The sequence below is a fragment of the Dicentrarchus labrax genome, unplaced genomic scaffold (assembly GCF_905237075.1).
Source record: "Dicentrarchus labrax unplaced genomic scaffold, dlabrax2021, whole genome shotgun sequence".
Lineage (NCBI taxonomy): Eukaryota > Metazoa > Chordata > Actinopteri > Moronidae > Dicentrarchus > Dicentrarchus labrax.
This window is the reverse complement of record NW_026136710.1, coordinates 18610063-18751523: the sequence shown is the minus strand read 5'-3', so window position 1 is coordinate 18751523 and position 141461 is coordinate 18610063. Positions and strand designations below refer to the sequence as shown.

The following is a 141461-nucleotide window of genomic DNA, read 5'->3' as shown; positions in this document are numbered from 1 at the left end:
CTGCCTTCTTTCACACCACTGCACACTTGGCCTGTTGCTGTATAAAACAAGAGGGGTTTTCAGACTAAGTGCTTGTTAAACAATACAACAAGCTCTTGGTTTGAAGCATCACTTTTGCAGTGAACTGAATGAATCGATTTAAACCACCAATAGACAACTTACTACAGGACTGATGACTGTGAGAAACAGCGCTGTAGATGGAGATACGAACACCTCGATTAGACAAACTACACAGTTCAGTACTAACAAATCTTTTAATTGAATGTGATTGGTAACTTCCACCTCTAGCGGAGTTGGCAGGATGCTAGCTGACTGTCATCTAGTCTTGAACCCAACAAGGCCAACTGAGACCTGGTAAGCCTAAATTGCATGTAGGTGTCAAAGTGTTTGCTTTTCCGTCTGTTACCCCTGTGATAGACCAGGGTGCACCCACCTTTATGCTCAGTGCATCCTGGGATAATCTCCAGCTGGACAGGATAACCAGGTCACAAATAATGGGTCATTTTAACCAACACACTTCAGTGGGGTGGAAACATTGACTTCTTGGTTCTGCATGCAGTAAATCACTACTAGGATGCATTAAATGTTTCTACACTAGGTGGCAGTGGTGTCATTTTGTTCACTCACCACTCCTTCCTTCCTCTGCTACTGTCTTCTGGGATTTCATTATCATTTCATAGACATAGTGAGATGGTCTGTGGCACATGTTCTGCTGCTCTTATTGTAAATATTGTAGTGCATTAACTGACTAAATAATAAAATACATGAATCCATTACAGTAATATTCATGTTAGATTGATCCAAACTTATCCAGAAGTAAGAAGGTGGTAGACAGCTGTCAACCTGCCAGGTCTGTCCCCAGGAGCATTAAAGTTAAAATTTCCTGCGCTGTAATGAATCAAAACGATTTTCAACATAAAAGCGTTCTTTGACTTCAGAGGCACTTTCATGTGCCTCCCTCAGAGGCACTTGAAAAACCGAGAAAGGATGATAAAATATGCACTGAATGAATAAACTGTTTGAGATTCAATGAAAAGTACAATTTGTATTTTCTCATTTAGCAAAGGTTTGGGTTTAATCTTGCAGTTTAGAAGGAAAGTGGTGAAAGGCCAAACTCCAGTTCACTTGTAATTTCATTCAGAGAGATCAGACATATTTCTCATCAGTGAAAGGATTAAATATAATATAATGCTTATTATGGCACTTATCAGGTGTGTTCTCCGCCCACAGGTAGATTTTCACAAAGAGCATCTACAGTAACTGAATGTGTGTTTGTGTTAGCTACAGTGAATGGCCATGGTGTTCCTTCTTGTGTACAGTAATGCCACACAGAGCCCTCTAGTGGACGCTTGATGTATGTCAAGTCATGGATCTCACAGTATGCACAAGTCGTTTTCCCCATCTATCATCTTAATGGCTTCCACAGAAGAACAGAAGACTCTAGCATGGCCCCCCATCCACCATTTCTCCTATGAATATGAATTACATTTATAGGGAACTGTAGTTAGGCTACTTAGTTCATTGGGTTAAGGTCATGGGAAGATTGTCGTCATGCTTAAAGTGCTAGTCCACCCAGAATCTATGGTTGGAGTATGAAAATGTGTAGCTTGGTCATTGGTGAAGATGCTGTCAGCTTACATTTGTGGTCATTACAACAGATTCCAACACATAAAAATCTACTTGAACCACTCAAGCAGTATGATCCACGTCTTTATCTGCTCAGCATGCTCCAAACATGAGTGTAGGACAGGACGAGTTACAAAGAGTTATACTCTTAAATTAAATATTCTCCTTTGCTTTACAAAAACAAATTTTGTCAGGACAATAAATAAATAAATAAACTGTGAAGTCAATTGCTGCTCTTTGACTTTGTAGGGCACATGGGATCAAACAAACTGCTTTGCAGTGTTTATGAAATTAATTAGATTCTCACATTTTCAATGAATTAATAAATAAAAATCAAGGTTAAGCTTTTAAATGTTTACAGACCTGATAACAGATGTACCTGAGAAACATTTCAACAATTAAATCAAGCCTCCATCATTGTCTTTTACACGTAACCTTAAGATTTTGTGGGCCCTTAACATTGTTTTGTTTATCCCACTGTGGATGAGGGCTTGTTAGTTTGGGAATGTTTGATTCTTTTCCTTTCTGATTTTTGTAGCTTTGAAAAGGTCTGTATGCTTTGCTAATTATTTTCACCCAATGCCATGGTTGACAAAGTCACTACCGTATTGTTCATTCTCACACTCATTGTTCATTCAAGTGGAACACTTCAGCTGTCCCAATTCTGTGCACAATACAAGACGAAATGAGACCACTGACCAGACAGGTGTACTGACCTTTACGAGCTCAGTCTGGCCTTTTCGAGTCCCAACATGGCTTGTGCTTGTTTGCTGCCTGAAGTCAATCTGTAGCTACAATGCAGACCACAGAATCATTTTTACCTCCAAAAGCAATTATGAAAGGACCATCGGTTTGCTGCTGAAGAAACCCAACACCTACAAGTCCATCACTCAGCTCAGTTACTGTGAAATAATGTTATTTAAAAACTGACAGCCACAGAATAATAAAAAAAGGAGAGATATTTTATGCCCAGGTGCTTTGTGATAGCTGAAATGTAAAAGATGTTTTGATCAAGTCAAGAAGAACTTGAACGCACCAGGAAAGAGAACTCAATGTGCCAGATGGCAGCTGACTGCTTTAAAAACAAATGTTCAGTGACATGAGTATTAAATGCATCTTATATGGCTCCTTCCCGCATGCTTTAAGTCTTTTCTAATTAATTTGTATTCACTGGCTGTCAACATTCAAATCAGTTATTTCAAGTCAATGCACACACACAATGAGCTTTAATAACTCCAAATGCCAGAAAAGGTGTTCGGAAGAGGTCAATTATTTGAATAATTTATACAGTGAATGTGTGGAGTCATTCAAATATTTGTGCGTGTGTGTTGTGTGTGTGTGTGTGTGTGTGTGTGTGTGTGTGTGTGTGTGTGTGTGTGTGTGTTGTATTGTGTGCTTTAATTTTCTCAGATGTAATACAGAAATGGGAGAAAGAAACAGCTTCATTTTCTTGAGCTTCTGAAACGAAATCACGCCCCGCTGAAATTATTGATCAGAAAACTGTTTGTATTCCTGTTCAGTCACTGTTTGGTTCTGCACCGAGCCTGCAGCGTCTGCTTCACCATCAATGCAACAGCTGCAGGATTTGTTCTTTAAGATTTTCAAGTACCTGCACACAATTTTAGTTCTGACGGATTACACCTCGGCTCAGGTTGAAATTCGGAGGAGCTGTGCTTTGAGTAACATGAGGTCACCAAACTCAGCATACCAATTAGAGTCAGGTAAAGTGAAAACACCTGTGTAGGTGTTACTTTTCTTTTTTATTTCTGCTTTTTCCTTTAAATAAACTGGTTTCTGTCAGAATCAAATTAACGCACAGTATCATGGAGCGAGGAATAAGATTGCAACTGTGAATGTTTTGTGGTGAATGTTTGGATAAACTATGGGAGCACTGACATAAAGAAATGTTAATATTCATTTCTCTGTAGCTTTAAAGCTGCATATTTGAGTTTTTGTTAATAGCAGAAGTTCAAACCAAGCTAATGGACACACAGTTGGCTTAAGCAAACAATTTACTAATTCAGCAGACACCATCATTAGCATTCAGTTGGAGTGATGTTTCTGTCCACCTGATGAATGTAAGTCCCAATTCAGCCTTTTAGCTCTGTTTTTGTCTTCACCAACTTCTGATAATGAAATAAATGGCTCTTTAGCTGCTAAATGTTCTGCTTTCTCCATCAGCTAGTTGCTAACTGTCTTTTTGGTGCTGGACAGACAGGGTACAGTGGGTTTATCTGAAATAGTATACTGAAAACAGCTGCCTGCTGCTGCTGCTGGAAACACGGCTGATGAGAGATTCATGGCTGAAAATACGTATAAAATTCCTACAGACGCTTAATTACTTGCTTAAGAGTTATTCTTACAATTTTGTATGCATGCTGCTGTCCAATCCATCCAACTTAGTCTGCTCTATAGCATAAACATTTGAAAATTGTTTGGCCTTTGCCCAAACCTTTATACGCTCTCGGAACAAATAATTCAGGAGCTATAACCAGGTCCAATTTAATTTCCGCTGGCAGACAATAATTCGTCACCTCCAGTGTTATAACATATCATCTTAATGTTCAGTGAGACAGAAAATAATTCAAATAAACAGCATGGTAGGAAATTTTGGCCACTTTAACAGCAACACTTGTGCCAGGAGTTGCATTTGCAAGTAGGCTTCTCCATTTAGCACAATTGCACAAACGTCAGTGCGTACACCTGCCCTATGATGGTACACCTGACAACATTTTCGCACATGAGAGAGTTTAATTAAGTACTCAAGCAGTGGGCGGATTTGGTGTAGTGACAAAGCTTTTCCATAACTTTTCCACACACTCCTACAAGCTAGCAATGCAATGGCAATGCTTCTGAGAGTGTCAGGATAAGTTCAAACTGATGAAGAACCCCAACTCAAGGAGACTCTCAGAAGAAGTTTCAGGGAAATCTTCTGGTTTGACACATAACAAAATACAGATTTTCCTCACTGCAAATAATGAGGCCTCTTTGACTCCCTGATACAGTTACACTTCTTGTCATCTGCTTTATTTGCTGCTCAACAGTTGTTATTCATCATGATCGCCATTTGTAATGAAACATCACTTTGCTAAGTCAACTGATTAGGTTAAACAGCGCACACTTGTCTATGGGAGCCCAGATCCATTTATTACAAGTGTTTGCCTTCATGTGACAGCTGCTGCAACACTGTTTGAATCCTGTGCTGCTTTTAGAAAATGAAAGCCGCATGTTTAATAGGAATCTGATGAATTTATTTCCATAAATAATATCTAAACTGATGGAAGCAGACATAACACCGCTTCACTGCTCTTCACACACACAAACACAGACATGAAAAACTACCCAAATTGCACTCAAACAAATTATACAGGTGTACACAAACTTCGGCAAGGATGTGCACACACATACACACAGTCACACTCACACACACACACGAAGCAAGCAGTGGTTTGGTTATTCTCCTCAGTGTCTGATATTGTGATATGAATCATTTGTTTTCTGGTTTACTGTTTTCCTTTTGTCTTTGCAGCGTCTGCTGTGTGAAGCTGTGAATTCTAGCAAAACAGGGAAATGCAAGGATGGATTGTGTACGTTGGTTTCACATTAAAACATGAGAAACAGTCAGTGGAGATGAAAAGTAATTTTCTGTGTTTATACTTGCAGAATGAAAAAGACATTATGAAGGTTTAAAAGAATATGTGACAATGTAATAATAGGTCCAAGTGTGAAATATCATTGTCTTTCCTAAAATATATATATTTTTTTCACATTTAGTCATGCCTCTTTAATGAAAAGTCAACACTTCTGCTTCTGCTATCTGTTGCCTAATGCAGTGTAACATTGAGTCCTTGGCTGCATAACCTCAGAGAACGAGAGCTGCATGTTTATTAGTTATGTGAGACAGTTTAGAGGCCACAATAATGTGGGAGCTTAAGGAGTTGACAAGAGTTTTAACATGGACATTATCCTCCTGAACGGTCACATAATGCCACTGTTTAAGTACCAATCAATGCAGAATGAAGGAAACTCTTCTTATTGCCTAACCTTAGGCGACTGTAAAATGACAAATCATTTGTCTTCTGGAAATTCTGTCAACATGCTGCGTTTCTCAGATAAGCATGCTCAGGTATTCATCACTGTTATGGTGTCTGTTGGGTAGAAAAATGCCTTTAATCCGAGCACAGCAAAGAAAAACAACTGTGTTCGTAACAGGAGGAAGCCAAGGATTAATAGCTAAGAAGAAAAACTTCTTAAAAAAGATAAGGCTCCCGAAACATGTTTGTTAAAGCTATTAGTCAATGTTCATGACATATTTTTTAATGAAACATGCACATTATCTTGACACCATACCACATAATGTTTGTTTATGAATTTGTGTGATATTGTGGGCTTTGTTTTGCTAATTAATTAACTCACTTAATTTAAATAAAGACTGAAGACATCATTCATAAAGTATAGTGCAATCCAATAGGCACCCTGTAATCAGAACTACCCTTTAGAAAGCTCAGTTTTTGTTGTGACTGTTCAGATAGATTTTAATTCATTGAGGGTCTCCGGTGTTAATGAGGGTCCACTTGTGTGTTGGCATATGTCTTGCTAATCTTGCGGCGTTTTGTTAAAGGTTACAGTAATATATTTTTGTAACGTCTTTTGCAGCGGGGATTTAATTAATTCAAACTTAATTACCTTTTTATAATGTCACATTTTTTATTTTGTCCACCTCCTGTACCTCAAACAGGTGGTGGTTTGTGAACTGAATACCAACAGGCCCACAGTAATGTCCTTTCACCCCAAGTCAACAAAGGAAGAACTCATTTCTAGCCTTGGAAACAAAGAAAGTAAGACTTACAGCTCCATTAATCAACATTTCTTAAATTGAGTATGTTTAATGTGAAAGGGGTCACTCGTATCCACAAACTCTGCAACGCTACAGTGGTTTTTGGTTTCTTTTAATTCATTATTTTGGTCTTACAGCACTGATAAAATTAGACACAAAGACACAAAGTGTAAAATCTGGAAGCTGAAGAGCCAGATATTTCCCTCAGGAGCTGGTGGAGATCCAACAAGAGCTAAAAGCATAATGAATGTTGGACACAAACACAACTTAACTGAGATTATAATGCTGCTCTGCGTCTGCTGGATCTGCTGATCACCTTCATTTGGAGTTTGTCTACCTCCTAGGAGCCAAAAATCTGACTGCAGCATTAAAGACAACATACAGTTACAGATGAACAAAGATGTCAAGACAGGCACTGCTTGAATTACTCATGCGTCACTTTCAAACAATCAGACAATTATGTAATTTTCCAGTGTTTGAGTGGAGAGGCTCTGGAGACCTGTACTGGCAGAAAACCAGTGACAAAAAGTCCTTCACCAACACTGAGAGAGAGAAAAACACCTTTTCATTTATTTAACAACAGCAGAAGCTTTGATGTCAAACATTAAAAGCTGATTCAACAAATCTTAGATACAGCCTCAACAAAAACAAAAACTGAACATTAAAAGCTTCAGAGGGGTAGAATGAAAGCTTTTCTTTGAGACTGCACTGTAAAGCAATGACTTATTTTAACTCAAAAATATTGTTGAAAAGGATTAAATCCAAACATTTAAGTAACACAAACTCAATTTTGTAAGTTAAAAAACATTCTTGATTAAGTACGTTTTACTACATATTTTGTTGTCACAGTACAAATAAAAATTACTGCTTCTTGAAATTACTAAAGCTACTTGATCAAAAAACTTACAAAATTGAGTTAGTTTTACTTAATATTACTACTATTTTCGATGTAATCACTTTCAACAATTTAGGGAGTTAAATGAACTTATCTGGTTTTACAGTGTCTGTATCTCTTTCCCCAAACCATTCCTGATTTTTCTCTCTTTTGTGACAGCTATTTAGAAATCAAAGCTTGCCAGTGTCTAGTCCCTTTAAAACAGAGGTTGCACACATAATGCTCGCACTCCTACACCAGCTTCCGCTTTCTCAGAGCTGTCAGTGAATGCTAATTGTGCCGGGATTTATGAGTATGTTGCCCTTAGGGGCTTTTGTGCAATCTGCAGTAATACCTCTAATGTTTAAAGAAATCATGTCTCTGGAGTTCTTTTTTAATGTCATTTCAATAAGATGTTATTATATCTTTATTCCTTGCAAAGAACTGATGGTTCCCAGGTTACCTAGTGTCCACACTGTTTTTGCCTCACATTTGTTCCCCAAAGAGGTTTGTACTTTTTCCAAAACTCTCTAGCTGTGCGTTCACACTCTGCAGTCTCTGACATGTGGTTCTCTGTTCAAGAACAGCTCAGTAGTGGTCGTGAGTGTAGACAAAATATTATTCATTCACGTTCCCAGATCATATTTTATTTGACACTCAGGACATTTATACTGGCATAAAGCCCTAAGGCAACAGAGTTATCGTCTGCCTGCTCTAGGGGCGAGTCACTATTGGCTGGCCCTGCGCTCTGATGCCTCTGAGGAGCATAAATATACATGTAAAAGTTGCATGTAAGTGTTTTCCCCGAGGCAAACCCCAAGTACAGGATCAGATTCTCCTCAACTGCCTCAACGTGCCTATCAAACAGCCTCTCCTGTGACGCCAAGGGACAGGCATAAGACCTTGGTTGATCCGTGACCGGAGGGGTTCCGTGGTACCGGCGTTCGACTTGCTGAGAAACACCACGCCTTCAGCAGACTCTTGCTCTGGATTTGTGCACTTTGAGCCTGATCTGGAACACCGACAGACGAGGAAGAGGTTGGAAACGCCCTGCAGCAACACCATGAGGATATGGTGACACAGCTTTGGCCTGACATAACAGAGGTATTGGACGTGGGGCCTGGACTGGAGGAATGGCTGGTTATGTGTCCTTGCGGTTTGGCAGTCAGCGCCCCAGTTCTCAGGCAGCGACCACGGAGCACATTGTGGAAGGCTTTCTTGAACTCCCGGCTGAAGCATGGGTAAATAATGGGGTTAATGCAGCTGTTGAGGTAACCCAGCCAGAAGGTTATCTTAAAGATTGTTTCAGAAGGCTTACAGGATGGGAAGATGGATCCTAGAGAACACACACAAACAGACACAAATCAAAATATGAATGGAAATAGACACTTATACACCACTAACCAAGTCCCAGTTAGAAATAGAAAGCCCATATCCCCATCAAGGCTGAACATTGCTTTACATTTACATTATTTACGATATTAAATGAAATTTAAAGTCTAAACATGAGTGAGTGTAAGGAATTTTGTAAAGAAGATTTTTAATCATTTTTAAATGATTGAAAAAGGGCTGATTTGCCTTGAAACAAGAGAAAAAAATAGCCTCTTCTCCTCCTGGTTCAGGATTTAGGGATTATTACTGACAGAAATGATGACCAAAGCTACAAAAAGATATCCTTTATGCAAGATAATATAAGGTTTTTTATAAATGGATACTTAATGGTGCTATCCGCTCCAAAATCATATCAGTTGTTCTCCGGCACATGACGTGAAATGTCCACCAAATATTTCAATCTGTGGAGCAGTCTTTGAGACGTTCTGCAAACTAACAACCAAACATACAAGACTGAAAACAGCTGTTCAATTCCAGTTAAATGTCTGATTTTCATGTGCAAAAAAGTAGTTTTACCTCCACCAAGGAGGTTGTATTTTTGTTGCAGTTTGCTTGTCTGTCAGCAGGCCTGATTTTTTAAAACTTGGTGGAAAGGTGGAACGTGTAGGAAGGAAGGAAGAACCCATTAAGTTTTGGAGAAGAAAAGCTCATTAATTTTCCCTTTCATTATTACTGCAACATAGGTAAATTGTAACATCGGAGTCTACGGCAAAATAAACTGAATTCATTGCACTGGTGTGAAACCCGTCATATTTAAAGTGAATGGTGTGCTGTGTCTAAACATGCAACACAATCTAATAGCCATCTCAAACATCACTGTAGAAACAAACCACCCTGGCGGAGGTCTGCACTCTCCGAGTGACCTCGTCGTTATAAAAGCAGTTATTCACTGCAACTTTCTTTAAGGTGGCATTGACAAGCAGCAGTCACTTCATTTTATAAGCTTGGCAGGCATACTGTGTCGTGCTGCAGTGAAGGTGGCCTCCGAGCGCCACAGCACAAAACAGGTTTAAAGTGCTCAGGAAAAAATAAATAAATAAAAATTCTGTAGTGTTTCAAACCCTCTGTCTGGGAATCTCAGAATATCATTGCCTCAGAGCTTGAATGAGCGATGCGCTGTGAGCCGTGAAGGTCTGTCTCGATTGAAATGCAGAACTATTCTCCGATGACTGGCTGTCTTGGGAGGCTACAGGGTGACTGAGAATGCCTCCTAGCATTACAGCCCATTAAGCCTCATGCTTGTTATCTATAATAGCTTTCATAGGAGGGAGCAATACTTTGGTTCATTCCATTTCATCTCACAGCAGAAGCCTATTCTGCCCCAATGTGGTGTTTTATTTGGTCTATTTGGTTGCTTGTAATTGAATTTTTTGATGTCCCCTGTGAGAAACTCAAGCAGAAGAGGGAAAGCACAACGGTGAAGGAGGAAGGTCCTTGATGTGTTCATAGACCAATGTTTATCATCAAGCAGCATTATACAAATGATTCAGGAATCGACAGCTTTTGTATCACAATAGTTGGTGCTACAGTGCTAAACCACTGGAGGCTTGCAGTGAGATTTACATATTAAAGTCTGAGTCTGGATTTTTAGCCATGATAGCGGCACAGCTCTATGGGTGGCAATGTTGGCCAGGTGGCCCATCTGTCTGTCAGTCAGATGGTCATTTGGTTACTTTGGTCCAGACTGAAATATCTCAACAAAATATTGTACAGACAGACATTCTTGGTTCCATGAGGAGGAATCATACTGACTTTTGTGATCCCTTGAGCTTTCCTCTAGTGCCACCAAGAGTCCTGTTCCCCTGGCTGGGGTACGCAGTTTAAACATCCTCAGTGCAAAACCTTCCACCTCTCTTCTGCTGTCTGTTATCACTCTGCTAAGCCCGTCCCACCAAACCCACAAGCTGAATGGCATCAGATGGAGCGGTTGCCCTGCAAAAATCACACGCCTCGTAGGACTTGCTCTCCACAACATGAACCCCTACAAGACACCGGCCCCTCTCGCCATTACTTATCTTCTCAAAGACACCCCACCAGCAGACTCCATGGCCCCCGGGAAGAATGGCCCAGTATTCAGAGGCAGCTGGGACGCAGTCTAACAGCGGGATCAGAGGATGGTTCAGGCATTCTTTTCAACTGCCTCAGTAACACTCTGCTTTGGAGGTGAGGGGCAAAAAAACAGCTGAGACTTCTCCAGGAAGGGGGGTGGTGTTTATTAGACTGTCACACCAACAGGCAAAAGGAAATTGGTTCAATGTTCAGCTTTGTGCAAGCGAAAGCTACGCGGCCAGTACACCACACACGTACACACACCACTGTCCCCCCGAAGCTCCATGTAGAGCCAGGACGCATTCAGACACACGTTGTTTAGCAATATTATTAACATAAATAAGGGCTGCATGTAAAGATTTTTGTCAATATAATAAACAAATACCCATCACATTTCTGCACTGCACCAGGGAACACCAAGAAAGCTTTCTGCTAAACGACAAATTGATCAATAGACCCTTTTTGCAGCAGACATTTTGACTTATAGCAGGAAAATGTCACATTACTACTAACAGTAACATTGACTTCATTCTAATCAAGTGTCCCAGTAAACCATGGCACTGTGACAGTGAGATAGCGTGAACAATGCCAGGACCCTGAAACTAAAGCAGCAAAATGAAATTCAAACATAATTTATTTGATTGTTTACACCTTTGCTTTTCCTTTCAGTGCTAAAGTCAACAACCTCAGAAAAATAATAACCATGAAAGTGTATCCCTGACCTTGTAAAAAGTAATATCTTATCTTTTTCAACAAAAAATAAATGCCCTACAATTGATCTGGATGAGATCATGACTGCTACTAAACTTGCATATAAACCGATCCATCTCCATGACAACTTAGCGACGCTCCATCCGCTGATGAAAACTGGAGAATACAGCTAAAAGCTCTGGAAAAAGTGTCTGAGTTAGTATTGTTTTGTCCAACTATATGACAAATATAGATGTAGATGTAGTTATTGTGTAGTCTTGATCCCTGTATTAAAAGACCTGTTCATCTATTTAAGACTCCCAGTTTTTCCTAGAGCAGCCCTTTTGTTTACTGTTGGATTACACATTGGGCCTAGTTATGAATGTACACACTGGCAAATAAAAGAGAAAAAGATAACACATATTTGTCCAGATGATGTGTTTCATCCACGTCTCCTCCATCCTGTATAATATATTGTTCCCTCCCTCAATAAGATTACAGTTTGTGTAACCAAATACTGTACACGTTTCAGCAATAATCTCACCATCTGTGACCCAGGAGGTAACTGCTGACAGGCTGCTACCTTTAAACACACCCTATCCACACTGACATTCACTTATCTCAGTCAAGCTGTAAGAGTTATTTCAGAAGCAATTAAGATTTTAGATTAGGCTTCACAATAGTTGGTTTTCATCCTTTCTTATATAACATAACACCACTGCTATCTGCTGCTTTGACAGAATCTGAAAAAATGCAGGTATAATTTATTAAAGATAAAGTTGAGAATATCTGGCTTACAGGACATTTACCTTTTCCTGAGCTTCTGATATTGTTAACGTACCTTCATGTCTGCAGTGATGTTTGACTGCAACAGCAGAATAACCCTTAATTAGTTCACAATTTGAAATTAAGATTTTACATATTTATCAGAATAAAGCAGGCCTCTACAAGTATCAAAGAAATTGTTAATGCTCTCATTATGACGTCAATTATTTTCTGAATTATTTAAATCCTTTTTAGATTCAGAGAATATGTTATTTCCTTATTTCCTTGTACAGCAGATGAATCATTTTAAGGTGCTCTTTTTGTCATTTTCCTTCAGGCTTCACACCATCTCGTGCCTGTCATTATCTCACTTTCATTTCATTCAATTCATAAAGCAAGCGTAAACACTTGTTTTTCTGAAAGATGAATCTGTGGAAACCTTTCAAAAACCCAGAAGGTTATTTAACAACACTTACAGCTGCCATATAAACAATGTTTTTTTGCTGTTTCAAATGTTGCAACTCTTAAACCTCACCAGTTGGTGGCTTTTAGTGACACAATTACTTGATTGATTTGTACAACAAAATCTAAATTAACATCACAACCACCGCAAAACAAGAAGAAGTATTATTATTATTAGGTACATTTCTCTATATCTCTGATTTGTCTCTGGTTTGAAGTCTGTTGCACCTGTAACCACACCCACTAGTGATGTAATGGTGTACTCTTCTACATCACTAAAGAAGTCGCTGCAGGTCAGGTTCTTATGTATAAAAACTTCCCAGAGCTACAGCGAGTTCCATTTTACTGTTTAGCTCTCCATGCCACACAACTGTTTTAGTTCACTCTCACAGCTCTCATAGTGTCGTTTTCAGGTGTAGCAGGCAGCCCTTTTAAGAGAAATAGCTCTAAAAACCCACTGTACTCTACCTGCTACCAGCACCAAGCAGCAAGGAGACACAGTCAGCAACTAGCTGGTGAACACAGTGGAGCATTTAGCAGCTAAAGAGCCAAATATTCCCCTCAGGAGTTGGTGGAGATTCGACCAGAGCTTAAAGGACAGTGAATGTTGCACTTGCATTCATCGGGTCGATAAAAACCTAATTCAAATGGGATTATAATGTCCATAATCTGCTGTTTGTTTGTCAACTTAAAAGGTCATGATAATAAGTTGTTTCCGCTGTCCCCGAGTGCCCAAAGACATTGGCATAACAGGTTTAAGAATAAACTTGCAACTCTGGAAACAAGTTAACATTTTTATTGCCCTGCAGAGAGAATATTTGGATCCAGATGGACAGAAGAGTCTTTGAGGATTCTGTAAATACCTTGAAAACAACAGTAAGTGGTGTTAACCTTCTGGGTTTTTGACATTGATTTATCTTTCAGAGAAACAGACCATTCACTTTGTGACTTGAATAATAATAGTAATACATTATAAAGGCACACACTGGGGTTATGTGAAGTTAAAAACAAGGTTACCTACCGATGGGTAAAACCAGGAAAAAAGGGAGCCAGCACAGAATGAAGCACCCGACAACAATGCCAAGAGTCTTGGCTGCCTTCTCTTCTCTTGAGAACTTAAGCAGCCTTGGTAGGGAAAAGGTGGTATGTTTCTGCCTCGTGGGAACCTCATCCTCTTCCTGCTTCCCCGTCTGAGCAGCATTCCCTCTGTGTATCCTCAGCATCACCCCCTCTGTTGCAACCCCATCTACCTTACTGCCCTTCCTGTGGGTTTTTGTCTCTCTCTTGGCCACAGTATACACACGGCAGTACATGGCCAGGATGATGGCCAGAGGGATATAGAAAGATCCTAGTGCTGAGAACAAAGCATAGCCCGGCTCCTCTGTAATTCGGCACACAGTCTCATCCTCTGGGTCAGGCTCCTTCCAGCCAAACAGGGGGCCCACAGATATAGCTGCCGAGAGTCCCCAGAGAGCAGCCACCGCGGTCAGGCCTCGCCTCCCCGTAGCTATGGCAGGGTAGCGCAGAGGGTAGCTGACAGCCAGGTAGCGGTCGATAGAGATTACACACAGGCTGAGGATGGAGGCAGTGCAGCAGAGGACATCAAGGGCGGCCCAGACGCTGCAGAAAGACCGGCCAAACACCCATCTGCCAAGAGCCTCCGAGGTGGCGGAGAAGGGCAGCACGGCGGAGCTGAGCAGCAGGTCTGCTGCTGCCAGGTTGGCAATGAAGTAGTGTGTCACAGAGCGCCAGTGGTGGTGGAACAACACCGACAGGATAACCAAGATGTTGCCAAGAACTCCGAACACCACAAACACCACAAGCACCATCCCCAAAACCACCGCCTTGGCTACGTCTACCTCTGGGTGGGCGGAGGAGCTGCAGTTGGGACAGCGATCAGCCGCAGAGAAAACAGTCATGTTCTCAGTAGGAGTCATTGTAACCCGCTGGGTGTATTAAATTCTAGCAGATTGATAACACTCCTGCAACATCTGTTCCTCAATTACCACAGCTTTAATAACTCTTCCTTTTTTCTGCTTGTCCTAATGCAGAGGATAAAAGCTTCTACTGCTGCATAAACTGCTCTTCAAGTTAATTTGTAGATGCAGCGACTCTTGCCAACTCTCCACCGATCATGTGGCCTTGGCAGGGGTTACTTCGCAGAATTTAGAAAGACAAACACTGCCACAGTTTGTCATATTTAGTCCAGAATACCTTTTTACAAATATTCATGTTTTCAGTGTCAGTCACTGGTGGATTTAGGATGTCATGTTGAGCCATGCTGAAAGGCTTTATTGCAGGAGACCTGTTAAAAAAAGAAAAGAGATAAAGTGTATTTAACAACACATTCATAATCCGTGGCATTACAAAAAACCCAAACCAGGCTCATTACCTTATAAGTGCTGTTCTTACTTTGGAACAAATCAAAACGTCACACACAAAATAGAACACATTAAAGTTAAAAAAAAAAAATCATCACACAGCCCCCAGTCATGATTAAAGGGTAAAAATATCACTCAATAGTCTCTTTTTAGAGGACACGGTCTCTTTATTTGCAAATTATTTACCCTTCATTACAGATGCATTAGAGAAAACAGAGGTTATGCCTCAGTAAACTAAGTGGCATTCACAATTTCCTTTTTATCCAAAAAGCATTACGGCCTACTTGTCTTTTTGACTCTGCAAGCAAACAACTGACAACCATAAAACATCCCATTATTAATATCTGATTTCTGTTTAACCTTTATTTAACCAGGCAAATCGATCAATGAAAAGTATCTATTATCAGAGACTGCGATGGGGGCAAAAGAGCGCTTGAGCAGTAGGGGTGGCGAGGATTATAACAAAAAAGAAAAAATGAGATACAATCAAAAACAACAGGGGTAAAGACAAGGACACTGCAGCACCAATAATAATCCTTGATGGCAAAAAGAAAATCATCTGTGGCATTATGAGAAAACCAGGCAGCCATGCAAGGAATACAAAGATAAATGAAAGCAGACATTATTTTTATAGGAGCAGACATTCAGCCAGAGCCTGCGATGGCTTCCTTGAAGGTCTTGTGTCTGCAAGCCGGGCTCTAACTCAGCTACCGGATGACAGGCCAGGAATTGAACCTAGAGGAGGGGCACTATATTACCCTGGCGAAAGCTTCACCCGCTGATAGTCCCACTCAGTACCACTCTCTGTGTACGTGCTGGAGATCCGAGATGTCACTGAGTGAGATAAACGCCGGCGAAGAAAAAAAAGAATGAAAAAGCAGCCGCGATAAAGCCTTCGGAGAGCAGAGTCATGCTTGTCACATGTTCACGCAGGATCAAAGGCTTGTCGATGCCTGCACATCCCACCACGAGGCGGAACGAAATTCTCCCAAACAAACACTTGATGCTGGGATCAGTAGCCACAGGGGGAATCCAAATGAAATAGGCGGTGAATAGATGTCTCGGATTGTTTCAGCAGATGAGCTGAACGCAGTGATATTTGGAATACATTTTCAGTTGTAATGAGATTTCTCGGTGCGATGAAGTGCCTGCGCACACCTAAAAAGTTTATTTCCTTAGCCCACCTGTGTTTGAGGACTGTGACTGTGAGTGGCAAGCAGGAAATCGATGTAAATTATAAGGTAATACAGTGGAAACAATTCAACAAAGGTCAAAAGTGACACAGGGCAATGCAAGATATCATGCTGTATTCCCAAGTCCTGCACCACTACTCTGTGTCTCCAGGCAGTGCAATCTGTGGTGAAAGACACATCAGTCTTTCCTGAAGTCGAAAACCAGAGAAGCAAGTCCTGGGCAGCCATGTGACACGTTTATGTCTTGAAGCTGCTTGTCTGACACATTTTATTTGCATAGGCTTCCTGCCCTGAGGCTGAAAACATCAAGGATAAACTCCTCCACGTGCCTCTCCTCCTCATGTTTCATTCATGCATGTATTAGTATGGATGGGGCAGGGTGATAGCAGTGATGTGCCAAAATGATGACCTGGTGTATAATGTGTTAAATTACCTTTCAGTCTGTGCCATTATTGACTGGCTACCCTCCCTCCCTCCCTCCCTCCTTTTCCAGCGCCGACCCTGTGAGTTTTTTTTACCGTCTCTTATTCATAGTTTTCTTCCTGCGGGACAGGAGGATTATCAGACAGAATGGGAATGTTGTTGAGCTGCTAGTGTGTTGACAAAAGGGCATGGGCAGTCATGAGATACCAAAACAAATGCAAAAACAGACGCAGCATGTTCTTAGAGGAATTATCGTGCCTGTGCATTTCTGCAGATATGAAACTGAAGTAAAAACAAAAATCCTGTCCCTTTCCTGTTGATAGTGTTGATGTAGGAAAGTGAGCATCAATACAGTGTGTCAAGGCGTTTGATTCATCTTCCTTTTTGAGGCATTCAAAAGTGGAAGAATAATTAATTAAGTCATTTATCAAGAAAAAATACCAAATATTTGCTCATTCCAGCTTCTGATTTGCTGCTTTTATCTATTTTGTTGTTTACGACTATAAATGGAATACCTTGAGGTTTTGGACTGTTGGTCAGAAAAAAGAAGAAGATATTACCTCGGCGTCTGAGAATCTGTGATTAAAATACAATTCATTTACTCAATTCATTTGAAAAAAAATGAACAGAAAATGATGATCACTAGTTGCATCCCTGAGAGCATTTTCCGTCAGCTGACCGGCAGCTCATCCCAACAGTGAGGCTGCATGCATCTCTCATTCTCTGCAAGATATTTGATTAAAAGCTACCAGCGAACATCATTACACTCCAATTTACATCTATAATCCGAACGTGCACCGCTCATCTTATTGCATTAGTGGATCTCAAGGAAAGATTTGCCCTTGAAGAAACTTTCCCGTTAGCCTCATTGGTCTGAGTGGCCCTTACAGAATTGAAACAAGTCAACCAATTAAATCTATGATTGGACTCATAATGAAGGTTTTGTTTTAGGAGACAGAATATTTAGCGTGCATATTAAATGGCTTAATGTAGCCTGACCATGGGCATATTCAATCAGAAGAGCAGAATAGGATCATTAGGGTAATGTGCACAATATTAACACAAGTCTTCCTGACAACATTTCATCTGTGCAGGTCAGGAGGTCCTGTTCTTTTCAAAGCAGCTGTTTGTGATTAGTCTGTAATATATGGAAACTTCTCTGCATTGTATTACATATATCCTTATACGTACAGTCACATAGAAAAAAGAAAAAGAAAAGATTTAAGCTTAAGCACTTCGTCTAATCTTCTCACCTGTAACACATCTGATTTATTACTGTCTCTTGTGCACAAAGGCATGGGCTGCAACTAACTATTTCCATTCTTAATCTATCTCTCGAGTACTTGTGTAATGTATCCGTTTATCATTTGTCGAAATATAATGCCAGAAAATTATTTAAAATGGCCGTCACAAATTCCTAAAACACACGTAGACATCTTCAAATAGCTTGTTTTGTCTGATCAACAGCTCAGAATCTTCCCCAAAATGAATTTACAGTGATATAAAACCGATAAAAGCAGCAGATCCTCACATTTGAGAAGCTGGAACAGGAGACAGATGTCAAAATAGCTGAAATCACAATTTATGTTCTAATATTTTAAGTATTTCCACCACCACTAAGACAAATTCCTGTGTTTTAAATCTTGCCTAGAATAAGTCACATCAAAGTAAGATCCAATGTCCCTGAAGTACACACATGAATCTTCTCAACATGGTAATTTATTCTGCTGCCTGTGCAGACCACTGCAGAGTTTATTTGTTCCTACAAACACTGTAATATAACAGGTTCTGTCAGGTCTCTGGAGCAGTGCACTATCATGATGAATTACTGTACATATGAAGTCCATTTCTAAAAAGCTGCACTCTCTGGGGGAATCAGTCATTGCCTGAAGTTTATAATTCAAACCCTCCATGACATTAATCATTATGTTTTATCAACCTTGAACACTAGCCCCACACTGCCCTACAGAAAGGACAGTTAAGCGTTTTGTCTTGAGCTTTCTCACCTTCCTGGAGGGAATAAGAGGGTGCTGTATGCTCTGCAGATTGTAAAGCCTCTTGAGGACAATGTGTTATTTGTGACATGGGGCTATACAAATAAAACTGACTTTCATGCATCTGAAGAGGTTGTGTTGTTAGTGTCTGATGATAACGTTTAAATTTTCTAAGCCTTCAAACCATGAGCCCTTTCAGCCTCTTACAACTAACATCATTCCTCATTTTCTTTATAATCATAAAACATTTATATTTCCATTCCACAGCTGTGTTTTTAAATCAAGGAGGCCTACCTGTTGATGGGGATATAACAATATAATGTAAGTGAGACTGCAAAGCCTAACCTAAACCTATTGTTTTTCTCTTCATTATTGATATGAAACACTGCCCTTTACTATTATCATGTTTGAATACTTTTGAAATATGTAAGAACTAAACAAACACTCAACATTAGGCTGCAACAATTAGCATCACCAACTGATGGTGAAAATAAGGCAATTTTCACAATGTGTTCATCAGTAGCCAATTAAAAACAAAAAAACAACCATCACATTCTCCACCTGATTAAAAATAATCAGAAACAATCACAACGATTCATTATGTAAATCAGAAGTCACTCAGCCTGTGAAGTAATCTGTGGATTGATGAGGAAACCCAAAAAAAAAAGAGAGAGAGAGTCTTACCTTCTTCTGAGCGCACACATCTCACTGCACCAAGTTGTTTTTTGAAAAATTCTGCTCATTTTCTCTGTAAAGCAGCCATGCGTTATTGTGTCCGCCACAGAGGGAGAGCTGCCCTCCCTCCCGCAGTCCTCCTGCCTCCTCCGGTGAGAGAGAAAGTGGACCACCCGACCTGATCCTCTCAGGCCCCGCCCCCTGCCCGACCGGCTCATACCATTTAATTAGTGGTGTTGACGTGCCTTGCCCCCCCTCCCTCCCTCCCAAAGAGCCAACTGACTAAGCTGTTTTCACACTCTTCTGTACATTAATAATCACCAATAACTAAAGAAAACGTATTGTTGTCTGTAATCGAATGTTTGTAGACATACAGACAACAATACAATACAGCAGTGGATAATAATAGAAAAAGTAAACAAGACACAATATTTATACATACTGTATATTTTATTATTATTGGTTTATTTGTATTGGTATTATAACCATACAACAACCTTTCTCTAAGCTTAAATAACAAGAGAGCAGAAGAAATCAAAAATGAATGTCTGGATTTCCATTCATATTATATTTTTCACTGTATGTATTAATATCCCCCTGGAATGACTGCTATTAGTGTTGCTGTCAATACAAAATTTAATTGGTGCTCCAGAAATATCTAAATCGAATGGGCCACATATTTTATGACAGATTCATGCTCCCTTCTCCAGTTTAGACAAATTGATTTGAATAAACTCAAGAATATTCCTCTAGTGCAACTCTCAAGACAAACTATACTTTATACTTTAGCTGGAGTAGTGGTAAGGATCAAAGTGTGTGAACACCTGAGCCTTGCATATGATTGTTGAACAGGTCATTCCCAAACCATGGGCTTAAATCTGCTGCTGTTACAGTCTTCAGTCCTCGTTTAAGGCTTTCCTCCAGATTTTGGAAGCTGGCTGCAGGGATTTGTCCCCAGCCAAAAGAGCATTAGTGATGTCCACCACTGATATTGGCTGATAAGGTCTGGCTCACAGTTGTTCCAGTTCATCCCAAAGGTGTTGGATGGGGTTGAGCTCAGAGCTCTGTGTCTGCCAGTCACACCAAACTGGGAAAACCAGTTCTTTATCGACCTGTGTTTGTGCAACACGTTCTCACTCCAAACTTGTCAAATATTGGTCAGTGGCCAAGTTTTGGACATGCAGGGTTCCGTGGTCAAATTAGCAATAATAAATATGTAAGGTCAGGTTAGACTTTCAAAATAAAGCTTGCGTGGCAGGGGCATTCTAGGAGAGGGGGCCTGGGGTTGCACCTGCCATCACTGGAATCTGACCTTACCCCTTCCACTCTGCACTGTTTTTCAGAGGCTGTAGTGGGTTTAATGTTAAAGTCAGAGTGAAGATACTGGTATCATATAAAACTACATGACCTAATGCATCCAATGGTACCAACCATGTCATGCTAGCATATTCATTTTCCTTTAACCTCAGATATCTGAATGAGTAACCGCAAGTCTCCTCTTTGCATGCCCACCTCATGCTAATCACATGCAGTCTTTTGGTGTGAATGTGTTATTTTAGTGTTTGAATATTTCTGCAAACTGCGGTCCATAAACAGTGTTGGAATTACATAAAATGGTAATAACAGAAAGCTGAAATACATACTTCATGCCACCCCTGTCAAAAAAGTCGCCCCTTTTGCATGGTTAATGTTGCAGTTGCACTATGGTTAGTCTGAGCCACAGAAACTTATATTTGGGAGAAGATTGTGGTTTATGTTACCTACCTTTCATAACTTAAATAGCCCACATTACATAAGTTAACTTACATATGTAACTTAAATTAAGACAGCTTTGACTTTGGTTTCACCTTCATCAAAGTCCTGTGTGTGTTTGACCTGTTTATCTACCCCAACCTCCTCGATATGTGGACTTTGTACCTCTTTATACCTGAGTTACGCTAGATGGTAGCATCCAGAAATTACTCCAGATGGGTACTTAGAGCATCATAGTTCAAAGCATAGGGCCACCGACCAAGCGGCCATATCTGGTTTGTGCACAGGGGCATTGTCATGTTGAAACTTTAGAAGGCCAAACTAAAACTGTTTATTTACAGAGTATTTGGAAGACTTTTAGTCAATCACAAGATGAGCGATATGTGCTGCTCCAGGTGATGAAGGGGATGACTCGCCCCCGGTGGTGCCTTGCTTTGTAGAGGGATAACAGATCTACCGAGGCATGCCCTGAACTGCGTGGGAGGGGTCCAGTATATCACTAATACCTCAAGGATGACAAATAGGCTATTTTTTCTCTCGGGTTATTGTTTCAGGTTGAGTTATTTATGGATTCTGCAATGGCTCCATGACCTGACCACAGGTGTCTCAGATGCCGCTGAGGGCCCTTGCAGCATTGTTCACTTTCGGATTTTTTCCCACATCTGTCCCGAAATGCCAGGGTGATGCAGTCATCTTCAAACGATAGAGTTGTCTCATAAGTCTGCTGCTGCCGGGTGCATTGATTGAGTGTATGGATCTTTCTAGTCTCTGAGTTTATATTGCAATTTGCAGTGTTCACGTGGGGCTGTCTTTATATTGCCCTCACACTGCCCTCCTTCTTGTCCCCATCTGAGCATAGAGAAGTGTTTTGTTGCTTAGGTGGAATTTTAGGTGGAATTTACAAAAAGTGGGAATATTTTAAGCCTAAACATTGTTGCAAATGAACAACAGACAGGTTTGCTAGGTGTAGCACACAGTGTTGAGCTCATCAATATTTGGATCAATATGATGAGTGTTGGCTTCTGTCAGGAAACTGATTTTTTTAAAACTTTTTTTTGTTTTGTTTATTTCTGTCTTTCAGAGCAGAAACTGCCTATTTAGATTCATCTCACAGGTCCCACTGCCCACACAATGGAGAGAAACACAACTTGTCTGAATATTTGGTGATGCACCTGGCATTTTAAGATACTTTGCATGAGCTCAGAGTTGACTTGAGTTGAGCTGAGTGACTTCTGCCTGACTGCATGGTGTAAAAGCATGCACTTTATTTTGCCCAAGCTCTGCAGAGACTTTTGCATTCCATTATTTCAGTGATTCAAATGGAGGGATGTGTTGGTGTCAGCTGTTTTTTAGCATGCCAGCAGTGTGGCTCCATGAAGGGCAATGTCAGTCTGTCTGTCCTCCACTTTGGTTCAGGCTGAAATATCTTAACAAATGCTGCATGGATTCTATAAACTTTTGTACAGATCTGGTTCCCAGACAATGTATCACCACGATGATCCCAGGGCTATGCCTTTAGTGCCACCATGAGGTTAACTCTTTTATAGTGAAATTTCTAAACAATGGATGGCTATGAAGGTTCGTACAGACATTTATGTTCCCACCTGGATGATTGGTAATAACATTGGTCGTCCCCTGACTTTCAATCTAGTGCCATAATTTGTCCAATAATATAATAATAATACCAATTAGCAAATGTTAGCATGCTAACATGCTTTGCTAAAATAAGATAAGATAAAACAAACCATTGAAAAAATAAAAATAGAAACTAGAAGAGCATTTGGAGACAAAATTGCAAGTTACAGTGACAGGGGTGCAGTTAATAGCAGCAGAGACAACTACACTCTCCCTCTCCATTGTCATTGTGAACATGGTAAACACTACCTGCTAAACATCAGCATGTTAGCATTGTCACTGTGACCAAAAGCCCATGGCTGATGGATATTTGGGTATACTATGACTGATGGGGTTGAAAGCGTGTCAATGTATAATTATACAGGAATAAACATTCATGCTCAAATCTAACCCTACTGTTATTTTGAAACAAAAAATAAATGCTGTGTTAAGATTAAACATATATATATATATGTTTTCGAAATTTGTAAATAGTTTGTCTACTGTCATTAATATAAGGTGGACAGGTAGAAACCCATTTCAGTATAACTCAGTACAATTTAACAACACCAAAAAGTACCTCCTCCGAAATGATCATACTTCAAAACTCTCCAAAACAGTCAAGTTGAAGATTATAACCTTCATGAAGGCAGGATCTATTGCATGATTGTTGTATTGTACTGCATTTGTTTAAGCTAGGTGTACTTAATAAATTGGCAATTAAAGGTTCAGTTTGTAACATTGAGGAGGATATATTGGTAGAAATGGAATACAATATTCATAAGTATACCTTAAAATGCAGCATCATCTACAGAGGGAGCGGGTCCTCTTCTACAGAGTGAACCACCATGTTTGTACAGTAGTCCAGAATGGACAAACCAAACGCTGGCTCTAGACAGGGCCTTTTGTGTCATTGAGTTTTGTGGCCACTGTAGTTTCTCCTTGGGTGAATTAAACTATGTTGCAATCTGCAATCTCACCACTAGATGCAGCTAAATCCTATACACTGGTCCTTTAAGTGCTGTCCTGCATATCTATTGCAATTTTATTTGAAGTGATCTCATATAACACTCACTAAAGATGAGAGAGCAAGGGAATAAATCATGGTATATTGGAGAGTGTGGCTTGTGGAGTTTTGATGGACTCGGTATTGATCTGCAGCTGGCTAATTGTGCATTTTAAAAATGAGTAACTGAGTGATCAAATGGACCAACACACACACAGCCTTAACAAGGGTACCCTCCCAGATTAAGGTATCTGGGAGGGTCAATGCATTTGCTAAAATATAAAAAAAAGTTAATAAGTACTGAATATCTGCTGTATCTATTTTAAAATATTTGACTGATGACAAAACAAGTGCCACTAAACATAAAAACAACCCGGTCTCAATACGCACACCTTTAAGGTAGGTGTCAGGTTGCTCTGTGTGAAGATCTAAGATGTGCAAACACTGAGAGAACTAAGGCAGTTATTTTGGGAGGTAGTGTTTGTCTTAAATCCTCTTTCTGAATGTATCTGCCCATTTGCATAGGTCATGCTAAGTTCTATGAGAAGTAGTCTATGAGGAGTTACGTTGAAAAAGCCTGCGTTCCTTCCCTTGAAATGACAGCTTGACAGTTTTGAGAGTTTAGACTCAAGCACTCAAATTGCACTTAAGACTTCAATAAGAAAAGTGTTCTGTCTTCTTCCATCCATCCTACTCAGTCTGTACTTGAACTGTACCATTATGGAAGGTAATCCAGCTTGCTAACCTGTGATTTGCTGCATGAAAAAGGATACTCACTCTGGTGCTCATGTAATAACAGAAGGATATGACTTTGTTGCCTTGAATTTGATGTAAATTGATCAGCCTTTCTAGTCAGTCATTTACCCCGTGGGCAGGAATGTTTCAGTACCTGTCTGCAGTTTTCTTGTTTAACCTGTGTTACCTTTCTACAAAAAAAGATAATGAATAAATAAAATAAGAATAAAAAGAAACTCTTTGGCTTTAAAGGTCAGGTTCATCGCCTTGGGCATCTCAGGGAGCCGTTACTGCACTGTAGCGCTCAGGGCATCCTCTTATAACTGCTCTTCTCTCACATTTGCAGACTTCAGACATTAAACTGATTACAATATAGGAAAAGTCCCACTCTTCTTCCACTGCCAGGGGAATGCAAACACACGCGGCTCCAACCTCCGCTTGGCAGAGGGAAGTACATTTCGTTGTTATCAGCTTCAGTTGGTTAAATGCTAAATTATTCATAGGGAGGTAAAGGCTTGCCCTCATGAGATTAGTGCGCCTAATTGTTCATCCAGTTTGCTGCTTGAATGCAGGAGCGACGCTGGCTGAACACCAGCATCCTGGATGATTCCTTTAATGAGAAAAAGAGACATGACATTCAGAAACTGTTTGCAGAACTCCTTAAACTTTTAATACACTTAGCTAAGCAATAATGGCTACCTCCATCTCTGCTGGTTGGGAAAATTAAAGGGAAATTAGGCGGCAAGTTGGGAGAAGTTTACTCCTCACTATAAAACACAGTACCTTGAGTATGTTCACCCTCGTAACATTTTATTGACATTTAAGAAAATGACTATTTTCTTTAATTCTAATGAAGATATCCTGCATGTTCAATCAGTAGTTGAGGCGCTTTTCGAGAACCTTATTGTCGGAATCATGTGGCCCAACTCTTATTGCTTTATTTTGTCTGATTGTATTGGACTGTTTTCAAACTCCAGCAGATGCATTAAGATATATGTCTCCAAAATATGCAGATTTGTTGCCTTCTCAATGCATTTGCAAAGATACCAGTTATTATTGTCTAATATGGTCTTTTACAACCTTCTTTCTGTCCTGGCACATATAAAAGTCCTCGGGGATGTCACTGCCCACAACATGAATAAATGTAATATTTAATATATTAAAAAAATATCACAGCTCTGTTCATTTGGTGTAAAAACTATCACATAAGACTTTTGTTGTCAAGGTTCAGCTTGTTTTTATAAACATTAAACTGGTATCCTGGCTGCAACTGACATATGGAGCACTTGGTTAACAGCTGTGAGGTTTTTTTTAGTTTTTTCCTATGAGTCAGTCCTGAAAAGCTCATTGTATAAAGTTGGGGAATGGGGGAGCAATACTGCAATTGCATTACTGTCTGCAGTGGATGGATAGTTTTTTGCCACAGAACAGAATGTATTGCCAAAACACCTGCAAAAAGACCCGTGCTCGCCTACGAGGGGAAGACACACCAGCATCCAAGTGTTTTTTTAAAACTGCATTAATCCATGTTTGGATATTAATGTTGAATATGATGAAGAGAGTGGAACATTTAGCAGCTAAAGAACCAGATATTCTTCTCTGAAGTTAGTAGAGGCCAAACCAGGGCTAAAAATCTCTATGAGACTGAATATTTCATTTTTTATTTATCATGGTGCATCCAGTCTGCTGGATGTGTAGATAGTTGAATGTTTGCTAACATGTTCACTTTGAATTTAAAAAGGTGACAATATGTCAGGGATTTTTGTCTGTCTGATTGTTTTAAAGTTCTTCATCCCCGAGAAATGAATATCTGAGGTATAGGGTAGCAGAAAATAAAACTTCATATGGTGATGTTAATGGACTGTACTTGCAGCACCTTTCTAGTCTTCCGACCACTCGAAGCACCTTTACCACATTTACTCATTCACACACATTCATACAGTGATGGCAGATGCTCATCACAAACAGAAACTGATCCATTCATTCACATTCACACACAGAATCAAGAGCAATTTGGGGTTCAGTATCTTGCTCAAGACATGCAGCAGGAGGACCCGGGGATTGAACTGCCAATCTTCTGATTAGCCCCAATATAGTGTGATACAGTGATCAGCACCTTTAAAAATGTTGTCACCTGTTTAATATCCTAACTTGCTATCACACAGGCAGCAGAGGCGTGAGCTCCGATAGTAGAGTAAAGAAACTGACACACATCTCTCTGCAGCCGCAGTTCATTTTTAATAAGAGACTGGTGGTGCACTTACATCCATCAAACGCATGACACACTGTTCCCCTTCCTGTGTACACACAACAAGGTAGAGGTTTAAAAGAAATTATGTCAATCCTAATTTAATTTCCTGTGCTGGGCAGGGCTCTGCAGAGATGCTGGTGGATGCCTGTGATGCCAAGGGACTTGTTTGGGAAAAAGATATAGTGGGGCCAATTAATCATGGAATGCACTTAGAGATGGGCAAATGGAATTTGAAATGAGCACTTTTGTTTCATTAACTTATAAAGCCTCCGGGGCTGACAAAAAACCAGGATGGATACATCAACAGTCAAGACTAGAAGAGGAGCAAAAACTCAAATGGAAATGAAATGGAAAGGCAGCCTATGGCATACAATTAATGTTAGGGACTTGGCCAAGCTAACTTGAGGAATGCCCTATTAATTACTGCCAATTCTGTGGTTGCAACATATATTTGAATAAGCAAACAGGTAACTGGTTCTTTCAATCTGTACATGTCTATGAGTAATCAAATGTGCCACTTTTATGTTTTCACATGAAAGGATGTGACTGTTAGCATATACCTAAGAGATGTGTTGACAGAAATAGATTATTTCTTCATTCGTTTTCTGTGAATATATTTACATGATTCCTGTGTAGGTGCACAAGGGAACAAGTTTTGCAACTGAAAATCAGAAATCAAATTGCAATCCACCACCCCTGGAAGGGGACAGAAATGAAAACAGTAAACGTGATATATATGAACGTATATCTTCCAAACAGATAGAGATCATGCACACGCCAGGGCACACAGCAATCCATATATGTACACACATACACATATCCACACATCCACACATTTACAGTGTCTGCAGGAATGCAACCAAAAATAAACCCTTTTGCATGCACACATGTCATATGCACATGCTGAACACACAGCACTGTTTTAGATAGGTACACAAATAGATACACAAATCCAGTATCAGCAGATGCACTCAGTTACCACTTAAGAAGCTGTTTTAAAGGGATGTTGATTGAATATTACTGTGTTATACTAAAAGGTGTTTCTATTATTTAGTACACTTTATTGATGTAAATGGGAGGAACTACTTGTGTGTATGCATACATGAAGAAGAAGAGGAAAAGTAAAAAACTGGATTGAAAGTTTAAAATGTAAAACTGATAATATGAGAGGCATAAAATGTGGGAAATGTCTTGGTACAACAAGGAGAAAAAAAAGAAGCCAAATGTGAGATAATACATTTCCTATATCATTCCAATTTAATCAGTTTCATTTCATGGTAACAAGACAAAACACCTTTAAAGTTTAAGAAAAAATGAGCAGAATAAAATGATACAGCACAAGAGTATCGCTACATTATGAGCCTGTCGACGTGAACAGGATGTCCTGCCAGCTCTGCCACAGCAGGCGAGGCACCGTGTTCATCTCAGGAGTTTTTCCATATGACTGCTGGAGCAGCAGCAGGAGTGAACGACTCGTGAATACAAAGAATAGGATGGTGCAGGCCGAGTAATATTTTCCATGGTAGCAGGCATACCTTGGCATCAAGTCTGCCATTAATCTTCAGCAGCAACTTTTGATTTCAACGTTTTCTGATGGCCGGCGACTGAAACAGGTTTTTGCGTTATTAAAGTGCCATGAGGCGTTTAATAGATGGTTCACTGCATGTGCACTGTGTACCTCAAGACTTTTTGTTCATTTGATTGTATCTATTTTATTAAATGTATCTGACTGGCTATTAAATGATAAAGAAAGTTTGGGACTGTCAGAGTTTTTCTTTTAAATACTGGCAATATAGCTGACCAGAGGTGCTTGTAAATCACAAGTTCAATAGAAAAGTGTTTTCCTGAAGTTCTGTGGTGAAGAGTTGCTTAAATTTGCTCCCTTACTTTAATACTGTTCATAAATTTCTCAGTTGTGGAGGGATCTTTTGATTTAGTATAGGAAGAAAGAAATGTTGCTGATTTGTCATTTGGAGTGTAGCCTACATGTTATTTCATTCTGTAGTGATGGCTTGCATGGTGGTTGTGATATAAAGCTTTTTCCACCAGTTTTTTTTTCTTGACTAGCCCAGTTCTGTCTGGATCTCTCACAATGATCAAAGTAATGTAGTTTTAACTGGGTTGTCTTATTTATGATAGTATAGAGTTGTGAGCACTGTAAGTTCTCAATGAAGGTCCCTGGTTTCCTGCCATCAGTAGAAAAAGACAGTCAACTCCAGGCTCAAACTTTTCCCCCAAGTTTTAGGCTTTTAACTGTTTTTATTGCCAGTGGCTTACCAAATGGGTGCCGGTGTGGTTGTGAGGGAGTTATTCAGATTTGTTCATGTAAATAAAGGATGTTCACACTGATTAAAGGAATAGTGTGTAATATTTAGGAGGATCTATTATCAGAAATGGAATATAATATTCATAGGTATGTCAGAGTGCCATGTTGATCCACCATGTTTCTACAGCCCAGGACAGCCATACCAAACACTGGCTGTAGATAGGGCCTTATGCATTTTTTGTGTGTTTCAAGGCCACAGTAGTTTCTCCTGCATGTCCAGTGTCCGTGAATGTTGTAGCCCTAGTTTTTGCGGTGTGTTCAGCACCACTGGCACCGTCTGCCTTCCTCTGATCACGCTGAATTGGCGGCAGAGGCCATCGGTCAAATGTGAATCAATGCATAAGAAGAGGAAGAGCAAGCGGAACATTGAGAAGGGAGGTTATTTTTAAGTTCATTTCGTCTGATCATTTGCTACTTTCTATCAGACATTTTTTTACTTAGAAGCAGTTTACGTTTTACGAAACCTACATCCATAGGGCTACTTTTGTTTATATCCGCAGTCCTGGGTCTTGCAGTGCTCTTTTTTGATTGACGAATACAGACTTCTGCCACCTGCAAGCACAGAACATACGTGCTAATTCGCCATTCGCTGTAGTCAGTGCGGTGTGTTGTAGTGTCACTTTTTGGCCGAGAAACAGACAATGTGAGGCAAACTAAAAGTTGACTTTTGTCGCATTTAGTTCTTTGATGTCGATTTAGTGTGTCAGCGCCTATAAAATGAGGTCTGTGGTATCACTGTGCCAAAGTACAGCCTCAGAGAGATGCTAACGTGTGTGTACAGTAGACTCTCAGTCTTGTTACTATATTTAAACTGTATAAATTATTATCTAAATATTATGTATGTCAATATAAGCACACAACAAATGACTTGAGATGTACCTGGAGCTCTTATGTCTGTGAGTTGTGCAGCTTCATGACTTGTCTTCGAAAGATAAATCATTTATAATTGTATCAGGCTTTCCCGAACTGTGTGAACTCTCTTCCTCTTCCTATCTGATTCTGACTCCCACTGATAGAAGAAATGCTGCCTGAAGGAGGGTGGCTAATGCTGCTGATAGTCTGCAAAGGCTGTTAAGATTAGTTTAGCTCTGGAGCAATCATTAGTCACCTAATATTTTTCCTCATTTGATATGATTTGATTGGAACATGCTGCCTTCCTCCAAATCAGACTGTTAAATGTTTGTACAGTTTTCCAATTCAAAGGTCTCTAACCAAGCTGATTGACTCTCACTCGGTACAAGTGGTTGACACACTAATAAGAAACCAGTTTCAAGTATTGCTTTTGGAAATGTGTGGCTGACAGCACATTCAGTGTACCAGATAATGTGGCAATGAACTACCTATATACTGGTGCACAGAGCATTCACGTATCAGGACAGGAAGTAGCTTAGTATAAGATGATGGGGGTTCCATTTAAGTTTAAACAGTTTCTTAAAGACTGCAGTGAATCGATTTTCTATCACAGAGCTTAAAAATACAGAGTTTGTGTGGGTTTGAAGAGCGAGTCATCCTTTCATTGCAGAAACTGAATTTTCACCATACAAAGAATATACATCTGCTGGAGATACAGAATAAATGTTTTTATTTATTCTCTTAGCAACTTCTCATCAGAAAACATTAGTAATGATAACAGCCTTCAAAAATCCATATCAGTTCAACACTAATTATAGGACTGACTGTCATGACAGGCAATCCTCTTTGTAGAAGGCTCAAACTGAAGGGTCTGTTTCTGAAATTACACTGCCATTTACTTTCCACTTAACCAAACAGAGCCAATCAGAAAATAGACTGGAATGTGATTACAGAGAGGAACATGAGAGATTAAATAGAGTTTACAGTAAAAGTATAGGCATGAAGCTACAAATAAAGGAGACTGTAATGGAAATTTTACAAAAAGAAATATAGCACTGATAAACCCAAGGATGTTGTGCTTTTTGAGGACTACATGCCCGGAATTTTAAGTGGTAGGTGAAAACGCCTTACCTTCAGTTATCTTTGTTTTTCTTAAAATAGTCTGCATATTTGTAGGCTTACATGAATCTTAAAAACACAGAGCAAGCTAGTACACTATGCAAAACTTAATGATTAGGGTCTAAAAAGAAAGTAAATGAAAAAAGCACTTGGCTTACAATATTCAGTTCAGTGTTTTGTTATTCACTGAAGGACGTGAGGAAGACATGTTTTTTTTTTTTTTAAATGTATTTATGTAAAGCAGAGGAAGGTTAAGTGCATAGAAAGAAATGGTTTTGGACAGTGCACAAAATGATGTGCTGATGTGTTAATGTGTTGCAATGACTGAGTATTGTAACAGAAGGCTACTTTCCTCTTGGAGTTTTGAAATAAAGCATTTGATAGCCAACTAATTATAATTTGTTGGTAGAATGTAACTATCTATGTGTCTTAATTTATAATCATGTTGACATATACATTTATTTAAATTATCCCTACCTTGACCTACTGCTGCTTACAGTAGTGCATCATTATTAATAATAATCCAATAATAATAATGACCAATAACACACACACAATAGTAGTAAAAGAGATTATTCTGCTTTTGTTCAGACTTTAGTTGATACAACCTAATATTGTCTACTATATAAATAAGCTATATAAAGTAAATAATATAATATATATACTGTAGGAGTGCTATTATTACTGAAGTAAAAGATGTGGATTGTCCTGCCATTACATTAACCAGGATGTGGATGAGCTTCAACAGGACGAGGTTTCGATGCGCATGCGCAATGCAATGAGCATGAAGAAGTTGACGTAGACCTGCCTCAATGAAAACAACGTAGATGTGGCGCCGTAGAGGAGCAGTCTGCAACAGATAACAACATCTGTGGCGTTTATTCAACCTCAAGTAAAGGTAAGAGAGGACCGAGGCGTGGGAACGGGGTTAAATGAATGTATCCGTGCACGTCAGCTTACGTTAGCTCGGTTTTGATAGCTTAGCTAACCTCTAAGAGGCTAATGCTGCAGCTAATTAACGTTAGGGGAACTTAGGAGTGTTTATTAGACATAAATAACAAAGCAGGTTAACTTAGCTGTTCACTCAGCACCGAACACCTTCATTTGTGTGCTGGAAAGAGCCTCAACTACCTAACGTTAATGGTATTAATATACAGGAGCTGCTGATTTGTTGTTGTCAGTAATTAGCCATATGCAGCAGGGATTTAGACAACATAAGTAGTAGAGGACTTACACACATACACAGAGATCTAACGTTAGTTGTTTGCTTTCGTTTCCTTTTAATGTTTTGTGGTTTAACGTTCAACCTCATGGGACGACATAGTGAAACATGTTACAGTTGCAGGAAAGTTTATAAAGTGTCATGCAGTACACTTTACATTCATGACATAGCATTGGAGCAATAGTGGAACATAGTTCATAAATGATACATGTCATTCACATAAAATAATGTTTGGTATTATAATGTGTTAGGTACTGTGTACTATAATTGTGAATATCTTCATATGCCTTGACTTAAAAAAAGCTGCCTAGCTGGCCAGGATACAGTCCTATATTGATATTCTTTTTTAAAGTATTTATTTGGCTTTTATTGCCTTTATTTGATAGTGACAGCTGAAGACAGACAGGAGGGGGTGGGGGGCAGAGAGAGGGGATGACCGCAGCAAGGGGCCGCAGGTCGGATTCGAACCCTGGGCCGCTGCAGCAAAGACTCAGCCTCGGTACATGGGTCGCCAGCTCTACCCACTGATCCCCTACAAAAAATCATTCAGCTGGTTGTGTGGAAATGATATATATTACAAAATAAAGAACGAGGAGATGAGATCTGTGATGCAATAAATATATGTGTTTCTTAACAAAATGTAAGGTATGAATGTAAAGAAAATATATTTTTTTATTTTTGGCCAAGATAATTGTAATGTGACATTTTCATATCATCCCATGCCTATTGAGCACATGACCTCAGTGTCCTCAGTGGTAGCTGCAGCCATGAAGGGACCGATAATAAAGTATAATAAATATATAAAACATGTGTTTTAGTATACAAAGTATGCACAGTGGACATATTGAAGGAAAAACCTGGATGATTGAGAGGAGAAACATACTGAATAAAGATAGATCGTACAAATGATAAGGGCCCAACTGAATTGTTTGTCCCCAGATCTGAAGCGAACTGAACACTTTCGGAAGATTTAGATGTCAGACAGCACTCTCATCAACAACAACAAATTAGGGAATATATTTTGGAAGAACTCTGTTTCCTTTAATTCATCCCACATCTGCTCACAGCAGCTTTACTTTAATATGTTATTAACAAAAGACAAAACAGATGCAACAAAATCAACATCGTCAAAACAGTCTAGTGGAAAAGTATTTGCACAAGGTTCTGTCTCTTCCTCTGAAACTGATCCAGATGAATACTCATAAAGGCTACCATCTATTTGTAGCTTTGGCTTGCATGCAAAGCTGCAGATGTTTTTCTCAGATAATATAGGCACATCCAGAAATGATCTTAAAACACTTTCCTCCAGGTTTGCTAAATCCACAGTATTCCCCTGCTGCAGTGAGTGCTGTACCTTCACAGCAAATATAACCTGGAGCTTGCCTCATCACAGAGGCTCTGTGGCGAGTTGATGTGACAGCTGCTAGCAAAATAACAGAATATTTCTGAAAGCTCCTCCATACTTTGTTCAAGCAAGCACAACAGTTTTTATGCATGGATTGAGTCTCCCGTGGGGGGTTCTTGTGTGGAATAAAAACAAGAAATAGTAGTTAGTATGAACAGCAGTATCACTAATGGATGAAAAAGGGGCGCTAGATAAATACAAATTTCTCTCATCAGAAAAATAATTGACACATTACTTCTTTCCCCAGCGTGCTTACAGGTTGCTTGAAGGGTGGAAAAAAACACATATTAAGAATTGAAGTGAGCAGAGATGCTCACCTCCTGCTCACTAACCTCTCAGTCTGCCTTTTAGAAGGTGTTCTGTTGCTTTTTAGGAATTAATATTTGATTAAATATCATCAGACAATATAAATGTGTCTGCCATTAGCTTAACCTTTATACCCTGGAAGCTAAAACCTGATTTACCTAAGATATTTGGATGTATTGGGCCATATGTTATAAATCAGTGAGCAGCAAACAGTATATTGTACAGCTGAGAAATAAGATCGGGCTAGAAATCAAAGTTTACTGAACATTATATTATGGATGATAACCTCTGCGTGTCTCTCTTTCCAAACAGCCCCTTTGCCAATGAAAGCAGCTAGAAGCAATATGTTGGGTGCTGGAACATCCAACAACAAAGTCAAGTATTCACGGCTGGCTGCCGATGACGATGGTTACATAGACTTACAGGTGAGAGACTTGTTCTTCTTTGGTAGCTCTACAGACCTGACACTGTCTCTGATGTCCCTGATCATCAGTAAACCTTTTACAACTGCAGACAATTAATTAGAGGTAAATCCCGAAAAGTGACTTCCTGGAAGTGTGCCAAAGCCTTCTGTGATTATACTGGAGAAGATATGAGTAGCTGTCTGCAGCAGAACAAATCTTTTCTGTTTCTGTGTCTGTTTATTGTCTTATATTTTGTCCAACAATTGAACCCTTTACAGTTCAAGAGAAGCCCTCCAAAGGTTCCCTACAAGGCGATTGCACTGGCAGTATTCCTGTTTTTGATTGGCTCCTTACTGATAATCTTCGGGGCTCTTCTTTTGTCAGGAACCATAAAGGTCGAGGTGAGTTCGCTCAGTCCATGTAATAAAATCTTTTCAAATGGTCTCAGGTCCAGATTTTGTCCGGAGCCAATATAGTTGGACTGTAGTATCCAACGTATCCCCAGCATATAAATTGAAATACAGTTTCTTGTTCTGTTGCCGAGAAGCTTATTGCTAAGCTTGTCACATTCTCCCATAATGTTTGGGTTCCTTAAAACTGACAGTAAATACCCCGTCAGGCTTGTTACCACAGTACAATTCTCCTGAAAATCCATTTGAGACAAAAATGTTTCTCTCAGAGCTGTCTGCCTCCTGTCTGCACTGTAATTTCTGTTTGGAAGATATATCTCTGTTTATTTTGCTCCTATATGTGAAGCAGAGAAGCTTTGTTTTTACATTTTTGTTTTCCAAAATGTGTCTCCATACACTGAGAGCAGTTTAATTATTAATCAAGTCTTCAGGTCATTTTGATGTTAAAGGGACAGTTCACCCCAAAATCAAAAATACATAATATTTTTTTCTTGCCTGTAGTGCTGGTTATGCATTTAGATTGCTTTGGTGTGAGTTGCTGAGTTTTAGACATACGGGCTGTGAAGATGTTTGTCTTCTCTTATATATAATGGAACCAGATGGCACTCAGCGTGTAGTGTTTAAAGCACCAGAAAAATAAATAGCAACATCTCTTTCCTTAAATCATGACCCGGTTTCTCAGATAATCCGCAGACCTTGCTGTGAGCAGTTTCATGTAGGTATATGTTTTTATTTTTTTGCATGGGTAGATGCCTGCAAACTTTGGCGTGGTGCTATGTAGAAAGAAAATAGTTCCTACATGAAACTTCAAGGGGAAAAATTCTTATTTATGATTTTGAACTGTTCCTTTTAAAAGAATTATTAAACATTTTGGGAAATTGGCTCATTTGCTTTGTTGCTGAGGGTTAGATAAGAAGATTGACACCACTGTGGCCAGTAGCCAGTTAGCTTAGCTTAGCAGAAAGGCTAGAAGCAAGGGGAAACAACTAGCCTGGCCAGTCACCTTAAAAGCTCAGTAATTAACACAAAACCGAAGATTGAAGATAACAAGTTGTGGTTTTACTGGGAGTTATGTGCCAGCCTGGCCAGGTGCACTAACTAGGCAGATTTTGTTATCTTTGGACAAAGTCGGACTAGCTGTTTCCAGTCTTTGTGATATGCAAAGCTAACTAGCTGCTGCCATTAGCTTCATATTTGCCGTACAAGCAATTAACCTTCAAAAATATTCAACCAGGCAAGCAGACTCCATCCACTAATGGAGATCAGGTGATGTGGATGAAGGCAGAGAAGTAAGTGGAGCTTGTGCAAAGATTTCAGAGATAACAGAGAATAAGCTCAGTGTCTTTTTGACCCCATGACTCTTCAGATTAAACTACAACCATTTAATAACTGAATTGTTATTAACTTTGCTAATACTGTGTAGTGGATCTAATCATGTCTTTATGCAATTTTTTTTAATTCAGCGTTAAAGGAGGAAAAGAAAATCCACGAAATATCATCGAATCTGCTACATTTTGATTTAAATCAGGAACTATCTGATCAAAGAATTAGTAAACAAGACCGTTAATCTTACCAGACATGCCAGTTTTCGACACTCAGCGCTGAGGTATGAAAACATTTCAATCCCTACCAAAAAAGTATTGCGGTGTGATACCCGGCCATACTTTTCACACACATCTACAGAGCCAACACAGCCTCCAAAATTTTAACTCGAGCAGTAATTAAAACACTCACGCTGCTGTTAATCTTGTCTTTAAATAGCTGTAATTGAGCAGTTGTCCTGACATTTTATTGCCTTGCTGCCAGTTTTGTGCTGCGCTCTTGCCTCTCCTGGCCACGATGGTTTTGTGTGTGTTTGAATACAACTAATGATTTTTATATTTTAAACCTTGGAGTGCCAATTTTGGTGGATCCCCTGCTGTGATTTCTGCTTCCTTAATTCATGACTCAACGTGGGAGATAACAGAGTCTGCGCATGTTACATTTGTAATTTATCAGTAGGAGGTTAATGTTAATGTTTTTTCCAGTCTGCAGATTGTGTTTGCAGAAAATTTGATCTGACATGAAGGCAACATCAGAGTATGTGAGCCATCTACTTGCCATTAGCCCACGCGAGTTAGAATAGCATATCTAATCCCACAAATTACACAAGGTTCAAGCAATGAATAATAGCAAAGTGTGTGTGTTAGACAACAGTGTTTCTGGTGAACTGGAACTACGTCAAGGCCAACATGATCCATTACAGTGGCAAATAAAAGTAGTCAGTTCTCCAAAATGACAAAAAGACACTTGAGCTTATTCTCTGTTTAAAAATAAATCCTAGCAAGGTCCACTTACTTTTCTGGTTTTATCTGCATCACCTGGTCTTCATTAGTGGATGGAGTCTGCTCAGTTGACATGGCGATGGAGCTATTGGCTGATGAAGAACATGAGACAGTATGTGGGCCATATGTCTATATTTTTGATTATTTGGGTGAACTGGCCCTTTAAAAACCACCTCACATACAGTATATCTAAATAGATTCTGTACATATCCCAGGCAAACATAATGTTTTAAATGCTTACAACCACAATAAGATGGTACCTACTGCCCATGCTGCAGTGCATCTTTCAAACAAACGGTGAGAGGGCCACAGTGACTCAGTGCACAAGATTGCCATCTGGTGGTGAAATGAGACACTCCACTTGCCCTTGATAGAAACTGCCTGTGCCTCCTGGTGGTTAGCTGCTACAGTATGTATATGAAATGATTTACATGAAACCAGATCTCAGACAGATGAAGTCATCACATCGTCTGTGTGCCTCCTGCACACGCTTTTCATTCAGAGGGTGTTTATATCATGCTGGCAGGCGATAAGTATGTTAAAGCCTGTTGAGCACATTAATCACTCTGTGATGCTTCTTCCAGCCCCCCATTACCAACTACAGTATTCTAGTATATTATGTTTGTGGCTAAAGAGTGGATCTGATACACACCAAAAGTAGATCAATGGTTCCCAAGCTCTTTGTAGACCTGTCAGTACAAATAAGTGTCTTCTAACCCCTCATCACAGGTTCTTGTTGTTGTTTTCAGCATCCAGACCGCACCATTCCTGTCATTATCATAGGACTACTTGTTTTCCTTCCTGGATTTTACCATTTGAGAATCGCCTACTACGCCGCCAAGGGTTACCGGGGTTACTCCTATGACGACATCCCGGATTTTGGCGACTGAGCCAAATGACAGCTGCTGATTGGCGGAGAATACCCTTCCTTTTGCCACACTGTGTATCCTGAGACTGTTGCCTGCTGTTTACTTTGAGTTTCTGAATGTATGTAGCCAATAAGGCAAAACCTTTATCACCGTTCTGCCACGGAGACTCGTGTTTGTTAACAGGTGCACCGTGCAGGAAGTGTTTTTGCTGATTTTTGAAAACAGTGGTGTTGTTTATTTGCTGCTCTGTGTCGTATTATCCTCCACACAAAAGCTCGACGAACCATAGAGGCTTTACATATTCTACAACAGTGAACCAAACATGAGTAGAGGATGTCAGAGCAGCCGCTTGCCTGCGACCCTACAGCAACATGTTGCTGATGTACAACACTCACCACTCAGTCGTGACATGATAACAAACCTGGGGTGAGTGGTGAAACATTTTTTGGACACTACACAGATGCCTTTAACTTACTACTGCTTGAAATTCAATGATCTAGATGACTGAAAATCATGTTCTTTGCACAGTTGCACAGCTGTTTCATAGTGTTCTTAAACAAATATTTAACCTATATGATATGAAAAGCTCGGAGGCCTATTCTTCTCCTGAAGGATTATATTTGCAGTACTATCCAAAGATTGATTACTTTGCCGAAGAGCAGTCTATTTTTGAATGGAATGTATTACTTTCTTTATGAAGTATTGCTGTGTGTATTCATTTGGTTTTTAATAACAAAGCTGTATTTTATACGTACATTTGCTTGAATTTAAGAAATAAAGAAATTAAAAGTAGAAATTAGAAGTTTTGTGATTCTTGATCACCATGCTTATTGTGATGGCAGACTATAGAAATAAATGGTGCAATAAACCATTACCATAACAAAATAAACCTCATTATGTATGATATTTACACATTACATAAAGAAAACATGAAAGTGCAGTATTAGAAACACACACACACACACACACAAAAGTAAAGTTAATAATGAGATGTAAAAGTACAGATAAATAGCTTACTATAACTTCCTTACTTGTAATTCTTTCTTCTTAATTTAAAGATCCCCTCCATGTATTAAGACATTTATAAAAATAATAATAGTTTTTTCATCATTATTTCCACATTAAAACCCTTAAAAAGTCATCAACTCAGTACTACATCATTCTCAGTGTATGTGCACTGGATGCTTCAAGTTTCTTAATCACACTTTTATAAATCCTGGACCGGGACTGACTTCCAAACTACTTGTAATGTCACAAATGACTAATGAAAAACATTCCACTTTCAGCAGTTCAGTGTAGAAAACATCCTAATAGCGTTGACAGGTCTAAAAGTAACAGGAGGTTTAAGCATCTTTTTAGCAAATAGATAAACTACAACCACATGGCATCAGTCCTAACATCATGAGAACACTGTGCACCTTCAAGTGGCTCATCAAAACTATCTTTTAAAAAAAAACATAATAACATCTAAGAAATAATTTAGTTATAAGAACATTGAGATTGACATTCTTGGTTGTATGAGAAAGAGAAGTTACCTTTGGCCTTCCCGTGGCCTTCAGAAGACTCAAATGATGTTATTGCTTGTTGATCATGTAACTTGTGCAATGGCCTGCCTAATGAATTTCAGATGGAAAAAAAAAAGTATTTCATGTCTAAATTGGAAATAGAGCACATAATACAAATAAAGGATTTCAATCATAGTTCATGGTGAAGTGTGGCTACGGAGTGGGGACGGGCTGAAATTTATTTTTTTATTAAGATAATTTTTTTTTAAGGTTTTTTTAATTAAAAAAAAAACATTTTAAAAAAAAAAAATATTAAAAAAAAAAAAAAAAATAAATAAACGGGAGTGGAAAGGACCCATTGTGAGAAATGACCCTGCAAACAAAGCACCCAAATAAGCTGTACATCTCTTCTACAGTGGCTTTAACAGCTTCTTCTTTGTGTGATGGTGTTTAATTTGACTCACAAGTCCAACAAGTGCCACTTTTCCCCTCCTAGTTTGGCCACCAACATCAGGTAAAGGACACCCTCTTGTGGTTACCACTACACTGGGTGCCGCCAGGGGATTAAGGGCTGAAAGAGAAAGAAAAAGAAAAATCCCCCTTTTCATCCTCTGCCTGCACAAACAAACTCTTTAATTAAAATCTGCATTGGCTTAAACATTAAAGGGCTTATAGGACTGTGGTATCAACTTGTATTTAATGTGGTTTGAGTCTTTTGAACACAACGTGAGAGCAGCGAGCCAGCGGTGGGAGGAGGAGGAGGGGGGGGGTTGAACCCAGTGAGGGAGCCGCAAAGTGCGTCGATGCTTCACTGTCACCTGTACGTGAAACGAACACCTGTTGCCCGGCGGGTTTTAAAAAGAGAAAAACGCTCCTATTTCAGGTGGTTTGCAGCGCCACAAAGGAAACAAGGCCTGCTTTTAGTTAGCCAGACAGTGACCCGGTACTCCACACGGAGCAAACCGAGCCACAGGTTGGACTAAAGCGCACATACGGAGGATGTGTTATTAAACGGAAGTGTCCCAGCGGCCGCCAGTAACCGAGCTACAGGTAGGATGAGTAAAAAAAGAGGATACAAACCCAGCAGTTAATGATTCTGAAAGTGTTTCTGACTTCCAGCAGCTTTGAAAGGATGAGAAATTAATGCTTTGAGCCGGTGCTGGGGAGTGCGAAATTTCCTCTCAATCCTCTGAAACTGTGTCATGCATTTAAACGCCGGTAATGAAGTTTCTGTGGGGGCTTTTTTCATCATAATGGGAAATGTGAGACTGAACAGAAAGTTTTGTGGAGCTTGAACTCACCAGCAGTTGCTTCTCATGAGCTGTCCAAGCTCCCCTAAAAAAAGTGTAAATCTAAATAGTTGGGCTGTGTTATTCATTTATAAGACGTCTGCGTGTTGTTGTTCGTTTCCCTCTGGGGTTTATTGGTCTAATTGGATTATAATGATGTGGCAACCTTTGGAACAGAGTTTTGAACCCTTTAAAACTGTGATAAAACAGGGTAAAGATAGTGGATGTTTGGCAAACTGGAAACTGCCTCAAAAGGCTGCCAGAAATAATGCTGGGTCCATCCCATCAATTCCAATCATAGTCTTTAAAAATTGTATAAACTAGTCTCCTGTAATTCCATTAACATTACAGTAGTATTGTTTGAAACAGTTTTTCATTCAGATGAATGTTTTTTTTTAATAGTTTGTGGTTTGAAAGAGGAGCAGAGTCTGAGGTCATAAGTCTTTAATGCTTTTTCCCACTCAGTACATCTAACAGGGAGATGGATATTATTTCTTACATGGATACATCTATAACTTACAACCTCACAATGGTGCAATATGTAGAGCCTGAGACTGAATACGAAATTGCATCTTTTTGTGCTGTTGATTTTCTACTGAGACCAGAGTCTATCTTTATTTCACATATTATGGGAGAAATATTCTCATAACCTGCCCTGACTGGGCACATTTTATCATTTCACATTCCATTTCTGGTTTGATTGAGTCTGTTAAGGTGCCAGATGGGCGCAATTTCTTATAATATAAGTTAGCATCAGTGGGAGGTGAGTGAAAATTAATTTTACCTTCTTTCTTTGGAAGGACTTGCCTTGACACCACCTGAATTATATGGATGCAGTAACCACTTCACATCTGATGCTGAAAACAGGCTGACGTAGATGCAAATTAGTATCAGCAAAAGACTATTAGTCCATACCAGTGCTTTTGCATGCTTTATCCCAGGGCATTACTCACGAGTTGAATGCCTGCTGTAATGTTGATTTCGAATATCAGACGAGATTCATTTGGAAATGATTCACTGTCACCACTCAACAATAATGTAACTTTGAAAACTTTAAAGGAGACATTGTGATCACTGTGATGGATTATCCATGTCCAGAAAGTTCCTGGAACACTGTAATGACATGAATTGAAACCAACAACTGAAAACAGAATAAAAACCTGCCAACAGAAGTTCAAGAATTTCTTTAAAGCACTGATAGTCATGACTCAGTAAGCAAAAAAACAAAGTAAAAGGATCCTTAAGTATTCTTTATGAAGAGCTTCACTCACAAAAAGGCCATCTGCTTCATTGTGTGGGTGTGGTTCAAGCAGATCAGCTGTCATCAGGTTCGGATTCAAATGTTGCTACATGCCGATTGGTTTGCAAGCATGTGACATCGGCCTTTTCCAGTTCAGCCCTACGCACTTCAAACCAGCAAGAAGAACACAAAAATAAAATTAAAAAAGCAGAAATCTCTCATGTGAAGTGAGTGTGTTCATGCACTAAGAACTCATCACTCATAGTAAGAAGATAGAAATAGGTTTTCAGGACCTTTAAAGGTCCACTTTGTAACATGCATGAGGATCTATTGGCAGAAATGGAATGTAATATTCATGGGTAACATACATTAGTGTATAATCACCTGAAAATAAGAATTGTTGTATTTTCATTACTGTAGAATGAGCCGTTTTTATCTACGGGGGAGCGGGTCCTCCTCTACGAAGTCCGCCATGTTGAACCACCATGTATTTACAGTGGCCTTTTTTTTTTTTTTTGTTAAAGGTCTTCATTTTCCCTGACAATTAGATATCCTTTTCAATCAATGTGCACAGCAGCCAATCACATTGCAGGAGATTTAGGGAAAGGTGCGTTTGGCAGTAAAGACCACCAGACAGAAAGCAGATGATACATCAGAGTATCAGATTGAGATGTAAAGACTCTGCTGTTGTCAACAGAAAACAGACGTCTGCATGCAAAACATTCGGCTCAGAAATGACAAATAACATAAGAAATAGTTTAATGGAAAGGAATAAATAGAATATAAAAAAAATTACGCTCTGCAAAAATTGAAGTGGCATTCAGTTTTCACGAGAGGTTTATAATGACGTTTAGGACTTGAAACACAAAATTTGCTCTTTACTTGGGACTTTATAGCCAAGACTTAGACAATATATTTTTGATTTGTATAACTTTGCCCCACCGGATTAAATCAACAAAAAGATTTCGGCTTTCATCTGGATTTGCCTGCTTTCTGATTCATAGAAAAGATACCTAATGTTTGTATTCCGAGCATAGCGATGCAGTACCCACGCAGTGGAAACCTTTTTACTTTTCCAATTTTTTCTCCCCTTTTCAGTCTGTCTTATTTTCTCTTAAGTGCACATCAAACGGGGCCATGCAGCGTGTTCTATTGTAATGGGAAGGTTAGAATCTGAAAATGGGCTTCTGTAAGCCATGTACAAGCTACCAAAAAATAAAATGTACACTTACAGGGTACAGACAAAATAATGTAAGCACCTCATGGAGAAGAGCTTAAGCTCTGAAGTAACTAAATCACAATAACAATTACTGCTGCAGAGGTGGGTTGCAGCAGGTTGAATGCCAATGAGCAGCATTTTGCAGCTGCGACTGGCAATCAGCACTCTGACGTGAGTTGTCAGAGCACGTCAACTAAGAGAGCTCCAAAGAGCTGGATTAAAAAGCTACAGAAACATGTTTACTGTGTCAAGAAGAATAGTCTCATAAATCTCAGTGAAAGAAGATTGGAACTGTGTGTGTGATATGATCGCAATATGGTGGACATGGTGGTGAGGTTTATTGGAGTACAGGACTGTCAGTTCAAGTCAAGTCTCAAAGTTTTTGCAAGTAGATTGGAAGTTTTTGTGTTTTTTAAGTCTTTGAGATTGCTGGATTTTCCTTGAAAGCTGTGTTGGTTAACCTGGTTGATTCCTTTTGATGCAGAGCCCTAATGATTAGATATCCAAGCTGTGAGACTATGCAAGGCCTGTTTGGGGATTTTTAACAGGTCACACCTTCTCACTTTGAACTTTATATGTTTGATTTCAAGTCTTGATTTTCAGACCTCTATAGCCCGCTCCTCTTTTGTGCTTGAGACTACATTAACCGCTACGAGCGTATTACACCCAAATCTCTGAACTGTCAGCGTTTGAGTGGCATTGTGGGTAATGTAATTGCCAGGCTTTTGTTTTTTAAACTGTTGTGAGTCTGACAATATTCTTTGGAGTACGTCGTTGAAAGTCAAAAGCACAGTTTTCCTGTAAAGTTTTCACATTATTTTGTCTATCCCCTTTAGGTTACAGCACATTAAGATTTTGACTTTTTTCACCCCCTTTACTCTTACTTTCTGGTCAGAGGTTAATGTCCAATTTAGCTTGTTGGCAGATACAAAGAGCCTTGAAACTATCCTAACACACTGAACAAATACCCTGTGTTTCACATTCCCTCAAAAATACAGTACCTGTAGCTGTATGAATCAATAACTGGGACATTATTAAGGACATGTTTTGAGAATAAGACACAAACAAACATGTACCACAGCAACACTCGCATGAAAGAAATGGAACTTGATTGGAAAACAAATGCGTAGGAGCCCCTTTATCTTTTGGTTTCAAGTGTGGTGGGGTAAGGGGAGGCAGAACTGCTGATAAATCTGTTACTGTGGCTCGCTCGCGATTAATCAGCTGGTCCCCATTTCTCTCCACGTGTAGATTAAAACGGCAACGACACAGAATTTCAACAGCATGCCTGTCACTGACATTTCTATTTCTGCCAGCTGATAAATCTGCGTGAGACAGCCCGCTTTCTTTTGTGAGCTACTGGCTCATTTATTATAGCTTTAAACATTTTCCAGAGTGCTGTGCTGTCACTGTGCTTATGTTTATGCATGTCCTCAATGTCAGAGGAAGGAAGAGTACGACTGAGGGAAATGTCTGGAGACCATCTGTGTTGCCATGGCTGTGTATTTCACCTGTGCAGGCCGCTTTGTTTGGCAGCTCTGCGAGTTCAGATTTAATGACAGAAAATGTCCTGCAGCTTCAACAAGATTTTTTTCCTTCTCATCTTTCTTCTTGCTGAGTTTGCCACACTTCCCCTGCTCTCCTTCCCTCCATAACAGATATATTTTTTTATTTTTTTTATCACTGTTGTTTCACTTTATTGCCTTGCCATTTTGCCAGACACACGAGTAAGTCTTACCATGTTAGAGCAATAAAGCTCTAAAGAACATTTTGATTAATCCGTCTGAATTTGGACAGTAAATGCAGAACAGAAGTGTCTGGTTATATTTCTTTAATCAGTGACATGATGAACATCATTACAGGGTATTCAGTCCTTATCATCTCTATTCTTATGAGTTAACAAGAGGCAGTCGATGAGGAATGAGGAGAAGATCTTGAGCATCTGTTCATTATGTGGCAAGAAGGGAAGAGTCGCCGCTGCTTAGTCATGGCAACAGGCAGTCTCCATTTGTGCATGCGTGCCAGTGTGTGCGCTGTGCTTTCATACTTGCTCACTGTGGGAAGGTGACAAGCGACAGACTCATAATTATGAAGTAGTTTTACCTTGGCAGACCTGACCCAGTCTCAGCAAACACCCACCGCCTAATTAATTAATGAATAATAATAATAATAAATGTAATACGTTCAGTATAAACTCTGTTATGCTGCTTTGCACAAAACCACATGGGTGAAGGGCATGGGGTTGAAGTCTGTTGACGTACTGATAGACAGCGATCAACAGACACGTTGCAGATTGTGGATTTCTTTTGACTTTGATTTTGTGGAAAGTCTGCGTATGCTGTGCTGTTTGCTGAGGCATGGGAGTGTGTTGGAACAAGTGCTGCAGCTGTTGACAGCCTGCGTAATTGTTTTTCACCGGTTCCGACTTTGCCCCTGCCATGAAATGAAAAGCCCATAAAAACCTTATGGATATGGCCCGTGCTGCTGCTAAGACGAGCATGTGTTCATTGTTCATACTCGTAGAAGTATAAAGATCACCGATGATGACAAGGAAATCATTCATTTGACCATACACTAGTCAACCGTGTAATTTGTAATGGACGATAATCAAGTATATAGAAGTTTTTAAACACATACATGTAACCTACAGTAACATAATTACAAATATAAAGTTGTAGTAAATACTAAAACTGGTGCCTAACAGAAAAACTGTAAAAGTAAGATACATTTAGTAAAATAAGTCAATTAAAAAAAACTAAACTAAAAGAAAAAGAAATGATACAAGCCACATTCTGTCAGTCAAACTGTAACTTTCAATTTCAATAACAGAATGTTTCACAAACAGTGAGTTTGTGAAACCCCCACCCCCCAGTTGGTGTTTCATGAGCTGTCACTGGAGCTGGCGCACCTCTGCCAACAGTTTTCACGTCTCTCCTGCTGAGCAGCTTCGTCGTTTGTGTTTTGCCTTGAATTAAGGACCAAAAGTGTCCATCAGTACCACATTCAAGAATTAAAAGTAGTTGTGACGAAGAAATGAACTAGCTAAATTTAGCATTCAGCTAAGTTATTGTAACAGTAGTGCTTATGAATATAGTCATAAAGTCAGCACACTGATACAGTAAAGTCTGTCACACACATACATTTACTGACTGATGCTTTGACAGTTTATGGATTTAGCATCATCCAATAATTGTAAATTGTTGCTGCAGTGGTCGCTGTTCGGCACAAGTTAATCTCACTTTGAGTGAAGCATCTGAAGAATTGTTTCACCATTGTGTCACTGTGAACCACATACTCAAAACACAGTTGTAGTGTTGTATGCACATGAACCAAATAGCTTGTTTGTGGCTCTTATCTGGCACACTCCTTAGTGTTTGCCTTTGTGAGTGTGGAGACATGTTAACAACACAAGCCTTTGTATGTGGCATTGCCACCAAAACTCAGCTGTTGCTCTTCATGGGTGTACTGTAATTAACTTAGCCTAATGACATGTTGTTTTAGATGTGTGCTAAAGCAAGCAATGGCTGGACTGCTGTGTGGATGTAGAGCTGATGCCCATTTCCTGTCGAATCTGACCTTAACCAGCCGCAGCTGTTGCGCACTGTAAGTGGCCTGCGTGATATCAGGGCAAATATGTAGAAGAGAAGACCTCTCATCAGCATGTGTCGCATTTTCAAATTGAGGGAGCGATTTCACACAGTAGATGGTAGCTTCTACCGTAGGAGGTGATTGACAGTCAAAATGATAGATGACTTTTAGTGTGTGTATCTTAAATCTGACCCATCATGTGGATTTCCTCACTCATTTGATAAAATGGAATCAGGGGTTGTTTTGACCGTATTGAATCGGTTGCTGGATCTTGACATTAAGTTGCACTCCTTGATGCCTTGCTGTAGCGTACGCTCCCATCAGCTCAGTTTATCTCTGTCCTTGAGTGCTGAGTCTCCTGGCTGCTCCAGCCAAACGTCTTCATTGATGTGTTCTAAATAAAACACTTAGGTGTCGCTCCGCACGTGACTCTCAAAAGATTTATGTGACATTTATGACATTTACTTTCAGAAAAGGATATAAGGCCAGGGAGTTTTCTGGCAGCAGAGGCAGCTCTGCCCATTTGTGTAATGATATGGGATGAATTCCAGTTATTGGAAAGCTGTATAAAAATCTGAGCGCTCCTCTCCCCCTGTCTGTAAAATTATGACAGAAGCGACAGCTCTGCTGTAGCCTTTTTAGTTTGGAAATCTGTCACAGATGGCTGTCTTCTTTCATGGAGCCAAGGAAATAATGTGATTGTGACAATTGTGTCTCTTTTGCCAACAGATTGAACATGCTGCAGGTTGTATGAGTGACAGATATGGGGTCAGCGAGATCATATTTTCAGGCTTTCACTGTGGTGGCCGGTGTTTGCCTATTTTGTAAGTATCCCCACTGTTTTTTTGCATCCCACGGTCCTTTCAGCTCATTTTGTTCCATGACATATGCATGCCAATGTCCATATTAATCATTAATTATATTTTATCACATATGATTAAAGTAATGTTCATTTTGCTTCTAACAAACCCAACAGTGACCACTGAAGGTACGAGGCCGGAGGTACGTGGAAAGGTTGGAGGTGTGGTGGAGCTGGAGTGTAGTTTTCCTCTATCGGACCCAGCTGCTGTGTCCTCAGCGTCCCTGCATGTGGTGGAATGGGTTCGACAGGGACTCGACATCCCCCTTCTGATCAAATTTGGATCCTATGCGCCTCGTATCCATCCACAATATGAGGGTGAGCATCAATGGAAAGCGTCACAAGATGTAATTAAACTGTAATGTTACTCACATCCCTACTGTTCACTGTTACTGCTATGATTGTCTGCCATTGAAGCAGCTTATCGTGGTATTATTAGAAATGCGCTTGCATGTCGGAAGACAGTAAAAAATAATGGGGTTTTAGCTCTTTCAACTTGCAAGTTAAACCTGATTGAAACACTGGCAAGGCCAATATTATCAGCACATTTTATCTCATCATAGATATATCTGTATTGGCATACGCCAAGTAAGTAATAAGAAATTGCAGTACAGAAATGCCAATTATGTATTTGCGGTCATTTAAAAACAGTTACAGGTTTATAACTCAATTGTAATTGTTTTTAATCAAGCATGCAGTTGATGGTTATCTTGTTTTAGCCATGCTAGCCACAGGGCTCCATGGATGACCACCACTTTGGTCAAGACTAATACCTCAAAAACAACTGGATGGCTTACCATGAAATTTTGTCGCCTGAAGATAAACCCTACTATTTTGGTGATCTCCTAACTCCTTCTCTAGTGCTTCCATGAGTATGACATCTGTAGTTTTGAGTAAAATGTCTCAACAACTATTGGATGGATTGCCATGAAATCTTATGCATACATTAATGTCACCAACAGGATGATCTGGGGATCTCCTGACTTTTATTTGGTGCCACCATCAGGTCCAAATTTCATTTCGTACAGTTCTTTGATTTATGACCAAATCCTTTAAAACTAATGACATTCCCATCAGCCATACCTTTATATTTAGTGCTAATTAGCAAATGTTAACATGCCAGAATATAGTTATAGATAGTGAACATGGTAAACATTATACCTGCTAAAGCATGTTAACATATTCAGTGTTGTCATTTTTGCATGCTGAACACCATATATGCAATTTATCGTAAACCAAATCTGAGAATAAAGGTTTTTTGTTTTGTTTTGTTTCTTTACCGCAATCAGTCGTCCTAAAAATAATAATTCAGTTAATGAGAATGAAGATGGTTACAACATGCTCCAGTCCCAGTTTCTTCCACTTAGAGAATGTAACCACTATCTGGGTCTCTGAATACATTCAGCACCACACCTCAATGGCCTTTCAAACCAACCTCAGTGGGAGCTACTTTTAAAGGAGCTGAAACTCTCACATTGCATCATCATCCATTGTTCACCTCCTGCCCACAGCTCCCAGAACAAAGAGAGTCTGTGGGGAAAAAAGATCCTCAACTGACCAAGAATACCTGTATGTACAGTAGCTCCTGTTATCCTTTAAAGTCACAAACAATGGGACTAGTGTGGACAAAAGGGAAGCATGACTGGGTGGCTCAGATCTTCCTTTTGTGAGAGTCGTTTTCTTTTCCATACAGCCGCCTGAGGAGAAATTCAACCTATCGACCTTTCCAAAGACTGTTTTGAATTTCTGTTGGAGTCCCACGTGGAGCTTTGAGTAAAATTTTAGAAAGAAACTGCTTGAGCGGGCCTGATGATGCCACTTCAAAAAGAGAAATGAATTCGTACTGTTTAACATTCAGGTGGGAGTAGACAGCTAACTACCAATTGTGATTTGTTTTCATACCGGTAGATATCAACATTTCAGATAACAAAGAAACTATTAGTGATTTAATTAAACCCTACTTACCCACTGTTGCATCAGTCATTGCAAGCTCACCCTGTGCAGCTAATCAGAGTTCAAACCCACAGAACTAAACTTTAAATTGCATCGGGGATCACAAAGTTTTCAGAGATACCAAATATGTTTTTGAGCAATGGATCTATGTCAGGCTTCGGCTGAACAGAAAATACTTGTTAGTAGGATCAATTCATTGTTGGTTTTTGGGGTTTGCTGACAACAAGAAATGTATAGAGTATTGCCAGCCTCATCCTTTAAACCACTTTATGAGTATAATCTAGAACAACCTTTGGTATTCATTTGTTGTACTGCCACACAGATGGAACAGTAATAATTGCATTTAGGTGTGTGTTTGTCAAAGGATCAGAACCCGCATTCAGCTGAGCCAAGGCCTTTCTCATTTGAGTTGAATGCCACTCCCTCACCCAACCCGAGAAGGAAATACGATACAGACATTTACATAGCAATAAAGTCAGGGTGAACCTTGGCTGATGAATTATCGTAAGTGGGAGCGGGTGCAGACTTTATTTCCAGCCCGAGCTCATAAAAGACAGTAGCCTTTTGTCGCTGACTCTGAAGACGATCCTTCAACGTACAGCGATGTCACACTTCATTACACTGGATGTTGGTTTCAGCAGAAGTAGGGCAATATACAGGTGGTAAAAAACCTAAAGTTTGCCTACCCTTTGGCCCATGATTTACACCTCTTGTTAACTACACTCAACCATAAAGCATCCTGCACAGAAAAAGCACCTTCTTTTAAAAGGACAGGTATGCTAATCACATGCCTCTCCGGTGACAAACAGAAAGCTGCTGTTCTTTACGGATACAAAAGGTTTGTGAAAAGATGCTTTGTCCAATCTGATGCTGTGCTCAGGCTTTCTCACAGGTACTGGCTGGTGCAGGAGTAACAGGTGCAGCATGGGAAAGTAACGCTTTAGATATGGACTGACTGGTGTGGATTTCACCTCCTCGGGCTGTGAATGTTCTCTGGTGTCTCAACAGTTTGGCTTCAAGAGTCCGACTGTTGTTTGGCTGTTGCAGTTCTTACGGTTAACCCAAGTGATACATTCTGCCGAAGCATATTCCTCCCTCATCGCCACCTTGAAAGGATAAAAATTGAACTCTTCTGATTGCAGGTCACTTCCTCCATCAATATTCTTTGTGTTTCACTGTGCGTGTAGCTTCATGGAGTGTGAGATACATTAGTTTTCCTTTAGATTGCTCCCTTGAGAGTGTTAAGAGTTAAAAGGGTTTAAATGTATTTGTTGTAATTGAGCAGTGAAGATCAAAGGATTAGTGTCTGCTCTGAGAAGAGGACAGAAAGTCCCTTAGCACCCATACAGCTGCTAACTCAATAAAAATACAGCTGTATAAATACACTGTTCGCAAGCTCTTCCCATGTAAATCCCATCACAATCAGCAATAGCAGACTGTGTGCAGGCGGAACACATTACACACAGCTAACATGGCTAATATGCTTCCTTTGCCGCATGGGCAAACATGAAAGTTTGCCCTGGGATTACTCATGTTCATAACAGCAGCAAGTAGTTCTGCTCCTGATGGCAAAAAAGCTCTCCAATTCAAATTTCGTACGATCACACAGTAAGGCTTAATAGAGCAACAAGCAGCGAGGAGTGAAACCTTATCTGCTTCTTTCTCTGGACGCAACCTGAACGCCTTTGTGCAGCTTGCCAAGAGCTGACGACATCTCTTAAGAGACAATGTGGGCCTCCTGCCCGTGAATATCACATTCTCAGGGATATAAACGTCCGTGTCGCGCGAAATGGTATTGAATTTAAATAATTTTTCATACAGAGCCCTGTCTGACCCGACAAGACACTTTTCCAATGATTCCCCCAAAGACTTTTTTTTCTTTTTATCATTTAAAAACTTCATTTCCAAAATGTTACATATCCATTTTGGAAGAAAGAAAATCAATATCTCTGGGGCATCCTTCACTCTGAATAAAACACACACAATCCGTGGCCTTTAAAGTGTTCCTTTAGTCAGTTGAGGGCCTGCTTCTTTGTGAGCTCTATAAAGTACCTCAAATAATAACCTCAAATAATTTCACAGAAAAAGTTGACTGAAATAGTTCATCTTTTTTTTTGTCTGGCAAAGCACGTTCCACCTCACAGTTCTCAGTGCTTCACATAAAACGCACAATAACAAAAACAAAATACTGCATTAAAAGAAACTAAACACCAGTAAAGGAGCTGTAATGTAAAAAAAAAAAAAAACTAAATTAAGGATTGGTCATAACATTTTTGCTGAAATTATTAAAAAGCCAATCAATTAAAAATGAGTTCTAAGATGTGTTTTTCAATGATTTCACAAAGGATCTCTCTTCAAAGTGCTTCTTGATCCATCTCAAATTACTTTGCACAAAGGATTTTAATTAGTATTTCATTTGAATTCAGATCATTTTCATTTCTTCTTTTTGAAAGCAATTGTCTTAAGAAACATAATGACCACCGCTTTAAAAAACCTATTCTACTCTAAAACCAGCAGAGTCTGCAGACTTTTCAACCTGTTCATTTGTGAAGACTTGTGTTTCGTGACGGCCCTGAATGGTTTCGTGTTTCTCTGTCACCTGAGAGCGTACTGAGGGACGCACCGTTTGGGGGACTTCAGTTGGAAACAGTTTGGCAAATAAATGCATTGGTCAATTGTGTGTGTGTGTGTGGGTGCGGCATATTGATGTGGGTGTGTCCGTGTATGTGTGTGTGTGCGTGCGTGAAATTAACTGATATTGTTGAGCTTGGGTCGGTCAAAAAGCAGCTCTTTAGCTGATTTAATGGTTCGAGTGAACAGAGGGGGGATGAGCATGGCAGAGAAGAGGAGGAGGAGAAGGAGGAGTGAGTGATGTTGGTGGGGGTGGGGGCTTCTACCTGTTGTCAGTATCATTTTCAGTCCCAGCTGTAGCACTCCTATTTAGTTACCTGCATCATGATCTATTTAGTCTCTATTTCAGCAGAGCTTTTAGTTATCTTTTCTCATTAACACTGTATTAAAGGAAAATTCTAGTGGAAATGCCTAATGACTGCATGTTGGAGAAAATCAAGCGCAGGGAAGTTTATTTTCTGTTTATGTGGATCTCAGCAATATCAATAGTCTAGCTGGGATCCCCTAGAGGAGTTGTATTAAAGTCCCACGCCAGTTTTTTTTGGATGATGTTTGTGCAGTTTGACACTAGATGGGTGTTTCCACATTCATCTACTGAAAGTGGAAAGATTGTATGCACACATACACTCAGAATGTCCAGCAGGAAAACATTAGAAATGAACAAAATTTGCACATTGATAGATTGTGTAATTTTTAATGTGGTAGGAGTAGATGTCTTTTTATGGATTGTAATGAGGAAATTAAACATATTACTGTTCAAAGCAGATTACTTATGTATTTATACATATTTGGAGGGGATCTTTAAATACAAATACAATATATGGCCGAAAATTTGTGGAACGGAAGTTTTACACCCATATGTGGTTGTCGGACACCTCATTCCAAAACCATGGGCATTAATCTGCTGCTGTAACAGCCTCCACTATTCTGGTTTCAGGCTTTACACCAAATTCTGGAACCTGGCAGCAGGAATTTGCTCCCATTCAGCCACAGGAGCATTAGTGAGGTCAAAAACTGATAAATCCAGTTCATCCCAAAGGTGTTGGATGGGGTTGAGCTCAGAGTTCTGTGCAGGTCCGTCAAGTTCTACCACACCAAATAGGGAAAACCATTTCTTTATGGATCTATGGATCACTATGGATCTCTTTGAGGACAGGGGCTTTGTCATGTTGAAGCACAACAGGGTCTCTGCATACCGCAGCATTAAATTATCTTCTAATTGGAGCTAAAGGTAAAAGTAAATTAGCCTTATAGTGTCAGACAATCAAATAATCACATTTGGGAACAAGATATTGGTCAAATAGATTAGCTAAATAAATACATTAAAATAAAAAATGTCATCATCAGTCCTTAAACCTGTGTTTGCATGCTTTTGCTGGCATTTTGCACCAAATAAAATAAAATAAATAATAATAATAATTTTACGGGTCAGATTATATCATATTTTTGACATCATGTCATGGGCTGGAGGGAAGGGGTTTGAGGAAATGACCCCATGGCTGGCAGTTTCAGATCCCTGATCTAAACTTACTGAAGATTTCTTGAACCGTTAAAAATCATTTTTATTTTCGACCACCTTATCCATAACTGTCCTCTTCTGTTCTCTGATCTTTAGTTTTCTTTGGTGGCAAGGGGTGGTTTTTGGTTGAAGGAAGAAAAGGGAAATGTTGTTTAATTTACATAAACAACTCAAAGTTAAATTTACCTACTATACCCCTGATTTGTTTGAACACCGAGAACTCACTGAAGCTTGCATTGTTAGAAGACAAAGTCTCCTCGTCTGTTTTCTTTCTTTCTCTGCGCTCCCTCTCATCTGCACTCACACTCAATTTACCTCGCATTCAAATCTCTTGCAATCATGCATTTTTCAAATGGCAGCAGCAGTGGCCATAGGTCATGCTCTCACTTCACCTCCACCCTTCCCCTTCCCTTTTATCTGATGACTCCCAGTCACGGTCCCACCACATCCCTGCCTCAGCACAACCTTTCCTCTGAGGTGCTATAGTGACCTATATCGCACTGAGCCAGTAAACATGAGAGAGGGGGAAAAAAAACTGCCAGGGGTCAAAGGGTAGGATTTTGAAATGCACTAATCCCCCGAGTGTATGCTGATGTGTATTTTGCTCTACTTTAACCCTCCCTCCCCTCTCTTCCCCCTGTGGATTTAGTCCCCTTTGGCAGCTTGGAAAAGTAAATAAGGCGTGTTATCGCTGCCAACATACCTAACTCCAACTTCCTGGTTCTTTTTGACTGTCAGGGCTGTCCCTCCCTGCCACAGTCACTAGAAATCAGAGCCTCTGTTAATAATTACCATCTCAACACAGTCATCCCAGTGGCACCGAGGCTTTTACGCTGCACTGTCTTTGCTGTTGACATGTTTTTATTTCTGAAATGTTGGGCAGAAGACTGTGTGTCCTTGTATAATGCTTCCATTGAAAGTTCCTTGCTGGAAGACCACTGGACAATTGTCCGTAAGATTGTAAGAAAGTGTGAAAACTAGATTGACACAGGAGGATACGGGCCGCACACTGGAAAAGATAAAGGGTTGATGTTACAAGCTACACTCTAGCTCCAGGGAGCCGTCACCTGGCAACCAGGAGATCACACTTTTGCAGGTTTGCGTGTGGACGCATCGGCTGCTGTTAGTGTGTGTGTGTGTGTGTGTGTGTGTGTGTGTGTGTGTGGGTGTGTGTCTGTACGCGTGCGGCAGTTTCAGGCTACGTTTGAGGACAGTGTTCCTTTTCAGCACCTCAAAGCTACACACTCCAAACAGTTACACACAGCTCAGACCTGAGAAATGACAAGTGAAATCAACATCACGTACATTTGTTCTCTCTCATGCCCCTTAAACTGTGCTCTGTTTCTGCAGGGCGGGTGTCTCTGGTCCGAATCACCGCCCTGAGGCTGGAGGACCTGCAGCTAGACGACCAGGGTTCGTATGAGTGTCGAATCCTCTTACTGGATGAACCCACAGACGAGCTGCAAAACGGCACCTGGACTGTGCTTTCTGTAACCGGTGAGGTTTATTGTGTGTGTGTGTGTGTGTGTGTGTGTGTGTGTGTGTGTTGGGGTTTTATGTTTTCATGCCTGTATGGTTGACAGTATATCATGTATATCTTCATAAGGCAAAACCAGTGATGTAAAATGGAAATAAATAACGTTTGGCCCCGATATCTAGAGTGGTCTTTGCCTGGTGTGTCAATCAAAACACAGGAAGTTCGAATGGATAACTTTTACTCTTCAGTGTGAATTCCACAACATGCAGCAGAGAAAAGGCATCAAGTAGGCATATGCACTGTATAGGGCTGGGTATTGAACCTCGGTTAATTTAGCAACTACCTGAAATGTGTCTCAAACAGTCAGATTCATAATCTTGTTTATTTATTATTTGATTACATATTTCTGACTGAAATTATAATTTGGGGATTTTGTTTGGAAAAAGTTCTTGCTGTTTGTGCTTAGACAACATTTAATATATATATGAGATGTTTGGATCTTTTATAGAAAACAAATGCTTATTTTTCATTTATTTTTCAATTAAATATACTTTTTGTAGGGTCAGAAATTGCTGTACTGAAATTTGAATTCTCCTCTCTTGTTGTATAAGCAAATGCAAACAATAATGATAGTGCAGATCATGTGCATAATTTCTGTAATATATATTTTTGGAAACAGTGTCTGAGCTTCAGGCCTTTGGGTGGGCGTTTCCCATGGCAGTGTTTTGACTGACATTTGAGGGCCGGAGTTGCTAGGAGACGCACTGTCAACTCCCATGATGCACTACTAACTAAAATTGCATAATAGCGCTGCAGCCTACGAAGTGATTTAAGACATCTGTTGAAACACGTAACATTTGGGGGGCCCCATTGTGCTCTTAAGTTTGTATTTCTCCAGTGGAACCAGCTAGCCTAGCTTGCTAGCATTAGCACAGATTCCCACAGTTCTTTTATTTCAACACCTGCTGAATCATCGGCAGCTCTCACACAGTGTTGTGTTTGGAGGGGGGAGGGGGGTTAGCTAGCTTTAGCTGTCCCTCTCTGTTTCATGGGTCACCTCACTGGTTCCCCCATGTTCAGGGGCCCAATGCACAAGACAACTTTTTTGCTTGGGTGCCCGTCCAGTGGAGAAAATGTGATACAGTGCCATATGGGCAGCTGAACATGCTAGAAAAAAAGTTTCACCTCTGTGTGCCTCTAAATGGTTAAAGCAACAAGGAACTTTCATTTTGTGTTGATTCTGGCAGCCCCTGTGGACAAAAGTGGTAGTGTTTCCACTGACTCGTTTCATTGATTTCAAGGGGAATCCGACCCAATCGGACCTAGTGGCAGACATTAAAAATTACTATATAGAAATAGCTTCTTGCTGATGGTCTTGTGTGCTTATGTGGGTCATAACGAGGCATCAGTATTATATTGACCAGTTAAAAACTCCATGTATTATTTTTAGGTTTGGAACTGTTTTACCATAAATGCATCACCACTTTCTGCGCATTGGTTCCCCACCTCATGCCGCTGGTGTTATTTTTTCACTGTCACACTCATACACACCTGCTCTCAATGAAGAATACACAACATCTGGATCAGCTGACTGACCTGAAACACAAACAAATTTTATAGTGTGTGTGTGTGTGTGTGTGTGTACAGTGTATGTGTGTGTACAGTGTGTCATCATGGTTACCAGTCCTGGTTCCAGCTGTCCTCTGAGACCTGATGATGATGTGACCATATGTGACCTCAGAAGGACCTGAGAGACAAACACCAACATAATTCATATAAAAACAAAGTCAGTCTTAGTAATGCATTTATATCATTAATAGACTCAATTGGCTTCTGTCAGAGTGTAAATAAACCAACTCATTGTTTTAATCACACTCTTGACCTTGTTCTATCATATGGCATTGATATTGCCATATGATATTGTAATCTCAGCACTCTGTGATTTGGGACTAACAACTTAAAACACTGCAGCTGGTTACCTACCTGTAACTATTTTTAGTGCCCACCCTCACAAATATGGAAAACATTAATGTAAGGTGATGCTGTCACTGCAAGAAAGTGAATACAACTTTATTCTTTGATCTCTTCAAAATTTTTACTTCATGTCTGTATTAAAACTGCAGTAAGCAGGCATCCAGTGTCAGCCAGAGATGACCTTTAAAGTCTTCATTATCCAGATGCAACATGCATTTTATCCATAGTCCTATTTTGTTTTTATTACTGGTTGGTAGACATGAATGTTTTGCCTGTAGGTCATTTTTTACTCTCTCTGCAAGAGCCACTCGTTTTGTAGATTTCAGTTTTCCTATTCAATGACAAGATTTCAGCAACTGTCCATATCTTGGCCAAGTAATGCAAATCTATGGGTTCTCACTACATTTGGATGTTCTGTCAGCCTCATTGAGCAGTTTAGTCTAATTGAACGTGCACTATGAAATCTTCCATTCCATTTTCTGCACATCTTGTCTTTGATTTAATTTATTCTGTAAAGCACTGCTTAAAGGTCCAGTGTGTAACATTTAGGAGGATCAATTGGCAGAGATGGAATTAAATATTCATAGATATGTTTTCATTAGTGTGAGAAAGGACTAACCAGAATCTGTCTCTAGATAGGGCTGTTGGTGTTCTCTGCGTGTTTCGTGGCCACTGTTGTTTCTCCCTTGTGCTTGGAAAGGGAGGGTGAAGCTAGCGAGTTACAATCTGCAACTACATTGCTTTATGCAACTAAATCCTACACACAGGTCCTGTATGTATAACACTTTGAAAAACTTTTGAAAAAGTAGTAAAAATAACTTTTGTTAAAACAAGTCTTTTTCAGAAACTTTTTCGACAGATCAGGTAGTTTGGATAACTTCTGACTTCATGCAGGTGTGGTAAAGAATCATCTTTGACTTGGGTTATCATCATACTTATTGATAGGTTTAAATAATACATCTAAATATGAAATATGCATCATTATTTTTGTGCTTTGAAGTTTATCTGTATTTGAGAAAAACTTTGCTGTGACTCTACGCACAAACCGTACAGAACAAAGCATCGGCGCGCAGTGCAGATCAAAGCCAAGCGAGACAGTTTCACCGATTTGGTCTGTGTGAGCGTCAGGTTAGAGATGAGAATTATAATAGATTATGACTGTGTGCTTGAGGCCTTAGATGTAACTTCACTGACATGCCCTGCAGATATGCTCTTCACATCCTGTTGTTTATACTCAACATGTGAGATTGTCAGTGGCCTTCACAGGCTGGAAATGCACTGCTAGGACATACTCCTGTTTTTGTGCGACTAAATATATTTACATGCAAAAGCTTATTTTTTTAGGTACCAGGAGTAAGTATTTGGCAGGTATTTTGTAATCATAGATCCTGTGTACAGACGCTGAATCAAATATCTCAACCTGTGACTCAGATAAGAAAAGAAAAAAGACTGTTATACTAAAGAAAAATACTAAAGCCGTTTTCAAACTCAAAAATTCTCTTGTTATTTATTTTACAATGGTGCAGTAGAGGTATGAGTAAATTGTAATGAAGTGCTGGAGTTGCAAGTGGTTTGTTTATGTTTGGATGCTCTGTGTGTTCTCTGAGATCTGAGACTTAAAGTGGCAGCAACGTGTTCACATTAGCAGATCTAAAAGGCAGCATAACTGACATTTTTACTTTGTATGTGAAATAATAATGTAACTTGATGTCAGTAAACTGCACACAGGCTGCTGCGGTTTAACAAACAAGGCCAAGCTGCTGTCATGCTGTATATAAATTGATAAAAAAAAGGGACGAAGGAGACAAAAGATTTATTGTCTGTTAGTCCGGCCTTTCTGTTTGCATTTTCTCACATACTGCTGCGGCTTGAAAGATGGTGTAGATCTTGCTTTAGATTTTTCTCTTGCTCTAGACAGTAAAGTGTCCATATCTCACATTAGCCGTCCATTCACCTAAATGGTTTTGAAGAACCTCATTTTCTGATTTAGATGTATTTTTTATAGAAAATGTATGTAGTGGTGCATCTTAAACACTAGGTGGTTTCCTCATATATATAGATATAGATTTAGTTTAATGTTCACCTTAATGTTTGGTTCCGTAGCTCCACCCACCTTCACTGAAGCCCCGCCTCCTGTGGTGGAAGCTCTGGTTGGAGGTGACCTCTCTCTTGCCTGTGTTGCTAATGGCAACCCTACTCCAACCATCACCTGGCTAAAAGATGGCATTGTGATTCAAAGAATAAATGATCAGGTATGTTTATATAACTGTATATGCGCTACATGTTCTCTCTAAGCACCATATGCATCCAGCTACTGCGTCTTCTGTTTTTACTTTCTTCTCTTTCTAGCTGTTATCTACTGAATCAGAATCAGAATCAGAAATACTTTATTAATCCCAGAGGTAAATTACTTTTGTTACATATACTCCAGATGTAATAGACATACAATATATTAAGAATATAAAGGTTTAAAGTAAAATATACGGTTTAAAGTCACACTTTCAAATGTGCAAAATGTGCAAAAATGGCAAGTGTAAAGTAACCATGTGTACAGTATCCATGTGTAAGGTGTCCATGTGTAAGTGTCCGTATGTACAGTGACCTTGTGCAGTTTCTGATTATCTGTGCAGTTTCTATTTATTGTATCAAAATTCGTTAGAATTTAGCACCCAACTATGTTCAGTAAAACTGTCTGTGACAGATTATCATATTATACATTATTAGATTGTGTTATATCAGTGCATAAGCAGCATTTCACTTTTGCAGCAGGTCGAGGTGGAGCTAAGTTTAACTATTATATATGCACACAGGTGGGTGAGTGCAGTGACTCTCAACTTAGGGGTCGGACCCCCTCCGAAGGGTCACTGACTGAGTCTTGAGGTGTTTAATCTCAAATTCAGACAGACACATCTGGATTCATTTTTGGACTTTTCTCTCATCTTTTTTCTTTCTTGTGAAATATTGAATGATTTATTTAATTGAACCGTCTGAAAAGTTTTGAGCGGAAATCACCAAAGTGCTACAGTAACAACCCGTAGAAATCTAAAATGTGAAAAGAAGCCCTACCTACACACTGCTTTCTATAAGGCCTCAAAAGCCATAAACATAGAAAAACACTGGTTTTAATTAACTAAACATTTAAAATCTTAATCTGCAAAGGACTAGTTGTCAAATTAAATATATATATCTTTCTGTCTATCTGTCTATCACATTACAGTATGTCTGTCTGTATGTCTACATATATATTGTATGTATATATGTACTGTATGTACTGTTTGCATCCATCCAGCTCTCAGTCTATCTGTCATATCATATTTAACAGGAAGGCGCCTTATCTCTGCGAGCAGTGAGCATCCAGTCAGCAGGACAGTACACCTGCCACGCCTCCAACTCTGAAGGAAACGTGACTCGCATGACAAAAGTGAAGATCAAAGGTCAGTTGTTGCCTGACGGCCTATCTGTCTGTCTGTCTGTCTGCCAGTTCCTTCAGTCTCTGTGATGTCTGTGTGCCTGACTGGCTGCGAGCCACCATAATTTACATTTCTGTTGCTCCCTCTTGCATCATTTGACAGAGTGGTAACAGAAACTCAAACCAAATTCAACTCTTATTCTGTCTCTGTGAAGATAACATTGATATCATGATATAAGACAGCATATCATCTGGGATTTTGGGGGTGTTTCTTTATCGTGATAAAACGTTTGTGTTTCGCTCAGTTTGAAGGCTGCATATCAGAGTACGTGACTGTTTCCGAGCTTGTTAGGCCACTGTAGCTCAGGGGAAGTAGCAAATATATCTGTTTGGTCATCAAATTCACATTAGTAATGAATTAATTAATATTCTTTTCCTAAAAATGTAAATTTCTCATATGGTATGTGGTGAAAAATATATCATGAGACTGAATGTTTTTAATATTTCCAGGTCCTAAAACACTCAGATTCACAGAAGTTTTCAGATTACAGATTTCCAAATTTACAGTCCACTCCGAGGACAAATACATGTCGAATATGCAAATATGCTACTGTGTATCATTGGATTACACCGACACAGCAATGCATAATACATTGTGGAATTTATTTCTGACTTCTTCCTGTACTCCTACTCCTACTCCTACTGCTGATTTTCTCCAGAGAACCAGGACTCGTCTAGAGCGTGGTGCATAGGGAAATATTTTGTTTTGGCATAATGTCTAACTAAGGTTTCACTTCATTTTGGAATCTCACAGTCGCAGTGGTCACATTTTGAATAATAATCACCATGAGCCTAATACTGTTCAATCTAAGGCACATTATCTAAGCTTTGGCTGTGTTTTTCTGCAACATTGCCACATGGATGGATTAGAGTAGACTAATGACAGATCTGGATGAAGCCAGTCTAAAAAGCCCTAAGTAACCTCTCAACTATCACTCATGCATATATCCAGCATTTAAGGCTCTAAACTTGAGCAGTAATGGCTGCTGTAGAGATCATGTTGTTATTTATACATGAGACATGCGGCACATCAAGCCTCCTTTATTAGCTCTTTGCAAATAGCACACGTGATGGAGGTGGGAACGGTAGAGGGAAGAGATAAATGTGACATTTTCGCAACAGGCTGCAGTATCTGTATGTGATTAGTTTCCAAGGAAATTACATAGGAATGTTTGACAGCACGGGATCTCAGGTATATTGACGGCTTCCCTCGGTTGCTTTGGCATAATCGTCAAATGAAAATCAAAATGCTCATCACGCGGCCGGCAATTCTCAAATCCACAGCTCATTTTCTCACAACACTATATGTGTTTCTTGTTGCTTAACCCCATGATGCATTGATTTTTTCCTCAGTTTGTATTACTCTCAAGCACACTCATCAACATGCTCATTGTATCCTCCTGTGCTAAACATTGCACCCAGCCCTGATAATCTTTCAAGCATAAGTGTTTCATATTTTCAGGAATCTTACAGTAATGCCACAAGAACTGGTAAGAACTGACTCAATCTTTAGGGCAAAACTGAGGCCTTACTGTACTTGTCACTGAATATGGACCACACAGACACCAGAGAGGGACAACGGGGCCCTCAAATATGTCAGAATAGACTGTATATAATGAGTTTGGGCCAGCAGAGACAGATGAATCATAGTAAAATATTGTTTTGTGTATTTTACACTTTTAACGTCACATAAAAAATAGTGTGACCACAAAGACAGGAGTGTTTGCATAGCCAATGACGTGCCGAGGGGGATTTACATTACAATTCAAATTGTTTCTATTTTAGATGCATTTGTCGTAGTTATATATTTAATATGTTTTTTTCCCCCTTCATTAATTTACATTCCCTATAACCTGTGCAACCCACCATCTGGCACAGCTCATGCTTAATTTCTCATCCTCTTATTTTTTTTTGCTTTGACCCCTAAGTTACATCAGTTGTGGGAATATGTTGTATCACAGAACCCCAGATTTTCAGGACATTTCCATCCTCCCCTTCACGCTACACATGATTTTCTCTGAGGTACAGCATGGTAAGAGTTCATTCCCCTGTTGCTGTTGTGTGGTGGGTGAGTCAGACTTCGATCGCAGTAACATATTTCTTAGCTGCTGTCGTAGCAAGTAAGACAATTATACTCGGAGACAGACCTAAACCACTGTAAGACAACATATTGTAATCCCCCAAAAGAGCCACACTTAGCCACACTCAAAGTCTCTATGTAGTATGTTACTCAGCTGTTGATGTATTGATTTCTACTGTAATAGCTCTCCAATCTCACACAGGTCCATAGCATATGAAAACAAATCTGCTTCCTCTTTATTGCATCTTGGACGTTTAGAAGATACTGATGGGTACAGGTTAAAATGAGAATCATAGGAACAATGTAAGACATTAAGCTGGAATAACATACGGTGTGTCTTCTATTGTATGAATCGATTGTGAGTCTTTCAGTATATTTTCACATTTTTCCCACTTTGTAGCTCTCTCAGTGCTCTCCCGTTTGTGCTCTCTGGTCTTTCTGCTAACACATAAAAGGTACTTACTGTGAACAGGGGCAAGAAGGGTGAACGCTGGCAGTGCCTGTGAATAGATTGTTGAAACCAGTGTTTGTATAAAAGCAGTATATTTATTTGGGTTTAGGAGATATTTTTTCTTTATTATTAGCTTGAAATCTCTTTGACAAATGACTCAAAGAAACTCAGTTTTAGTGTCTTCTGCCGCACTGACAGTTCTTCAGGCATTTTACTGTCTTGACTTGAGCAATGATAAAGAGAGATGTCATTTTGAAGGCCGCGATACACTTGAAGATGAAGTTATTTGCTTCTGACATGAGTTAAATGTTTTGAGTGAGCCAGAAGGAAAAATAACGTGTTGTGATATAAAATGGTGATTACACTTAATCTTTCAGAGGTGCAACAGTGTTTTTAGTAAATGGGCTTAAGCAATTGGAAAAACAAATATTATACACTGCTGTTGGTGAAGATGGAAGTGTGAAAGACGTTTTTGAGCTATTTTCTGTAATTGTGTAAATTATTCTTAATCGCTGCCATTTTTGTGACTATATGTTTTTTTTGTAATCTGCCTCCCACTAGGTCCGCCAGTCATTGTTGTCCCTCCCAAAAGCACCTCTCTCAACATGTCGCAGAATGCACTTCTACGGTGCCAAGCGGTGGCCGACCCCCCCAACATGACCTACGTGTGGCAGAAAGGTGGAGAAAACGTCCATCACATAGAGTGAGTGCAATCACCGCTCTTTGTTGCTGAGCAGTTTTCACCCTTTGATGTTTTATGTAGTACGTTCGAGCAGAGGGAGTTCTAACTTTGTGGGGGTATTTTTATCCTTAATGTTCTAGCAGCATATGGTTGTTATATGCAGTTTAATTCTAACACTGCTCTTTTGCGAAAGAAAATGTTCAACAGAAAAACAATTATTATGAATGATAAAAAAAACAACAATCAACAAGAAGAGATGGAACAAAGAGTGGAAATGTGAAATGAAAATAACATAAAAATGGGTAAGATCAGAATGATCAAAGAAGATGCAAAATGAAAACCACTTTCCCCGAAATGTCATCTGGCAGGAAGTCAGAGGTAAGATCTATAGAGACTATTATATACGTCTTTATGTCCATTGATGCTAAAAACCTGCCTCCTCACGGGGCATAGTCCTTGTGTATGGAGCTACAGTTGCTACATGAAAGCAGTCCTAGTGGAACAGACAAATCTAGGAGCAACATTTCTTAAATGTCACTGAATGATTTTATGTCAAATGTTGAATTTTCTTCGAAAGCTGACATGGAGTGAGTGGAGTGATTTTTAGAAAGAGTTGCAATACCTGCTTCTTTCCCAGTCTTGCACGTGTCGCTATATTCTTAATAAAACTTTTCAAAAGTTTTGGTGACTGAGGGCCAATTTGGAGAGCTTGTACCACTTTAGACACACCACACAAGAACATAAAATTAATTTTCAATTTGAGTATATGTTAGTATTACTCAATAATTTATTACGCACTCAGAACCCAGTAGGCTGCTGACTGACTTCAGCTTGCATTTGAATAGCAACACTTAGCGAATGTAAAATCTTGATAATGCTACGGCACTGCCAAACATGGCTCCTTGGAGAAGTACACACCACTCCACATGTTGTTATTCACAAAGACATTTGTGATTCCTGCTTTGGTTGCCACAGTATGTAGGTACTAGTAAAACATTTAAAGGTACAGAAGCAGAGCTGTATTAATCAAAATGAGCCATGAGTAATTTATCATATAAACTTATTTCTTTTCACTTGGAGTTAACTTTGGCTGCAGAAAATGTTTTTATGAGCCAACACACATCTTAGAGCCACGTTAGAGAGCTAAAAACTGAGTGGTTACTTTGGTAGACAAGGAAAAAAAAAAAGAGCTTTGCAGTAATCAAGCCTGCTAGTGATGAAAGAATGCTTTTATTCTTCCAGTATCTGCCCGAGAGAGAGAGAGAGAGAGAGAGAGAGAGAGAGAGAGAGAGAGAGAGAGAGAGAGAGAGCTGTACATTGGCAATATTCCTGAGATGATAAAAGGTGGATTTTTTTCCCTACTTGTGATGTGAAATTTAAATCAGCATAAAAAAAACACACCAAGGTTACCAGCTCGGGGCTCGACATTTTATGCCAGGGATTTTAAGTTAGAGGTTCTCTTTTTGGATTTTTGCTGCAATGTTTTGCATCTCAGTGTTATGGCCGTTCAGTTGCAGGAAACATGGTTAAATCCATAAGTTGATTTCATATTAATATATCATCAGTGGTGGGCAAAATGTTCAGGTCCTTTACTAAAAGTAGTAATATCACACAGTGAGAATACTCCACTTACAGTAAAAGTCCTGCATTCAGTATGTAAAAGTACCAAAAGTAAAAGTACTGATTCAGAAGAAACATTGTCTATTATTATACATGATTTTTGTGGATTAATATTACTGTTGCATTGTTGTGTATGTTTATTCCTGTAGATGTTTAAGGTTATGCTCATTTTAACTCCTTTACACACTGTTGAGTAGTTTAAGCTACAGCAGTGCATCATTTTCTATAAAACCTCGATATGTTTGTATTGTCGCTGTCTTGTGAGAACCTCATATCTCAAAAAAAGTAAAAAATTTATGAGCTCAGAAAAAGAAGCCCTGATCTCGGCCTTGTGACATATGTAGTTTCCAGCCAATCCAAATTGTATACTTAGCTTATGTAGGGGAGATTTATTTCAACTCAGATAAATATCAAAAAACTATGGAGATGCATATGGCTTTCACTATATAGGTATATGTATGAAAATGTAACTAATGCTGTGTACACATGTAGTATGTAATATGTATAGAGTAGTTTATGTATATGGAAACACTCATGTATAGGAATAGTACTATGTATATGTGTATACTTATATATATATATGTACTGTATATGTATTTGTATATATGTATATGTATATATATGTATGTATATGTATATATATATGTATATATATGTATATATATATGTATGTATATGTATATATATATATATATATATATATATATATATATATATATATAAATAAATATAGTAGTAACAAATAATCAGATGATTATTATCAAATTAATAATTACAAATAATTTGTGATGTGAAAGGGGTTACACAAGCTCACAGAGCATTATCACCCACCTCTGCTGCTCTGTAGCGCTATTTAGCCTGTTTTAGCTCATTGTTTTGTTTTTACGCAATATTTAGTGTAGGGTTCAGTCTCAGCGCTCTCGTACCCTGTTGGCAATGGGTACCCTGCTCAACCTCAAACTGTAGACAAAGTTAGCTACTAGCTGATGAAGAAAGTGGAATATTTATATATCAGATATTTTTCTCAGGAGTTAGTGGAGACAAAACCAGAGATAAAAGGAGAATATTGTACTTACATTCATCCGGTAGACAGACACACAACTTCAAATGAATGCTAATGTTGCTCCATGTCTGCTGGATGTGTAAGGCAATTGTTACCTGACACATTAGGCAGAATAACTTTACCCAGTAATGATATACAAGGCGTGTCTGTCAGCTTGTTTTTGACTTCCTATTCTCCCAAACAGCGATATGATAAAGTAAAGCAGACTTAATGAAGACAGCGTTTAATAGTCTCTGCCAAAAAGACACATAAAATACAAAGCAGAAGGGGGGAAAGAAAAGCTTCAGTCATGTTACCTTCAAAAAAGAAAGAAATGAATTGGCCTGAAACTGTGAAGCAATGAATGAGCTTTTCTCTAAGAGAGGTTTCACAATAGCAGTGTTCAGTGGCAGGGAGAATATCCGAGTGAGCCGGGAATGGTTTGTGATTACCTGCACATCATCCACCAGACAATTGAACACTCTTAAAAAACGGTGGCTGGGATAGGGTCAGTTGAGCAGGTGGAGGGCTTAATTTGCATTACTTCTCCTCCTGAGCATTTCTCTATCACACATATCATTATTCATTTCAGTTACACTCAGGTTAATACTCAACCTGAGTTTGAGGAGGGAAAAGTTTCAGAGAGGCTTTTTGGAGCTGATATATAATGCTGTTAACAGCTGAGTAGAGCACACGAGGATTATTCTGATTATCTGGGACTAATTTTGGGAAATAAGCTCTTTTGTAATTGCTTTGTTAAAAATAGTGAGGTGCTCTTTGAGAATGTTGAAATAGACTTTCAGTTTGGTTTTTTAGGTTGAATTTATCCTCAGTTCCATTGTGGATCTGTGGATTTTTGGATTTAGTTTGAAGAAGTTTATGGCACATGTAGCGTTTATTATGAAGTGAGGTGAAAATGAGGTGCAGGCAACATTCGTTTAGAGTTAGGTTTATGTGCAACTGATGAATAATCTCTCTCCTTTGAGCTCTGGTTTGGCCAAGTCCTGAGTGAAATGTTTGGCTCTTTAGCTGCTGTGGTGCTGGGCAGGGAGGGTACACTGGGAGCTTTTTGCTGAAACATAGTACTGCCAGAAACACTGCGATAGAACAACACAGCAAATGTGGCGTAAAACCAAGTCATTGTGCTAAAAGAGCCTGAAAACCTCTGGAGAGCTGCTTAATTCTTTGTGGGTTTGTCATTACAAGCAACCCCTTTTCACTTAATTCATAATTAATATAAAAATAGCAGTAAGTGGAGCTTAAATAAAGCAGTAATGATGCTGATATCAATGTAAAGTGAGAAAAACAGAGTAGTGATGGGAAATATCCAGGTCTTTTACAGTACATGAGTCATCTGCCCTGCATGGTAATTAGCCCAAATGTGTGAGTGATTGGTTCCAGGAACACATATTGTCAGTGTGCATATGTAACCTGTTTGTAAGGAGTTGCAGCCTGGTAGAGTCCTCAGGTTTTCTCTCTGGTTTCCCTGTTAGTGTAGCAATGTATAAAATGGGTAGGCACTCCGCTTCCCACTCTAACTGAAATGAAATGAAATTTCCTTAACCTTCATCTGCACACAGCAGTGAATAACTTATAGAAAAAAAATATTTTAAAAAATCCCTCCTACACTGTTGATTCTCTGAGAGCCTGTTTGACTGGAAGAGCTGAATTACCTCTCGCTGTTATTCTGAAGTGGCGGGTTTGTTCTTTACATATTAAAGAACTCCCATGTGCTTTTTCCCAAGGTCTCTGAAGTCGCGAGTGAAGATCATGGTAGATGGAACTCTACTCGTCTCCAGGGTCATCCCAGAGGATTCTGGGAACTACACATGCATGCCGACCAATGGCCTGCTGACCCCGCCCACGGCCTCTGCCAACCTCACAGTGATGCGTAAGTTTCTGTGTGTAGTTTGTAGTTATGAGCCTTTCTTTTCTTTTTTTTTTTTTTTTTTCCTATGTTTCAATACATTATGGTTCAACAATTAACTCTACCACTGAGTACATAAAAAAAAAAAGTATTTGCCTCACTAACACTGAATCATTTTATGTAAAGCACTGTACTATGTAATTACTTTATTAAAATATAAACCACAGAGAGGTTCCTGGATGGCCGATGGTCCAGCACAGAGAAGCCTGAGTAAAAGAGAGAGAGAGAGAGAGAGAGAGAGAGAGAGAGAGAGAGAGAGAGAGAGAACAAACAAATAGAGTTGCTTGTGTGTTTCACCTCTGCCCTCAATGTTGGGTGTGGACATGGAGGTGCTCTGTTCCCTCTGTAACCACACCTACCAGTGATGTCACAATGTGCTGACACACCCTTGAGTGCACTTCTACATCACTGGAGCAAAGACAAAAGTTAAACCGCTGGAGGTCAGCACAGACAAGACTTTCAGCTGTTAAGTTGCTCTTTAACTTGTTTTGATGTTATTGCCATCATAGCAAAAATACTGTAAGTAATTGCAGAGAGGACCATAAGCTGAGAGCGTGACATTAAGTGTACCATAAAGGGGTTGTCTATACCGCTTTCAGTGGACATTTCCTCAAAGAGACAAGATGCTGGGTGAGAACCATCTCTAACAAAATTGAGAGCTTTTTGATAAAGCTGAACTTTTTTCTCTCTAATGCCTCTAATGCACTGGTTTCAGCTGTCAGGGTAACAAACTGTAAGGGAGAAAGTTAGCACACTTTCTACATCTGATGAGTGAAATTGAACAACAGCTTCCCTTCAAAATCCAATATTTTTCTTATTTTCTCAAGAAACACTATTGATGAGCTGACTTTCAGTGTTCATTTTGTGTTTGTCAACTAATCATAATTGAAAATATAAGCCTGTTTATCTGTTAAATGTTTAACCACATCAGAAAACAGTAATAATGAAATGTAGTTATTGTTTATTGATATTCAGTGTATTAAAACGACACCGTAATTCATTTGGGAGTGACAGCAGCAGGTTCCAATCATGCGTTTTGAATCTCGCTTATTCCTTTCAAAGAAATGCACATTTTGGATTGTATTTGCTTGTAACTGGATTAAATCAGTAACAGTTAGAAATAAGCTTTCTTCTGAACATTTGTTTGTAGACCTTTGAAACCCTGCCGACACTTTCAGTCAGCTGTAAATACAAGGAGCAGCGCTTGTAGTAAAAACGTAGGCTCATAGAAAATTCATCACAACAAATCAATCTGCTCTCAAACTGGATCATGGCACAGTTTCTCTGCAGCATATGTGTTCTCCACAATACTGAAACAGTAAGGTGTATTTAAATTTTAGCATTTATTGGATATAAACAACTTTAATTTCTTTTCTCTGCTCAGACCCGGCCCAGGCTCTCCAAATGCCCCAGAAAACGTACCTACCCACAGGTATGGATGGCGTGGTCACCTGCCCAGCGGCGGCTCAGCCTCCACTGCTCCGTGTGGATTGGACAAAAGATGGAGAGCCACTTGACCTGTCCTTGGTAATAAAATAATCATTTCCAGCTGGAAGTGCAGTCACCCTAATACTGTCCGAACTGTGTGCCCAAACTCAAACTTCTGTCCCAGGCGTTCTCTGGTCAGCACTACTCTGCTGACTACAATCGTCTATAAAGTGGCCTGTTTTAACTGTCAGTCCACTCTATTCACAGCAACAATTTTTCTTTTTTAGACGCTCTATTTTTTTCAGTCATTTTAATGTTCCTCTGTCCACTGATTGAAATTTCCTTTCAGGTTTTCAATTGAATAGTCATTCAACCATGTACATCTTAATGGAAGGGGATGGTATGTTCAACCTTAAAAGCTTTTGAAGCAATCCCCAATGAACTCTTTACTGCCTCTCACCCCTCTCTTTTTTTCTTCAGTTCCACCTCAGTCTCACTTCGTCTGAGGGATGGTCGTAAGGACTTTTATAGATGAGTGGCAGGGGATGTGACTTCCCACTAGTTTACCAAAATCATTTTTTAACCTTTGCCTTTCAGATCGGAAAACCCAAGTTTTTCTTCCTTTCAAAATAAGAACCCAGAGTGGCAGTTTTCAAAACCCTTTTCTTTGTCTTGCGTGCCAAAGATCCACCCACTTCCTCCTCCTCCACCTTCACATACTGAGTTGACCCCACCCCCTTCAACACTTTGGTCTGAGCAATGGACATGCCGGTAGATGAGGTGCACCGCAGGAAATGTGATAGATTCCTGTAGTGCGGGTACACAGGCGTTGGAGTCAGGCTGTTATTCTGCCAATTATTCCAATTGCACTTGGGATGTCGCACAGTACAGTAATACTTTCTCACAGCCTAATTCTGGCGGGGATAATAGAGAAAATAAAAAGTGGGAACCTTCTGCACAGTCAAAGCGCAACACGGGCCTTCTGCTATGGCTTAATGGGGAAAAAAATGACTTCAAAATGTAACTGCTTTAAATGCCAGTGCTTCAAAAAGCCATTCTAAAAGCTCAATTCTGTTGCCTGTGGTCAAATTCACCTAAGCAATGATCAAGGGGATATCCTTAAAAAAGATTTTAAGAACAGAAAATCACTCTGTCTTTTAGATGTTGTTTTGATATCATCTTGAAAAAGCAAATAAAACCTCAATAAATAATACACAATTTTATAGAAGTTTGGAAATAATCTGCCCAGTGGGGACTTAAGTACTTAACCACTGCAGGACTGTGGCAGGCAGATATCAAAAAAGTATTTCAGTAAATCCATCAAACACTGCTGAGGAGCTCATACATGGCTTTGGAGTGGTTACAGATTTTCTTGCCTTTTAGCTCCTTAAGCTCTCTGCAAACTTCATGCTATGTATCATTTAAGACTGCATGTGATAGTTACTTTTCTTTTTAGCTGTCAGAGTGATATGAGTGAGTATTGTCCATTTCTCCCAGTATCCAGGATGGACCTTGACCACAGAGGGCTCTTTGTTCATGGCCACAGTGAATGACGATACTCCAGGTGTGTACACGTGTACCCCATACAACAGCTACGGCAGCATGGGTTCATCTGGACCAACGGATGTCGTTCTACAGGTTAGTGTGCGCTCTACTGTACATTAAGTCATTCTTGCACCATAAACCTAGGAAGCTCAGAAACTACAGCTGAAGCTGTCATTCTAGTTCTGTTAAACTGTCTATCTACATCACTGTGCGTGTGTTTTAATTAGCCGCAACTGCATCTGCCACAGCGAATTAAAAACTTAACAGAAACGACATTTTATTGACCTTTTCACTCCGACGTGTGAGCCCTCTGGCATTAATAGAAGTCAACTCAGACTCGCTAAAATGGCTTCACTATTGGGGAGTTAATTGTGTGGCTAATCCTTTTGTTATTAAGATAATCTTGTCCAAAGCGGCAGTAATCCAGTCTTAAAATCCATTGTTGGCATTGCCGCAATCTCCTTGATTCAGCTATATTGCTTTGGCAATTCACAGGACCCCCCATCATTCAGCGTCACTCCAGAGAAGCAGTACAAACAGGAAGCTGGTAGAACCCTGCTCATCCCATGTCAAGGAAACAGAGACCCAACAATTAAAGTGACCTGGAGCAAGGTAAACAACCCATTACAGGTCATTCAATAAGTAAGTAGTGCTGTTTTATTCATGGCACTGCAGGTGTTTACAAGGATGTTCTTTTTTTCTTGTTTTATATTTCTTTTGAACTTAGCTCATGTTACAGCAGGCAAGGTGAGGAAATATTCAAATTGTGCACATAGTGGCTTCACTGTTCCACCACAAACATACGCTTTCACATGCCGTATGTACAAGGAGAAATGCTTACAGAAATACTAAAACGTGGTACAGTCTGGACATATTTGGACAGTGACACATTTTCTGAAAATGTTGTCTTTTGGTTGTCCTGTTGCATTATTTAAAACCTAGGGGAAATTAGTCTAAAATGGCTTATAATGTCTACATGTCTACATTCATCCTGTATGGATGTTCACAGTCTTTAGCACCCTTAAAGACACAATTAAATAAAACTTCCAATCCTGTGTCCATTTGTTAATTGTTCTTCTGATACATACCAATTATATGTAAAGAAAAAAACACTTTATCACATCATATGTATGTCAGAATCCCTCTCTTTTGTGATTTGGGGCGACAAGCTAACCAAGCAAATCAATCAAACCGACACTTGACAGCTAGTGGGTCGAAATAGCTAGCAGAGCAATATCATGCTGGAGGTGTGTGTCTCTCTTTAGATCAGTGGTTCTCAAACTGTGGGGCGTAGAGCCACTGCCGGTGGGGGTGTGGATGACCAGGGGAAAAATATTGAGTGGAAATAAGTTCAATGAATATGATCCATATAGGGAAAATAAACAAACAACTAGTTTGTTAAAGTCAGATTTTTTTCATTGTTAATGAGGGCTAGAAATGGTGGAGCAGAGGGATTTCTGAAGGGAGGGGCATGCCAGAGAAAGTTTGAGAGCTACTGGTTCAGATTTCCAAACGTGATTGAGATCTAATTTATTCATTTTAGTCATCCTCCTACTACTGATCTAATGACGGGGGTGAGGGAGGTGTGGATGGACACCAACAGTCCTCTATATCTTTACAATATTGTGGTGTATTCACTAAGCCAGCCCACTTTTGAGTGATCAAATCAAATCTGAAGGATTTGATAAAATCGCTCTTGTAAGTCTATCCCGTCCACATTCCATTTCACTCTGAAATACAGCATAATTACAGAAGTAAAAGTCGCTCAAACTGCCTTTTCAGTGTAACTTGAAGGAGTAATGTGCCAATGCTGAAAACTCTGTTAGTGCTGCCATATAGTAGTTGTAACTGGCTCTGTGCACAACCAGTGCCGTACAGTTCAATGTGATGATTAATGTGGTCGGAAGGACAACCTTTCATCCCATTGAGATCAGTGCATCAAAGAGATTTAGTGGTCTTGGTTCTTTCAAATCTATTCTGCTGGTGTGAAAAGCCACAAAAAAGTGAGAGAAAAACCTGACTGTATTTATACTGACTGCATATTAGAGCTGGACAATATGGCATACAATCTACATATATTCAGTCAGTTTTACCTTGATAACTTTGTGATTTAATAAAATTAATAGAAGAGAAAAGAGATCCATTTATAAAAAAAATGTTTATCCCTGCTGTGTATACTGCATATTTAGACATATTCAGAGTTTTGCCCAGTGTGTGAAAAGTCTTTGTGTTCTCGGTAGGTTGACTTGGCTCGTCGCACATCTTACTCCATAGAACCCAACGGTTCTCTGCTACTGCAGCCTCTCACTAAAGACCACCAGGGGGCGTGGGAGTGCAGTGCCACCAACCGCGTCGCGTCGGTGAGAGCCAGCACACAAGTCTTTGTCCTAGGTGAGTGCAAACGGAAGGATTTCTATCTGCGAAAACCATAACAAAAGTCAGTTTTTTTCCTGTTACGTGAGCTGTCCACATTAAAAAAAGGTTTTTTGGAACTGTCTTCATACCCGTGTAAACCACCAGCACAAGCCTGATGCCTGTGCCTCCAATCCGCCTCCAACGGATAAATGTGGCACATCTAGAGATGGCCTCTAAACTTTAGCAGCTTCAGGTAGAAGTGCTGGCCGTTCTCCATCAACTCCTCTCCATTCCCTCCATTACAGGAACCAGTCCCCATGCGGCTACCTCTCTGTCCGTCTCTCCAGGGGTGAAGCAGGCCAACATATCCTGGGAGGCAGGCTTTGATGGAGGATCAGCACAGACATTTTCAGTTTGGTGGGTGTAAAGCCTCCCACTTTCTTCTTGGGCTGTAACCATGGCAGCCATCGACAGCGCTGGTATTACTCTATTGATCTCTGGGATGAGGAATTCATTTATCTGTTATCACCTCTTGGCAGCTACAATAAAAAACGCAGCTGCAGAGCATAGCTTTAAAATGCTGTGGCCCTGCTAGCTACAATAGGAGGTTACTGATGAAAGAGAGCGTAATGGGTTTGTTTCCTGTGAATCAGCGTTTTAATGTTAGAAATCACAGATGAATATTTTGTATGTTTTTGATATGGCTGTGATGTGATCAAAATACAGTGATTTACAGTACAGGATAATAGCAGAATAAAACTGCAGCCAGTTGAAAACAATTAACCAGATTTATACAGTTTGAAATCTCCTTGAAGACATCATGTATCACGTATAATGTATGATTATTAAAAAGCAGGTTATTTTAATTCAATTAAAGTTTTTAAAAGATTCACTAATCAAATAGGAATTTATATTTGGATTTTTTTTTATTGTTTTTTTTATGTCGGAGAGAATTCAAGTGACATACAGACAACTTCTCCTTACACATCCTAATCACATTGTAACCTGGGAGTGCTACATCAGATGAAGCTGAGATGAGTTATCTTAATCCCTGAGAGGGAACTGGGTCATCGCTGCAGCAAGGAGCAGCATATAAATAAATATAAATTACATCAAAACTATAAAAATAGATTGGTATAAACAACATCCTAATGTCTCAGCTACTCCTTGCTCTGGCAGCCTGACATGTTATGACCATATAGTGAACACACTATTGTGAGAAAAACAAAAGCTCAAGACAGTTTTTTCTGTGGTAGGATATAATGTGTTTTCCAGTTGACATTTCAACTGCAATCTTCTTTTTTTGTGTGTCATGAAGGCAGAAAATTCTAGCAGGTAGGTCTTGCTATCACTTCCACCGAATGAAATTATAATGATCATGCAGTTATTTGTCAGCTGTGGAAGCTCTGTGGGCAAATATTCACACTGTATGTTTGTAAAAATCAGGTACTGCAGAGGAGAAAAAGCACAGAAAAATCTCTCTGCTCTTAGAAAGCAAACTAATCTCTGCCTTATGCACCAAAATGACATACAGTATCTAGTCTGAATGGACACTACGCTCAAGTGTGTGAAAGAAAAAGATGATTATCCAAACCACGTTAATGCAAGTGGTATTCTGCCCTTTATTATTTTCTCATAAAAGAACATTTCTGTTGAGTCAAAGCTATCATCTTCAAAAACAAAAAAGAGCAGTGTTTTCAGACTGACATTAATCATTTTCAAAAGTTCAGCCCGTTTTAAATGGGTGAATAGTTTTTTTTTTTTTTGCCCCAGGTCAAGTAATTTGCTCTGTATAAAATAAGCGTAGGAACCAGTAGGAACATGAAAATCACCATAATTGGAGTTGCAAGCTCTCTGTGCAATTGGAGGGATACATCAGCGCTGTCGCTGCTACAAAATCCGGAGCGGATGATGAGTATGAATGATTAATGAAACCTACTTTTCTGTCATGTTTCATAAAACCAGACTCCCAGAATTCTCCGCTGCTCTTTTGTTCTGACTTCTTTTCTCTCCGTCTCGCTCTCTCTGCAGGGTGAAGAAGATTTCAGTGGGTGATAATGATGGGAAGCAGGACTGGTTCTCTGTGCCCGTGCCCCCCTCGTCTGGCTTCAGCCTGCAGGTGACAGGCCTGTCCCCTGCCACCAACTACCAGTTCAGCATCCTGTCTCACAATAAAATGGGCACCGGACCCTTCAGCGAGATTGCCACCGCCCGGACATTGGGTCAGTGCCATTCCCCAGTATCCTCCAAATCAGCTGGTTCCATTTTGGATCCAGACACAGATTTTTACTCACTGAGCTTCGGATCTAACAACTCCTATGAAATGTTGTATTTATATTCATTCATTTTGTTTGCAGCGAAAACGCGCAAAACTCTCAGCTCGCAGTTGAAATGGCAAACTCTGCCAGCAGCACATTATATCAACTTTAGCTAATTAAAGTTAATTCCCTGAGTCACATGTCCAAAGGCCAAAATGAAACTTGGCTACTGCGTGGCTGATATGCTAGCTACGACGTGGTGTCTGCACTCAGCCTTAAGAAAGAAAGTCCACTCTTTAAAGGTATTTTAGTGATATGACAGATATCTGCAGTCTTCCTGGAATTATCAAATGTTCGCCCCCATGTTTCCACTGGGCATTCTTAGCTGGATGTACAGTACATCATGGTATGTTCAGTTGTCTGCTCTAGCCTATGGCAGACCAGGGCAGTGGATGCAGTCTGTGGAAATGTCGTGAGTTAGATGTTGACTTTACCCTTGGAAACATTTTATCTTTCCTGGCAGAGAGTAAGACATCCTTGAGACATCTAACAGATCACAAAAATACCTTTGAAGGTTCGACCTGCTGCTGCTGGATAAGAGGTATAAAATAAAAGATTATAGTTTGTGTTTGTGGAACAGAGCGATGAGCCTTCTCTGGTGAAACAATCTAGCAGTCAGTTAAGTCGGTACTTAAAATCTCCCAATTAGATGCAATCAATCATCATCAATATTGCAAGCGTATCAGCTTAATTGTGTGTGAATTGGGAGCGCCAGCATTTGGAGAAAGTAGCTTGTGAATAATAGGTGTGTTTCAATGTAACAATGGGGATGTTTAAATGTCTTGCTACTATTATTTTGTCTTAAACTGTCACAGTATTACACACTGTTATCACAGCAGGACTCAAATTTTAGTGAATATGCCTCACATTATGTTTGCCAAACTGGTCAATAAACAGTATATTGCAATTTATCTGGGAATACAAAGAACTAACATCAGCCCCAACCCTACTCCCCTCACTCTCAAGGTTGAACATCTGTGGCGGTAGCAATTTCCTGCCCTGTAATTTAATTTTTCCACCAGAACGTATCTGGCTCATCGATGGAAGGTCTTTCTTCTCTCCCTCTGAATCAGATCCTCCACTGAGGAGAAGTAAACTGAAGCCCCCGGTGTCGCTGTCGGCTAATCAGGGCTCAGCAGGTGTTGTTCTGCAATGGTCTGTTCCTGAAGCTCAGCACCCTCCCATCACAGGCTTCGTCCTCCAATCCCGCACCGAGCAAGGGGAGTGGTTTAATTTGGAGGAGGACATCAGTGCCAACAGTAGCGAGATAGTCGTTCCGGGTCTGCACAAGGTAACAAGCCAGTCGCGCTGCTCCCTCTGAGACCAATCAGTCCACGGTGCTTGTTGAATGCCTTGGAGATTTTTATCTAGGCTACACTTCCATGGTTTTGCTTTTGTAGACTCTCAATTATGCGCACTACGTGGCAGCCATCACTTTTCTGTCGTCTTTCAATCTGTGTGCCCTGTCTTTGCTCCCCTTATGCCTGTTTTCATCCCTCTTTTTCTCTCTTATATAGGCCTACACAAATTCAAATGAATGTCATTAGCATTGCAGGCACAGTCCCGTGTTGACAAAGTGTGGTTTCATCCTCTGTCCTCCCCACTGTGTGTGTGTGTGTGTGTGTGTGTGTGTGTGTGTGTTTGTGTGGGTGCGGATGCTGGTCTCAGGACTGTGTGTACGAGCTGCGGCTGCTATCTCGTCGCGGGGAGTTGCTGAGCGAGCCCAGTCCATCAGTCAATGTCTCCACCACGGGTAGGTGTTCGAGAGCAACCTTGCCCCCTTCACATTCTCGCCCCACCCTCTGTTTCAGCCCATCCTCCTCCCTCAGTCGCCTTCTCTTACTCTTTTCTCCCTTTCTTATTCCTTCCCGTCCCTCTGTTCCCAGCGTTGGTCCAAAATTAGAGCAGGGCCCCAGGGAACGCTGCCCATTAGAAGACTGAATGATAGAAATAGCTCCACTAATAACTTTTCAAAAGAGTTGGTGATGGAAGTTTTACTGGCCTTTTCTCATTCTTATGTGAATATGACATTAATTTTTCATTAGATATGGTACAGAGTTATCAAACAGAAGGATCTACTACACCCACTGGTGTCACCCAGGGATTGTATATTGTTTAACATAGCTCTGCGGATAATTTCAGTCAGTGACTGAGCAAAACAATCAAGTGTGATTTGCTGATAATGATCATCAGGGACATACTGTTGATTGGAGATTAGATCCACTTGAAACTGGTATACCAAAGCTCATAACAATCTTGTATTATTTTTATTAGCTTTGTTTGTGGTGTAAATGAAGTGTGTTTGTTGTAGTTGGAACAGACTGACGCAAGTGGCATGAAATATATACATGTATTAAAGGTCAACCAGTGTGATCGGATGATTGTACAGCTTTTTTTCTTTCTTTCAAACTAAAAACCAAATTATTAGTAAAAGTATAATTTCAGATAAATACGTTTTTAAATTTGAATAAATAAGAAAAATTATAATGAGGAATTATCTAAAATGCTTTAAATGAAATAGTTTTAGTTTCTATGAAGTGTGTGTTGCTACTAAAGCAAGCAAGATTATTTTACTAGTAATTTAATTTTGTTTATGGTCATTGCTGACACCATAGTCACACCTAGCCTGCTTTTATTTTAATTTAGTAATATATATATCACTGATGAAACAATGTCACAGGGATGGAGATCTACCCTGCCACATCCCAACTCCTGGAGTTCGTCCCGGAGCCATTACTGGCCGGCGTGCTGGGCGGGGTCGGCTTCATGTGCTTGGCACTGGTCTTGCTGCTGGGGTCCGCCTGTGTCATCAGCCACAAGAGGGACCAGCGCCGCAGAAAGAAGGATGGTAAAATGCCCCTCACTCCAGAGACTCAGCAGACACTCACTTTGATGAACTGCATCATGAATATCATCATTTATTCAATAAAATATTGAAGGCACTTTCAATCCATTTTATAATTTATAGTCCACTGCATGGATTTGGCGCTCCTCTTGTCCCCTGCTCGTCCATTCAGTTGTAAAAGTTATTGATGTCATTTACATTACTTGCTAATTAGGGTAATTTCTCATTAGTGGCTGATAAATGTAAGTGTAATTAACTTTTTGGACAAGCCTGTGTGCCTCAGGCCCTTTAATGGGCTCTTATTAGGTTTGATTATGTTTTTACTTCTTGGTCAGTGTGGTTGTATCCTAATGAGTCAGATACCATCTTGCCCTCCCTCCCTCCCTCCCTCCCTTTCAGCAGAGCCCCCTCATGCCATCTATAAATGCTCCCCATCAATGTAAGTACCCCTTTATCATTTCATTATAATCCCTCCCATTGACCTTTTTCTCTGCATCGCTTACTAACTAAAATATGTTGAAAATGCCAGCACTTTAGTTTATTTTCTATTTCCTATCTTCTCTCCCTTGCTCATCTTCATCTATGGCTGCTGCTGCTGTTTTGGTCTCTATCTGTCTACATTTCGCCCGCCCCCTCTTTCACTCTCACTCAATCTTATTTTCTCTGTCTTATTCTCTCTCCCTCTTACACCTCCGGTTTTTCTTACAATTTTCTTTTTTCACCCCTCCCTTCCTCCCCCTCTATCTCTCCCTCTCACAGAAAGACTTCAGGCACCAGCAGTCCAGACAGTGTGTTGAAGAAAAGCCTACTTCCAGCCAACATCCTCTATCCCACCACTTCCTCTACCAGCACCTCCTCCTCCTCGCAGACAGACTGTTCCTCCTTTAGCACTGAGAATCGTCACCAGCGGAAGCATCTATTATCCAACTACAGCAGAGGCCGCCTTACTAGGACAACTTCTTCTCCGATATCTCCTCCAATTGAGATGATCTCTAGAGGTCCAGATGGGCGCTTTATGCTCCCACCGTATGACAGTGACGCACTGAGTGTAGACAGCAAGAGAAGCATAAGGTATGGCCGACCTGCCAGAGTGCGAAGGTCTGTGTCCCTGCACTCGGAGAGGGAAGACAGGAAAGACCCACCGTTTGTGCTCTCTGTTGATCTCCCACCTTGCAAACCAGCAGAAGCTAATTCCACATGGCAAATGTATGGCATGGCCCCGGGCCTGCCCCATCACGGCCCTTATATCTCCGATCAGAAGGCGAGTTATGATGGCTTTCCTGACTTCAGCAGCATGTGCTCAAGCAGTAGTTTGGCCACCGTTCCTCATCAAGACAGAGAAATAACTCTCACATTTCCAGTGCTCCCACATATCCGATCAAGCCTAGGTCAGCCGTCTACGACCGCCAGCACTCTGGTGCTCCAAATGGAGCACGAGCGGGAGAGGGGAAACCTGAGTCACTGCCTGAAACTGGCTCAGGAGAGGGAGGAGCTGGAGAGGGAGCTCCAGAGGTACACTCTGGAAAGAAGCTCCATGAGAGAGATGAGGAGGGAGCATTCAGACTTGGAGAGGAGAGAGGCCGGTGGCTGTGAGCTCTTGTGGAAAAATAAGAGCAGCACCTTGCCGCACGGATACCCCCAGGGCAAAAAGGAGAGATTTGGTCTGTCACCGAGCACTTTCTCCTCATCCTCTGTGCATTGGGAAGGCCCTCCTCTTGTCTCTCCTCCCGCTCTGATTCCAACCCTTACCCGTGTTAATGCGTCTTCACCTGTGAGTCCCTCTTGTTTTAAGTCTGGCAACCATCATCCTGGTCCATCATTCACCCATCAGACCTCCCTCCAATCTGAGGAGGCAGGCAGTTTTTCCAAAGACAGATTAACTCTCCCACATCTCTCCTCAAAGCACCAGATACATGAAAGGGTAGAGGCAGCACCAGAGGGCTATGATAATTCACCACAATCCACACTCTTAGAAATGCAAACGAGTGATTCATGCTCTGAGGCACCGAGACAGAACAATCTTAGTCATGGCAGCCTTTCAATGTTGTCTTTCCACAGCAATAAATATACTGAAAGATCTAATTCGGCTCTCAATGCGTTGCCAGACTCTTCAAAAGTGGAGGTAGCATTCCCCAAGCCCGCTGATGAAGTAGTGTGCGTGGAGATGAGTGTGGATGAGCCAGAGTTGGAGGTATGTGTAATGCGACCTACAAAGCCCATGCTGCACCACAGAATCGCCTCTCATGTGCAAAAAGGGCACTCGCTGACTCACAGAGGCCGGTACGAAGACATGAGTAATAGCACAAGCTTTAACTGGCGCAGTCCTGCCTCTGTGGACGATATTATCAGGGTCCCCGCTTCCTCGCAACCTTCACAACCAGAACTCTGGAGAGCTGTGACCCAGCGCTCTAAAAGCTGGGACTCTAAGCAGCGAAGTCAGAGCCTTGACTCAAGGAGACGGAAAGAGAGCAATTTCCTGACCCCGGATGCTTGGATAGACTCCCTCAGCCAAGAGAACTGCTCTGTTGCATCTTCCTGTCGTCCAGATTCTTTGTTCTGGGAACCCCAAACCTCTCCCACCAGGAAGGTCTCCAAATCTCATGCAAATTCTCCTTCTGCCACCCAAGCTGCCTCCCTTTCCCCTCCTGCTGTGGATTCTTTATCTCTAAGGAGCAGTCAAGAGAGACCCACACCAAAACCTGACGTGCCTTGCCACTACGAGCCAAGAAGAGCGGCATCCATCTTTCCAAATGCTGCCAAATGGCCAATCGCCTATCAGCAGGCCGTGGAAGAGGCAGAAAGTTCCTTTGAGGCCATGAAGGAAGCTTCCAGATGCTTACCGCCAGGAGACAATGATCAAGATGCACTGGAAGTGGAGGCAGGAGGCTATGAGGGAGTGCCAGAGTCCGGGAGCAGCTACAGCAGTTATGCCAGCAGCGGCCGAGGCAGCATGGAGCCCGCTAACAGACGCCTGTCCCTGTGTCACCTTTCCCCAACCCTCACCAGCTCACCCGAGACTGTAGAGGAGAGCCAGGGGAGCACAGAGGACAAGCACAGTCACCAAATGGAACCAAGCCAAAGGTATTAAGGACATAATGAATGAGGGAAATTATGTTTTACTATATACTATTACTAAGCGCTACATTTTTTTACATCATGTTGTGATTGGAGATACAGTGTCAAAACTATATAAAAAGCAATTTATCTGTTTGAATAGCTTATATAGAAGTGTTTCATACCTCTGAGAATTATGGAGAGTGCTGTGTAAATGAACAAACATATAGTAAAATAAAATGTGTTGGTATGTTAGAAGAAAAAATAGCAAACATGACACAAGAAATCTTCTCAGTTTTAAATCTTAAACTGTGAAGCAAACATGAAAAGGTTTGACTAGAAGAAAAAAGCAAATTGTACCTTTTTGAGAGAAGAACTCTGACTCAATGTATATTTTATTGGGAGTGCTTTGCCGTTTGTAGACACTGATGAGTGTGCATATGTGTGCATTTAACATTCAAACTGTGTTTATATACTAAGTGGTGTTTTGTGACCTCCCCAGGAGAAAGGTCTCGGTTGATGAGAATTATGAGTGGGATGCTGCTGATTTCTGCTCACAGCCTGTAGACTATGATGGTGAGGATTTCTCTTTTCTTATCAATATGCACTTCACGTTATGGCACAAACACTGGTTGAAAAAATATATGCATTTGTCTGTTCAGAATCATTAATCAATACAGTACAATGCTGTAGCAAAATAAAATGATACCCTGGGATGACGGTATCTTCGGTTATGGTTGAGGAACTAATTTTAGAGAATGATTCATCTGGTCGAAATGCAGGTAAATGTTGGTAGGAAACAAATTCCGGCATGTTTGGAATTGAATGTACACTTTTTGATTTGTCTGCTGATATATAGTATAGCTGTTCTGTATTTACTATTAAACTTGATGTGACTTATTTGTACAGCAGTGTTCTCTACTGGCTCAAATGTGCATTCGAACCAGTGTGCTTGATGATTTATATTATTTTAATTTATTGCTGTATTTGACTTTTAGACACAGACTTTATTTCAGTGGCTTGCTGTGGCAGTGTGGCATGCGTGGTATTGCAACATTTAACAAGGCCATTACTGGAACACTTCTTTATCTGATCTAGGTGACATTTGTTACAATATTTTCAGGAATCTTCAGAGAAAGGTCAGCCATGTTTTCACTCTTTGGCTCCTCTGAATTAACTCGCAAGCTAACCTGAATTTTCTCTCAGTTTAAGGGTTGAATATTAAATATAAGCTTTAGAGTGTTTCATATCTGGGGGAGTTCCAGATGGATGGGACCGAACCAACGGGGTGCAGACGTTTAATGAAATAACATCTGCACTAAAATATCAGCAAAGTCAAAGATAATATCACAAGTCTCTTTTTTTTTTACCCACAGGCCTGCTTCCTTCATTGAATCTACTGAAGCCTGCTCGGTGCTGTAGCCTCCCCAGCATGCAACGCCCCACTAAGGCACTGAAAAATTGCACTCAGCTCTCTTTGCTCTCGGGGCATCAAAGCAGCTGCTCTGCTGAGCCAGAACCAGACACCGTGCTGTTCTGACAGTGCCAGCCTTCGGCTCATCTCACCTGGTGTGTCCTTTCACTTATTGACTGGCCTCACAAGGCGACAAAAAGTGTATCTGGCAGAGAGAGCGCTTTTGTCTGATCAGTTGAATTCCCTCTATCAAATCCCCAAAAAAGGCCAAAGTACAGAATAGCCTTTTTGGTCTAGCTTGATCTCTTTGTTAAAACATCACTTGGAAAAAATAATGGTTTTCAGTAAAAGTAACTGAGACACAAAGTCACCTTTACCACTATGCAGAGCTTTAAAAGTTTGTTTTGCTTTGTGACCACCATGCTCTTGAAATTTTCTTTTGAGAGAGTCTGCCAGTCTGCCCATACCAAAGCATTTCACTGTGGTCATGCATCCACCACGTTCTCTATGTGTAGTTTGATAAGCATTCATCACCCAGGGATGACTCCGTGGTCACACTAGGCACAAAACGATCTCAGTCATCATCAAGTGACTGGTTTAGGCTGGGGATGAATACGTTTTTAGATATCATCAATCACCTTTGAGTTTAACAAAAGAGGTGTTTATGAAATGCCAACAAATAAGGAAGATAAATAGAATATATAAGGTGATTCTGCTCCACTTGTACGGTTCTGCTTTAGTTTAACACTGTTTCTAAAAGCGTCATTTCCCAGTAGAGATCATTATCTGCTTTTTTGCCCTTAAAATACTGAGTAGATTTTTGGATACCAAAAATTCAGTCATTCAGGATTAAAAGCCTTGGTTTTCTCCCCAGCCCGGCTGCTTGTTCACCAAAGCAAGACCTGTAATTATGTTCGGTAATTGAAGAGGGTCCAGTCAACTTGGTTTGTCCTTGTTTTGTTTCTTTATATGGACATAAAGGGAGATTAGCTTTTATTTTGACTTTAATTTAGCAAGGGTCAATTCACTGAATGATGACAGCCTTTTTCCCCCCAATAACACCTGCTCCTGCATTGACACTTGGGAGCCAACAGTGGTGCTGATAAGCCGCACCAGTTGAGTGGTTTAACGTCTTGTTTGAGGGCACGTCAACAGCAGGTAATGAACACATCCTCGTAGGGCTGGGCGATAATGAACTTTTATTGTTTATAGACTTACAATCAAATTGCATAGTAATGCTGTCGTTTTATGAAATGCTGCAGTCCAAATTAAGAGTTAAAATCAAATTGAAAATTAACTAAATTAGCTATTGAAGTTTTTATATTATGAGTGCTCAGTCAAATCAGTACTTATAACAGCAAAGTTTCAGACCCAAGGTCAGACATTTTAGTGGTATTCAGATGTTCAGAGGATTCACTCGCAGGAGAAGGAAGTCAATTTGCGTGGCTTTTGATACGGTACTCTTGTTACAGTATAAATGGGAGTTACTGTAATTATGTTTCCAACATGGAAAGTGTTTCTGTCAACATCCAAGTTGTAAGACTGGAAATAATCTGAAAGTTGTAGTATATCTGACTAGGTGTTAAATAAGATGTAGGTTCCGGAAAAAGTGTTGCTAACTATTATCAGTGGAAAGTAGCTAAAGCCTGTTCCGTCAGAGTTCCAGATGTGTCGCTAGATGGCATCATGTGCTCATTTGCATATCTGATATAACGTCATTATGTAACCATTTACTTATCTACAAGACACAGTTTTAAAAAAAAAAGAAGTCAAGCTAAACTTTACTGACTAACTAACTTCATCATTAGCTATTATTGTTTTCCAAACTGCTTTCATATCATCAATATATATATATATATATACCTAAATCTGCCTCTACTTTCAAAAGCTTTTTATGTAGGCTGTTGTATAGACTGAGTGTCGTTAATAGAGAGGATCCAGACACTGGAATAAACACACTCCTGTACACTCTGTATTTTTAGAGAAAATAAAACCTAAATATGTACCTATGTGTAAGTACATCCCACCCCTGCTTCCAGCATGACCTGTTTGGCAAGTAAGCACAAATTATTTTTCTAGTGTGACAGTGGAACACAGTTCACTGCATCCAACGTCAATTTGATTATTTTAGATGTGGTCTATATCCTGTATTATCCTAAAAGCACTGATTTCACCAAGATCTACTTCCCAATGTAGATTCCTGTTAGTTCTGGGGGATCAAACAAGCAACTTTCCAGGAACACCACCTACCGGCACAGCCCTAAACCTGCTGAGAGAAACATGCCCATGCCTCATGCTCTCTTTTCTTTGTGAACAATCGAGGAAAAAGGAAAATTGGGGCTTTGCTTGCTGCTCTAGCTCAAGGCCTTCACATTAGTCAACCAAATAATTAACTGAGAACTCCACAGTGTACCAAAGCATTGTGGGGTATCCATCCTATAATTGAAATTCACTCATAGAAGCTGCATTAACTGCAAATCAATGTTTCACTTCTGTAGAACATTTTCATTTTCTGGTGTACACATATTGTACCTCAAGTCCATAAATGATCAAACCCCATGTGCTGCTCTGGGGATTTATAGTCAGCACTACTTTTTTGCTTACGTTTTTGAAATTGAATCCAAATATTGTGCTACCAATACATCAAACAGGGAAAAGTATGAGGAGAAATATTTTACATTGAGCCATGGCGGAATCATACAGGAACCTCTGTATTGTTGTATGATGAGTGCTTCGGAGGATTCAAACATGAAATCTTGTTGCAGAAATTGTATAGAAGAGACTACTGGCCAATAGTCTGTCTGTGGATAAACAGTACTTCAGAATACAGCCGAGTATAGCACCATAAAGAGACGTGGACAACAGCGAAGGCTCATAAAGCGGATTGTTATACTGCTACCTTTTTTCAGTTATTGTGTGTACTTAGAGGGATTAGCTTTAAAGCAAGCACTCTTTTATTATGTCCATTAAGCAGTGAATGAATTATTTGCAAATGCCAGGAAGTGACTCTTGAAGCTAGAAACCAATCAAGGTCTTATGAAATTAAATGTCAAAAACAAATTGAAGTGTAACCAAATGACGCTCGTGTTACCCCAATACAGTTAAAACCTCGCCATAATTAGTGAGTAACTCGAGTCTCTCGAGTGAATGTCAATATACTGGATAACTTTAAAATCCCAAACAAACCCAGATTGCATTCTCTGTGTTTTAATCAATGGGATTCTAGCATTTTTCCAAATACTGGAAAAATCTTTTTTTAAACCACCAAAATGATAAAATTATTTCCATTCACATTCTAGTGTATCTCCCAACTTTTGGCATTTCCAAGTTGTCTTTTCTTCTGCAAGAAGAGGGAACTGCAAATCCTGCTGATTATGAGCCAGACTCTAAGTGACTGAAAAAACTCAGCTGTTAAAGATCAGAAAGTTTGACTTGCAAAGTGGATTTTATTAGTCCAAAAGTCACCTGCATTCTTGTGTTTTTAAAATAAAACGATTTTCAAACAATTTAGAAAATTTAAAACACTGATAACTCCTAGATTAAATCAGCTGAAAACAAATCTTAGAAAAGGTCCAGTGTGTAACATTTAGGAGGCTCTATTGTCAGAAATGGAACATAAATATTCATAGGTTTTCATTAGTGAATACAGGAATCATTGTGTTTTTGTTACAGTAGCCCTGAAGGGATAAACCAAACACTATCTCTAAATAGGGGCATTCATGTTTTGCATGTTTCACAGCCACTGTAGTTTCTCCTCCGTGCTTAAAAGAGGAGGGTGAAGCGACGGAGTTGCGATCTGCAACTACACCGCTAGATGCCACTAAATCCTACACAGTGGACCTTAAGTATTTCTCGATTAAATATTCATGACTAAAAAGAAACAATGTTAAAAAAAACCCTTCTGTTATTATCATTATTGTAATTTATTATCTGTTAAGACTGGAACTCTTAATAACACTTATCAGGACTGTGTGGGTGTGGTTTGATTAGATTTCACTGACAGTGAAAAAAAACCCAGTCAGAACCACCAACTGTCAACAGATTCTGGTGTACAGAAGGATGTGATTAACCAACTGAGTCATGCTGGTTTCAAACCAGTGAGAAGAGTACAGAGAAAAGTAGTAGAATAATGAAAACTTTTGTAAATTTGACTCCCAATAAGATGCTGATAAGAAAATAGGTTTTCGAGCCCTTTAAAGAGGATTGACACTAAATAATTTTTGCTCTGTGCAAATAGTTTATAATATTATTGTGCATTAAAACTGCCTTTTCTGCTCAAAAGTTTGGTTTTGCAAGCAGAATCAAAATGCAAATAATGAAGTCGTTCTGTAGTTTGTAGCATTCTCCTGTTCAATAACAATGTAGGTGGTCAAAAAGCCGACCAGAATCAACATGTCCTTTTGGTAAAATTAAGAAATTTCTTCTTATTATTATTGTAGTAATTCAAGTGTCTGTTTAATTGAATTTGTCAGATCTAACAGGTACATTTAGTTTTTTTTAATACATTTGTAGCTGAAAGCAAATGTTGAGTGTTTGTCAAAGCGTCAGGGATAGTTACTCCACTCTCTCTTCACTCTGCTCCATTTACACATTGTAAACCAGAGCAATCTGTGATGGTGTACAGATATACAGCTTGATTCTGCTCTTTTGACACTGAGTGGGCAGCTGACTTCATTGACTGATAAAATACTTGTCTTACATCTGAACCAGCTTCCAATTAAACTAATGGTATTAGTACTGCAGCACCAGACAACCCCCATCCTGAGAAAATGATCGGAGGTAATATCACAGTCATCTTTTTTAATGCTCTGCAATTTCATTTATTTAGACTTTTATATCACTTTGACATGAGAGATTACAGGGTGGGACAAACACATATTTCTTGTCTGCGGCTGAAGAGCAGAGTTTTCACAATGCTGAGAGTAAACAAAGAAAGCAGTAATGAGCGTGTGCAAGCGCAGCCTGGGCATGGGTATTTCAACAGCTTATTTCAAAGGCGAACACTCATAGCATTCACACGACAAAACAGCAATTCATACTGACAGGTAACATTTTTTGTTTTCCAGTGAACGTTCATGGTTTGAATTTAACAGCTGTATATTCACTGGCATTCAGGCCTTTTTTCTTTAGCTGTCAACCACAACCGACTGGCTGTTTGTAAAGAGATATTTTACATTGAAGACGTTTCAGTTCATCCTGTGATTCCTTTACTGAGCCTTTCTATACAAGAAGTGACACAATGACGGCTTTATATGAGCTTTAGATAGCGAAGGTGCATACAACTGGAGGTATGATGCTATATGGGGTGTGTAAGCTAATGGTTTAAAGTCATCAATTATACCTTTATTTTACTCCTTTGTTCATGGAGCAGGCTATGTACTCTATGTAGTCCAGTATGCTTAACACAAACTATAACTTGTGACTATTGAAGTTATAATGCATAACCTTTCTGTCCTGGTTAATTTAGTGACATATGTGGTTACTGTGGTAACAGCAAGTGCATTTACAGAATGGAACCTTCCTATGTCCCGCCTCGTTTTGCTCTCTGCTCCAATAAGAGTTGAGCAAGCCTCGGTCAACCTTCTCCTTTCCCGTGTACATATTAAGTTAGCCAATGTTAGCAAAATGCTAGCTAGCTAATCTACATCGGTCATTAGACAAATAAGATCGGTGGCTAGTTAGCTAACATTTTGCTTACATTAGCTAACTAATGACGTGAATATAGACTAGCCTATGTATCTCGCTTTTATCCTTTAACCATCTTTTAAAGTTTCTACATTTTCTAGATAGACGAGCCTAGCGGATAGCATAAGTGCAGGAAATGAGAAAGCTTACCGTGGTTCCAAAAGGGACTTATGAAAGACACACACTCCAAAGGTCTTTGTCGGAAATAGTTGATACGGCTGTAGTGAGTGAACAGTAAACTGTGAGGTTTATATCCATTAATTAAAATGAAAAATAGCAATACTGGATTACATACATGTATTATTCCCTGTGAATGGTTCATGCATTTGAAGGCAATTCAAATGGTGGACTCCGCCACTAACAATCAAAACCAATTAATTAGAGAGGAAATAACAAAATGTAAAAACATTCAATGGCTTGTACTAAAACAATTCTTATTCTTAATGGTATCAAAAACAGTTGGATTTCACAAAAATCTGAAGGATTATAACTTCAGGAAAAGTTCAGAAAGTCATGTTGTTTTAAGTCATTCTGAAGTCAAACTCTCCTAGAATGAAAATTTGTTCCATTATCATTTGCCCACCTGAAAGCACGTTTACTGACAGGCACTAAAAGTGTTCTTCAGTCGTTTTACCTTGAGGCCAAAGCATGCGCTCAATTAAAAGCTGACAATCTGTACTTTTCTCCTCAATGGAAACTTGGTGTGACAAGCAAGTTAGATGAGTTTACACCTTTGTTCATTCAGCTAAAACTCAGGAATTAGTCACAATGAAATCCACTCATTTAATTATGACTCCTGCTGTGACAATGAAAGTTCACCAACAGAAAATTGACAGAAATTGCAATAGTGAATCAGATAAGTTATTTAACAAGCAGAAAGGCCAAATTCACACCTTATCAAATATTAAGATTTGCTGGTTTGGTACTGTTGAGTAAAACAAACAATCTTATATGGGGGGTGTTTTTCACTGTGATTTTGATCATTAAATTATGAATTGCAGCTCCAACTGTCCGCTTATGAGAGATTTAGGATCTCTAACAAAGACTGAAAAAAAGCAAAAAACCCAAAATTGCTACACTGTGGGATGCATGAAACATCAAATTGTGAGGGCTTACTACAACATAGAAAATGTAATACATGAAATGCGCACGATCGGTGTCAAGCTGCAGTGCAGTGACATATTTATATTGTGTTCCACTGTGATAAGGGCGTTTATGTTTCATTTAACCTTGCAGACATAAATATTTTTTTGTTTTTTCCATCTTCAAGTGGACTGCAGCAGGTATTTTATTTTGCATGACAGAAAGAATGAGAATGGCAATTAGTGCTTGTTGCAGAGGATAAGCTGCGACTATTATCTCCTGCCAAGTGTAAAATTAGTGCGATTATCAGCAATATTACCACAGAAATATGGTCGGACGTGGATAATTTAAAGATTGAAACCTAAATGGGAGTTTTTCAATCAGTCTATCTGCACATCCAGCATTCAGTCTGAGAGGCGAGAATTCACAACATGTCAGCGAAGTTAATTACCTCACCGAAAGCCTCCCAGCAGAGTGTAGAATAACAGCATCTGGGAGAGAATGACTTTTCTTCTGTTGTATTGGTTTTATAGTGCAGCAGAATCTTTCTTAACCCCTATTTCACTTTAATTAGGTGTTTGCCCAAGAGACTTACTTTTTGAAAAACATCTGTGTTCTTGTTATCCCAAGGGCAAAAACCTTGCAGTAAGTGTTTCTTATTCTCTCATTGATTACATAACGTGTTCATCCAGCATTGATGACCTTATTATAATTGATGGTTTGTCCATGAGAATACACTCTCACAAAACAGATAATTGAACCTGTTGACATTGTGCAGCACTTTTGAGGTTTTTACTTCCTGAGCAATGTATTTGACTGATTTCAAACTTTCAAAGCTCTATTTTCATTAACTAATTAAAGGTTAACCCTTTAAGCTATGGAAAGAGAGACTCATTATTAAAAACCTAATGACATATGCAGATTAATATTATTAAAATCAAATATATATTTGTGTGTACTGTTGTGTACTGCTTTTGTAAATTAATTTACGTTGTTCTAACTGTTTTTAATGAGTTTTTGTGAACTTTCTCAAACTTGCAGCCAAGGTTGCAATAATGTTTACAACAATGACAATATAATGACACAGAAGAGCTCATCAAGATGAAAACACATGTCAATTATTGGGCATGTTTTGTTATTAGGAGCAAAGAATTATAGTTTTTACATACTGTCTTACTTTTGTCATGTTTTTGTTAACATAAAGTTATGTTTTTTATTGTCACATTTATAGATTAAAATGTTTTTTTTATTGAAAGAAAACTATAAGTGTATTAGGTTTTGTGTATTTGTGTGTCATGTAAAACTTCAGACAGTTGTTGAATAAAAACTACTTATATGCAATCCCTGAATCAGGGTTTCCATCGTTTCAAATCAAAATGCAACATTATAAAATGTTTTAAGAATTCATGTACAGTAAAATAAGCTTCTTCGCTTGATATATCTGTAAACTCTATTGGTCTTTCACTGCCTCTTCAAACTTATAATCTATTTTTCCTATGTAAATCATAGTTTAAAGCCTAACAGGGCAGCACTGTATGCAATTCATTTTTCTATTAATAAATAAACCTGAACCATTTTCATCTTGCCCATCCTCACATTTTTCAACTTTGGTTACTTACAGGTTATTTACATTACACTGTTTATCAGACACTGGAATAAAAGGTGTTCACAAACATCGATTGGCCTCTCCCACACTAGAGAAGTAACATGAATACTTAAACTGATTGGTATTCCCCTAGCTGATTTTGGATGTTTTGCATACACAAATACTTTCAAAATCAATGGAACTTTGTTGATCCAAACCCTTTGAAAAATGGGGCTATTTTGGAGAACCTAGGTGCTCACTGGCATATAAAATGAATCACCAAAGTTTATTTTCAAACTATATAACAAATTAGATGTACACAGCGAGAAACAGTTGGCGCTGGATGGTTTTAAAAGATTATGCTTTTCATTTTTGTTGGCTTCAGATGACACAGCTCCTTTTCATCTCATTTGGATAGAGATCGTGACGGGGCGTGATTATCATGGATCACTATTGGAGATGGACTGTATTCAATTTGAAGTAGTTTAACCAAGTCAGCAGCTAAGCACTTCTTACTGGCATATTAAAAATATACGCTTGGTTCTTATTGGATGAGATGTTCAGAGCCTATTAAAGCCAGTAAACACACACACACAGACACACTCATAACCACTTTTCATTTAAATAGCAATAATGCCCTAAGTGACAAGCACCATTTATATTAACACTTGGCGTAAATGTTATATGTCAACTCTATAGCTCCACAAACTAAAAAGGCTTTGAGGATTAGTGAAATATAACCATCATTACTACTTTTAGCATGATTACTGACTTTTTTCCATTACAGTGATGCATAATAAGCCTCTCCAGGCAGTGCTCATCAGTTACTGTGCTTTATGTGGTGCCTCACAAAACCTCTTTGTTGTTCTCAAAATCACTGTGAAGCTCTCTTGGTTTATGAAGTAATTCAAGAATTGAAAAGGCAAATTATGAAAAGGGTTATTTAGCCTGTAATTTTCACATCATGAATTTGAAGTTATACGTTTCTAACATGGACCACCCTCCAGCAGACAACCACACACCACAAATAAAATTTAAAAAAGCAAAGAAAGAGCAAATTCGATTACTCATAAATACCTATACTACCAGGGAAGTTGAGTGGGCATTTTCACACTTCCTCAATAATTACAGCAGGCAAACAGGCGAATGTGTCTGTTTAATTATAGCACTGTCAGACCATAATACAGAAGAACAGCAAGGGGAACTGACTGCTGTTTCTTCTTCAAACAGAATACTTCACCCAAGGTAGCTAATCCTAATATAACTATAACATTTTACATTATAATATTTTATTATTATAGATATTAATTTACAATATTTGTCTTAATGGCTTCGTGGTAGTGATAGTATGATGTTGCTTTTCCAGTGTAGTTACAGAAAAAATGCCTGCAGTAGTTGGGCTGATTATGAGTAACTGAGGCATCATGATCAATTGAACCAACTGAACCAGGTCCATTCCAGTCTGGGCCAGTTAGGGTTGACTTTCAGGAGATACAATCTTACGTCCTCCGTTGTTTAAGGATGTGATAATTTCCCTTCTGATCTAGTCACTGTCATTGTCATTAAAATTATTTGAAAAATGTTTGGAATTGAGGCCAACATCATCACAGGTGTTGATAGGATCATTAATAATACTTAAAACTGTCATCCAGGCTTCAGTGCAGAACCCACAGCTCAGCAGAAGTTCACCACGTGCTTACAAATTCACTGACCTCTAAACATACTGTAATAAGTTTTGAACTGTTTATGAAACAATCTCAATCTATTACTGATGCCTCGATATGACCTTCAAACAAACAAGACCATCAGCGAGAAGATTGGCTATTTCTATAAAGTTATTCTTAATGCTTGTCACCTAGGTCGGACAGGGTCAGACAGTTTGTGCTCAAAATCAATGAAACGAGGCGGTGGAAACACTACTGCTTTTGTCCACAAGGGCTGCCAGAATCAACACAAAATGAGTCAAAAGTCTCCTTTATGTTGCCTCTCTATCCAACCCAGGTGTTAACCTATCACGATGCCACCCATTGGTTTGTGGAGCACTTTTTTGAAGCCTAAAGTTTGGCGTGTTGGCCGTCACCATGACAGTTAGACAGAGCCAGCGGAGGTGACATACTGCAAGTTGAGCTGCGCTCATTGGCTGTGCAGTTACGACTCGTCTGTAGCAGGAAACAGTGGCAGCTCACCTGGTTACACAAAATGTTGTATACCAGCTAAACAGTACACTAAAATTGACAGTTTGATCGGAGTTTCGTGCACTGTGCTGGACAGACTCACTGATAGTGACCTGTCAATCATAAGGTAGCCATGGCCAAAAACATTATCTATTTTAATCTACATTTGATCATAATTTACTAAATGAACATCATAATGTAGGGTAGAAGATTAGCGATTGAGACCATAAACTCATTAGGTAACTATTTGTTGAGCTAATAAATCAGGAGAGAAGTCGGGTCATTTCTCCCTTAGAGTGAATGGTATCAGTGTGTTATTGCAGCCAATGGAGCTCCCCCTGCTGGCCTTAACATAGAATGCAGGTTTCAAGACACTGGCACTGGGTTCACTTTACATACATCGAAGCTCTGTCCATTATATATACTGTCAATGATCCTCTTTAAAATTTGCATTAGAAAATACATTTTGTAGGAAACATATTATGTATTTTTCATACATTTTGCAGCGACCGTAGTTTCTCCTATATGCTTGGAATGCTGAGCTGTAAGCAAATGGTGACAATGCAATGGTCCTTTAAATACATTTAATGATATAATAATACTTATCTTTCTATTTAAGTAAGGTTTTGAATGCAGGCCTTTTACTTGTGGAGTATTTTCACAGTGTGGTTTTGCTACTTTTACTTAAGTATAGGATCTGAATGCTCCAGCAGTGTGAGTTGGTAAATGCTTCTCTATGTAAGTATGTCTAAGTGTGTCTGTCTGCTGAATTTGTTAGTGGTTTTGCCTTTTTCTTTTGAAATGCTGGATACTTTCACCTTTTTGGGAGCCTTTGAAAGAAAAAAATACACTCCTTGGTTAAACTTGGTTGAACCCGTCTCCACACTAAGGCATTAAGGCAGTATTTCATTTTAAGGGGTCAAAAAGGTAGGGAATGACTGCCTGAATTACTGTCTTTTTTTAGCAACACACAAAACACAGATCACACATACCGCTCTCCAGTGCATGTCCAACCAGCTACACTGACCTTCTCCTTTTGACCACTTTGCACTTAAAAGCTAAAACATGTTGCTTTTTCACAGCTTGTTTATTTCCATCAATATTTCAGTAAATTAACTTTGAATTAATTATTAAAAGTTAATTATTTTATAAATGAACATGGCAGGCTTTGATGAATATCTGTTTCTGTGCACTTGAGTATTTCGTCAACATGTGCTCTCAAGACTAAAATAAAATCTGTACGGTGAAAATAAATATAACATATGAGGGGTGTTTGGTATTCACAGATTGCAATAATCCTAAGATCTGTTCCCAGCTTAAGGTGTTACTGTGATCCTTTGTGACTTGTCACTCCCATGACAGTTTGCCCTCAATCAGATGAGATGGAAGCTGCCTGCAGCTGTTCATTTCATTCGGAGCAGCTGCACAACATCACATGTCCGCACAATCTCCATATTACACCTGTTGATTCGCTGTCTTCCAGATCCCTCAAAATGCTGCCGACAGGAGATGAGGACCATGAGTGAAGAGATTGTCCTTGACATGTCATATGACATTGCCTGTGATATCCACACTGTTTAATGAAATAGAATTTTTGGGTTGCTACTGGCTTTATACAAAACAGCACACCTATACTTTCCACAGACAAAACACTTCAAAGATAGGAATGGCAGATGTAAACTAAGCGATGCCAATGTGACAGAAAAATAGAAGCACTGTGCTGTCAGCGGGAGCTGTCATAAAGACCCTAAGAACAAGCAAAACGTCCTGTAGGACTGCACAAAGGCACAGCTTGCTTGTTGCCTCACACTTTATAATTGCTAGTCTAGGGATGAAAATGCATCATAACCTAACATTTTCGAAGATTTCAGTGAGATTTTGTTAATGCTTAGCCTAAGGCCTGGAGTATACTCTATGACAATTACAATGTAAATTGTCTGTTTTTACCTGCAAATACAGCTGCCAATAGGCTATTTTACACAATGAATGTTCACTGTTTCAGGCAAATGGATTATTCCATTAGTCAAAATTGATTACAAATGGGTTAGTAGGGTCGACTGTGTTGGCCAAACAACAAATTAGATAAAAAGTGAACGCAATCGGTCTGGTGTGCTGAGATCTATTGAGTTTAATTTGTGCCAGCATATGATTTCTTATTTTATACCATACATTGATTTTCACCTGTGTTGACACATTTCTTTGCTTTTGTATATTGTCTTGTTGTGTGTTATATTTCACTGGTTGTTAATGAATGCGCTGTGTTACCTTTCAGTTGTGTTCACACCTGTCTGACATGCTGTTTATTGAGAAATCCCGTCCATTGTCGTTTGCATTCATTGATGAGTTCAGTCATTTCCTGCAGTTCATCCCTCCTGCTGTCTGAGTTTGTCCATCACTTTTGTCATTTGCGTTTATCCAACATCCCTTTTTTTTTGTTTGTCTATCACTTCTGTTTTTCAGACTGCATATCACTGGTAGGATTTGCACTTGTCCATAACTTACAGTATGTCAAACAGAAAAGATTACAGATGCCAGTCCGCATTACATCACAGCTAAGGCCATCAGATAGGTACAAAGACCAGTTGCCAGTGCAAGACCAGTCTAGTGCAAGTAAGTAAGTTTGTAAAATGTCTACAAGTCAAGTTTCCAACGGCTGTCCTCGTCTGCACTATAGCTGGCACTGCTCTGCTGGCTGAAACAGGGACAAAAGCCATTTGGCACCACTGGAAGATAATTCATACGGTGTAGTGCTACAGGATTAAACCAGGAACCACTAATAAAATTGAGCACCAGGTTTCTTCAAGGCTATGTTCAAGAATGTCCTTGAGCAATCACAGTCCCAATTATGACGTGATGGAAAGGAAGCTGAGTCTGTGGGAGGGATAAATGCCCTTATTAGAAACTTCCCTCACACAAAACGCAAAAGAAATAAACTTGCAATAATGTCTGCAAAATGGTGAGCCCAGTGTTGAGACTTGCTTTCGAGCTTAGAAATTAAACTCTCTTTAGTCCTGCCAGTGCCACTTTGGAATCAGATGAAAAACCTAATCCCTGAAACTTGATGAATCATTAGATATTACTGTACAGTAGGTAATGGAAAACCAGGAAATCAGACTTTGACTGGAAATTGTCCTCTGAATACAGTCAGTCATCATACAGCTTTACGCAGAGTTGTAGTTGATTAAAAGGCCATTAAAACTCAATACAGAAAGAGGAGGGGCTAATTAACACATGACACCTGACTCCAACAGGACATAACTAACAAGAACAACTTTTGGATCAACAGGAAAAGATAGATCTTTACTGCTGTTCAGCAAAGGGGGTCAGGGCTAGAATGACATCCCAAATTTGTATTTCAACATTTCAGCTTGAAAACATTATGAAAAGAAATTCCTCTCTATGTTTTGACAGTGTTTTTGGGCTAAACACAAAAACAGCTACAATATGTGATTTGTGAAGATATTTTTAAGCAATTAGAGTTTCATTGTGTAATAAACTAAAAAAGACACCTTGTTACAGAACACCCACAGCGGGAGCACAAAGTGAGACGTTCTTTCGAGGCAGCACACAGATGGTTCAGACAACAGGGCTTTGGCAGTGGACGAGTAAGTCAGTCCATGATAACGAGGGTGCTAAATTTACAATAATTGGCTCATCGTGTCATGAAGACGTCAGTCGTACTCACCGCTATATTCTGTTGTGTTAGCATTTATGGCACCGAAGTGTGTCAGCAAGTGCAGGAGCAGTAAGTATCTCAGCATGAGGTATGACACACTGTTAACTAGCACTTCAGCAGCCAGAAGTCCATAGTGGCTTTTTGTGGCCAGTTTTGATGAAGATAAAAAGTAATAAAGACTTGTGGCCTTAACCAACCCCACACTATGGAAGGCAATCAGAGATTCTGTGGCTGAGAAGATATTAGACTGCAAAAATGCTACAACCATCCAAATCACTATAAAGCTGTAATCTCTCTGCTAGTGGTGAATGTTTCTGTGAATTTGGTAGGGACATTTTCTAGGTTGTCAATTTAAATGTAAAAATTGAAGCTAGAGGTAATTTGGAAACGTTTTACAACTTTATCCTTCACACGGAGAAACTGCGTTTCATGAAGTACTGCACTGCTAAAAAGCATCACACTAAGATAAACTGTTTGGTTTTGAGATTATGACTTGAACAGCGTCATGAGGGTTTAGATAAGAACTTATGTGGTCATAATGATATTATACTATTAGATATGATAACAAAATATATCATAACATTTGTCATCATTAAAGATGAGAAAACAAAGTATGTAGGGGCATGTAGTTTAAAAGCGCTTGAGTATTTAGTGTGCTATACAGTAGTCTAATTACCATTTACAATGAAAGAGTTATTGTATACTGTAATTATTTGTAAAGTTTGTAACTTGGCCTTTCCTCTTTATGGCCAGAAAAGGAAGATTAGAAATAGTGAAAGACTTATTCGTCTTATTTTTGTCTAGCCTGTTTTTAAAGTCTAACTGAAATTAAACATTGTATATAATGTTTTTTCTCAGAAAATTGTTTTGCATTTCCAAAAAAAGAAACTACAGTTCTTCAGTGGCCATGAACCTTCGCTACTGCAATTATGTTGGTGCAATAGCTGTGTGTGCAGGAACAATAAATAGCCAAAATAATATTTTCTTTACTGAACCCTGTGGGACTTCTGCCTCTAAATACAACTTAGAAAAACTGAGGATTTGGTATCTACACAGTATTTCTGTATCAGGGGCCATATTTAGATAAGAAGATGGGAGGCAGAGCACCGGTTGTTCTTCTGTGTGCTTAAGTGGATATTCAGCAGGAAGGTCATGGACACACTGATGGGACTGAGGGAGGGCATAGGGGCCCTCCCAGAGAAGGAGGACAGGGATTTATTTGACCTTCTCCATGACAAGCTATGGCTGGCCGGACTAATTTACTTTGTACAGATCTTAGAAACCTCAGTGAAATAAACAGGCCTTCACAGGGCAAAAAATCTAAGGATTCGGAGCTTGAGGATGACATTCACTGTATGCCTGAGGTTATGACAGGCCTGACTTGACTCATACTTTTTTCTTCACTATCTTCTTACCACAAGAATCACCCACCCCGTAGTGACACAGAGGACAGACATAACGGAACATCTTGTTAGAGCGTAGGGAGAAGTTTGAACACTACTTTCTAGACACAGGGGGAACTTGAATGAGGTATCCATTTTAAGCTGCAGTCTGTCCTGATGTCCTTATTGATACACAGATGGGGTTTTTCTGATACTTCAGAAACCATTTTTTCTTATGCTTGTCTCAAAAAGTAGCATATGTTCTGATTCAATTCACAATTTCCATCTACTGCACATTCAGCAACCAGATAATGGGATAGTGTAAGGGCCTTGAAAGACATGCTACAACACCTTTGTACAGTTTAGAATGTTATATATAATATATACATATTATATATATAATATTGGGGCTCTGGCACATAAGAGGTTTGTGGTGATGGTATATGACTCAGCCTATGTATTGCATCTTCTGCGGCTTTGGAAGGGGTTTTCCAAAGTCCAGAAAACCCTGATGATGTTATCAGTGTTATCTCAGATTAGACTTTAGATTAGGCCCAGTTGGTTAACATGGCCGTTGTAGGCCTAGTCAGAATTGAATTACCATTTTAAAAAGTAGCAAAATAGATCACATAGTATAATGCATTCTTAAGTGAAATAAAAGGCTTTAAAAATAATTAGTTGCTTCCACCCCTGTAAACAACACTATTGTGCTGGATTATGGGAATTGTATAATTCAGTGATTTTGGTTCGATTAAACCTTAGAGTAAAATTTTGGTAGGGAGCCTGAAAAAGTTTTACAGCCCCTGCTGCAAGGGAGCTTGAGCCTTGAGGTGCCTCCTGGTAAGTTTTTTGGTTTGCATAGTTACAAATACACACACACACACACACACACACACACACACACACACACACACACACACACACACAAAGGTGATTTTGCCATTTGTGTAACAGTATTACAACTTTTGAATTACTTGCCAATAAGAAGTTTCAACTTCACTGAAGTTTTATTATTTCACCGATATATGTGTGTCTGTTCATCTAAAGTTATTTTACTTTACTGTGCATGAAGAATTAAATACGAAATTCTCCGTATCCAAGCACAAAACAGAGAATTTCATCAATTCATTTCAAACTGTCATCTGAATAACTTTTTCATTTCATTATAATTCACTCCCACACACACCCAACATAAGACCACAGTTATTTATCCATACAAAACAAAGGTCTCTGGAAATTTAACTTAAATGTTATGCAAACTGCAAACAAAATACAATCTGTGCTTTACTCATGATTAGTTCAGCAAACTCTTTGAAATATGTTCAAAGTGAGATGTTTTTGTTCAGTCTGGCAACTGAATCAAAATATAAAATATATGTATGTGTTTGTTGTTGCTACTCTTTTTCCAAATATGAGCTACAACTGCTACATGTGATTAAAATGAGTAATCAGTGTAATAAGTGAACTACCTTAAATGCAATTATGAATCTTTGACCCATAATAATGCTTGACTACCTAATTTTGCTAATCTAGGAGTCAATTTCAGTCACTCCGTTTGTTCATTTCTGAGCTCTAAAGTTTAGTTTACTCCTCACTCTTTAGTGTTTTTGGAGCCGAATGTCAAAAGAGCCATAAAGAGCACAGATTGGCAGGCATTTTGTTAAAAGGTGCAAGCAAAATGCACATTTAATGTCAGTGTTTATCTCCTCACCTCAGGCAGCCCTTCAAACAGACATGCTGGCTGAACTGGAGATGCTGTAGAGCAATAAGATCATTTTATTTGGCTTGTAAAGTATTTGCAGCAAAATCACAAACTGCTCCATAGTAGCAGTTCTCAGGAAGCACAGTTTCTAATGGGTCAACATCAGTTCAAAATTGTAATTTGTCCTGCTTTTGGTGCTTACTGCTAATTAGCAAATGTTAGCATGCTAACACACTAATCCAAGAGGTTGAAAATGCTAACATTAGCTTAATTACAGACTCACAGAGCTGCTAGCATGGCTGTACACTCATGTTTCTTTTCACTGCAAAACAAAGAGACTATGCAAGTTTCTACGTAATTAATAGTTAAATGGTGTTTTGAACATTAAATTCACAATAATTACTCTATACAGTTCAGTTTAATATTTCAAATTTAGAATTTCTGTGTAATTATGTGTAATTATACACAATTATAATTATTCACAACTAATTCACAAGTAACAAAAAAGAAATGAATGCCACCTAACCCTAAAACGCATTACATGTAATCAAGGGGGGGGGGAAATCAATGACAGTTTCTCTTTTTACTTTGTCTGCCTCCACCTCTCTTTTTCTGTCTCTCTGGAGTACACACACACACACAAACACAAACACGACACACACGCCTGACACATACTCCCTCTCGCTCGATCTCGCTCACTCTCCTGCCACCCTGGAGAGTTCACCGCTCTTGCTGTTTTAACCTCCAACCTGGGTTGTCCATGCTGCGTTCGCTGCATGTCACTCAGTGAACTGTTTGTTTGCCACTCATCGCTCACTGCCCTGCTCCTGTCCTCACATGGTTCCCTACAGGCAACAAACCGCTGGAGTGATTTCACATCACAAGCCCCGTCTGCACAGGCTACTTCCCCTTGTAGCAGCTGGTAATTTACTCCAGACAAGGCATCTCTGCTCCTATCAGTGAGATAACGCTTTGTTCTTCCATCCAGACTCCCCCCCCCCTTCTGTCTTTCTTTTTCCCTTCTCTACAGCAGCTTTACATGCTCTGCACGCAGAATGACTCACCATGCAAGGTGTTATTGTGATAATACTGCAGTAAAATAAGCCACATATTGCTCCTCCAGAACATGATCTATTTACTCTCCACAAGCAACTTGTAATTAAAAGTCAACATAAGGCATGGTGTCTTGCTTGTTTTATTTTGTCAACAACCTAGCGTGCCCCCTTACCACTCTGAAATCTATACAGTTGCATTGTAGAAATAATAACAGAAACAATGACAACACATATTGCACAGTACAGAGAGAAAGCCAAGAGGACTGAAATCCCTGTTTGGTTTCATGCCAATGCAACAGTTGCATGGAGCAGAATTAAGGAAGCTAAAAGTTGGCAGCAAACAGAGCAAACCCAAAATATGGACATGTGCAGTCACACTGACGCGCTTCAACAAATAACCTCCATTTTCACCCTGCTGCGCTTTAAGTTTCCTCCTATTCTCTCACTGTGTCTCCACCTCAGCCCTGCGCCTCCGTGGTTTCCTTGCATCAAATTGCTTTTGAACCTTCATTGCAAAAATCACCATCTTATCAAATCCTTTCTTTCTTTAACTGACTCCTTGAAAATCTTATTTTCTTTAAACAAAGAAAATCTGAAAAAACCAACCAATCCAACAGAAGTCAACAGGCTCTATAAAGAACAGGGTGACATATTCTTACTTATTCTTACTTTACGAATTCTTGTCAGTACTGCTGCTGATACAAAATCCTTTTAACACAATACTTTTCAATATCTTATTTTGAAAATACAGTTGCAAAAACACAAATGCAACTTTTGATTTGAACGCACAGTATGTAATTTCTGCGGCTAGGGTTCTCCCCAGGACTTAATTTAATTAATTTAAAGGTTCCACCGGAACGGGATCCTTGGCCTACCAGATTCGGACTGGCACCGCCTTTGTTACTATCAAATGATATGATATATGATGCTATGAAATCAATATGGCTAAATTAGGGGGTGTGTGTGTAGGTCTGGCACTGTCCATAGTACTGAAACGGAGTGAAGCAGATCGATAGACAGACAGAACATGTCACTTGTTAAGACTGATTTATAGTTGTACATAGAACATCAAGCCTTCTCTAAACAAGTGACCTACACCGTTGCAAACATTTATAGTTGTGCGCTTGTGTGTCCGTGACGCTCCAAAAAACACGACTGTTGAGTTTCTCCATGTACTTCAAACAAGGGCAACTGAAACTGAACCCCCCTCCTCCAGCTCCTTTTCTTGATCTGTCTTGTGTTTTCCTCGTCTGATTTATTTTCCCACAGCCAGTGAAACTAAAGGATGAGGGAATAAAAAGAGACAGAAAAGAGCATGACATGCAGCAGGCAACATCGCACATGTGCCTCTATGTGTGTTTGTGTGTGTTTGAAGGGGGATTCTCAAACAGCATTATTAACTCATCTGGGTTTTGTATGAGTTGCCTCACATTCTCAGACAATGGCACACACACCAAGTGGACCAATCACAGTTGTTGAGGTCTGTGTCATGTCTTGACTTTTGTAAACTCCCTTTCCTTTCCATCTGCAGCAAAAAATGTCTCTCCTCTCTACAACTAATCCAAAATGCAGCCAGGTACCAGAACACATACACCTATTCTTTCATCTTTGCACTGGCTGTCTGTTATTTTTAGAGTAGAATTTTAAATTTTAATTATCACTTATAAAGCCCGGAAAGGGCTGGCCCAAAGCAATATTTTTTACCTCTTAACTCCCAGTGTCTCTTCACAGGGCCCTGAGGTCCTCAAATGACCTCTCCTGGTGGTTGACAAAGTCATATTAAAAAACAAAGGTGAGAATTTGCCATCAGGGCCCCCAAGCTGTGGAACAGCCTTTCAGAGGGGATCAGGATGGCAAATTCTATCACTTCTTTTAAACCTCTTCTTAAAACACACTTTTTTAGTCTTGCCTTCCTATTTAACAGTGTTAATTGCTTATTTGATATATTATTACTGATGGTGGTATGGTTCTTTGTGTTTGATTTTACCCTTTAATGCACTGTTTTAAAATGGTATATATATATATATATATATATATATATATATATATATATATATATATATATATATATATATATATATATAAAAGTTTTATTATTTTTATTATTGTAAATTCAATCCCCATTGTAGGATGAATCCACAGATGATACGGAAGTGAAGGGATCATGGGAGTTGTTCGGTACAAATAAATTTCTGCAGCACTGAAGGTCCCAATGAGCACAGCGACCTCCATCATCCGTCTATGGAAGATGTTGTCTTCACTGTGGAACAACCGATGATGTGACTCAGGCAGAAATCCTGTTCATGGACGAGGTAATGTATTGAAGTTGTATTCACCTCCTCACTCTCTGGTGTATCCAGCAGCTCTTGAGCTACATGCTAATGATAGCATGACAACCTGCTCACAATGACAATTTGCAACGCTCAGTTTAAGATACGACAGCTCACACCGGTTTTGCGTTTAGCATCAGGCGTTTTGGATTTCAGTGTGAGCTTATGATTTGTTTTTGAAAAAAATAAAAAATAAATAGGTGTGCAGAGTCTCCTTCCATTATTTCATGTGTGGCTGAAAGATAATATTAAATCCTGTATTGACGCAGTTTGTTATGAGTGAAGCTTTACCTATTTACACTGCAGTCATCTAACAGGAGTTTTTGCACTGATGTAACACACTGATGTCTGGTTTATTTTAGGATTTCCACACATGCTTTAGTGTGCAGCAATCAAACAGCAGGAAATGCATGTAGTTTATGTTGATGCCAGGGGCTTCTGTGCTTTTAACCTGTGTTGCTGATTAATGTTTTGAGACACTAAAGATAGACTCTCACTACTAGTTTTGTGTAGTCTCGGTTAGCATTATAATTCCTACTAGCTGCCGTTACTCACCAGAATTCCATGTGTTGTGTTAGCTAGCCAGAGGAGGCAGGCTAAGGTGCGAGGTAAAACGTTTTAGAAATTAAAGAACAATGCCACGTGCAAATTTACCTTAGCAAGTAGCATTTTTACTGGTTTCCAGCAAGTTGCTTAATTTCTAAATACTGGAAATGTTCCTAATTAAGCTATTATGTCACCGTGGCAACGGGTGCTGCACGGGCATCCTGGATTGTTTCTAGTAGGAGACCTGTGTACATTTTTTACCGTGTTAACCATCTTAGTTAACCATGTTAAAAATGTACACATTAGCACTTAACATGACGTACGGCTGAGGCTGATGGTAATGCTATAATGTAGTTTTGCATTTTGCAAGTATTTGTTTAAAAACCAAAGAATTGGATATGTCTGTTACGCAAATGAATAAAACCTGTTTCACTCATGTTCTTATAGCTATATTTGAGGTTAATTTGCAGTCATGATGTACAACTCCCTTTTCAATACTTGATGCTATGATACACATTTCAGAAATCATACAACTGTACACTCATGAAGGGAAATAGGTGTTTCTTTAAACTTTGACAGATGCATGACCTTCTTGTTTCCTAAAGAAAGATGATTCTTTTTTTTCACATCTCCTGTACCACCAAACGGGATGTAAACTGTATTTTGTCAGCCATGTGTATTCTTCTTTGTTATCAGTCTCTGCATGCATTGAGAAATATTGCTTTAAGGAAGGCAATTAAATGGATTCTTTGGGCTGTCATGGCAAAGCATTGAGGTCTTTGTTATTCAAGGAGGAGCAACCCACTCTATACTAATGGCTGTGCATGCTAATCGTATGTAGGTTACTTTCAGTTCGACTGCATATTAGATTACTAAGCTCTCACTTGGTGTTGTTTCGTGTGGATCATCAATGCCAACGTTCACTCTAATCCACTCACTGCTTCAATGGCCATGCATCAGTGGAAACTGAAGATATTTATATACAGGCCATATGTTTATGTACATAAATTTTTGAAGATGCCCATATTGCTTATTACTTTTATTTATTTGGTTATTTCAAAATCTGCAATATTGTATTTTATACTGTATTGCTGTTTGGACCTAATGTTTTATATTAATATAAGTTTTATTGTTTATACTGTTAAGTTAAACTCAATAAACTAATTATATGCAACTTCTCTCTTTACAAGCAGATATACAAGATCAGAGTCACATTTCAAGTGAATGTGTATGTATTGTGTTGACTGTGTGTGTTGTGGATGTATATAAATCAGTGAATTTAGGCAGTGAACACAGCGAACTTAAGAGGGTTTCTTTAAATCAGGGAGGTGTGACCAGGCTTTTGTTTTTACTCTCTCATGTAAAGTTTTTTTGAGATTGATTTAAAAAAATAGATTTTGTGCAATCAACATAAAATTTCAACTCATTCAATCTTAATTAAAATCTTAATTAAAATGGCAAAATGATATCAGCTTATTATTTAAGCAGAATTATGTTCAGTTTTTTTTTTTTGGAAAGAGCCGGCTCGCATACCAACTCATATACTCATTCATTCATGTAGTAGCTGTACTGGGCATACCTCAGACATGTATAGGTGTGTTCCATCTACAGTATGTGCCTTTTTTTGGTTTCTTTGCATCTATGTTTGGTAGATAGTCTCAGTACACACAGGAAAATGTGGGCTGATACACTGAAAGCAAGATGTATACATTGTATGCAGTTTCTGGACAGAGCAAGGAATGCATAACTATCCATTTTGTTAACTGAATCCATAGTAACAGACAGCCCTCATTAACAAGTGTAGAACAGATTCCAAGAATATGAAGGGGTGTAATGATACACACATGTAGGGGCAAGGCTATTGGAAATCAGCACCAATGAAACTGACTTGAAAACCACCAATTTTTAAAACTCTGTTAATAAATCCATCTGGAGCTGGACTATGCTATTATTTATTGTACCTATTTTTCCTGTTTTGCTCTGGCTGTACAAAAAGACAGAATTACAACATAAAAGACAAAGATTTAAACTGAACACAGTCCTTCAATTTAGCCATCCATCCATCAACCTTCTATCTAGAGGATACAAGTACAGTCTGTCTTTCTACCTTCACAGTATGCAATAAAAATTTAAGGGCAAAAATACAGTGAACACAAACTCCTCATCCCGCCCACGAGAAGCAGACCGAAAATACACTGCAGTCGGGTCCCTGTTCAGATCCAGATGAGCAGAGTGAGGTGATAACATGCAGTCATGCTTTTGTTTTTGCCCTTTCATTTTTACAAATGGCATTGTAGAGACAACAATAACACTTAAGAGTCACCTTGTGCATCTTAAAAACAACTTTTTTTGTATTTCAAGGAGTTACGAGGATCAAGCCCAGGGTTACTCAGAAGTTTAACTTATTTAGTGTTGTAGAAGACTTCCTATTGTCATACTGTATCAGTCTCTGTGCTAAATGCTAGAGTTGGCATGCTATCATCCTCGCAATGACAATACAAACACATCAATGTTTTCCATAGTCACCATCTTAGTTTAGCGTGATGGCATACTAACATTTGCTGATTAGCACTGAACACAAAGTTCAGCGGAGGGTAATGGAATATGTCATTAGTTTTCCAACTATTTCATCATTAGACAAATATTTAGACAAATGAAAAATTTGGCAATTAGGAAGCATGGTTTTCTTTACAAATCGTTGGCCAATCCATCCTGTAGGTTTTGAGATATTTCAGTACGGAAAAAAGTGGTGGACCAACGACTGACTGCCAGACTGGCATTGCCATCCTTAGAACCATACTGTGAGCCCCTCTGGCTAATTCAGGCTTCTAGTGCAGCATAGATTCACCAAGGAATATTCCAACAAAAACTTAAAAAAAAACCCAACAATGTTTTGAGCCTCACCCCCTCTAGGCAGTTGTTGCTTCCCCAGTGAATTGCTAAATGTGCAATTGTTTTCCAGCTGGAAATGATTGCTACTACGAACAAATACTGTCACGATACCTGTTGGTTTGTCAGGACAGATGAATAAACTAACGCTGAGAATAACAACTAAAGTAAAGTAATCTTTATGTTAGGGTATTAATGACGACCATGAGTGTGTTGCCATATACAGTATGTAAGCTGCATCTTTCACTTGGCATGGCCTCAAATCAAAGGGTTGCAGTAAATATATAATGTAAACTCCAGCAGAACATGTAAGTAGTGTATTTAGCAAAAAGGCATGTTTGGAGTGTTACCCAGTTACTCTGGGTTGCCCTTGGGATCCATTGTAATGAATGTGAATCCAAACTGACTACAGCTGCCATCCTCTGCAAAGGGGCAAGATAGGCTTTGCAGAGCTGTTTTCTGTGTTACTAAAGGTATAGATTTTCAGCTGAGTATTCATAGAGAAGAGTCACCATTTTTTGGGAAGTCTTCAAGGGTCACCCAAAAGCCCCCCATTACCAAACTGTGACACTAAGAACAAAATGTGCCCTTGTTAGGTGAGCGTATAAGTCTGTGTGGGTGTCTGTGTGACAACTTGGACAGTCGGGGGGTCACTGGCTGACCTTGAAATCCATCCGTTTAGACAAGATAAGAGGGTGGATGGGAGCTGCAGACAGGAGCAGCACTTGGTCTTATCCTCCGCTCTGTGATGTCCGCTGTTAAATGACCAGCCCGCTAGGATTTCTGTCCTCGCCTACATCAGCCTTTAGCCTGACAGGGTGACAGCTCTGCATCAAAACGTTTAATCATCACAGTTATCTCAGGCAGGTAGCTGAATATTTCCCTTTCGTGACCATAGCAGCATCATTAAGCAATAAACCTGTCAGCAGGCAACATCTTTTGATTACTGGAAAGTTTGGTTGGATGCATATGCACAATACTGCACATCTGTGCTAACCACAATGAACTCTTTTTCTGTCTTATGTGGTCTGATTATGACAGGGTGGTTTAAGGCAGAGGCAATGGTGTTGCAAGCTTATTATTATTCTAACATCTCTTCTTTTCTGGTTCTTGTCAAATGCAGAAACTTGATACAAGCAAAAATAAAAGATGTGCCCCTGAGTTCTGATTTATTAAATGGCATTTAAAAGAAGGGAAATTACACCCTTTGGGTAGATGGGTTTAATAAATGCGGGCAGAAACGTCTAAGTGTTTTGATTTTTTTTTCTCCTCCCAAGGGGGGCTTGAATTTACAGAGTAATTAGTTGAGTAGAATACACCCTCTAATTTACCCCCAGCCCATCCTGCTCTCCTCTGCAGCAAAGTTTACATTTGGTAATGAATTAAGAGCCTTGCGCTATTAAAAGGGGGTTTTGCTGACATCTCTATAAGCTTAAGATAAGCTGGGCCTAAATCAAGAAAAATGCAGACCAAGCACATTGCAGTCCAAGGAAATCTTAGTGAGAAGAGCTTTCAGCGGAAGATAACAGTAGGTATATTTGCCTTTGCATTACCCATAAAACATCCTGGTTTGTCTTAATTTGAAAATGCTTTTAGAGGGACTCCTATAAAATTAGAAGAATAGAGACTTTTCATGTTGCTGCTTCATATAATAAACTATACTTTTTAGATATTTTATGCCAAAAAATGTTTAGTTTAAACAGATTATTTGCATTTGATGTAATTGATACCATAAGAGAAGTTTAACCCCACAGTGAGTTTCCTATACAGATGTGCTGCCGTAGTGCACTCATGTGTTATATAACTGTCTGTTACTGCCACTTTCTTCTTCCTTGGTACTGCTAATACTATATATTTCCCCTGGAGATGGGAGCTCACAACAACAGCAAAAAAAGAGCAAATTATATTTTGTCTCCTTCTGTGGAAAGGGATTTTTTGCTCTCCAGGCTTGGTCGCTGACGCTTGTTTCATTCACACTGCATGTACTGTATATATTGACTCAACAGGGCCGACTGTGTGTCCATCTACTGCAAAGAGGCAGACTTTGACATACAAGCTGACTTCTGACAGCTGACATCCAGCATGTTCTGGCAACTATAGCTTTCTATTTGCATCACATCTCTATCGTCCACACAGCAGACTGCTTTAGGAAAGTCATCAAAACAAATAAATGCAAGCTGAGTGTGAATGAGCTCCACTGTAGAGGTCAATGATGTTAATTATGTTGGAAACAATCAGTAATAAGAGTTTTATCTGAAGACTTAATCTGCCTTGTAGCCATGGCAAATGGTGGAGAGTTGTTTCCTGGCAAGTCACAGGTTTGATTCACACAACAATCAGTCTGTCTATAGATCCTTGTTAAAGTGTCCTGGGGCAAGACACTCAACCCCCATTTGTTAATAGGGGTTCTTCTATCTCTTGACTACAAGTATGTTGTCTCAGAGATGAATGTAATTTGTACCTGTAGGTTGTATTGATACAGTCTGCGTAGTCTACTACTACAGTATACAACAGCTGTGTCGCAATTCAATACCACATAGAGTGTACAGCTTTTGCAATTTTTATAACAATGTTCTTTTTCAGGACATGGTATGAGATGTGTGCCAATGGACGTCAATCAAACTGCGACCTTGAAATGCCACTGCCAATTCAAGTCAACGAAGAGAAAACGAAATGGTTTTACAAAGATTAAAACAGGGGTGGTTCAGATCTTGATGAAGCTGTTTCACTACCATCTGCAATTTGTTTGATTCTTTGCTGGTGTGAGTTCTTTCTAACATTTCCTTTGTGCTCTGCTTTGAGGGCCAACAGTGTCAATCAAGAGACGCAAATTTAGTATTCATACAAAAATTTGTTGATTATATTACATGCATTAAGTGTTCAGTGCCTGAGTATGTGATAAGGCAATGGTTTTCAAACTGTGTACCATGTGTACACGGTACACATGGTAGACAAGCAGCCACAATGCTAATGTTACTCAGTAGCTGCTGGATGTGTAAATTGGCAAGTGCTTGCTAACAGATCAATTCACTGAAAAAACTATGTCAAATTTGTGTTCATAACTTGTTTATGCTGCCCCCAAGTGGACAAAAATAAGTTACTGTAGGTAATAGGTGGCTGTAGCTTACCGATCAGAAGGTTGGCGGTTCAATCCCCAATGCTGTGCATTGGTGTGTGAATGTGAAAGAATGGATTAGTTTCTGTTTGTGATGAGTGTTTGCCATCACCGAGTGAATGTGTGTGAATAGGTGAATGTGGCATATAATGTAAACACACTTTGAGTGGTCGGAAGACTAGAAAGGCGATATGCAAGCACAGTCCATTAACTTTATAGATTCACAAAAAAAAAACTACTAGTGCTATCATTTTTCTGCTGAGGACAGTCTTTGGTGTTCCAACGCCCTTAAACTGTACAAAATGTGTCTGTCATGCATGTTTGTAATGCAAATTAATTCAGAATTGCTCAAAGATGCAGCTTCTGAATGTCACCAAGAAAGACTTAAAAATTGAAATTTAATTCATTTACTGTATTAGCAGGCAACAGGGAAGCTGTACTGTCCTTCAAGTTGCTGAATTCCTACCGGTTCCTGCAGCATTGACCTATCTGTGGAGGGGCAAGCGATAAAAGGATTTCCAGAGCTCAACAGAGGATCACATCATCCTAAGACAGTTCTGATAAGGTTTCATGCTCAAGTGCAGCTCTTTCATTGCACTTATGCAACACACCGAGGATCACAGTTACTCACCGGGTGAAAACTGAAAAGACGGTAAAACAGTGTTGATGTTTTTTTTCTGGTAATTACAGGTTTTGGGGGCTTTTTAATACAAAACCATATCCAATACCATTAAATGGACTGTTATTTTGGATGTTATGGTGCATAAGCAGTTTTTAAGTAATTAATTTGTTATAACAATTTTAGAAACAAAAAACTTTCCAGTCACTGTACAACATTTAATTAACTCTTGCATAATATTGTGATATCTTCATTATTAACATGTCTGATTCATGCTTTTTAAAGTAGTTTAAACAGTCACCCTTCAAAGGTTTTGCATCTCATTTTCAAGGTCAGTTTCAAATTTAGATGATGAGAGCAGCTTGATATGTGAGAATTGTCTTGATTATCATATTTGATATTTGTGATGTCTTATGCATCAATGGGCACCATGAAGGACAAAGATTCTATTGGGGAGAGAATTTACATACATATGGAATTGAAAAATAAAATAAAAATGGAGGCGATTTAACCTATTGGCCTAGTAAAAATAAAATAAAATACTATTGCAGCAAGCAATGATTTGGTGACTTATAGCTGAAGCAATGTCTTGACATTGAGGTCTGAGATAACTTCGCTTTTAAAGTTTAAGTCTAGGGTACATATATACTATCATTTCAACATCATTATTTTATGTACTATATTTCTAAAGCTAGTACATGTTTCACATTGAAATATAGTCATTAATGCAGTTAAACCATACTTCTAAATTACCATAGACAAATCATTTACAATCAATTTCATTTTTAAATTTTTACCTCAACCTGGTTTTAGCCTTCACGTCTTGACATCTTCTGTGCTGAAAATAACCATATCACTGTGAACTTTGAGCTGATATGAGTGGTGTGTAACATTTAGAGGCTCTAATGGCAGAAATGGAATATGATAGTAATAGGTATGTTTTCATTAGTGTATCATCACCTGAAAATAAGAATCATTGTCTTTATGTTACATTAGAGTCTAGAGAATAGATAATTATTTATGAGTTTCACAGCCACTGCAGTTTCCCTACACATTTGGAACAGGAGGTTAAGGTGGGGGTGTTGTCATCTGCAACTACACCACTTGATGCCTACTAAATCCTACACACTGGTCCTTTATATAAAAGCACTAATACCACACTGTAAACATGCTCTATTACAAGTTGAATTTAATAATTTTAAGTATAAATAGAATAAATAAAAATGAACAGTACTCACTATGAAAAGGAACAGCAGCAAATCTTCCCATTTGAAAAGCTGGAACCATGTTGTTATTATGAAAAATGACTCAAGCCATTTATTTTCAATCTTTTAACTAATACATTTATTTTGTAATTGTGTCAGCACTACTTGTATATATTGTTAAGTACAGCAGTTTAATTTATAACAACATGTCTTACTTTATAAGCTCTTCGTATGCTTTGTATGCAAAAATCATTATCTACAAAGTAACTAGTATCTAAAGCTGTCAGATAATTGCTGTGGGTTAAAAGGTACAGCCTTTCCCTCTCAGTTGTAATGGAGGAGAAATATTAAGTGACATGACAAGAAAATACTCAAGTACCTGTATGTAATAATGTACTTACATTCCAATGAGAACAGGACTCGGTCCGGGAGTCGCCAAGACAAATAGGGAAAAAAATCTTCTACCACGGTGAGAAGGGGATAATATAAAAGGGAGTAAAAGGGGGTTAGAAGGGAATTGCGGGGTGGTTTCTTTTCGATTAGCGTTGTGGAGAAAGGGAGGCTTTGGTGTTGAAAAACCAACCTTTTAAGAAACAATTTAAAGAGGAATTTGAGAGGCTTAGAGGGGGAGGGTGTGGGTAAAAGGTTGGCTCACAAGAGTACCACCATTCTCTGGTGAGCCTAATCTTTTGGCAGCTGGGGCCGGGCGCCAAGAAGTGACCGTGCTGGCCACAATAAATGCATAAACCGGACCTAATCCCGGCGTTGGCGTTCCGCCTGGGTGAGGCGGGTGCGGCCCAATTGCATCGGCTCTTCTACGAGCTCGGGGGGTATCTGGCTCGAGGGGTGTTTGGATGGGGCTGCTAACTGGGGACCTACCGAGATGGTGGCTCTGGGTAGAGCAGGGAAAGGAGAGGCTGCCCTTGTGGGCGCCCCCCCCTCTCACGCTGTCTCTCACGAAGACGGTTGTCAAGCCTAATCGCTAGCGAGATTAGCTCATCGAGGCTAGCAGCGCTATCCCTAGCCGCTAACTCGTCTTTCATAACCTCAGACAGCCCATGCACGAAAACGGTCTATAACGCCTCCTCATCCCAACCACTCTCGGGCCACTCACCTCAAAACTCGACGGAGAACTCAGCAACTGAACTTCCTGACCCCGGACCAGAATTCGCTTAGCTGCCTCCTCCCCTTCTTCCGTTTGATAAAAAAATTAATTTTTTTCTTCAAAAAACAAAAGAAGGAAAAAAAAAAAAAAAAAAAGTGTGGCTCCCCCCCCGGGGGGCTCTCCCCACCCCCCTTCCTTCCAAAAAAATTAAAAAAAAAACACCCAAGGGGCCTAAAGGGCAGTTGGGGGGGGTGTTTTTGTAAATAAAAAAGAAAAAAAAGAAAAAAAACCACAAACCAACCCCCCACCCCCCCCCAAAACTTTACGTGGGCGGGGGGGGGGGGGGGGGGGGGGGGGGGGGGGGGGGGAGGCGGCATGGGTGGGGGGCTGGGGGGGGAGGGAGAGTGGTGGGTGGGTGGAGGTGGGGGGGGGGGGGGAAGGAGAGGAGAACCTTGCAAAACAGCCCCCCCACCCCACCGCCACGACTTCGCTCCGTTGTACCATCTCCTCTCCGACCTTCTCCTGCTGGCCCCCTTGTTGCGCGTCGTCGGGTCCCCTGTAGGGCCAAGGGTCGTGGGGTGGGTGCTTGCTCGCGAGGGTTGTTTTGGGGGGGTTAGTTATAGGGGCCGAGAGCAGGAAAACAGACAAAAATTAAAAGTTTTAATTTAGTTTTTAAGACCCAACAAAGCGGGGAGGGGAAGGGGGAAGGGGGGGGGGAGAAGAAGGAGAAAGGAAGGGGGAAAGAGAAGAGGCAGGGAAAAGAGGAAGGGACCAGGGAATCCAAGTTTGAAAAAGAGCGTTAAACTAAGTTGGCTGAAACAATCTGGCGAAGAATGGGAGGAAGACCGGGGTTCTTGAAGACTGGAGCATGATGAATGATTGAGAGCAGGTGAGACAGCAGGCAGCAGGTGAGGAGAATGGAGGCCGCACCCTCAGACACACAGGGAAGGGGGAGGAGCAAAGGGAGCAGGAGGGGAGCAGAGCCATGACAAAATCTTCCCATTTGAAAAGCTGGAACCATGTTGTTATCATGAAAAATGACTTAAGCCATTTATTTTCAATCTTTTAACTAATACATTTATTTTGTAATTGTGTCAGCACTACTTGTATATATTGTTAAGTACAGCAGTTTAATTTTTTACAACATTTCTTTTTTTTTTATAAGCTCTTCGTATGCTTTGTATGCAAAAATCATTATCTACAAAGTAACTAGTATCTAAAGCTGTCAGATAATTGCTGTGGGTTAAAAGGTACAGCCTTTCCCTCTCAGTTGTAATGGAGGAGAAATATTAAGGGACAAGAAAAGAAAATACTAAAATAACTATATAAAAAAATTTATTTTTCCTTCCCTATATAATTTTATTACAATATGTGTATCTTATGTTTACCAGTCAAAAAATTACATACACGATAAAATTACATTATTCACACATTTAGAAGTTTATCTACAAATAACTAACCAACAGTAGCTAATAGACAGACAGTAAATCCAATGATTTATTTTAAAGATTAAAGATATTGAGATTAAGAGGAAACAGGAAGGGGGGGGGGGATGGGTTTAATTCAGTGAGCATCAGTACAGTGTTTATAAGCCATATTGCATGCATGTTTCTCAGTTAAATCAGCTCATGAAAAAGCTTAAATATCAAAATATGCTTCTCACGGTATATAACCTAAGTGTCTCCCTCCTGTTGCTTTTGCATGAGGAGCTCATTCATATTTTATCCCCGCTGCTGATTGGTCGACCCAATCTGGCAACTCTTCTCAGCTCACATAACCAACATGTTTTGTAAGCCAGCACCGCTATGTGAGCTGGAGATCTGTCAGCATGGGCAAGAAAATAGCTGATGCCAACTAAAAATGTCACAGGATTTGTTTCTTGGCTCTTGTGTGATGTTTAGTCACTAAAAGGAGTCGGAGAAGTCACTAAATCTGGTGAAAAAAGTTGCTAAATTGGCAACAGTGGTGCTTTGTGAGCAAGAAGTCGATTTAGGGAATCTGAGCAATGATACAGTCATGTTTGTTTATGGTCCTTTGTGAATAACACTCCTGTCTACACATAACACCCATCTTCCTGTATTACCAACCACAGGAAAGTCTATAATTGTGTGTACTATAATATTAATGTTAGGTAGGAAGGTGTCAATTTAGATATTGATAGAAGTCAAATTTCATTGAATTGTATTTCACCTCAAGATTGAGTTTCTCTTTTTCTTTGTCAAATCTCCACAAGCTGTGGTCCACGTCATTACTCAAAAGAGGGTAATCTATTACACCTTACTCATTACTTTTAAAAAGCAATGCATTACTTTATTTAATTACTCCCTGTAGAAAATAATTTATTACACTACTTGTTACATTACCTTTAAGTTACTTGTTACAACATTGCCTCAGATTACTCAATATGAACGGCATTTAACAGACCAAACTTACTCAAAAGATTCAAGTCGCTCGCTCACTAACCTATGGCTTTTTAGCAGACTAGTCCAACTTATCTGACGGGTTTAAAGCTGTGGTTATACCTCAATGAGGTGGAGTCTATCTGCCCATTATACAGATAACTGAAGAACTTATGTAACGCAAGTAACAACAATTGTTTAATTAGTAAGTGTAATGTGATGTGCGTTATATTACTGTATTACAGACAGACATACTTTGATTTCACCAACACTGTGGCCATTATGTTCATATTAAATAATTCTGTTAAATGTTTACTGGCAAAAAAATGTATTTGTTTTTAAATATAATTAAGGTATTTATGGTTATGTTTAGAAAACTAAAAATACTTGCGTGAGCTTGGAAAAAGAGTGGGAAATAGATGTAAACTTTAGTCCCTCCAGGATTTTGCAGGCATTTTTTGCAATGAAATTGCAGCAGAAAGTGACATTTGCAAAAAAAATTAAATTTAATAAAACTGCACTGTTTGGAGTGGAAATGTGAGACGTTCACATGTCTGCATGGTCAGCATCTTCACAACTGTTTGTGACGTACGGCCCAGTGTTTTGTCCAGGAAACTACAACGATTGGCCAAAATTGCAAGGCTGCACAGGGATTGGTTGAATTTGCGTTAATTGTTGCAATCGCAACATTGCGACTTCCTGGAGAGACTGAAACTCGTTTAAATATAGAAAAAGGTGAGAAAGAGAAAGAAAAACCTTAACATCTGCAAACCAATGTCTAACTCTAAGAAATACAGTGTGTTTTATGCCAGCAGGTCATGTCCATCAAGGATCTTCACCTTCATCTCCATCCACTGCAGTATTGTGGCTCGTTCATGTGCTGATTGTGAGGTTTTGGATGATAATACTGTAGCTATGTTCATTTTAGTCTCCTCATAGGATTTGTCATAAGGTAAAATAACGCTTGAATGCTTGGATGCCTGACATTTCACAGATTTATTTGAATAACACAGGCATTTCTGAATGTGAATAAACCTTTTCTTTTCTTTATCACACTCCCAACAGAAAGAAGGCACCTTTATAATTGAGACCAAATGACTTTTCCCAGTGGTGCCAACCTGAGCCCATCTTTAAATAACTAATTCACTGTCTGTCCAACCAAATTTGTGTACGTGAAAGTTACCGGATAACTGGAGCGATGTTTAGGCCTTTGTTTTTTTCTTGTTTACTTCTTTTAATCCTTGCAGGGCTGACAGGTTTATCATTAAAATGATTTTTCTGTTGCTAAAAGGAACCCGTTTCCGTATTTACAACAGTCAATACAGTGCAGGACCTAAACTACAATATGCACACTGGATCAAAAAGAATAGAAAAGCAAGGACCCCTAATTACTGCCTTTAGAGTAGAGGAAAAATATTTTGTTTTTGTTTTGTTTCTTTCCTACCTCAGGTTATACATTTTGATATATAAATTCCCTTGTATCGTATTCCTGTTTTGCACTCACTTAAACTATTTCTTACATTTCCAGAAACACATTTCCATAAACATGCAATCATAAAGTCTGTGATTGTCCACACCTTATTTGTTTGTCCTTTGTTTGCATCATTATTTCCCATTAATGCACAGATGGATGCATTAAAATTAAATTAGCATGCCCTCAGATAGGCACAAGCTAAAACAACAGCTCCCGCATTCTCCTGCAGCTTATTATTGCAAGCTGTCAGGCGCCGTGTTGTAGGGCAGTACTGTAAAATTGTTTTTCTAAGGGAAATGCTTTTGAATTTAGAAACATTTATGTAATCCTTGTTTCATTTGCATATGACAGTGTGTAGTTTGCGAGAGTGGGAGTGAAATCACTCTACGAGATGATTGTGCGCTTCCCTCAGGGGGATTCAGAGCTCGACTCCTACCCCGCCCCGGCCCTTTAACAGTGGAAATAGATTGATGTCTTTGAAATGCCCTCTAGAGTCCCTTTCTTTACCCCGAAGATTTGATGACAGTGTTACTACATGGGACTTGAAATGCAGGGTTCTACCAACAGTCACGACACCTATGTTGACATCAAACCATTCATTTAGGTATTTCAATAGTTTCTGCTCAGCACGGTGTGGTGAAAGCAGGAGCAGAGATGGATCTTGCAGCATATCATTAGGGCATGAATGAGTGTACATGTTTTTGTTAATGACAGCGAAAGCAACGCCCCGTGCTTATCTCGCTGTCACCCACTTCAAGATCTGATGACTCTGCTTTTTGTGGGGTTTCTTTTTTTCTTTTAGGTGTGAAGGGCTTGAGAGACGTTTGCTGTTCTTGATCCTGGCAGGAAATTAACAATAACGAGTTCAAGGAAAGGTGCTCGTTCACCTTGTACTGTCAGCATGTACTGTATTTAACTTTAAAAGGTGACACATTTGTCATCACCATTGCATCTTTTATTGCCAGAGGTTTAACAGATGTTGTGACAGACCTTGTAAAGTCACCAGTCACATCCAGAGCCCCCAAACTCATCAAAATAACCTGTGATACTTAAAGAGTACACATCCAATAAAAAACAGAATCTCACATAAAAGGCCAGGGATAGCCGAGGAGTATGAATGAATATGGCAATAATCTTTCCTTCATATATCACCTTTCCACTGTTAGCAGTTGCAGTGTGCTTTACCGGGTCAATAAAAACATTCAGGATGTTTTGCAGAATCATTAAGGCAGGCTTTGTGCCTGCTTCAGCAATTAGTGTCAGTTTTAAAGAGCACGCATGTCTTCTGCACAGCAGTGATATGCATATATTTTGTACCCGAGTCCCGTCCCAGGGTTGGATTTTTGTTTGTTGGACTTTGTATTACCACTGATCTCACCTTCACTGTTTGGTTCTGTCTTTGTTTTTGTCTTTTCTGCCCAATATTGCTGGCTGCGACATACAGTAGAGAACATATTGCATTAGCCTGTAACACTGTGCAACAGTATTTGTTTTCTTATGTAATTATAATTATAATCTTGATTTTAGCAAATATTGTAGCATTTAGAAAAATTTACATTTGAAATGAAATGTAGGAGTTCGGAAGAAACAGAATCCTTTCCCCATTTATCTATCAAGTAATGTATTGTATAACAGTGTAAAACATCTGATTAGATCAAACTATAAAGTTATTATAATATTATAACTATCAAAAGATTAAGTATTAATCATAATCATTATTATTATTATTATTATTAAACATTAATACAGTAAGAAGAATATAGAATGGGTTCTGATCTTTCGATTTAGGGTTAGGTTTTCTTACAGACTTGTGTGTTATTGGGTGTTTTATTGTTCAGTAGCAGAAGTAATTATAACTCCAGGTTGTTAGGAGCAAAGGATGTTTTTATAGAGCAACACAATGCTGAGCTTCAACACAGGACACAGTTCATTTCTTGCTTCTTACTGACAGCCAGTGTTGGTTTCTTTTAACCATGCCGTCATTCCATCACATTAACCATAAGGGTATTATTGTATGCCATGATTTCAAAAAACCTCTGACCTCAACAAAGTAGTAATTTTAACCCAAACCACCTTTCCTTTACTCTAATCAACTCATTTTGTCTGTAAGCCTAGTACATTATTTATCCCCACCACCCAACAGTAATTTAAAAAAAATATTTTTTAACATTTTTCTCACTTTGATTTTCCTGAATGTTACAGTCACAGGTTGCCATTTGTCATTTCTGATGGTGATTTTACTGGTAAAATGCCACAGTGAAGGTTTTCTATAATTATGTTTTAATAATGCGTTTATATGGAAAACAACAACAATGTTTCCTTAACCCCAAATGAATGACAATCAGGACTAAAGTCCTTATAGTCTGAGGAAGACTACCAGTTTTGGTTATTTCTAAAACCTAAAAAATGTTACAGGCAATAAGAGAATAAAGACAATGTTCTTGATACTGAGCCAACAGTCTTTCCTGTAGCACATCAGTCCAAGAGGATGAAGACAGAGCAGTCAACAAAAGCAGAAGTCATCAGGAGAAAACGATGTACCACTAGTGTAATCTCATAAATACATTTGTTTCTAGCTTTAAAAGAGGTCAAATGCTTCAGAACAAACAATATCCTATGGATCAGTCAGACAACTCACGTTTGAAATGTTTATTACAGCAGTATAGCATAGTTAGATTTTAGTGTTAGGCTCCGACCTCATCATTCCCGCAGATATGTTTACTAGGATATTGGGGAGTGATGAGCAAAATAAACCCCTGCCGGGCCTGCAGGTGGATGCTGGGGTGGTGGTGGGGTTTACAGAGAAGCAGACAGCAATACGGATGTAGGGCGAAGCGGGGAGAGCTGGGAAATTTTGTAGCTTAAATAGTCCGCCGATTGGAAGGTGCGTTTGGTTAGTAATTATGCAGTGTGAGGACTGTCATGTGTGTGCCGCTCGGTTGACTGCTTGAACTAGCTCACAGGCTTTGCTCCATTTGTGATATTAGCCTGGCATCAATTTGCACTTCCGAATTAGTCTGGGACCTCTTCATTTTAGATTTCCAACAGGCGTTATCAAAATACAGACTAAAATGCTTCTGGATGCAATTGGATAGACCTAAAACCAATCAGAGCAAGGAAATGTGTGATGTAGTGCAGTTGGTGAATTAAATGCCAAACCCTGTTGGGAGTATGGCAAACACATCTTTCTTATCAAGAAAGACTTTAAAGGTCCAGTGTGTAAATTTATTAGGATCCGTTAGTAGAAATGCAACATAATATTCATAGGTATGTATTCATCAATGTATAGTATTATCTACAGAGAGAGCGGGTCCTCTTCTACAGAAGTGGCCATGTTACCATGTTTCTACAGTAGCCCAGAATGGACAACTCTTTAGATAAAGCCTTACATATTTGTCATTCAAGCTTGGAACGGGCCGGTAAAATGAAAGCGAGGAATCTGTCTAAATGGATGGCCAGATGCATTTGCCAGAGTATGTTTGTTTAGTTCCTAGCTAACATTGTTTGTCAGATACATATGAAATAAATGTCCTTGGTTGCTTTCTGATACACTGTGAAGGTTGTCCATTTATTTGTCAATTTTCTTTAGCTCATCTATTGGCCATTGTGTCCATGTTTGAGTTGCAGCCTCAAGGATGAAAATGTGTCTTTGTCTCAGTACATAGTTGACATAGCTGAAAGAGCAGAATATTCAGCAGAATATCATGTGTGGGCTCAGACTTTAAAAAGTGCTATTCTAAAAACAGCCCTCAGGTTAGATTGCTCTTGATGATCTCAACATTTCATAAAGCAATGCACAGTCAGACTTTAGATACGTCCGAGATGCATGGGTAATGTATAGAGGGGTGCTAAATGAAAATAGAAGAGATGCGGTCATTCCATTGGGAAACAAAATTTGATGTTTGTGAAGGGAAAAACTCCAGAACCAAATTCATGAACTGAACTACCATGAATTCACAAAGTCACCAAGTCAAGCTGAGGTGAAAGCAGTGCAGCCTCAACTCTGATTCTGTATTTAAATTAAATTTTAATATAGTTTCATTTTAAAAATGTGTCAAAACAAACACACCCACACCCACGCTCAATATTTTAGCATCTGCCTCCTTTCAGATGCTGTGCAGTGCACATGGCAGCTTTCCCTCCGCTGCTATTTTTATGTTATTGCTTTCACAAACACAACATGACAGGTATTTCCAATCCGCAACAATGACCACTGATTAACACCTATTAGCCGCCCACTCTCCTGGCAGTGAATGTGTAACAGGATGGCGAGGAAAATGCTACTGTGGTCACATTGGTCGCTGGAGAAAGACAGACGCCAAACTGTTTAGTTGTGGAATTCTTTTTTCACATCTGAATATGAAAAAAAACCCAACAAATTAATTTCCATGAACTGAATTCAAGCACAATCTGTTGTTTTTGGAAGATACATTTTTGTAGTAATTAGGGCCAAACTCACAAGTTTTGTTCATAATTTTATGGCAAATAGAGTTTGCATGAGAATATTCGCACCAGAGAACTATGATGAACACCAGTGAAAGATACTTAACTTTGCTGCCATACTACAGGCGCAGCAAACACCGCTATACGTTATCACAGGTGAGATAACTTTAAGGCTTTTGTGTGCATTTCTTTGTGTGAATATGAGCTGTCTTGAGAGTGCAGATCCAAGGCTTTCCACACCATCTCTCAATAAAAATCCAATATATATTGTTGCTCAACACCTGGCATTACTTAAAGTAAAACACAAAGTAAAATCACTTTGACAGTCGCTCTCTTCTCATTTCTTATATTCTTTGTTGTTTGTATGTTGGAGAGTGGTACATAGTGAACACAGGTGGTGTACGTTTTTTTTAAAAATACCAAACGGATTGGAGCGCTGCTTGTACTGGTTGTTGCAACTTTACAAATATATGGTTCTTTATTTCAGCTAAATAGTTGCTGTTTTTATTGTTGTTATTATTATTATTATTATTATTATTAGACTACCATAATTATTATTATTAAGGGTAGTTGTATTAGAAGTAGACACATATCCATTGACTGCACCAGTGCTTAACAAGGCAGAGTATTTGTTATACTGTACTTATAAATGTAAAGGACCTGCCAAAAAAAGCCTGTGGCCAATCCCAGTATGCCAAGTTCAGAAGGCAGAAAAACCACTCTGGACAGGTCACCAATTCACAGCAGGGCTTTATTCATTAAATAAAAAATAAATGAATAAATAACTATGAAAATATGTGTTTTTTTTCTCTCTTGCTGTGGGGTATTCCATAAAAACCTCTTTGCATGGATTTCCAATGCCTTTGAACTTTTCCAAAATCAAAGCAAACACATTCTCTCTTTTTGTGTATTGCTTTAATCTAACCTGGCAGGTAAGTCTACCCAATTACCATTTTTAACAAATAATTCCTAATCAAAAAGGAAAATATATCTACTTTGCCAACTATAGCTTCAGAGTTTCCACAAGTTCCTCGACACATTTGACAAACAAAAGTGTGAAAATGAAAAAGGTAAAAAAAATAAATAAATAAAACACCTCACAGTCAACATATGACGTCATCAAACACATTTCAACACAGCCCCCAAAAAAACAACATTGTGCTAGTGACATATCATCCTATAATCAGTGGCCCCCAATCTTTTTCATTAAGGGCCCCATTTCTATAATTGAGTAAATTGACGAAGAGACATTTTATGGATATTTCATATTATATTCAAAGTTACAACAGTACAATAAGCCCAAAAAGTTATCTCAGTTACGTGGCAGATTTTCAGCAGATTATTAAAGGACACCTTTTATACAATTCTCTGTTTTATGTATTATAACACATAATAGGCTTCTTTCTTGACATTCATTGTGTTCTTGTCCCTGGCACTTGGCCATTGTAAGATGCAATTTACTAAAAAATGGACTTTACATTTACTTTTCTTCACAGAAGTGAACCCAGTGCTGAGATACAGACCTACTGTGTATATATATATGTTTTCCTACACCCCTTAAAATGAAGAAGTCCTCTTGGAACCACTGGTCTATATTAATGTGTCTTTTAGGGTTGGGTGATTGGACAAATATATCACTCCAGTTGCAGTTGGTTTTTTTGGCAGATTTTTTGCCCGATATTTGTCATTTTATTTTGCTAATTTAATGGTCTGCCGCAGAAGAATGAGAGCTGCTCAGTGACAGATGCTCAACGGAGCAGTACACTGAGCCAAAAACCGAGTAAGAGGAAAAACAGCTGTAGAGCCCATGTATTTTCATATCTAACTGCTGTGAATTAAGGGTTTATTTTGACTGACGACAGGGGATATAGTTACGAGGTGATTTGCAGATGCTCCAAACAAGACTCCAGGGAAGATGAAGACACAGCAGGGACAACCTAGGACAGGAGAGGGACAGGCTGGGACAGGAGAGGCATGATGTGGGTAAAGGAGTGAGGGAGGTTGGGCGCATCAGAGAGGCAGCGGCAGCGCCTAGAGCCAGAATATTTTCATATCTAACTCGGTTAGACACCAGAGTCAGTGATTGTTGGAGCAGTGTAAACACTAATAAAGAGTTTTATTTTGTTTGAATGAAGTGTGTTTTAAGATTGCTTAATGAGGTCTTGGTATAAGAAAAGTTGAATTTAAAAGGTCTACAGCTGTATTTTTCTGTTCAACTCACCAAAATACATGTTTTTCTTTCTTGATATTTGGTGAGTTTATTTTATTTATTAAAGCTATTAGAGCGTGTTGCACATAGTAAACTCACCACTCACCGCCTAGGGATGGTGACTAGGGGGTTCGGGGGGCGGTGGTGCAGCACTCACGCATTTGCGAATATATCCGAAATCACAGGTTGTTAGACGGTGGGCAGTTGAAAAAAGTATCATATTGCCCAATCCTAGTGTCTTTCTTCACAATCTAGTCACCAATTTTGTCAGTCTGTTTGATGCTGGGCAGGAGCGTTAATGTGAATATTAGAGCTGCTGTCTGCTGGAAACAAGGAGTGTGAGAGTGAACCAGTAAAGACACAAGTCATAAAGCCAAAACAATGAGCTAAAAGGTGCTAAAATGCTCTGTGGTGCAAAGTGGAACTACAGAATGGAGTAATAGTTTCCTGGGGCTTCCTGAGTGACACCTTTGACATTACACGTTGTAAATAATGTTTTAAAGAGTTCGGTCTAGACCTAGTCTATTTGAAAAGTGTCCTGAGATAACTTCTGTTTTGAATTGGCGCTATACAGATAAAATTGAATTGAATTGAATTGAAATTTGATCCACTGTTAACATAAAAATGTGTGTTTAATTAGTGAACTACATTAGTAATCTCAGAATCACTTTGCAAACATTCATACTAGCTTTGCAAGGAAAAGCAGCAATGACACCCATTAAAAACTCTCTAAGAAGGGCTCCCAAATTCATTTGGTGGTGCAATCAGTCAGATACAATTATGCTGGAGTTCACATTCATGCCAGCACTGACAGGTTCATTATGACGTGAGTCACAGAGTTAGCTTCAGCTTTTCTGCACACAAGCGGATTACAAAAAAAAGACAGATCAAAACATAAAATGCTTCCTGTGGTGTCCCTTAGCTCCAAATACATCGCTATTTTGGCAGGAGGCAGTTTTCCTCGGCCAAGAAATCCACTGTGTTAAGCTGTGCCCACCATCCCCTCCAGGCTACCGGGAGTTCCTCTGTCCCCCGTTTCTGTCAAAAAGAAAAAAAAGTGCACAGCGAGCGCTAACTATATGTTATATGTGCTTTGTTTAGATGCAAGTATTTGCTTGTGTGTGATCTCAAACATGTGTGTGTGTCTGTGTCTGTATCGTCTTTCTGTTTGTGTGCCCTTATATTCTGTGGTTTTAATATATATGTTTCCTGCATGCAAATAAGCTCATGCTTTTGTTTTGTCTCTGTAAAGCTGGTGACAGCCTCTGAAGTGCAGGTTAGCAAGCCTAATGTTTACACAGGACTAACATTCATGAGAACAAAGGATCCCCGGGGGCTGCTGCCTGCTTTCTGGCCAGGGTAGGAGGTAGATGAGGCGACAGCCAGAAGTGAACCTATAACGCGCATTATTGCCCACAAACATAAGAACGTTTTTTTTCTTATGTTCTTTTTATTATGGGTGTGCCGTTTTATGTGTATGTGTATGCACATACAGATAAGCTAAAATCAAATGAAAATAGTGTTTATGATATTAAACATTTATAAAATATATGGGATAAAGTATTAGGTTTTAGAGGGGAGTTTTTTGTGTGTGTGTGTGTGAGCTAGAAAGCTGAATTTTTGAAGAGAAGCACCTGAAAGGACAGAGTGCATGTAGTCTCCTAACCGTGAAGCGACCATGTCCGACAGAGGAAAGAAAAAATTGAACTGTTAATATGAATGAATAGGCCATCCTTGCAAAAAAAAGGACAGAAGAAATTAAAAAATACATGTTTAAAATACAGCAGCTCTAACAGTAATATACTGCTGTTTACATGGTATCTGCTGCATAAAAGTGAACATTCAGATTGTTCTGTTTTGTTAAGAAATCATAACAATTTGCTCACATTGTTATCGTTTCTTATGTATGAAACTGTATTATATTTATTGAATTGTGGAAAATGTAATTAGTTTCATTTCACTTTGAATTAAGTATTTCATGTAAGCTTGAGTTTTTTTTTCTTCCAAGAGCTATTTAGAAAACCACATTTCCTCCCCTAATTAGAGACATCAATCTCACGGGATGTACGTCAGAGTATTCCAGCTCATGCTCAAGTTGTGCTCTGCACGTTGAATCATTGAATTCTGAAGGCCCTTCCACCGCTTAGGAAATTATAATCAAGATTGAGAGGCATGTTAATGAAGAGGCAATCACAGGGTGAGTGCGTTTTGTTGTCGAGGTTTTCTCCATAGTATTGACATCATTGTACAATACAAGACGACCAACTTCTAACAGCACAATAACGTTAACTGTAATTTACTATTCACTACTTGATTATGGTAATGGCTTTGATTTGAAAGGCAGTAAGTATGTCTGTGGGAACAGGAGAGGAGGAGGAGCATAAATGATAATTCCGTGTCAGGGAATTAGATGCATACATAAAAATAAAGTAATAGGCTTATAGATGTATATTCTGTCAACATGTGAATGTTGTTGTTGTTGCTTCTTGGGAGAAACAAACAAGGGACCAGATTTATTCCAAATGAATGATTAAGAGCATCGATTTACCAGAGGCACAACAAGACAATGCACTCAAGCTTCATTACTTTTTGAGCAGCTGTGAGATCCTGCGCTCATTCAGGGCGAAAGTGCAGCAGACATGGTAACTTCTTCACTAAAGTTCTGTTTCAACTTGTATTCCTTTTAAAATAAACAATAACATTGGTTGGATTCAATCAACAGATTCCTCTCTGGTCTGTTGTTTCACTAGGTTTTATTTTTTTGTTTTTTGTTTTAAGTGGTACTAAACGACAATGTTTTGCCTTAAGTGCATCCATTCTTAAAATTCAAAAAGCGCCTCCAGAGTGTGAAAGTAAAAAGTATCGGTAAGACAAGGCTTAAAGTGGCTTATTGCCCATGAACACCAGAAAGTGGCACAGTGAAAGTCATTCACACTTATTCTCTCAGTTGCCTCAAAGGTCAACACTGTCAGGATGGTTTGCAGTTGGTCAACATCATAGACATGCACGTCAAAGTTGACTACAGCCAAAATCTCTCTCTGCCCCTCTGCAAGCCAATCCACTCACTGAGGCGGTTACATTAAAAGGTATTTATTTTGGACTGAAATGGCTGACCTGAAAACCCAAGGAACTTCTGTCATTTGAGTAAAATGAGGCAGAAGACCGCATGTTCTACTGTGCAGAGTCACCCTAAGTAGTGAGCTAATGCAGTTTATAAAATATTCCCAAAACCTACACATGTCAGTCATGAGGCTGATGACATGGAAATGTGACTGTGAATGGAAGATTTTAAGACAAGAAAAAAGAACAGCAAATGAGAAACCAGCAAATAAGAAAAAGTAAAAAAAAACAAACAGCGTAATGAAGGGACATTTGGTAAACACAAAAGGACTAACTTGCTGCTTTTTATTGCTTTTATATATACTAAAAAGGAGAGTTTGAATCAATTGGCCTGGCCCTTGGGGTTGTACACCTCTGCCCTGAAGGAAGCAGCTCTATAACTGTATTTAAGGAATGGGAAGAATCAGTGGCAGTTGTGTTTGCCTTTTGCCACCTTTTCTATCAAAATGTATGAGAGGACTGCTGCTCACCAATAATCTTACTGGCTACCTATATTGGTTTATATACCAGGCTATGAGACCAAAGCTTAAAACAGACTCCGTTAAAGATTTATAATACAAGGTCATCAATTTTCTGTCAATACTAAAAATATTCAAGCTCCTTAGGAAATACCAAAAAAAAGTTGCAAAGAGCATTTTTTCTACAGATACGTTTTGTATCTTTTCTCAAGTAACAAAAAAGGTAGAGACAAGAGTCTTCAGTTTACATTGTTCATATAAAGATAGAGCTGGTTTACAAAGTGGACGCCATGGTTATTTTATCCTGGATTAATACTATTGTACTTACAGTAATGCAATGGCATAAATGTCATGTTTAGTGGTGTGAATATTACATTTTTATATTTTATATTTGACTAATAATTCCTCTATGCTGACGGCGGTATGTGGCTAAAGCAATCCCTGAGAATTAACAGCTTTGTCAAGGCATCATTTGACAAATGCAGCTATCCTGTGGAGTTTGCAACATGAAAACCCAAAGCTATTTGTTTTTAAACCTGGGGGCATCAAAACAAGCTGACCAATACATAGATGTGTGAACAGACTTGATAAAATAAATGAAAAAATAACCGTACTGTACATATCGTGTAAATTCTCTCTGATTTCAGTGCTACTAACATTGCTCAGAGTCATTTGACTCAATGTTATCATTACCTTCAAAAAAGTAATTGATTCATTAATTTGATTTTAAAAATTAATGCAAGCTTATTTTAGGTGGTAATTACAACGCACTGTTAACTTGAGGTTAGTGCCATTGCACATTTTCACAAGGTCAGTTTCACCTTTTTCCACATACAGAATACGGGTCTTGCTTTAACATACTGTTGAGGTTACAAACAAAATCCAATTCTCTAGCCATATAATGCCGTAGATAAGATGGTATCCATAACAACTGCCAAAACCTTTCAGAAACTAGACAGTGCTATATCTAGCTTCAAATGGAAGAGGCTATGCTCATCCACACGTCTCCCTGTGCCAGTTTTTTCCTGTCTTGACAGCATCTAACACTGGCGTCTGAGATTAGAGCTGTTTTCTCATATACTGAGCAGTCCTTGGAAACATGCAGTGTTTATGTTTCCATCCTTTCATCCACTACTTCTACCCTGCACCGGGAATTTTCCTGTGCACAAAAGCATCTTGTGAGAGCTACAATTGAAGTCTCATCATCTTCCAACCCTCACAGGACTCAATTCAACATTAAATGGTATTAAATATTTCAGTGTCACTTGCACTGTCATTGACACTGAGTTATGGCTTTGTCTTGACAAGAATTTTATACAGTGCTTCATGCCTGACTGCTTGTTCAATATTCTCCAAATTCATTCAATATTCTGGGACCTATTACACTGTGGGCCTTTGTGTATATACCATGGGGATACAGTAATAGAGTCCTGCCAGGCATGAATCTGTGAGCAAGTGTACAGTAAAACAAAAGTGGTTGCCTACAATTCCATGTCTATGTTAGCAACTCTGTGAGGCTGTACCTTTTCTTAATACATCCACAGTACATAGGCACTGTGGTGCTTTGAGCATGCTAACATGTTTGCAATGACAATGCTGATGCTAAGCAGGTTCCACATTTACCATGCTTTATTAATTAGCATAAAACACAAAGTACAACTGAGGCTGATGGAAATAAATCAAATAAAGCAGCAGACAGACTTTAACCTGATGCTGGGCATTAGGGGAGCATCAAAGTTATGGCAATTCATCCTGCAAAGGATGTGTCCTTTATAGCATAGAAATCCATCCAACGTTTGACTAAAAACCACATATGTTAACCTCATGGAGGAAAACTGACATATGTAGGAGAAATTCTTCCAAAGCATTGAGAGTTGCTAGTTAGAATTATGAACCCACTGTGATGAATCAAGTCCCTTTATTCATGCAGCATGGAGAGAAGACCACAGCCATGCCTCTAGCATGGCAAAAAAAGAAAAAGATCATCCGTCAAAGCTTTGTTCCCCAAGGGAGGTTCTTTAAGGGCTTATTCAGCCTTTTAAATGTCTTTATGGATTGGGGTTGTATGCTGTAGAACAACTTGGTAAACAATCAGCATAGTGTCTAAAATTCAACAGTCAGTCAGCTTTGGTTCATCTCTCCCTGACAGAGAGAGCAAGGCTCAAGTTTTAGTTGGACAGCTTAATGTCTCCAGTTGTCTCACTCAGACAAGTAAAATAAATGTGTTTGAATATGTCAATTTATTTACAGAGCAGAAAGACCTCGGCAGCAGATGTCGGGCAGCTGTTGCTGTATTGCTGTGTTTGTCACATCAAAAACAAAAATAAACACTGTCTCTACTCAGGAGTCATTCTCTTGTGATGGCACTATGACTTCAGCAAATACGAAAATGTCATCTTTTGCGGATAACAGCTCAGGTTTGTGCCTCAGGGTTGCTTATCCTTTGAAACATCTGCCCCTGAGAAAACAGGCGGACGACCGACCAAAACCTCCTAAAAGGAGGTTAAGCTTTGTAAGAGCAGACAGTGAAAAAATTCATGTCAAGTGGGAGTCAAGGTCAATTGATACCAAGAGCAGCAGAGATGGACCATGTGGTTATCCATGCCAATTTACAGCCAGAGCTGACATACAAGCGAGAACATGGCTGATGAACTGTGTTTAGCTAAAACTGCAGCAACTTTTATAGTTTTCCAGGAGTACAAAGCCAGTTGTTTGTATTGGGTAATGATATTATAGCACACTGCTGAAATGGGCAGTAGAGGTATAGCTGATGTTACATGATGTAATACATAACTGCTGTCTATGAGTAAATAAATCAAGCTATATGGCATGCATATGTAGGCTATACATCATTTATAGCTGCAAACTGATTATTTTAATCATCAATTTTATTACAAATTGAGTTCTATTTTTGCAGCTGTGACCATTAGTTTTGTCGCTATATTACTGTATCTTTACTTTGGAGGGATAAAGAATAAAGAAGAGAAAAGCCCAACTCTAATATATAGCATAATTTATACTGAGAAGTACAAACTACATTGTGACTACATTGTCTATCAATCTATGTGTATAGGGAGTATCGCCCTGATCTTAGCTATTAATAATGGCATACTGTAACATTTAAGCTTTAAACCAATACAGCTGCTGCATTTGCAGAATTACACAGCGTGTTCAATTCATTCGACTACAGCAGTAACTGGGTTTGATAAACTGCCACTGACAGCAGCATTGGATTCTGCTTCCAAAAATCCTGTCACTTTAAAGAATCTTCCTGTTTGGGGACTGCAACATTCAACACTACTTTGACTACAACAGCCTTTCACTTATCCATCTTGTCATATTACTCAGACTAACCAAATCTGCTCTCAAATTGAGAGTCAATAGAGATTGTTGAGCTGGCACAGTGGGAAGATTGAAGATTATTTGCTTTCCTTAGCTCTGTCAACAAGTACCGTTAGTAAGAGGAGTACAATTTATCTCGCTCATTGTTGCTGTAGAATATGGTTCATGCTTTTCATTCAGCATATACTTGAAGATTCATAGTTTTTTTTATAATCACCTGATTACCTGATGGTGTAGCCCATCAGGCGAGCACCAAGAGGCGGGTTCAAAGTGTGATGATCTTTACTTTTTAACTGCAAGATAGAAGCCAAAAACATTGTGCATAATAATGTGGTGCAGTGACATGCAGAAGAGACAGTGTATATAATGTGGATCTGTCTGTCTGTTTTTTATTACTAACAGAGACTGCAGTGTCTGGAATTTGGTTCACACAATTTACTGATAAACCACAAAATAGTAGAATAACATGTTTGATGTTTAATGATCAAAGAAGGTTTTTAAATCATGTCGACTCTTGTGCCCATATTCGCACGCTACCTCTTTTTCACTTGTCCACATGAGCTCTCTCTCTTTCTAGTTCCTGTGTCCATGAGTATGCATGTGTGGCTTCCAGTAGATACTGTTTATGGAAACAGTTCGGTCCAATTTGAAGGTGGATTTAGATTTTTATAGGTGGGACATCGCCCTGCCCTGACATTTTTACCACAGCTCTTAAGCTACTGTAACTGCCCCGTCTGTTTGAGTCTGTTTCAACCTTGAATCCGGTTGTGGGTTGCGGTGACAGATGGGTTGAATTATTATGTAGTGTGTGGACTGTGACAATCTGGCAGCTTTGCTTATGTCAGACTCTGTGTATGATGCTCATTCATGATAAAGTTTGAGGGCCATGCAAATCATGCAAATTTCTTGGGGACAACAAGAGTGGGAAGGAGGGTGCTGGGAGAAGGTCTTGAAATTTAGGGGAAACCTTGGGAAAATGAGAGTGTGTACCCCAATGGCACCGCCAAGGGGTGGCTGGGGGGCCAAGGCCATCCTGATACAACCACTGGACTCACCTATGCATAATATGCTTCTGAGTATCGTATACATAATATGCTTCTATCTGATATTACTATTCATTTAAATCCATAATGTATATTTTTCATAATGTAAAAGAAAGTTAACATGTATAACCTTCCAGCTGCTTTTCAGTGGCCATCTGACCACCCATATGAAAAACGTATGGGGGTGCCACTGTGTACCCCCTGGCAAATTCCCTGGTTGGGAATTACCCTTCTAAGGGTTAACAAGGTTGGCTGATCCTGTGGTTAAGTCACTGCAGTTATCAACTGGGCACCTTCTTTCACTGACACATCATTGAATACACCCACAATATGGCAAGAAGGCTCAACAGGGAATTTCAGTGTCCTAGCTTACTTGCTTTCTACCACAGGGCACAACCTACCTTTATTGCCCTTTTTTCCTGCCTCTAAGCTATAACCATAGACAACATAAGCTTCCTCTACTGAATCCTCCAGTGGCACTGTGAGAACTACAACAAACACAGTGTGCTGTGACTCTGACCACTGCACCAACATTTGAGATCACTATCTTCTAAGGGATTACAATCTTCTTCCTGAAATCCCTGACCATTTACAGACCTTGTTCTGCCCGTGTGGCCCCTACTTCCCTGCTCCTCTAGACAGGCTGTTCTGACAGCCTCAAAGCTTTAAAAAGCTTGTTTCAAAAGAATGAATAAGTGTTAATGAATATAGTTTTTGTAACTTTCTGAAACTGACAGCCCAACAGCTACACCACTCTGAACAGCAATGAGCCAGATCTTCATAGGTGTGAAAATAGGCAGAGCTTTGACTACACTACAACAACATTTTTCTCTACATTCCCACTTCAGTCACTGTCCCTGTTTACTGCTGAGCTACAAGGATCTCCTCTGAGCTGGCAGAGGTGGAATTGGTCTTTTTTTTTCAAAGAACAGATGGAACAATTGTGTGCAAGTCTCCATACTAGCTAAACAACAAAATAGTTTTTTTTAAGTGCCTTTTCAATTTCAAAATTGTACTCCTACGAACATTTTGTGATCGGTTACCTCTGTGGTTGCTATGGTCATTGTTAAGGTTTACAGAAATATGTTATGTATATTTTAATAATTATTAATTCATAGTTAATAAAATGTAAGACTTTAACATTTTGACATGAGTAGAAATCTTGGCTTTTTATCTGATAATGTAATCTTTGTTTTCTCTTACTGGCATACATGGGCTTTCATAAACCTTTGTCTTGCCTGTAAAAGCAATATCTTACTTTCTGTGGCGTGTTCATTGACCTTTTGAACCAACAAATACTTACTCATAATTACATACACTTCATTTTCTACACTACGAAGGTTACTCTATGAAAGTTTTTGCAACTGGGTTTCATCAACACTGTGCACGAGGCGTCATCCAGCCTTGTCTGAAGGATTATATCTTTAGTTTTAGCCATATTTCAACCTGTTATATTAATAATATTATATATAAATTATATTTTTTGAGGTAAGCTCCCAAGCAGTTTTACAGAACACCAGTACAAACTGATAAATAGAAAAATTGGGGACTTACTTGAACAATGGACATTCTAGCTAAGTTTTTCAGTCTGTCCTTAGCCTAAGCATTACACTTGGCAGCACCTGATCACACTGATGTTGGCAGCCGGCCCAGGGACGACGAATCTACTGACTGAGCTGCTTGCGTGATGGAGAGAGAAGAGAGCCGGGGTGAAGGGGGGAGAGAGAAAACGAAAGGAGATTTAAACCCTACCCTCCATCTATCCGGATGGGGAAAGTGAGATCACTGGCAAAAAAAGATTGATGAGCTCCCTGCCTTGGTCAGGACCCAGCGGGAATATTGTGAACGCAGAGTTATGTGCTTCACAGAGTCTCTGCTACAGGGGAATACACCAGACGCTATGATCACACTCAAGGGTTTGATGCAAGCAGACACAGGGAATCAGAGCAGTAAAAATAAAGGAAGGGCTCTCGCTGTTTAAATAATAATCTATAAGACACATCTCTTTTTTTCCTGAGAAAGAAGTACTTGAAAATTGGCACAAATGTAAAAGCTTTTATGAGCTGTGAATTGCTTAAATGATCATTGTGCTGGATCAATCAGTACAGCAGCTTGTTTACGGTACTCCATCTCCTATACAGTCACCATATATGTGAAATGCTAGAGAAAGGTGAAATGTCAAGGGTCCATAAAGCTTCGTTAGTGAAAGTTCTTCAGTCATTGACATAAGGACGTGCTCCGCTGATTGGCTGGAAGAAAGAGCCGCACACTCTTTGCCCTCTATGGATATTGATTGGACATCACTGGTGTACGTGACTATACACACATAAGGTGGAAGGACGAGAAGGCTGTAAAAGGTATTAGGTATCATTTTATAGAGTGTAGTTCAAGAGTGAAGTTCAAACAATGACGGAGGCATGTTTGTGCTTCAAGCTTTCAGTTTTACTTTAAAATCGTCAACAGAAGAAGGCAGAGGTGTTGGGAAACAACAGCTGATATACACAAGGTGTGGCAGCGGATTGGCTCCTTAGCATCAATCAGGCTGATGTCAGAGGGGGTGTGTTAGACTGATATACGTGTATATAAATATATACAGAGTATATACACATACCCTATATCAGCACTTGGCACTCACATAAAGCAAAACACTCATTAATGGATTGACAAAAAAGGGTAACACTTTATAATGAGTACACACTATTAAGCATTTGTTAAGCATGAATAAATAATTAAATCATCATTTATAACGCATGAATACACATTAGTATATAGTTTATAAACACAGTTAAAAATGTTTTATTCATCATTGATTAGCACATTAGTTATGGATTAGTAAATACTGAATTCATCATTTATAAAGCATCATTCTGCTGTAAATAGTCATTACTATGTGGTTTATAATCACAGTTATAAATGTTTTACTCTTCATTGTACTGTACATTTCTGCATGCACTTGCACATCCACTATTCAGACATGTATTAATGATTAGTGACTGTGTTAGCAGATGTTCTATAAAACTCACAACAAATTAATTTTCTACTGATGGCCTATAAACAGTTATTAATGCATGAATTCACAGTTACAAAGCACTTACTACTTGTTGATTAAGTATTTTGTACGAGCTCATCTAAAGTGAGCACTATCTATGGCTTATAAAGCATTTACAAATGAGATATAAAGGCTGACAATGCCTCGAGACTCACAAAATGTTCAGTTATCTTAACAGACGAAGGAGAGACACAACACAAAGGGATATAGAACATATTGTATTGATATTTACTGCAACTTCCCAACATATTGTATGAAGACGAACAAGGGTGGTTTATGAAGACATGCTATTGTTGTGATCTTATCTGTTTGGGACGTGTACGTTGAGCTTCCGCTCTCAGCACGTCATCAACGTGATGACGGTGGGAGGCTGGCATTGCCAGCCTTTATATCTCATTTGTAAATGCTTAATAAGCCATAGATAGTGCTCACTTTAGATGAGCTCGCGCAAAATACTTAATTAACAAGTAGTAAGTGCTTTGTAACTGTGAATTCATGCATTAATAACTGTTTATAGGCCATCATTAGAAAATTAATTTGTTGTGAGTTTTATAGAACATCTGCTAACACAGTCACTAATCATTAATACATGTCTGAATAGTGGATGTGCAAGTGCATGCAGAAAGGTACAGTACAATGAAGAGTAAAACATTTTTAACTGTGTTTATAAACTATATACTAATGTGAATTCATGTGTTATAAATGATGAATTCAGTATTTATTCATGCTTAACTAATGCTTAATAGTGTGTACTCATTATAAAGTGTTACCCAAACGAGTAATGAAAATTTTGATTATAGTCTGTGAGAGTCTGTGAGGATGTTCTGCTTTTCTTTGTAATTGTGAATGAAAACTCTTTTCAAAAGCTTTATAAAACATTGATGGGCATTTTTTGCTCCTTTCCAAACATTTTATAGAAACAATCGATTATAATCAGCAGATTAATTATAATGAAAAGAATAGTTAGTTTTAACATGGATATATAGAGGCTTTCAGACTGCTATTGAATGCAATGATTCCTTAAGAAGTAAAATTTGCTTTACCCTAGTATTTCACTATTATATTGTCTATAAATGCCGCTGCAGCAAATGTATCTCTGCCAATTTAGGGAAACTGTAAATATAAAAATCAGTATAATTTATGGTATATGATATTCTGTTCCAACAAAAATAGTTCACAAACACAACCTCTAGATTACAAAGGACAGATAAAAAGTGAACCTTCAGGACAATAGACAAACGACAAGGCTACGCCTGTCCAAAGATAGCTGAGAAAGAGGCTGAAGCCTAGACAGAACACCTAGTGAGAGAAGACTGACAGCACACTGCAGCAGTAAATTGAAAGAAAAAAGACGGAAAAGAATCAGTGCCCATAGTCAGCCGGATTATTGAGTCCATCATGTCCATCACACCAAGGTTCAAAACCACAGTGCTGTCCCCTGTCTCGAGCCTTCAAGGATCCTCGCCCCAGCCTGTGCCCTCTCTTGTCAGTGCCTCCCAATGTGAAGCTGCAGTTGGGAGGTTTTGCAAAAGCAAGTAAGAATGGGAAGAGATAACAGGACTGCCATGGAAGTAGGTCAAACTTACATCCCCTCCGAGGCAGGTTCACACCAATTCACACCTTGATTCGACTCCAGTGTGACTATGTGTCTTAATGGGTCACATGTAATATCAATGTGTTGATTACCCTTACGAATGTATGTATTATGAGAACTATGTATGTAGGGATTGATCTATGACACATATGATCACAATGTCCCAGGTTTGATTTTGGACTTCTATTGTATGGCATGCCTCTCTTTCTCTCCCCATGTTTCCTGTCTGTATCTTCACTGTAAATCATCTAATAAAAACAGAATGCCAAAAAAGGTCTTACAAAGAAAGAGTGATGAATACAGCAAGTTAGTCTTTCTTCCAATTTGTTCCAGTAGCCAACTGTGGTACTGCAACAAAAAATCCACTGCAACCCACATAAAAATTTAGATATGTCTGTAAAATTGTTGGATTGGACACCTTGAACTAAAAACAAGGACAAATATCAGTAAGGAATATTTAACTAACTTTAACAGTGTACAAATTAATATTATTCTTATTTTAGTCTAGAAAAGATATTATATATCATGCATAGTGAAGAATATGTGTGTAAAGTCCATTGACAATGAGCTAGGGGTTCAGCTCTTGGTCCGAAACTGTGGATGAGTTATTAACCTGATGCGTTTTCCCTGTAGTTCACTTTCTTTTCACACAGGAACATTTAAGCCAACCGAAATGCATCACTAAAGCTTTGTGAGAACATTCGCTCTGCTCATTGATTAAATGTGTGTGGGGCAAGAGCAAGAAGGTAAAAACAGGACGAAGGTTGTGTGCTCTGGGTTAATGAATGAATCTGTCAGAAAGCATTTGTTTTTGTTATTTTATAAGGCAATGTTCAGCGGACCGATCCAATCCCTTCTCCTTCAGCTATTGAGATTAGTGGTTTTTGAGTTGTTTGTTAAGCTGGCAGATGTAGTCATCTGCCCAAATACAAAGAAGACAATACATTTTGTTGCTAGTCCAGGTGAAACCCACTGACATTAAATAATCAGTCAACAAAGCTTTCCGGTCTGAGAAGTAACTTCAACCTTTCTCATGGCCAGCAGGGGGCAGCTCTATTGGCAGCAAAAAAGATCTGCACTTATTTTCAGCTCTATTAAAACGACTCTACTTCTCACTTAATTTCTAAACTCAGTAAACAGTTTCCTAAAGAGTTTGTGTACTCAACTGCAAGTTTAATTTACAGTAAAATAACAATAAAGCAGGGTATGGTTTAGGGCTTGCCTACATTGTGTTGACAATCTGTCCATCAAACACATGAAACTCAGATCAAACTGTCAAACTTGCTGACAAAATATGAATCAAGATTCTGTTACTGCGTTGCCTATTTCTCACCTAAAAGCTTTTCAGAAATATATTTAATGTACTGTTTTTCTGTAATGTAAATGTAAACAAGAAAGTGTGCGACCAGGCAAGCTGCTGCAGACACTGACTACCACTGCTACAGACAGGTTGAAACTACGTGACTGCAGCCCAACTCACATGGCAACAGCCATAATGCCAAAACTCTAGGCCTCAAAACGGTACTCCACAAACCAATCGGTGACGTCACGGTAGGTTTACACTTGTTCAGATCTTGATTTATTGTCAGAATCATCGCTGCTAGCAACACTAAGTTTCGCTCATCTTTGTCCCAGTCTGAAAATTGCACCTGGCTACATGAGCTGTTTTACTTGCAGAGTGCACCTTGTAATTGGGTCAGATTGAGGTCGAATCACATTCTCAGCACAATCGAACCACTACATAGCTGACCGTGACCAGCTCTAACAAAAGGTTTCTATCTCGGTCCACACTCCAAGCACGATTGATGTGTTCACCTCTGCTCCAACAATTGTGCCGAGGGGGTCTTACTTCCTGGGCAGATGCACTAGGGTGAGCAACTTTCATTGGTATAAATAGGCACAAAATTGAAGCATTGTATCTGTTCCTGAAAATGTATCTGTGCCCAAAAGAGATTAGAATGCTTGGGTGGAAAAATTTGTTCAAGGAATAAGCTTACACAGTAGGATATGCAGCATGGTGATGTGCATCATGTCAAAGTACACCCCTGTCCTATTTTCCAGCCTTGACACCTGTCAACGCTCCAGAAAGCAGTCATTTTATCACATGCTTGCAGACTGGCACATCTATGCCACTGTATCTTAATTACTTTTGTGCAGTGCATCATATTACACACAAAGGCCGGTGTTTTTCGGCTGAGTCTCCATAGATCTGTAGAATGAATAATACCACTGACATGCCAAAACATGCCAAATCTGAGTGCCTTAAGCTATCGTGAAAATACATGGCATGCCTGGCTGAAACATACTGACTATGGAATTAGTCTAGAAATAAAGGAAGTGAAAGAAGCTCAAAAGGTTAATGGGACTCATTGAGGGATTTCTGAAAGTGTTTTAACACCAGTTTTGAAACAGTCTGAATGCAAAGTGTTAAAGTACCATTTGGTGGTGTCTTCTTGCTCTCCCTGCAGTACATCTCACACACTGTTGTGGAGGTGGACAGAATGATCACTATGCAGGGTGATGAGGTGATGCTGGTGCACTGCTACAAGTGGGAAAGCATGGCAGCATAAAAACTGGATTGCTGAGTCAACGCGAGCCGAGTCCCTTCACTAGAGAGGGTATCCTTCACTGAGGAGGTGACTTCAGGTCGTTTAAAATATGCAAAAGACAGTGTTAAATTGAATGAAATCAGTTGCGGCTACTGTAATGCACTGCTTGCTGCAGTGGATGAGGATGCTACAAAAAGACATGGGAAGGGAGGTAGGATAAAACAGCATGGAGAAAAAGCCTGACACTGAGTGTGTGGCCAACATCCTAGCAACCCACAGTGATTTGTTTGATCCATGAAAACAACAAGGAGGCCTATAGGATAGAGGAGTGGGAGCTCTACCTGCAGTGTGAAGAAAATAGCTTGTCTCTCAAAACAAAACTATCATTGATTTTAGGAAACTTTATTTTACTTTCACTTGGGGTTGATGTTGAGACTAACAACAGTTTCAAATGTTTTAAGGTTTCCGATTTCTTACTCCTTCACTTGGCATGACAACAACAAGATCAACAAATGCTTCTGTGCCCTGGAAGTCTTTAAAAACGGTATGCCAGTAAAAATGATGGTTAGCCTCAATCAGTGCACAGTTGAAAGCACTGTCACCAAAGGCTTAACAGTGTCATGTGGTAACTCATACGTGAAACATCTGAAGCAGCTCAGATACATTGAAGTCTGGATTTCTACAATGATAGGTAAGTAGCCAACTACCACAGCATTCACAGCATACAGTATTACCAGAGATAATACTCTTCCAAGCCATCGTCTATTTACTGAATTGTTACCATATGAGGGTTGTTAGCACACTATCAAGTCTCACACCACCTGCTTTAGGAAGAGCTTGTATCCACAGGCGGTGAGACTAATTGACAGTCAGCCCACGGGGTCACGGATGAGATACTCTTCACTGATTATTCATGGATAAAATTAGTGGATGGTGTTGATTTTTAGCTATGTTATAATTTGAAAAGTTGGAGGGATCCTGTCTAGAGTTCCTCTACTTATGTGTAAAATGGATACAAGGAACCACCATATTTTAGTTCTTTTTATTGCACAATTGATTGTAATGCAAGTGTTTAAGGTTGTTTAATGTAGTGTTTTTACCTTTAATTTGGAAAATTGTACGTCTATTTATACATCGTTGGCTGTAAACTGAATGAAATCATTCCTTTATACAATGTGGAAGCCTTTGGCAGAGCAGGAAGAAAAAAAAGTCTGTGAGGTATGTACATAGCTTATTTATATGCATATATCAGAAGGTATAGCCGCAGTAAATACTGTACGTTGATGCTGTAAATACTCTGTATCAGCTGATGCATAATATATCCCAACAGCTTATGTACCATTCACACATACAGATGAGTAACTAGCTGAAGAAAATTACCTGAATAAATGAGAAGGGGAAACATAAATGCAGATGCTTAAATGGCACATCACTGAATGGTTTCATGAGTGGGAAAATGCTATGAATCACATGCTGTGGCTTTTGTTGTCATGCAAACCTAATCCAACTGAGCACCCCTGGTAGACTATGTAGTAATAGTTCTCTCCACCACCATCACCAAAAATTGCTTTGAAATAGTTTCAAATAGAAACTGAGATAATATCTCTTTGAGGAATGCTGTTCATTCCTCTAGCAGAGTGCCACATACTTTTAGAAAGTATGACAAGAAGCATGGAAGCCGTTCTGGGGTCTCCTTAATCAGACATTTTATGTTGATTTATTTATTTTTGACTTTTCCTTTTTATCCAACAATTAGTCGATTATACAACAAAAATTGATCCACATTACTTTCATCAAACATTTCTTGATTTATAATGATAAATATTTGCCAGTTCTAGTTTCTCAAGTAGAGTATTTTTATATCACTGTAAATTCAACACATTTCCCAGTTTTCGACTGTTTTTATTAGAAAAACTATAAAATAATAAAATAAATAAAATATAAATAAATATATTTATACTCAAATCTACAAATCTGCACAAACAATAATTAGTGCACTTATATATCGTGGCTTTTCAACTATTTTGTGCGTTATGTTGGGCCTTTGTATCGAAGGAATTTCAAAAGTGAAATTTACCAAAGTGAAGCTGAAGTGATGATGAAGTACTTTTCTAAATTTTTTATTTACATTTTTGTTTACTTTCTTTGCTCTGAAAGCTATACCTAACCACATCATAGTCTTTTACTCCT

General features: G+C 39.2%; 3 protein-coding genes across 5 annotated transcripts; 2 read left to right on the top strand and 1 right to left on the bottom strand.

The window, feature by feature from the left end:
* Positions 1–6559: 6559 nt before the first annotated feature.
* adra1ab (adrenoceptor alpha 1Ab) lies at positions 6560–19477 on the bottom strand. 2 transcript variants are annotated; one of them, XM_051412544.1, is made up of 3 exons: positions 19371–19477; positions 13717–15000; positions 6560–8673 (listed from the first exon to the last, which is right to left on the bottom strand). In XM_051412544.1, the coding sequence occupies exons 2-3, from the start codon at positions 14630–14632 to the stop codon at positions 8198–8200; spliced, it is 1392 nt and encodes a 463-aa protein (XP_051268504.1). In that variant the 5' UTR covers positions 14633–15000; positions 19371–19477; the 3' UTR covers positions 6560–8197. The 2 variants fall into 2 exon arrangements, with proteins under 2 accessions (XP_051268504.1, XP_051268505.1); XM_051412545.1 differs by lacking the exon at positions 19371–19477 and adding an exon at positions 15835–15895.
* Positions 19478–31777: 12300 nt separating this feature from the next.
* LOC127370755 (transmembrane protein 230) lies at positions 31778–38752 on the top strand. Its single transcript, XM_051413110.1, has 4 exons — positions 31778–31914; positions 34262–34374; positions 34632–34754; positions 37837–38752. The coding sequence occupies exons 2-4, from the start codon at positions 34273–34275 to the stop codon at positions 37975–37977; spliced, it is 366 nt and encodes a 121-aa protein (XP_051269070.1). The 5' UTR covers positions 31778–31914; positions 34262–34272; the 3' UTR covers positions 37978–38752.
* A 1472-nt stretch (positions 38753–40224) lies between these two features.
* igsf9a (immunoglobulin superfamily, member 9a) lies at positions 40225–91784 on the top strand. 2 transcript variants are annotated; one of them, XM_051413449.1, is made up of 21 exons: positions 40225–40511; positions 47527–47621; positions 47774–47974; positions 55110–55256; positions 59314–59462; positions 60533–60644; positions 63772–63913; positions 68300–68445; positions 69866–70008; positions 71407–71547; positions 71950–72066; positions 73695–73845; positions 74115–74226; positions 75841–76031; positions 77201–77418; positions 77796–77880; positions 78808–78975; positions 79375–79411; positions 79732–82053; positions 82529–82602; positions 83403–91784. In XM_051413449.1, the coding sequence occupies exons 2-21, from the start codon at positions 47561–47563 to the stop codon at positions 83564–83566; spliced, it is 4881 nt and encodes a 1626-aa protein (XP_051269409.1). In that variant the 5' UTR covers positions 40225–40511; positions 47527–47560; the 3' UTR covers positions 83567–91784. The 2 variants fall into 2 exon arrangements, with proteins under 2 accessions (XP_051269409.1, XP_051269408.1); XM_051413448.1 differs by having other exon boundaries at positions 79372–79411.
* Positions 91785–141461: the final 49677 nt, after the last annotated feature.

Bases quoted from the DNA above. Each gene is read 5' to 3' on its own strand.
- LOC127370755 (XM_051413110.1), top strand. From the start codon at position 34,273: ATGAAAGCAGCTAGAAGCAATATGTTGGGTGCTGGAACATCCAACAAC. The intron at 34,375-34,631 runs GTGAGAGACTTG...AACCCTTTACAG, and splicing joins ATGGTTACATAGACTTACAG to TTCAAGAGAAGCCCTCCAAA. The intron at 34,755-37,836 runs GTGAGTTCGCTC...TGTTGTTTTCAG, and splicing joins CAGGAACCATAAAGGTCGAG to CATCCAGACCGCACCATTCC.
- igsf9a (XM_051413448.1), top strand. From the start codon at position 47,561: ATGGGGTCAGCGAGATCATATTTTCAGGCTTTCACTGTGGTGGCCGGT. The intron at 76,032-77,200 runs GTCAGTGCCATT...CCTCTGAATCAG, and splicing joins TGCCACCGCCCGGACATTGG to ATCCTCCACTGAGGAGAAGT. The intron at 77,419-77,795 runs GTAACAAGCCAG...TGCTGGTCTCAG, and splicing joins TCGTTCCGGGTCTGCACAAG to GACTGTGTGTACGAGCTGCG.
- adra1ab (XM_051412544.1), bottom strand. From the start codon at position 14,632: ATGACTCCTACTGAGAACATGACTGTTTTCTCTGCGGCTGATCGCTGT. The intron at 8,674-13,716 runs GTAGGTAACCTT...TGTGTTCTCTAG, and splicing joins TTTCCTGGTTTTACCCATCG to GATCCATCTTCCCATCCTGT.